Source organism: Pempheris klunzingeri, chromosome 17 (assembly GCF_042242105.1).
Source record: "Pempheris klunzingeri isolate RE-2024b chromosome 17, fPemKlu1.hap1, whole genome shotgun sequence".
NCBI lineage: Eukaryota > Metazoa > Chordata > Actinopteri > Acropomatiformes > Pempheridae > Pempheris > Pempheris klunzingeri.
In genome coordinates, this window is record NC_092028.1 from 18,155,702 (window position 1) to 18,290,285 (window position 134,584).

The following is a 134,584-nucleotide window of genomic DNA, read 5'->3' on the forward strand; positions in this document are numbered from 1 at the left end:
GAGTTGTGCCTCCCTGCTTCCTGGAAGAGTTTTTCTCAACAGATCAGGTAACCAGAAAGCGCAAACTTCCCATAAACCACAGGTTTGCAAAATAACAAAAAGCTCTAATCTCATGAGAAAACCCAAAGAAGGGTTATTAAAATGTTATGACACGTAAAGCTTTTTACTGACACAAAACAGTCTAATTAAACTTTTTGATATGAATAGCTTAAAATGACTTACTGCATCCCCTGATATGGCCTTCCTGGAAATCAAATGGATAGCCTTATTTGGAAGCCAAATAAAACGGGCACCATTCAAATGACCATTTATTCCAGTAATTCAGATATGACATAGGGAAATGCCTCATTACACTTCACTGCACATCACATATGATATCCTGTGTTCAGTATTTCCTGTCATTCATTAGTTTTGATATTTGAAGCTTCCCCACCATGTGGCCTACTTCTCTTCTCTATGCACAAAAGAATCACAAATCATCTGTAATTCATACTTATCGTCGTAGACGGCCATGAATGGGTGGACTGGCGAAACTCTTTCTTGTTTCTTGTAATTTCATTCTTTCCCGTATCAGCTCCTCACCGCTATCATAAAGTCATCTACTGGTCAATTTTACTGTGTGGTGGCTCAAGGACAGAGAGCAGCTGCATGTTTAGTGGAGTGTGTAAAAGGAGAGAACAACATGTAAATGTTTAACAAAGTGGATGCAAGAGTCGGCGAGTACTCATTTTGTCTCTGCATAAACACAGTCCAATTATAAATCTGCAAATCCTGCATCTGGAAAGCTGACAAAAACTCGACTATTGATTTATACACCCTGAGGTTTTTTTTTTACCTGAATTCCTAACTCCCCTTCCCACGTGTAGACTTTGTGGGCTTATTTTCTGACTGGATGTTAAAAAACACTGCAGTACTATCCAAACATTCTTGATTTACCTCCAAATATTCTCGATTCACATTCAAAGACTGGGGCAGCTGTTTATTTCCCCATGCGAGAGCAATAAAGTTAATATTTATTTTAGCAGATAAGCCCAACAAAGTCCCCCCCCTCCCCCGCCCCCACCCCCACCCCCCTACATGAGCATTAGACTCATCCACTCTCATACAGAGAAAAATATCCACATCTAACACTACCATTTGCAAAAATCATGAGACTGGCCAAATGAAGTGCCTTACAATCAAAAGTAACTCCAGTTCCTGTTTTCACATCATGCGCAAAACTGCCTGATTTGTTTAAGGTTGATAAGATTTTCCATGAGCTGTGAGTATGAGGTCAGACACCGACATGAACAGAATATACAAAAGCAGCTGCAGCACATTATGAGGCCATCGTGAGCAACTTCTCTTGGCTTGCTGCTAATTTGGTGCTGATTTGTTACAACCAAACATTTAACGTCCTGTAACAAGGTTTTTGGCTTCAGATGAATACAGTTAACACGATTTCATTCAGTAAAGCACAGCTGGAGGTTACAATAAGCCTATATCAGTGAGAGAAAGTTCTGTGCTCGTAAACTCATATGCATGCATGTATGCACAGGCTGCAGTCACTTCTTCCATGGAACTTACAGCTACAGTGAAGTGGTCATTATGGCTTACTTCAATTTTCTCTGTAATCAAGTTTGGTATTATTACTCAGAAGTGCTGCTGTTATCAGTTCCCATGAAGCTCGTTTGCTTGGGTTGATAAAGCTTTACTTGATGATACCTGCTAATGATAATGTTACATAATAGCATAACCAGATCTGTGAACATTTTACAGCTCATGAGAGCGCTTTTTCCCACGTGAGACACAAAAGGTCATTGTGGTGTTTTCCAGAGTGAATTTTTGGAGCGATGCCACCAATGAGATGCCACACAAGGACACCGACCAGGTCAATAACCTGTGTAGCATTAAAAATTACCTTGGCCCGACAAGAGGTATTCAACTTGGTGGAGAGAATCAAACACAAAAGGAGAATAGAGGAGGCTAAAAGAGAGTGTGAGAGACAGACAGACAGGTGAGGCGAATCATGTGGCTGTAAGAGAAAGCAGGCGAAGAAGAAAAACTGGCTAAACACAAGCACATAAAAAGAAAAATAATTCCTCTCAGCCAAACCCCCTTGGGCTGTTTGTGATGCAGGATATGGAGCTGTTATACCACTCTTTACAGGAAAGGCTGACCACGCTGTTACTATGGCGACCAGGTGAGGCGGTATGCAGTGCGGTGCCCTTACTCACCGAGCAAATAGGCCCAGCGGACCCCGACAGGATACGGGCAGCCCAGCACCTGACCCTGAGCAGAGCAGTGACGCCAGCAAAGGCCCTGAGTTCAGCCAGCTGCCACTATTGAGTCATCCGAGCATTTCCAGTCCAAAACAGACAATCATGCTCACACATGTCAATACAGAAGAAAAAACCCAGAAAAATATATATGCACACACACACATGCAGTATTGGCAGGCAGGAGCAGATGTTGATGAAACCCTCCATCTTGAATAAGTCGTGTGGGTCAGTTGGAAGTAAATTGCTCAATTATCAAATCATTCGGTTTTTATTTTCTGGGCTCAAAAGTGCAACATTGGAACAAGTTCTACCCAACTGATTTCACTGTTCATGGATGACTGTTGGATTAGTAGAAAATCAGTTATGCTTCTTACTTTTTTTTTTGCCATTTTTAGAAGCAGATCATCTAATTTACTATTTTTATTGTATGCATATTTATACACATTTAATGTAATTACATATTATACTAAATACATCATTTTTACACAGTGAAGTTGTCACTTCTGTTGACATCAGCACGGGATAAAGATATACTTGCTTTAGATTATTAATCTGTCATGGTGATTCTTTTATTCATTATCAAAACAAAATGTCAAAACAGTATGATACCAAACTCATGCCAAATTTCCCTACCAGCACCTGAACACTGTAACTTTATTATACAACATTAACCTGCTGACGTCACTCTCATAAATTGACACTTTCTTTTTAACGTGTGTTACTTTTTTTCTATTGCGCTTTTAATTTTGTATTTTTAATTTTGTATACCTGTACATTGGCTGTTGCAACACCTGAATTTCCCCCACGGGGATCAATAAAGGATTACTATTATTATCATTATTATTATTATAAGACATTATAAGAATAATAGTACTCACTGTGTCAGGAAAACATTTGTCAAGCAAGATTTACGCCTGCACATTTAGCCTCAGGCTGCATTGTTGGTAAAAAAAACAGAAGCAGCTAAAATGGCTAATATCTTCTCAGCGCCCTCTGAGAATGTACAATAAAAGAAAGAACACTACTGTATAATTCAATGTCAGATAAAATGACTGTGTCAAGATACAGTAAATACTCTTTGAGCACATTTCTTAATTATTATCTGGGGATGCTGTGGATGGTGGACAAAGAGCTGCTGTTGCACAATGAACTGGGCCAGACTCCATTTATCCTGCCTGAGTGTCCACTGTGAGAAACCCAAGCTCCTCCGGTCTGAGGTAATGTCATGGTGTGCGCAGACGGCTGCATGAGTGGATCAGATGACAGCAGGGAGACCAGGGAGAGACACTTCCATTTTTAATCACCTCACTGAAGCTCTCTCTCTCTCTCTCTCTCTCTCTCTCTCTCTCTCTCTCTCTCTCTCTCTCTCGCTTTCGTGTTGATACACAGTTTTATTCCCACTCCTGGAGCTGAGGACAGCAATAAAGTCCCATCAAATGATGTCCTGGCTCTATAGATCAAACTGCTCCACTCCGTCAGGCTTCAGTTTCAAGAGGACTTTTGTGCTGAAGCACATCATAGTCTCAAGTGTGAAGTTTCTAGTGACAAACTGAAGAACTGAGGAGTGCTAATGGAGAACAGATAGATGAGAAATACAGAAACGTTGGATTAAAGATGCTGGTACTGCTGATAGGTAGTGGGTGTGCTTGGCTACAGAGTGCTACAGGAGTGAGTCCTAAAACCCAGAAATGAATTAACATTTTTTGCACTTCCCTCGTCTCAAAGTCAATGGGTTCTTTGAATTGCTCTTTGGTTAGGTGGCTGAGCTAAGGTCCGTGGTTAACACGAGCTCAAGAGGTTTTCACGTTCTGTTCAATGACATAGAATACATCGGTAAATACCCTACTTGTGAATTTTGAAGCTTTTGAGTTGGCGGTTGCTGAGAAGTGGCTAAATATGCCTGTGAGATTTCTCTCACAGTTTCTTTGCCACTGAGCCAATAATCCAAAATTTAATGGAAAAATCATTCCGGCTGCCTCAGAGCAGGGCTCAATTATCGACCATCGATGTTTGTACATCAAGATTCAATCAGTCATTCCATCCTGTCACCAGCTACCAAAGCAGTTCTGCTCCCTAAATGGTTGTACACCCAGTAATGTCTGTAAACAAGAAACGTATGTATTAAGTGCAGCATAGATGAATAAAAGCAGCACATATTACTAAATGTTACACAACCAGGCATCGTACAACTGGATTTTTATTCCCACAAGACTGCAATGGGTCAAACTACAGCACAGTGTACAACCTTTAAATATATTAAAGGTTGTACACTTTCCTCTGGATATTAGGTATGGTGGGCAAACCCCCCCCCTTAAGGTACAGACAGATTGGTGGTGCAATTCCTTCAGCACATATCCAACGGTCATGTTACTGTACAGGTTCAACACAGTGATCAAAGCCTAACCGCAGCACTCGAAACAACAATCAAAGGGCAAAAATGTTCCAAATTACGTGGGAGGAAAGTTCAATGGAAATTTGAATGTTTGTGTGTGTATGGAGTGGTGGGCAGAGGGGGGAGGGGTTGACAGTCCACGACAAGGCTGCAGTTTTAAGGACAGCAGGATTATGGTTAGAATCGGCCTTTTTTGGCCCATTTCCCTCTATGTACAGTAGTTCCCGGCCTCGCCAACAACAGAGTCATCATGTTGCTGGACGAGTTTAAGCATTTGCAGCCTGTTTTCACCAAACAGGACATGGATCCTATAACAAGGACCGTGTATTTCAACCAGGGGAAAAAGTACTCTGACCATTTACTCAGAAGTAGCAATTATTCCCAGTAAGGGTACTGATTTCTTAATTTTACTAAAGTAAAATTAGCGCTAATGCTGGATGTCCCCTGTCATTATATGTAAGTCTACATTATATTATCTAAATATTATTACTGATCCACTAATGTGTAAGTATTTCAATGTTGTAGTGAGCTAAATGATGCTCTATTGTAAAATGCATCTTAGAGACTTCTTCAGAAAAAACTCCTTCATTGTGGCTTAACTTACTGACCTTAAAGGGAGATTTCACCATCTACACTTCTGTTTAAAATGAGATCAGATACTTTGTAGTCTTGTGGCTGCAGCTGACGTAAGACATTTAACAATTTCACATGAAGCATAGCCTCCCGCAGAGTAAGAAACTGTAATGTGGAATTTCACCAGTTACCTGATAAAAATTATTTGTTCAACAGTTTCCCCTTTCCTTAGAAACCAGAGTAGTCAGTATCCGCAGATGTCAATTCCACACCCTATTACTTAGATTTTAACAGAAAGTCCAATGGTTAATCATTAGTGTCTAACATTGTATCTGTGATAGCATGCATTTGTAACTGAACTCACTGGTCAGCTGGAAGTCAGTTAGAGGCTGATAACTATGTGTGCATAGCCTGAGAGAACCTTTCCACTTTAAACTCTCAAAGGTTTGATCAACAGGCAACACCACAAAAAAATGTATCTTTGTTGTGATCTTGTTGTTTTTATTTTTCACTGCCAAGAAATGTTGCTCCATAGACAAAGAGATTGCAAAATTCGGGTCAGGCTTGCTCCGGTTCCTAGAAGAGGCAAAGGGAGAGGGGATGAGAGAAGAGAAATAAGAGCAGAGAGAACATTTGGACAGATGTGCGGAAACAGGCTATGAAAAAAAACTTGAAATATTTTGGCATTCACGTGTCTTTACTCTAACACCTGGCTGCAGCATGGCGCGCATTTCAGCAAAGCCTGTGACCACCTCATCTAACCCAAATCCAAGCTCCTGTTTGTTTTCATTGGAAGATTGTGGAGACGGAGGGAAAGAGGGGGAGGGGTGCGTAGAAGTCGGTTGTGTGCGCAGAGCAAGAGGGTTGGCAGACAGAGAAACAATGAGCTCATATTAGCCCTTCCCATCTTGGCCTGACTTTTGCTTCAACCCCCTCCCCTGCACGGCGAGCTCTACAGTGAGGTGTTCAGGGCCCCTTTTTTGAATCTCAGCAGGGAGGACATCGCATTCCTGGTGGAGCACATGGGCAGAGTGGATTAAGATGGCAAAGGGCAGATAGTAACCGTCCCACAGCGCTGTTTGTTTTGGCAGCAGATACAAGTCTACGGGAACAAGCACACACATCTCAGCTGAGCCAAAGTGATGGCACTGGATCCAAAATTGGGACTCAGCAGACATAGCAGTCAACAGATGTTAGCTGTGTAAACGGAAACGAGCACTATCCTTGGAAACCCTGCATGATTGTTTGTTTGTTCACCATATAAGTATATGACTCAGAGCAGCTTTGAGAGGGAGATGTTGTTCACCCACGCACTGCAAAAAAGACCATAATGTGGCCTTTGTTCTGCATCCACATGAAGGGATCAAAAGCAGGTCAAAAAGGCATAGCAAACACAAAGCAAAGAAATCTTCCTCCTACCAGACTTGGGCGTTGACAGTCTCCACATGAAAGTCCCCTGACAGCTTTAACTTTTTTTGCCTCTGCAGAAAATCACTGGGGCAAACCTAAACCTTCATGACAATAGATGCCTGTTAAAAAGTGATAGATTTCATAAAAATTCTCAAAAAATGCAGGAAGCCAAAATGACTTCAGGGTCACTTGAGTGCAAACCAATAAACAGTTTGTTAGTTTTACAAAATGCAAGGAAGTTGTCATTATTCATGCAAAGGATTCTTATTCAAAGAAAAGTACAGTTAGCATAGATTGTACAAGAGGAAACTGTCACTAAATTTCAGCCATCACTGGACAGGGTACAGGACCTTACTGTAACAGAACAGAATAGGAGGAAACAGTGCCAACACACCCTGTTGGGCCTTACTGGAAGTACCCTCTGGATTTCCTTAAATGACTTGTGTGCCACGTCATGCCAGTCAGGAGTATTTAGCAATTCGCAGGCAGACTAAAGCAGATAGTAATGGTCCTTCTGCATGTGGACACAAGTTCTCAGTAGGATAACTCCAGTATTTTTTAACTTGGGACCTGTTCTTACATATTCTTGGTTTGAAATGACTGGCAGAAGCTTTTGGAATCGGTCCCATGAATCGCCTCTGCTGGCAAAAACAGAAGGCAAACAAGCTACAATGGCTGTAATATAATCCCTCTGGACAGTTGTGCCTGATCAAAATAATGTCATGTCCACTAAAAAGTGCTACTTTTTGTTTAACTAGAATTAGCCATTATATAGATCAATTCAAAGCCACCAGTCTCCATTGACAAAAACAGTAATTTTACACATTAGCTGCTGGTCTACTACTGCCTTGATAATTTGTGTTATTGTGTGACATTGGTATTTTAAAGGGTTAGTTTGGATCCAACACAGTGTTTGTATAACACACAATAACCCAAACAAACTAATCTCTCAGCAATACACCAAGGCAGACAGAGGCAGCAGTAGACCAGCCACTCTCATGCTCTGCAAAGTAAAATAACTGTTTTTGTCAGTGGAGTCTGGTGGGTTTGAATATTGCGCTACAACAACTGTTTCTGATTAAACTAAAGAATCTTCCAACTCTGTCTCTATAAGGACCCTTTCCATATTGTTATCAGATACTTTGAATAGCAATCTGAGCATGTCAGTGACAATCTTGAAGGATTACACTGCAGCCGTTGCAGCCCAATTACAGCCGGTTGTTGTTGGCTGCAGGATGAGGTGATCTATTTCCAAATGTTTTTTTTACCTACCAGTCATTTCAAAACCAAAATATGTACAAATAGGTGTTGTCAGTGGTTTCTGTTTTTTTGGATATGTGAAAATAAGGTAAAAAGCCTTGGAAGCTGAATACATCTAACTTATTGTAATTATCATTTAAACTGTGCGGCTGTAATTCTACGGCAAACAGTAGCTCTGTCCTGAACATGATCTCTGAGAAGTTTGTCAGTTACACCTCCAGTGTCTGACAGCTTGATGAAGATGTACTTTCGGCTGAACTAAGAAATGATTTTGGGGCCAGTCTGTGCAGGCTGACATGTGGAGAGAATGGGTGAATGCTGACACCTAGTGGTTCATGCAACACCACCTGACCAAAGTAGGCCCTCAGGAAGCTTGAGTTAATGTGACTGTCACTTCCATTGTGTGTCCATCTGGATGATTAATTACTTTCCCACAGGCGGGCTGCCTGCATAATGAGAGTTTGATAAAGCTCAAGTAAGCTTCTGTTTATCACAAAAAAACGATTAGGGAACAATGTTAATTGTTAATGTGTTTGTTTATGGGCTACTGCTACGTTTTCACATATTTTATTACCATGCATGGTACAGTAGTGTTTATTTATCAGCAGAAACTCTCCTGCTCTGTACATTTATACACAATGTGGGAGTATTTGGGTCTTCTATTTCCCTTCTAAGCCATGCTAGCAGCTTGACTAAGGCAATGTTGGTCTGTAGGTCCGCCACTTTAGTCCAGAGTGAAAGTGATCAACTATCGGAGGGACTGTCATGGTCCCCAGAGGATGAATCATGATGACTTCGGTGGCACTATTTTTCTGACACCATTGGCACGCCGTCAAATTGAGATAAACTGAATCGCAACAAATGAGGAGACTTTAATTAATATTCATATATAAGCAAAAGGTCAAATTAATGTGGACAAATCACAGATAATTACTCCCCGACTCTTCAGTCTCCCTTCACTCTACAAACTGTTTTAGCCTCTTTCAGCTCATTGTTTTGGTTTTATACCCCTCAGCTTTACTGTTTTAATTCAGTCTCATTGCTTTCATTTCATTAATTGAAGACATGACTGACTGCAAGCATCTGTTGTGTAACTGCTCTGTACTGTCAGCATGAAATGACAAAGTTAGTGAAACTTTGGTGAAAATACATTTATCATTCAACAGGATGTGTAAACAGGCAGCCTTTTGCTATATGCTATACGTTTGTAACGAGCACATGCTTGTAATATTATTGTCATTAAAGTACGATTTACACGACCGCATGAAATTATTGTAGGTGTATTTTTGCTACGGAGAGAATAGCTGCTGTGTTTGTAATAGCTGATGGGGAAAAATGAGGATTCAGGGATGAAATTTACCATAGGAAACATTTTGTCATTTAATCAATAGATCACTATTTGGACAAAAAGAGGAAATTCCCCCCCCCCCCCCCCTTGCTACACAATGTAGATTAATCGCAGCACGGACTGCAATTATTTCAGGTTCTTTCAGCGGCTTCTGAGAATCCTTTTCACATGGACTCTGAATCCTCTGGAGTCCAGATTTCAAGGAAAACACAATATTCTGGCCTTTGTAGGTTTATATAAACTCAGGCAGAGCATGCCATAAGGATTCAGGTGGTGTCTTGAATGAAATTAGAGGCCATGTGTGTCATGGTTTATTGGGTTACCACGTCTCTGGAAGGCATGACGCCATTACAGCTGCTTCAGCTACCCTTCATGATATTTCCAGGCAGCAGGGGACGTGAAGCCTGTTTCTCACTGACAATTTACTTCATGCCCTTTTTGCATTATTTGTTGGCTTCATTTAACCTTATTAGCTTCACACTGACTGTGGTTGCAAGCAATTTGGTAGCGCTATGAAGGAAGCTGCACTGTGGAGATAAAAATACGTTCAGCTCCGTCAGGAACAATTTGTCATTGTCCACTGAAATGAACCCAGAAAGACAGAGAAAGCGGAAGAGACAGGTCTGACAAAGGTAAAGGAAAAATAGGGCCATTTGTTCAGTGCTCTGTCTGCCCTCTTTCCATTTTCCTTTCTCTTGGGTCATGACAGAGTGTTGTGCAGCTTTCATCAACAGGAAATGAGACTATTCTATTCAGAGAGCGATCCATCCAACTATTCCTTATATGCTTTCTCTCCACTTCTGTGCTGGTCTGTCTGTTCTGTCATGTGCTCTTGATGTAAACATTATTCTATTTCTGTTTACACAATTCCAAACTGCCAGGGAGGCTTTCCAGCTCTCTTCATTCTCAGCCGAAAGAACTGAGATGCTTAACCCTTTAACCTTCCGCTCAACCATGTGGTAGAGCACATTTTGACTCACTATATCTTATTGAAAACATGTTTTACTTACGACATCTCAACCGTTTGGTAGAGGCCAATATTTCAAAAAATGTGGAGATTTTTGTAATTAGTGCCCCAAGGAAATAAAATATATAAAGATAAAATATACATTTTTCCATCACTTTTTTCTTGGTGTGGACCTTAAAGGGTTAAAATGTTTTATTATACTTCCTTTGTCAACTGTTTCTAAAGCTTCTTCATTAATAAATTGCGAGGCAAGATGCAGTGAGTCCTAAATGAGCTCGACACCTGTAACTGAAAGTGTAACAAAAACATTTACATTCTCTTTTGTATGAAATATAGATGTAAAAGCAGCAACACTCATTTTTAATAATTTGAAATGATTTTGAATAAACTAATTACAACTTTTCAAAACTGCATGAACACCAAAAATCCAATAAAAGCAGGACTGGCAAAATGTATGCTGTATTATAATACATTTTGTGGCTGGTGTGAGGAAAGTAATAACATTACTCAAGATGCTCCGAACATAAAGGGAATGATAATATTAAGATCTTCAATTCAGTCCACTGAGTTATATGGCTGATTATAAAATATAGAATTTCTGCAGCACAACCACATACTTAAGGCTTGCCTGACATTATGTGATTATTATTATTGCTTCAGGAGTGCTTTTACAGGGCAAAAGTCAACCGCATTCCTTAAAGGATTCCTCATATATTTTTAAACCTAGGCCCCATTTATATATTGAGCTACAACGGCTGCAACAGGGCAGGTCATTTCACTAAAAGTGTTTATGTCACTGACAGGCTCAGGGTTCTTACTCGAAGCGTCTGACAATATTTTGGAAAGAATCCCACCAGAGATAGACCTGTTCGATCGTTTTTGTTTAACCAAAAACTGCCGTTATATCACTTAGTTCAAAGGCACCAGACTCCATTGACAAAAACAGTAATTTTACCTCATAGAACACTAAAGTTGCTCGTTAAGTTGTTGTGACTTGTCACATTTTAATAAACTAGTTTGGATCTGAGAAACCTTTTTAAATGACACAATATCACAAACACACAGCAGTAGGCCAGCACTTTTTTTTTCTTGCAAGATAAAATTACTGATTTTGTCAATAGAGTCTGGTTGCTGTAAACCGAGGAATATAGCAGCTGTTTCTGGTTAAACACGGAGCCTTTTTGTAAAGTTGTCTGACACTTCAAACAGCCTGTCGGTGGCCTTTTAATTGGACGTATTTGACAGCCGTGGTTGCCCTGAAGGATTACATTACAGTCATTGCATTACGTCCTGGCTGAGGCGATCTACTGGACCACTTCCAAAAGTTACTGTACCTGCCAATCATTTTCAACCCAAAATATGTAAAACTTGGAACCAGGTGTAAAAAAAATAGCTACAGTTATCCATTAAGTCTCATTAGTTCACTCCTCTCAGCATTTCCACTCTGTGTATTTGTGCGTCTGCGTGCTAGTGTTTCGCATGATTTATGCATTTGTCCCTGAGTGAGCTATTCCTCTCATTTCATCACTTACCTGAATAGCCTATATTTCCACTGCAGAAAACAAATCAAAATGAGATCCAAGGTATCTTCAATTACCAGAATGATCCCATTACCTCTAGTGCTCACTGAGCAAGGAGCAGGTTTAATTAACTTTTCAAGTGGTTCTCAAGTGAGGGGAAACACATCTTATTCACGTTCCTCCAGGGATTGAGTCCCTCCTCTGTTTATGAGACCACTCAATCCTGAGACATCAGCTTCACAAACCCCTCAACTGCAGAGCTAGAACGAAGCAATGTGATGTGGTGAAGGATCAGGTTAAAGATTTAAATAGCTACCCCAAGGAAGAAAAACGGTCTGAATCAGAATGTGGAGATGAAAGTGTTGGAGAATTAATCATTGTAATCTTTGTAACCCTGCTGCCCTAGAAGGGGAGCATGTAGAAATAGATGAAATTGAGCGGAATAAGAATTTATTATACCCAACACTCAATTGAGGGATATACTGGTTTCCTAAGCTGTAATATTTGAGGGCTCTATGGCAGCTCAGGTTTTGTTCCCCCATCATGGGTCAGTTCTTTTTCTTTTCCACCAAAGCATACGCCACAATCTTTTCCCTGTAATTTCATCGGGCTGCTGAACATCATCGACTGTAGCATATAATAGTTTCTTTCACACTTCTGCGTGAGGTGCAATCTCAAGTGTAACCAACTTTATTCGGTGTTGATGAGATGTGGTTTCGACACCGTTAACAAAAGCTGGTAAAACATGTAGCCACACCAGCTGGTAAAAACCTTGCAGAGCCCGAACGTCTTCTAGGATCGGTCCACTCATCTTAAATCCTCAACGTGCTGTTTTGGACAGTCCATCAATAGCACCACATGGGTCTCCACGAGGGCAACGTGGTGATTTGTAAGAAAAATTGGTGCCCTTGAGGCAGTGATAGATTTACTTTTCAGTAACATTTCTGAAGTACAACACTATTGTTTCATGCAGTTAATCAATAGAGGAAGCTGTTCAGCGTATGTTCCACAGCTTACACCAGCATTTTCATCACTGAGATAATCGCTTTAGAAAACAACATCATTTCTGACCCTTCCTTGAGGCATGTTTTTTTCCTGTAAATTATTGTGTGTTGAATGGCCGTATTACAGACATATGAACACATTAAGGTCCTACTGAGTCTGAGAGATTAACTTCCTCTATGGCAACAAAAGCTACAGAATATTAACCACAGGAGCTGAGCACAAGCGACATCAGCTAAAAATGATTCAAAATGCGTTTGAGAAATCACACAGAGAAGCTAAAAGCCTAATTAAGCTTGGTATCACAGGCGTTTCAAGAGGCTCTTGCTGGGAAAAATCTTACAAATGTATCGAGTGATTACATGTTTGGGAGTTGCCAAAGGAGAAATTGAGCGAGGAAAGTGATTCTGATAAAAAAAAGAAAATAGGTTGTGTGTTTTCAATCAGGTCTTAAGGCTGAGAGCCTAGAGGTTGTCCAAGTCACAATTACTGCACTCTGTCAAGGACAAGGGCACAAACCAAAGAGAGTAAGAGTAATGGCTCCGCACCAACTTTGGTGTTCTTCTGCCAGAGTGGATTGAATTATTATGTTTCATAAAAGTTTAATGGGAATTCAGCCAGCCTAATATATAAAAGCAGGGCTGCAAGACTAAGCCTCTGTGCTTCGGTCCTTCCTTTATAGCTCTCTGCTCTCTGTACCTACTGAGACAGGATTACTGGGCAGGACGCTGCCAAACAAACAGCTGAGTGGACACAATGTTGCATGGTTTGGATTTTGACTCACTGGCTGAGGCGCATTAAATCACGTAGCAAATCACATTAAGACAAACATAAGCACATCTTTCAGTGCTGGCGTTTATCTCTACCGCAATCACCCTTAGCTGAAACTTTTGCACTGCTTTTCCCCATTACACTGCTGAGCAGTGTAATTTAGTGTGTGTGTGTGTTTAGTGCAGGTCCATTATTTCCTGGGTTTACAGGAGTATATGAATATATGCCTATAAATAACTGCATATATTGTTTTTGTTTATATATCATCTCAAGTATCTCTTAAGTATGTGATGTATGTTTTGTAGCATGAAGGGACAACAGCTTTCATTGTGTTCTGCTACCCTGTGTTGTGGACAGATACAAAATTGATCTTGTGGTTAAAAATTCCACATACTACAGTATTATTCGAAAGTGCATCTCTGCAATTCTTAAACCTTTTCATATATTAATACATTTCCTTTTTCACTTGAGCTTTTGTAAAATGAAAAATCTAACAATCTCACTATAAAGGAAGGAATCTCTGTCTATCTGTCTGGTTTTCTTCAATATCTTCGATTGAATTATTCAGCCGATCGACTTGGATTGCTGACAACCCACGAGAGTGCAGTGTTGACTTTGATGCTATTGGGCCAGATGGTGATGCTGTAATAACAAAAATAACGTTTGGGCTGTAACTTTTGTAACTGTGAATCACAGATTCAGAATTCTTTTCTCATGGCCATTTGTGTCTAGATCGATTTTCTGCCGTTCTGGATTGTGTCCAATGGTCAGTGGTATTAACTTCCTGTAAAGCTGTCACCAGCACTCATGTCACACAATACAGGTCATTTGGCTGTAAAAAAGTTGTCAGTGAACACACAAAAATGAAGCTGGCCTATCACTATCAAAATAGCTCAGTGGATAAACAAGTCCTAATGGTACTTACATACTTTGCTGCAAACACTGCAGCTTCGACCTTGTGACACTGCTCATAGCTATATCTCAGTGTGAGTGTTACATTCATGCTGTATACAGAGGCTAAAAACAATACATGCTTTGTCCTGGATCTGTGGATCTGTGTGCAAACTCATTTTAATAACAACCAGTGAAAAGCCTGAATGTCAGCGATGATACTGGGTGCCCAAGGCCACAAGTGTTGTAGGTTGACAACCGCTTAATGAGTACCTTGTGGAATTTGCTTTGTAAAAAATTCTGTTTTTTGCATTTGTATTTTATCAAAAACAATTCATTTTTTACATGACCTTACTATCATCTTCTTTACCTCTTTTATTGTCACATGATCTCCAGCGGTTCGAATGTCCAAATACATTTTGAGTTAGTGTAACTTTTACAGACAACACAACATATGGTCATTTCTGTATTCCCCTGTGGGCGTCTTTGGCAATTCTTTACACAATTGCTTTTCTGTCTGGCCTGACTCCTGGTGTGCTTCATTTACATTCAGAGGCAGGCAGTCCTAATTTAACCTAAGGCATGGTGGCTAGCTATTCCAGTAGCTACAAGACACAGTGTCTTTTGTGGTGTTATTGCAATTTATTTATAGCATGTCACTGTCATGTGAAAACATGTGACAATTTTCTGTTGCCTTCATACAGTATGTATTCTCAAAGTTAAGCATGTGCAAGGTTTGTAAAGCTTGTGACAAGGAAACAATACGATAAACTTTACAGCATTACAACTTTTCTTTTTTAACTTCCAGTATACAGAGAGGAGAAGTCTCATTTTTACAAATGGATAGCACAGACTATTACAATATAAAGCTGTTAACAACTGTAAAGCCCAACAACACATGCACATTCTCTAGATGGCTGAACACCTTGCATGATCCCCAAGAGTGCACTTATCTTCAGCCTTGTTTCCATGATTAATGCTTTTACCAGTAGAGTGAATACAGGGGTAAACTTTGTAAGCCGGGGGCACAGACTGTCGTTTTCGATGTTTCTCTAAAAGTCGCAGTCAGCAGACTACATTGCCCAAACATCTAAAATGTCCAAATGTAAACTTCTTTTCAAAAGCTGTGAAATGCAGGTTTCTCTAGCACAGAGATCAACAATGCAGGAGCTATTCTATTACAAAATATCAGAAACCATTCCAGTTTTGAGTGTGTGCTAAAGTCTGGTGCGTTTCTGCCGCAGAATCAGCAATGTTTTCACATGAAATACTCTAAACCATTTACATGAATTATATCTAAATACAGTGTAACATACAGGAGTAGAGGAGATGCTCATATAGCATGTGTCAAAAAGGAAATGGTCCCATAACTTCTCATTGTGCCTGTGTTCATATTGCACAACAGTGACTTTGCATCTGGGACATAGAAAATTATTTTCTCTGTAAATTGCTCTTATAGAATTGTATAAGTTATACGGCGGTTACTATACAGCTGGAATATTGGAACACAAGGCTGAAATTACTGAAAAACACACAAGAAATTCACATTCACATTCAAGAAAAAATATATAAATATACTGCAATTATATACTGTGCTGTTCCTGTGTGGCCACATTCAGAGGAAAAAAGGAAAAGAGGTAGCAGGCATCACAAGAAGCCAGTGAAAATATACAATGACAACAGATGTTCAACAGCGTCTCTTATTCATCCATCCATCCAGTCTGTGGCTGCGGTCATGTAAAGCAAGCTTGGATCTCTATTTTGCCACCTTCGCACTTTGCCTGTTCGATGGTTTTACAATACTCTTCAAATGGGCTTTTAAACTCAAAAACGCATCAATCTACAACATGGCAATGGCAACACCAGAGTCATAGTGTCCCTTCATCTGAGTTATTCTGGCAGCTAGCATGAGCAGCAGGCCAGTGGCCACCTCAAGGCTGTAGGAGAGCCAGGCTATGGCCAACGACCAGCCGAAGGACACATCCACATAGGCGAGGTTCTCCGGGGACACAACTTGCTGGAACTCCTCCATGGCCTGGTTGGAGTATTTGATGTAGACGCTGAGCCCAGTCAGGGTAAAGAGACCTGATGAAACACACAGATGGCACCACTGGAAAAACAAAACTGTCCAGATTTTTACACGTTCCCTTGTGCCTGTAACATGGAAACATGGATCCATCTTGAGGCTTGAATGGATTCTCTCGGCATGAGGCCCTTGAGTTGCTATAATGCCAAATGCATCAAATTTGATACAAGCATTTCTGAGACCTATTGCATCACCTTATGGTAAAAACTTCACTCAAAACCCTCTTGTACCCAATCTGATACTTGTCTTCCACCCCCTGGTGGATACCTTTATCACTACAACAATTCAAACACAGTACATGGGACAATCCAAGATGGACACCTTCAGATAGTTCCCAACTCACTGGATCAAGACTTAACACTTAATCTGTTGAAGCAAGTTATAATTACATATTTTTTGCATTTTAGTATGTAGTAAAATTGTGTATAAAACTTGTGTTAAATTTGATACTTGGTAGTAAATCCCTCAATTGTCATTATCTTTCTTTTCTTGGTGCAATATGCATTATATTGAAGATTGTGTATCATAAAAATGTTTTTATCAATCAATTACACAAATTACAGATTGAAATGTTATATTTACAACAGATAATTGCACTCAAATTGATAAACCTATATTTCTTACTTTAGAAATGGGGATTCAAAATGTGGGGACGTGCAGGACAGAGTGGTTTCCTGTATGACTTTGATGTTTGTCAAGGGGCAACAGATCCAGACAAGGAAAGGTCTGAGGTTAGTGTGAGTGGAGATGTTGTTCTCAAATTGACATCAACCCTTCCTGCAGGGAAGAACCACAAAGTATTCGCAGACAACTATTTTACATCACTCCCACTGTTAGAACACCTGCGGCAGAGAGGGATATACTACATTGGCACCATCAGGATGAACAGGGTACCCAACTGCAGCATGAAGGATGAAAAAGACCTGAGGAAACAGGGAAGAGGGTCCATGGATTACAGAGTCAACCAAAACAATGTGATAGTTGTAAGGTGGTGTGACAACAAACCCGTCAACCTGGTGTCCTCTTTTGTTGGCATCACTCCCCAAGACCATGTGAAACCTATAACAGATTCATGGGGGGTGTGGATCTTTTGGATATGCTGTCTGCCCTGTACAAATACAGCTTCAAAACCAGAAGATGGTACTTGTATATCTGGTGGCATAGTGTCACAGTGGCACTCATCAATGTTTGGTCCCTGTACCGACGAGACCTGAAGGCACTGCACCTAGAAAAAAACACCATGCCACTGAGAAGATTTCAGGCATCAGTTGGCTTTTCCCTGGTAAGCGCAGGAAAAGCAAAAGTCAGGGTTGGCAGACCACTCTCTTCTCCACCAGTATCCCCTCCACCACACTCCCCACCAGCACAATCACCAACACCACCACCACAGAGGAGGTGGCGATCGACCAGTGTGCCTCCGGATGTGAGGAGGGATATGGTCAACCACTTCCCATCCTGGGAAAACAAACAACAAAGGTGCAAGCACTGCACAGGACACTTTTCCCATGTGCGCTGTGGAAAATGCAACGTCCATCTCTGCCTGAACAAGAACAGGAACTGTGCATAATAAAAGAAAAAGTCACTGAAAACAGTCACTGTTCTTGTTATCACCTTAACTGCTGTTTCCATGATTACCACTTGTCACAATAAAAGAAAGTTACTGGAAAAGGTAGCAGTTTGAAAAAGATAAGAGGCCGATGTTCTTGTTATATTGCCTGAACTGCTGTTTTCATGCCTACTACTGTTCATAATACAAGAAAAAGTTACTAGAAAAGGTAGCAGTTTGAAAAAAATAAGAGGCCAATGTTCTTTACAGCCTTAACTGCTGTTTTCATGCTTACCACTGTTCATAGTAAAAGAGAAAAGAAGAAAGAGGCCTAAAGAGGCTGATGTTTTTGCTGTATCGCCAGAACTGCATGTAATGCCCAATGTATCATTTACGATACAAATGGAAAAACCTATATGCAAATAATTTTTTTTTCAAATTTTGTGAAAGGGCCAAATAAAGGTTCCATTATTTCTGGGATCAGGCATTACAGGGTTAATCACACACCATAATCACAATGATGGATTACACTTGACCAGTTTACAGTGAAGTCATTAAGGTAATAATGCACTAATTACCAAATCAGTCTTTACCTATATAACAGTCTGGACATAACTCAATGAATTAGATAATTAGATAATAAAGACCCAAAGGGGACATATTATACAAAATGCACTTTTTAGTGGGTGTCTAGAGACCCCCAAACTATGAGAAAAGATCATCCTCTCTCTCTTTCTCCTGCTGCATCTTTCAGTAAATGTTTGTGACAACGCTCTGTTCAGATTTGACTGACTAACCTGAATCCTCCTTGTTATCCGCTATTGTTGTCATCTTGCCAGTGGTAGCTCTGGTAATACGATGTTGTAGATGCGAGCAAAGCACACAAATTATCCTGTTGTTGGCTGCAAAAACCTACACCACAATCCTCATGTTCTCCTGTGGAAAATGACGACCCAGCGGTTGTTTTGGATGAACCTGCGATGGAAATGTCCTCACAGCAACTGCAAAACGTGACTGTTGTATGCGTGTGTGTAACATTAGCTTACAGAGTGTGCAGAAAGAGGGCAGTATGCACAATATGAGAATGACCCTGAAACAACAATTACTGCAGAGGTGGGCAGAGTGTCACCTTAAATACAGATGAGTCACATTTACATGCACAATTTAGACTGACCTTTAGTGTGGCACCAGGGAATGCAGAGCAACTCCACATGGCAAAATCGTCTGATTCAATTAAGCTGTGTTAATTACTGATCATGTCATTGAGGTGGTATATCATTTGCATAGAAAGAAAGAAAGACAGAAAGAAAGTCCCTTTCGTGCAGGGCCTACAAATCATTTTCATATGGACTTAGGGTAAACATGTTAAATTAGTGATAATTAGGCTGGTAAAAGTTGGAGAAAATACCCACACTGATTGGTACAAGTACTCACGAACACAGTCTGCTTTACCAGCACCATTTTATGGAGTGAAGGTAGCTTTTAAAAACAACCTTGAATTGCAGTCAAAACTGTCCATGATGGAAATGTCAGTTTTGCCAGATCTCGTATTGACGGAGGCGCATCCAAAGTCTAAAGAGACCAGCTCATCACTGTTGCAGGGCGTGATGTGAGTGTTAAGAGTGGGATTTCAAAAACATGCAGCTCAACATAAAGCTTGTGTTTGGATATACGTCTCTAGCTCTCATACTAAAGTTTCAAACTCAGAAATGTAGTAACCTCTTGAAAATCCAGGGTATGTTGGCATGTTCAGAGGTTAATAAGAAGGGTTAGGTTAAGGGGGAAAAATCAGCAAAACAATACACTGAAGTCCATTACCCAATTTCCGTTGACCTAATATCAGCGGTGGTTTTGAGAGTGGACAAGCTTGCAGGTCTTTTGATGTAGAGATGTGAATAGAACATTTGTTCCAAAGCATGAAATTAACTCTTCTGTGGGGGACGAGAGCCTGGGCCTGTCAGCAGAGATGGTGGTGTGTATAATAAGACCTTCTATTACTGTGACGGATTCATGCATTCACCCTCAGCCATGCCCAAATTGCGATTCAGCTCTTTTCCTTTGATTTTGGACAGTGCACTCTTTGATGGATTTTGTATTTCGTGTGACTGCTCAACAGCTGTTCCCGTCACAGTAAAGGAAAAAAAAGCAATCTCCCTGTTCCTGTGTTGCTGATGGAAGTGTGGCCCTATAATGCTATTTAAGGCAGCTGCATGTCAGGCCGCTCTAATGTATAGAACAATCCTCGGGCATCTGTGGAGGTAGAGCGGTCATCCACCTGGTGTGTTTGAATGGTTAGTTTGATTGATGACTTAGCAGCCTGCCATCGATGTGTGAATGGTGTGTGAATGGTGTGTGAATGGTGTGTGAATGCGTGAATGCGCCTGTCATGATGAAATGATTTGAGGGGTCGAAAAGACCAGACGTGCATTATACAAATACAATCCATTTCTGCACAAAGAGGACTCCCCTGTGCCATCACAGAGGGTTTTGGACATTCATTTATATTTTTGAGCAGCTTTAGCCTGCTCACCAAAGTGTTTACAGTAAATTCTGAGGGGAACATGGATGTGTGTACTAAGGTTCATGGAAACCCCCGTTATTAAGCCAGCTCATGGTGGCGCTAGAGGAAAAAAAATCAGGAAGATTCAGCTTGTCGCCATCAGGAATGTTCAGCTCATGGCAATCCATCAAAAAGGTGTTGAGATATTTCTGTCTGGACCAAAGTGGACGTTGCCATCTATAGAGCCGCCTTTTAACAAGGCTAAAAAACTGTTCAGTAGTTTAGGAAGATGTTTGTTTATGATTTGACTGTCCATAATTATTGGGACAGAATTCTGTGAAAAAGGCCACAATATACTATACATATAATATACTATACAATTTTGTTGATATTTGATAAGGATACACTTTGAAAAACAGAAACAGAAAAAGAACCTAGTGATGATTGCAGAGGGACGCGTGGCTCAGTCAAGGACAAGCTCTTCATCATCAGCAATCACTCCACATGCTGTGACCAACACTGTTAATTATGTCCATATCTATGGTGGCAGTATTTGGCAGATTGGTGTCTACAATCATGTTCAGGCTAATCAGGAGCTAGCTTGTGCTGTGCTAAGAAATCACTGTCCTCAGTAGTGTTGGGAAAAGGAAGTCAAAACTCAAATTTAGCATATAGGAGTCCTTCTTCTCAGAGCAGCATGCCCGTCTCTCTCACAGTGCTGCGATAATTGTGTGAATGTCTAATAACAGTGTGACTCGACAGTTCATTTGAATGGGAGGTTGAATGCTCCCACAGAGATATTTCAAATGTAGCAGTGGATCCTACTGATAACAGTATTCTCCAGTCAACTGCAAAATATCAAATTTACCCAACACTAATCACTGTTTCCTCAATGGCCCTCAGTCTGCTCCATTATACTGCTAATATCTAAGAAGGCTAAAATGAGATTTTAGAAGTTGCCTTGGGCCACAAATGACAAGAGAGTGGATGAACTTGAATTTTCAAGGTTTTCCTGTGTAGTTAACACACACACACACACACACACACACAGTGGCACCTATATGTGAATGACTTTCTGCCCACACACTTTTTTCTGACATAACTGAGCAAAGCATTCGCTTCAGACCAGCCTACACGCAACGCGCACATAATTGCTACAGGAGAAACAGTAAAGGTCCTGTGTGGACTTACTGCAGAAGAGGAAGTAGGATGCTGATCCAGCCAGCAAGTTGGGACTGCTGGCCAACGAACTGACGAGCCCAAAAATCCAGCCAAACACCAGCAGGACCAGGCTGAGGGGCAACAGGATGACCACCACCCTGTGCAAGCCTGAAAACACACACACACACACACACACACACACACACACACACACACACACACGCACTTAGAAACACACAATGGTTACTGTGTCTAAAGATTTTAAAGGACAATGCTACTTACAGTGCCTGAGCTACATGTCAGTTGGATTTTAAAGACCTGCTGAGTACAACCATTTGCAAGAGCAGCTGAGATTTTCAGATTGATGTCTCCCATCCAGGGGGCCATTTCTTTTCATTTCTACTGTCCGTGGGGTGCATAAAGCAACTTGAAGGAGTGTGGGACTTGCTATTAAATAGCCTCAGCAAAAATGAACAACTCATTGTTGCGTTTCGTTGTCAGAGTGGCTGTTTTGGAAAACACAAGATCCTTTGCAATCACGTTTGCTTGTTGTTTGGCTTCTGAATTTGACAGCAAACTGTTCTTTGCTGAGTAGAAGGGAGCACACACACCACTTGCTGTATCTCTTTTGTGGTGAAGGGATTCAGATCTCCCAAAAAAAAACAGTTCAAGAGAAAAAAAGGTAAATTCCCACACGTGCTCATCACTTCTGCACTGATTTATTAAAAAAAGAATCTGTCGAAAGGACAATTCTCAAGACATATTAATCATGAAGTGACACAATACTTAAATACAGCCCATAATTACATAATGGTCCACAGCAGTGTTGGAGGTGTGTCCATGTTCCCATATGACAGCTCAGTTAATTAGACACAGCCCAAATTAACAGCATGCAAATACCACATGGGGTCCTGCAGCTTCAAATTCATACATGTATAAATACACAAAATATATAGATACCAAAACCCATTTTCAGAGGGACATGCCCGTCCGGAAAAAGGACACTAACCTAAAGGAAACCTTCCTGAAACCTGAAGCAGACCTGATTACTGAATTTGACACTCTGACACCATTGGGAATGAATGAGGACCTGGAGCTCAGGGTCTCCTGTGAAATGTTCTTTGATACAATCCAACTTACTGCCAGTATAGAAATAGTCTTTTTCTATTATGGTATAAACTTTATGCAGTAATGGACTTTTTTCACCTCTTGTTTTGGTTTGGTTGTTTTTGTTTTTCTGTTCTTTTTCGGGTGGACACGTCCTCCTAAAAATGGGTTTTGTTATCTATCATATTTTGTATATTTATACAACCCCAATGTGATATTTGTATCCTGTTAATCCAGGCTGTGTCTTATAAACATAACACCATTCATCTGAAAATGTGCTCATTAATAATGAAATAATTCATGACATTCATGATCACGGACACAACACTGACACAGCTCTGGACTATCATGAAATATGGGCTGTACTTAAGTAGTGTGACACTTTATGAGTGATTTGTCTTGAGAAGCGCTGAGCCTTGTTTAATAAATCAATGCGGAGGCAATACGTGTGTGCAGGGATCGATCGTTCTTCTTGAACAAACTGTTCCCTGTCAATGTAATTTCTTCAACAGGCAACTGTAAATTACTTTTGTCAAGATCCACTGACTTTTAAATCCACATTATTATCACCCCCTGTATCAACTGGTAAACAAAGCCACTCACCGAGACGGTGCCTCTCTGACTCTGACAGGCTGGACATATTTGCTGTGAAAGAAGGGATGACTGAGCTCCTGTTTGCTCCTGAAAATGTCAAGGGAAAAGGTCATACATGACAGGATGTGTGGACAGAGCTGTAAGACTTTGCAAAAAATTCCTACTGGAGACCAAACAATGGCATTTTTCATCCTAGAGCTGCACAAATAGTGACAGACACATGCAGAAATAGAATGCACTGCATGACTCAGTCAATGAGAGCTACTGACGATGTCTCTGATGTCTCTGATATCCTGACAGTTTTTTCACCAATGTCATGTGCATGTTCCACTTTTGCCAGTGTGACAGGTGAGCACATCTCAAAGAGCCTCAAACATGATGGTGTGTCATTATTTGGCTTTTACTGTGCAAATGGTGGATGGCACCACCAGCAAATTGGAGCTCAAGCTGAGCGGCCAGTGAGCAGATATTGCAGGTGTGTCCTTTAGAATCTCTCTGCAGCCTCCTGCATGTTCGCCTGCAGCTGCCAGCAGCGGCTCATGCAGATGTGGAGGATTGCAGTTGCTACAGTTATTACTTAGACAGGATATTAGATTATGGGTCTATTACAATATATCTGTGATTCCTCTGGGGTTCATTATACTCACTGGATGTAAGTTAATAACTCAGCACACAGCTGTCTCTGTCATTTATTTCTCCAAGTTAAAAGCACCGGAATGTCACCTCTTCTGAGCATCAGTGGCACAAAACTAAGATTCACTGTGTGCGCTTTATTTTAGTTCTCTGTCGCCCTCAGAGTGGAGTGATGTGGAATAAATCGAGGCAAATGTGCTTGTGCCGCTGCTGCTGACAAAAACCACAGTAAGACAGCAACACCAGAGACCGGGAGATCCATGAACAATGTATGAGCAAAGTCAGATTGCACAACAGTGTTGATGCCACACGATAAAAAGATGCCCCCACGATGAGATAAAGTTATTATTGAACCCTCTGAATCAAAGCTCATACTAACATCGGACTCTAACACAGCACACATCCAGGCCTGAGTTGAGCAGACATACCTTCATTAATTCTCCACAGTCCAGAGTGTGAACTCAGGTCATCTGCACCTGTGTGGCTGGGTTTATTCACATCGATGATGTACCAGTAATCAGTCCCAATGGCCACAACAAGGAGGCTAAAACTGAGCAGACATGTAAACCCAGCAGTGAGGACCACCAATCCGTACCTCATTGTAAAGGCTACAGTCCGTTACCCAAATAACCTGTGAAGTGTTCAGATTTTTCAACACTGCAGCGACGCTCCAAGATGTGCGATGCGTAAAAGCTCTCCAGCTCGATCCATCCCTGTGAGGAGCTGTTTCTCCATGGCTCCCACGGTCCTAAACATGTAGTTTATGGTGGAAACTGAGAAAAAAAAAAAAAAAACAGATTCCATGAAGCGATTCCAGATAAGTTTCAGGAAAAAAACAGACAAATGAGAGCAGAGAGATGCGCCTGTCTTGGCACCAGCTGTGCACAGTGTCACACTGGTCTGGACTGACAGCGGCAGCAGCGCTCCAGGTTTGATCCACAGAGAGTCAAGTTAAGAGAATAAGATAACACACTTCCGGGGAGGGAATTCCAAAATAAAAGCCAGACTCGAGGGATGTTGTCGAGGTGCTTTAAATTGATTTCTGGTGATCCGTCCACAGTTTCGTTACATGGGATCTATTTTAGTGACGGGAATTTCTGTCGCTCATGTTTCTCACCTTGTCTCTCAACAACAAACAACAAACAAATCGGCTCTGGATCAGGAGCCGGCTCTAAGAACCGGATCGTTCGCGACCGACACATCACTAATCTATTTGACTCTAAGTGTAAATCAGTCCAGATGCCTGTACGATAACTCTACTGACCCCACCACTTTTTTACCTTTCTTACTTTCTCACTTACATGATGGCGAGAATGTGAGTTATTTCTACATGCTATAAAGCTCGGAGCAACTTAAAGAACCTCTGTGAACATCAAATGTAGCTGTTACACCCTCCTGTACTTTGTGATCAGGCACCCAACCTTGCACCTACAATCCAGCACACCTGAGTTTGAAATGAAAGGGCGGCTCCTTGTGTTGCTTTGGTAGCTTTGTAAATCGTGGTGGACGTCGTTTACGTAAACAGTTGAAAAGAGGAATAACACAGTAATTTTCTTATGAGGAACAGTGAGGTGAAAGTGTGCAGAGGCGCAGTGATGCTGAACTATCTGATCTCTGAGGTTGGTACATCTGAACCCACGCTGATGACGTTAAGCTTTTGTGTTACTTACCCACGAAAAAACAAGGAATTTTATTGTCAGAATGCAAATAAATCATCGCAAACAGATAAATATTAAATGCAACTAGATGCATTCACATAATAGAAGGCTAATAGAGGCACCATTGGCAACATTTAACAACCTGGACTGTGTGGATCTATAGTGTGGGTCTGTCTATCAGCCTTACACAGTGGGACACATTTTTCTCCCCATTCTTCACTGTAAAACTGGCCAAGCTCACTCAAGTGCCATGGGAACCTTGACTGAAAAGCAATTTTCTTCTCCTGCCACAAATTCTCAGAAGGACTGAAGTCTTGTCTCTGGCTCGGCCACCGTTCCATGATACCTTGAAGTATGTTGGGTGTTGTGGTCTCACTGGGAAATAAATCTAACAAGCTCTCTTGCAGACTGCTGCAGGTTTTTGCTCGTTCTGTGTGTTTGCGAGACAGTCCTGCTGCAGCTGTGTTTTTGACATTTCACTTTGCAGAAATATATGGGCAGTCTTTTGATGTGAAAGGAAATATGAGCAGGAGATTCCAGCATGTAACCTGTACCTGTATTTGCTATTCGTGGGCAAATTTTTTTTTCCAGTTTGAGTAAAATTGAAGCGTGACTTAACTGTCTGCACTGCAGTCACTTATTCACAATGCCTGATGTGGTATATTAGTATTATATTATCTTTGTAGTACTTGTTGGCTGGTTAAAAGTGGTGCCTTGGTTGCATATTTTGTTTATTTGTGTGAAACAGTGATGATTGTGAGATGCAGGTCAAATTTCCGAAGACTAATCTAATAATAAATTAACTTCAAACTTTAAAACGAACCAGTTCTCTGCTCAGCACAGTTAGTCATGTGGAAAATAAAATAACCAAGTATCTACTTCAGAACTGTCGTACATAAATCACGGTTTTCCACTCTCCTTCCCTAAAAGTGTAGCTACAGACAGACATAACCAAGCTGTCTCCATACAGGCTGGCTGTGTTAGTCAGAGACTGGTAGACAAAAATTACTTCTGGTATGACGCGTTCTGCACCTGACGATGGCCATTTTGAGAAAGAGGCTGCGCTTTATACATTTACATCAGACATCGAGGAGCAAGGGAACAATGAATCTGTCAAATGTGGGAAATGAAGTTCTTGATCGCTGCAGTTCTCCGAGGTATCAGAATGTGTTTAGTCTGTTTTGAAGCTTAATTGTCTTTCAGTTATTTTTCTGCAGATGCGTCTGCTGTGACGTGGAGGTCAGTTCCAAACTGCAATAACTAAACCATGCTTTGAAATAGGATTGATTACTAAATTTCTGTAGATATAATCTAATTCATAGACAGCCTTTATCAGATCAATGCTGTCTGTGCTTTTAAATTCTTCTTTTTTTTTTTTAATGTATCTATTGATTAATCTATCTATCTATAGATTAATTATCACGAAGTTAAAATATGGATGACAGATTAAAAAGGGATAAGACCACTTAATTGTGATTGATCGTTATGTGTTTAATTCAAACATAATTTCAGCTCCTGATGTTGTTTAACCAGAGATTGATGTCTCATAAACACAATGGTGGGTTTATATTATTTTTATTCATTTTGTTGCACACAACACAAGCTTTATTTAAAAAAAAAAAAAAAAAAAAGCAGTATTCATTATCTACCAATGTGTTGCACTATCTCAAGGAACACGTGTTGTTTTCATTGGGCTTTGATTGTTGCATACATTAACAGCAGAGGTAATTAATAATCAAACAGATTGCCTGATCGCCAGCATCCGCTACATATTAGAGATACAATCGCTGTACTACAAATGCAGCGATTTTACTTTTACTAAGAAAATTTACACAACAATTCCAAATATATAGGCCTCCCTGCATCTGTGAACTCTTATTTGCAAACTGTTTAGAATTGCTCAGCTGCCGCGATGGGCAGAAAGCAGCAGAGAATGGCCATGGTGGGTTAGTTAATTATTTAATCTTCTGAAGTGCTCTAGATGTGTTTTTCACCGAGAACAGTGATGCTCAAAGTGCGGCTCAAGGGCCAAAGGCGGCACTCACAAGCATTCTATGCAGCCCCTGAAGGTGTCGTGAAATGCATTATGGTTTAATCATCCTCGGTCTTCAATTCTTGATACTTCGACCAGCGCTTTCAATATCATCAGCATGCGTCATAAGACTCTTGGAGATGGAACCAAACAGCAAGACACTGGAGACCCGAGGGAATCTGCACCATAAATCTAACAAGCAGGAGAATTCATGCTGATGTATTAACAGATTCATAATCGTTGTGGCTAACTAATAATAGTAATTCCTTATTGTGATATATCATGAGCTGCTATAGCTGCCAAAGTGAAAATCTCTTATTTCTGCAACTGAAATCATCCAGCCACACATTCATTTCCAGTTCCATACACATATTACAAATGCCCATATATGGTGTGGTCAAACTGGTAGACATGTTGTTAGAGTTTTGTCATGTATGCTGGTATTATCTGAGCCTCTGTTTGCATGTTGTGTTACAACAGTGGCTTTCAGTGAAGCGTCGCTAACATTACAAAATTCTCAAGCAAATTATGCTGCGACGCATTTTGTAGCTCACTAAATCTGTTCTGTTTTTGCAGATTCATTACAAAAATGAAGAAAAGAAGAAATTGACTGAGCCACGTTATATCCAAGCTGTGGAAGACGGTCTGAAAATGGGAGAGCAGCGTAATGAACCAACCGGGCATCAGAGGGTAGGAAAAGCAGAAATGTAACCTCTTCATGGTTCTAATAACAGAACCAGCTCTTTCTCAGTGTTCCTCTCTTTACCCTGGAAACTAACTCTGGGTTGCCAGGTTTATCTGGCCACTTGTGTCTTTCCAGGTAATCTGCCTCAGTATTAGCTGGTCAGTGTTAAATGGCATCGTAGTTTAAGGTGTTTGGTGTATTTTTCTTTCTCTCTGGATACAATTTTGTTGGTCCAGAGCCTCATGACACACCACACTCACTGGAAGGACTTGTCTCCATTTTCTTCTGTATGTTTCTTTGTAATGGTTAGAGCTGGGCTCATTGGCTTTAAGGTGTCTGTAGGATTTTATTGCTCTTTTTTGTCTTTCCCAATTAGAAAATGGGAATTGGTTTGTTTCAGCTCTGCATCAGCTGTCTCTCATGTCTCTGAGGACTCCCAGCTCTGTTCTTAACAATTTCTGTTTGCAAGCTTTCAGTCAGCTGTGTGTTTTGTCATGATGTCCCCACACAACACTAATATATAAAAACACTGATGCAGTGATGATATGAATATTCATTGCCATGTTCAGGTTGGTATATGTAGGTGTTGATCGCTATATATATTGATCGGCTCATAAATGTAATTTGTTTTCCTTATATAGATATGTTATGTGTATGTTCAATCTCAGTGGATCCCAGTAAAACTCTATTTGTATTTTGCTGACATTTCTGGAACAACGGTCTTGCCCTTTTCCAGATTCACTGCCAAGCCCCAGCTCTGAGGCACAATATCTGTAAAATGCAGCTGTTTTTGTAATGCTTCTTTAGATTTGGCCAGCAACATTAGATAACGAGCAAACAGAAGTGATTTACCGAGAGTATCCACCTGACGGAGATTGGGGATATCTGAGGGCTAAAGGTTTTGTTTGTTTGCTAATCTGGCTTTTGCCAACGGATCCTGCAGAACGACTTGCCCAGTTTAATTTCCAGATTTAAAGATTGCTGTGGTCTTCGCCATCAGTGTTTCCGGTACTGAGAAAAAAAAGGTGTAGAAAGCTTTCTGTGGCCACTGAGGTGTCCGAGTGAATGATTGAGTCAGTTTCGTTTGGTACTCAGGACTTGGTAGTGTTAAAACGGCTTACTAGATCTCTGTAGCCTTGAGGTGAAATTAGCCGCTGCTTGTATAATATACCAGAATATCTAAATGAACTGCCAGTGCTTGAGTTGCATTGTGGCACTTGGATTTGACATGGAAAAATCCATAAAATGAATTGAAATTTTGGTTTCTACGCTTTGACTCTTCCCATCTCACTCTGAGAAGATGTCATTTTGAGAGACATAAAAAACAGTCTACTTCCACAGTGCAACTGCATGATGCGTGAAGGAGTTTGGCTGAATTTAAAAGTGATTTGCATGAAAGATTTGTGTGTCTAGCCAATCTTTTCAAACAAGCACATTTTGCCTTTAATCCAAAGGAAGTCAGAATTAGATTGCTGTCTAGTGTTTGCCTTTTTTAACCTCCTTGGTGGTCATCAAAAAAACTCATTTTGGTATTGTTTAACCAGAACAGCCCTGGCTGCATGAAGGCAAACCTAGCCAGTGTTGCAGTACACCACACAGAGGAAGAGAATAGTGTCTGTAATGCGTATTTACCTCTAGTCATCTATTCTCACCACAGTTTTCTGGTTCTAATACAGACAAACAGGAGAAGAAACTCGGGTCAGACAGGGTGGCCCCTCTAACTGAAAATATTGTATTGAGTTCTTTTACATTTTGTTTGCAAATGATAAAATCTGTGATAAAATAAAATCTCCTCTCATAGTAGACACAGCACAATTAAAATGCTTTAAAGGCAAGTGATCTGTGAAAGCATATTCAGTTCAGTGAGTAGTGTGTAATCATCGGGCTGGTGAGCAGGCAGTTATGGGCTGTGATTCTCAAATAAAGCTTTTGCCAGAGTAATTATAGAATTAAACAAGAGGAGGCAAAGTGTCAGTGTAAAAAGTGTTGGGCTTAGAAAGTTTTGTGTGTGTGTGTGTGTGTGTGTGTGTTTCAGTTTCAGAGAGACAACTGAAACTCTCAGAAAAAAAAAAAAAAGTGGATTTGTTGTGGATGAATAGTTTAAACATTATAAAACCAGAAAACCCTGCAGAAGGTGACAGCTAGGAACCCGAAAAGCTTTCTATACATACTATGAAGTCATGTCTCGTTTTATTGATACCATACAAATATTGCTGGTTTCAAGTGACAGCTGATGTCAGTACCCGTGTTAAGCTTGGAGCCGTTAAAAGTCCTAACAGATGTAAGGAGGTTGCAGTTGCAGTGCCGTGGATCGCTAACAGATGTCTGTACTTGTCGTGACCGCAGCAGGAATCGTTACTTTCACAGCACTTGTCACTGACTATTACTGTAACAGCGAATGAATTGAGAGAGACACACTGCCACCCAGTGTAGTGAATGGGAAAAACATCTTAGTCATAGCTCTGCCTTTTATTTATTGATGCATGCTGATGAGGTTACCATATTTTTTTTGAATTATGTTCTTGACAAAGTAAAGGCCATTTACCTAATGTACTATTTATTTATCAATTATTAACCAGTCATCAGTTACGGCTTCTCCTACTATATCAACGTTTGCACCGTGATAAAAGGCTTATTTTTTTAGATATAACAACCATATTACTGAGCCCTAACTAATAATGATAAATAGACCTTTTTACACACAGCAGTAGAAGCACAGGTGATGATAATTTTCCTAATGGCTGGATTAAAAAATGTAGCTGCTTCAGTTTCGGGCTAATGGTATTGTGCATGCTGCTTTACTGTCCCACAGTCACGGCTCAAGTATCCATCCAAATGTGATTTTACCCAAATTTCCAGGAAATGAACAGCTGGTGGATCTAATTCTCCTGTTGGGTGTCATTAAACCACGAGAGAGCAACGAGATGAAGAAGTAAAAGCTCAAACAGTGGAAAATCATCCAGACATTATTGAAATATGGCATTTATGTTTCTTTAATTTATTAATCTGAGGAACTTTACAGCCTCCTCATTGGTCCGCACAGATCTGATGTTTTCATCTGCAGCAACAGTAGAGCGGGGGCTTGAGTGACAAATCACGTGGGTGAGAGAGATATCGAAACTTATTTTCTTATTCCCACCACGTCCACTCAGGTTTATACTGTGCAAACTGAAAACTAACCAGCACCCGACCACCAACTCTACCATCTTACCAACTGAATCACACGTGTCTCTCATAGACGGCATACAGTTCTGGTATTGTCAAGTTTTTATTGTCGTCAACAGTTTCAAAAATCATGTCAGAAAACAAAGATAGTAAAACAACTAACATCTATGTATATTAAATACATTCTAAAATATGGCTGGAGGCTCTCTATCGAGCTGATACAGGATTCATAGGAGACCAACCCTTCTAGATCTTGCTTTCTAAAATGTTTCTCTATTAATTGCAACACATCACAAAACCATTTGTTTAGACATTACACTTGAACTACTGCAGATTTTATTGCTTCCTGAGAAATAACTGACAAAAACCTACAGGATACATTGTACATGTCTACAGGTTCAGGTTGTCCTCTGTGCTGCACACCAACATCTGGACCAATAAAGTCTGGGCAGCTTGCGCCCTTAGCGATCTGGGGCTGTCGGGAGTTTTTAATCATATCAGTACGTCATCTTAGAGATTGAATCAAAATGAAAAAAGCTCCTTTGTAAAGGGCAGTGCTGGCTAAGGGCATACTAGAGGCTACTGATTACGTTTTACAAAAGTAGTGTTTGGTAGGTCACTGCAAAATGGCTATTGCATCCAATCACAGACCGAGGAACATTTTGTGAAATACAGTTATTTGCTGTCATATCCAGAGTTGGCTGAGAAGATTCACATCAGTTTCATCTGACGTTCTGGGCTTAGCTATGCATAAAAACTGGAAGCAGAGGGGAGGCTGAAACATCATGTTTTCCAGCGTCTCCAGACCTGTCTGAAGGAGCGGCTGCTTAAACATCGGAGCTGTGTTTGACCAACAACCACAACAACCAAGTTGGTACAAATGGCGCTCATTTCACTAATTAAATTCATGGCATCGTCTCATCTGACTGGGCAAACAGATGGAAAACAAGCATTATTTTAAGATCTGTTCAAGATTTCCTTCTGCATAATGTTCTACCAGATGTTTTAGTCGTAAAGGCCTAATCACTTTTCTTATTCCACTTGTAAGCATTCCAGTAAATAATCTTTGATTTTTTTTTTTTTTTTTTTTTTTTAAAGATACCTGTTATCCAGATCCATTTTATTTTCTAATCTTGCCATCTAACTCTGAACATCAGAACAGGGCATAAAGGGCTATAGAGTACAGTATGTTTTAAGGCCCCTAGGCAGAACACTAGAAAAGCACTTTCTGAGTTCAAACCTGGTACATTAAAATGATGTATAGTCCATCAAATGCTTTAAAATGTGCTCTCCCTTTGGTTTCTTGCTTGTACCTGATATGGGTATGTGACATTTCTACTGATATGTTTTGTTCCTGAAGATGTGGGATGTCTGTAATTCTATATGTGTTATACATCTATCAAAACACGTATTTGCAGTGATCCTGAATTAAGTCTAAGTGTTTTTACATCACTCAGGATAGCAGAGGCGCCTGAGATGGTACAGTCTATTTGCTCCAGTCTACTTCATTTGCTTCATATTGTGCTTTTACGGAAGCTGTAAATTGTCCATTAAGATAAATGAAAACACCATTGGCACCAGCCATTTGCTGTCTTTGAAGACCACGGTGCATTACCTTGGTGCTTAGAGTGACATCAGTGACTGCTCTCATAGAGCATATCAAATGATCGTAATCATTTAAAAGCTGTAAACAAACGTGGTGGGGGTTTTGACAGAGATCAAGTAAGGTCCAGATAAACATAGTTGACTAGTTATCCAAGCCAAATGTGAATTTCATGTCTGTGCATGAATATCCCTGTTTTTGTAAATAAATCTAAGGATACCACTACACTAGTCTGTTTATTGTTCACTGATTTGCTGTTAGTGTGAATGTTGAATGTGTCCTTTACTGCCAGATTTGTATCTGTTTTCATAGATGGACAAATTGGCAAAGGTTTTTTTTTCCAGCTTTTGAAGATATTTAGTCCATTTAGCCAGTGGAGTTTAGCAGCAAGGCCAAACAGAAAATGTGTCAAAGGCAGCAACGCTTTTTGGTAAATTTCTTTCAGTTCAGACTTGGACTGATCAGTATGGCTGCCCCGATCAGTCAGACTGATCAGTATGACGGCCCTCAAAGATATGCGATTACTGTAGCTATATTGAACAAAGTGTGTCTGAAAGAACTGGACAGCCACTGCCGTACTCCTTATTTGTGAAATCGCACATTTTCACACAGTACGTGTTGTATGATGTTGGCATTGTCATTTGAAAGACAAAACATTTAACATTTAAAGGAAAAATCACACACATCCTCCTAAATTGTTCGCTGCTTCCCATTTTTAGAAAAACAAAAGACAAAACATGGTATCGGGCACCTGGCAACTAGTATAAAAACAGGCAGGAAAATGTTACCCAGTCAGTCCACTTCGTTTGAGCTAATGCACAGCTCCCTCTTTGAGGACCCTCATCGAAAGAGGTCAGTACTCCCAAAGAGAAGATGCATCAACAGTTGTACCATCCCCCATGAGCGTACCTCCCTGGTCTCCACGAAGGTACTTGCCATTAGAGCCCTTGATGGCGGCGCGTCCATGTTCCAGGAACTCAAGATAAAAGTCCTCTGGCTTCTCTCCATCTGAGCACACTAGGCCGCTGCTGGAGATGTACCAGAACTTTCCATTCCCACCTGCAGAGGGATGTTAATGGATTTAGTTTGAAGTAACAAGCGTGAATTTAGTCAATGCTAAACATCCACTAAATCAGAATATAGATATATTGATTGTTATTCAGTAATGTTGGATGAAAATACTGACTTTTTACATTGTAGGCGCCATCATTGAAGATCAGTGAGAAAATGTCATAGACGGATCGATTTGCGTTTAGAGTGTTGGAGTTCTTGTGGTGACACACAAAGCCGTTCTCTCCACAAAGGATCAACATAGGGCGGTTGATGAGCTTCATCAGGAATAATTCATCATCACCTGCAATAAAGGACAAATACGGATCATTCTGTGTCGTTCAGTGGCCCTTTTTTCTTTTTTTTTTTCTTAAGTGGCCTCCCTGAAATGACTTACCCACTGTATCACTGACTGCTGAGAGCTGCCCATTCTTCTTTGTACACACATACTTTCCATTACTTGCTTTGAGTGCCACCCTCTGTCCTCGCCACTCAATGTCAAACATTGTGTTGACCTCTCTAGGAACAAAGACATGGGATGGACAGATGGATTCAGGTAAGAGGTGTGTTAAAATACCGAAGAAAGCTTCTCTTTTACAGCTGTAAGCGCTACTTACACCTCTGTGGCAGTGGACTGGATCTCTCCGTGAGTCACAAGCGTCCAGTAGGATCCGCCGTTAGTCCTGAACATTGCTTTTTTGCTCTCCTTATCGATCTCCATCTGGAAGGTCTCCATGTCTGTCTCCACATCCTGATTGGCTGAAATACTTACTCCTAGTAATAAGGGAAGAAAAGACAGCCTTAGTAATTGTGCATTTCAATTTAGTTCAACAGAAATTATGACTCACTCTTCCATGCAGTTTACTCTCATAACCCGAAAGAGACTGCAAACATTTAATTACATCCATGCCGTCTCTGTTGTTGATGATACAGCGTGCTACCAGACTATGAATATCATATATCCACATTAAAACCTACCAAAACTCATTACATCTTATCATCTGATCAGAATCATTTTAGTTGCTTGATTTTGTGCATTAGTAGTCCTGGGCTCTAGCGACCTGACTGTTAAAGCTGTTATCAGCTGAAGGTGCCATAATGTGCCACACACATCTGTATGGTTCTTTGGTGTGGTGTAGCTTTGGGCCTCCTGAGGCACAGATGAGCCTCTAATTTGTTGTCTTCTATAATAATGCAACTGTCTAGGTGCAGTAACAATGCTAATGCTGATGCCTTTGATGACGCATTGACCAAATTCTCAGTGTTACAGTCACTGCTTTATGGCATTTAATCCTGTCACATCGTGCTTGACTGTAGCTAACAAGATGGCAGTGAATAGTTTCAAACACATTTTCTAATTACAATATCCATTAACTTTTAGTCTTTTGATATTTATCATTTAATGATACATTAATTTGATTAAATTCAGCTTTTAGGAGGATTTCCTCGTAGAATAAACAGGTGTTTTGGTCAGGTTGCATTGGAGAAGTGAATTATGCTGCAGGATTGGTTTTAGATGCTTTGCCCTTTTCCTCATCATGAAAATGTCATTGTTGGAATCAAATTTAAAGTTTTTAAAGGTTGACTGTTTCACAGTCAGAAGATTTTGGGAGAGGACTGCAGTAAACAATCAACCTGCTCACCACACAATCACCATGTGTGAGCTGTGGATGTTTCCACACCTTCTTTAGTGATCTTTTGCTCTTAAGTAAATTTCTTGTGATCAACACGTGGTCTGTTTGCATACAGTGCAAACACAACTGAGAAAGTAAAGCCAATACAGAATAGCCCTTCCTTCCAATAAGTTAGTTTGTGCCCTGTTCTCTTAACCCAAGTGCCTTACTTTCAGCCAATCTAGTGTTATATGCTTAATCCACATGTATTAACTCTGTCTCAAGAGGTGTGTCAGGTGGTGGAGAATACACAGACACACATAACTGAACTGTGTCTGCTGCAGTTCAAATTAGATGCCACTGAAATATCCTTCAACCTTTCTCTTAAGCCTGTTACAACCCTAATCCCCCGCAGTCACCCCTCCACCCTGCTCGTTCATTCGCTTGCTGTAATTCCCTGAGTGGTGAAATGCAAATCTGCACTGCAGGACCCACTAAGCAGCTTTCAGTGCCTTGTTCCTTAAAAAACGTGGAACTGCCACAAGGCCAAACACTACAGTTAAACATTAAATTCTTTGCCCTTTATTGTATGGATGGAGTGTCAGGTTGTTGAAATATTGCTTTGATAGTGACCTTTTTCCAATGGAGGAATTCATTCATAAGTGTAATGATGACTGAAGTCTGAAGTCAGAGCCTCATTCCTCAAAAGTGCTTTGTACAGATGCACGGTAGTTCATAACTACACCAGTGAAATTATCCTGCAGTTAGGCTCATAAGAGCTGTTAGCTGTTTTTATTTGAATTTGAAAGCTTTAAAAAGCTGCAACAGAAAACAGCTTGCTTTCTTGAATAATTCTACATGACAGCAGGTCACACAAGAGACCTCGTAAGTGATCAGTCTGATAAGGCCTGGCTGTAGCTCTTTTTCGCTGCCATCTCATCGCCACAGTGCCTGACTGTAAATCCACATAATTTGGAAAACTTCACTCCGTGGATGACAGAAAAGAATGGATAACTGCAAGGCTTAAAGGCCATTGCTGGTAATTGTCACCCACGGGGCACAGATCTGCCCGGGAGTCATTTGCACGCTGCTTAATCTTAAATGGACACACAGTGGAGATGACAAAGCCCATTACCACAATTACCTCACAGTATGGCTGTCAACCAGTCTGGATCCAGCATGTGGACAGGAAAAGCAGGGCTTTCTCTTGTTAGATAATGATAACGTTACTGGTTAGCTTTTTTGGTTACTGTAATGTAACTGAAAATGTTAGCCAGGCCATTTCAAGTTCATTTGAATCCCCCATTGCAGTGCAGAGTGATATTTGGATTCACGTTATGCCCGCAGCACCTGTATTACCGCTCCACTCAGCAATGTAATGTAGTCTTATTTGTCAAAAGGCACACCATGTGCTCCACTGCTACGTTATTTAGCCATTTTACACAGGCTAAGGCTAGACTCAGCTAAATCAGCTAAATGTCTGATCAGCTATTGTGATTCAGTTTTCTGAAGATTTCTCTGATTAAATGGAGAAATGCAGGGAACTGAATGCTCTAAAGGGACTTAATATAGACCCAAATGTGAGAGGACCACAGTGCCTATGACAAACTACGGAGGTAACAGAGACTGATTTGAGAAGGGTGTACAGTCTTTTTTCAAAACTATAATGTCATTGCTCTCTAAAGGATCTGACAATGGTCTCACTCACCATGTTAATACTGTGATAGAGTGCACTAGGACGTATAGCAGCTGCATAGTCATTGCAAAATCATAGTGGAGTAAATAGCAGTTTTACTCATTGCGTCAGAATCAGTGCTTTAACCATGATGTTACTCATTTATCATGTCCTCTTTCCTTAAGTGTGAACTCAGCATGCAGCCACTGAGAGTAATTCTAGCCACAGTTAGCTTACATGTTGTTTTCATGCCCATCAGTTACCACGAGGACACTTTCGCCTTACCTCATTTTGAAAAAAGTCCAACAATCCAATCCAAGTTTCTTTGACTTTCAACAATGAAAGTCATTTCATAGCAGTAATTTCGTTGAAGCTCCTCAATGCTTAACACTGAATTGGGAACATCATACTGCAAGTGCTGCACTTCAACCCATTTCTCTATAGAACTACTCTGGCTTGTTATCATTTCATAAGAAATAGATGTGATTATGTGAAAAACACTTTCCAGGCTGATTACCTTGCTTCACTGAGACAAATCTTTTATTGGCAGCTTGAAAAATTACTTGTGGATGACTCTCCTCGAGATCGAACAGCTCATCTTTTCCAGGCTTGGAGCATCGGCCAGATCTCAGCGTTCCTGTGGGACCCACTGGAGTCAGATATTTCCCATCACAATCCTTAAAGGCCAGCTTGCCAGATTTCAGCTCCAATGTGAAGCTGGTAGTGTTGGTGTTCTCCTTCACCAGTTTCCCATCATTTCTTAAGAAGCGGCCATCGCAGGTCTTCAAGCTGTACTTGCCATCCAGGTATACCAAGGTGACCAAGGAGTCCACTCCCCAGGGAATGTTGCTGTCCACTGAGATCTCTCCATCTGAAGCGGACAGATGGGCGTAGCGCTTTCGTGCCACACTGAGCAGGCTGGCCTGTGGATGTAAGGCCAAATGGACGGCCCACAGCTCTTGTTCCCCAATGGCTTGGGCAAAGCAGGACAGGTAGTCAGCTGAGCCTCCAAAGTAACGCAGGTAAGGCTCTGATTGCAGTGCCCAGCGACCATCAGATTGGGGCACAATAAGGAAACGGCATTCAGCGTCAGGGTTCTCTGCCCCACAAACGATCTTCCCATCTTTGTCAGAGGCCAGATAGCGTCCGAGGTGGCTGCGGAGGAACACCACTTGGCCATCTTGCTCGTCCTGCTCTAAGGTCCAAATCTGTTTCTTCTTCATGCTGACGCCTGAGGCATTCACCTTGAAGCCGAAGGCCTCAGCTGTCAGGTAGCGGTTCTCATAGTTGATGAGACCAAACTGCAACTTCAGGGCCCTGTTAATTCCGTTTGTGGGCATGCTTGACCAGGCCACACGTAAAGATTGCAAGTTAAGAGGTTTAGGACGAACAAGGGAAGGGGGATTGAGGAAAAGCAGGCATAAGACTAAAAATCAGAAATGAAATGCTTGAGTCCTCCTCTTTTCGTTCTCTCAAGTGGTAAATTAGCCTCCACTTATCTCCCTTGATGGATTGTTTAGCGTCCTTCCTTTTCCCGTCACTTTCTCTCCTTCCCCAGAGGGCTCGCGCAGGCACTTGCTCTCTGTTCCGTAATGAGTTGGGATTAAAATCAGCAGGACATAGCACCTCAATCCAACAAGCCGCTGACGTCACATAGCAATGCACCAACCGCGAACCTCCCCTCCTCCCTCTGCTTCTCCAGTGCACACTCAGAGAAGATTCATTCTCTATCTCTTCCATATCTTTCTCTTCCTCTCACCTCTTCTTTTTCTCCACCCCTTCTCTCCCTTCCCTGTAACTCAGTTTGACACACTCATTTGTCAGCCACCCTCCCTTTTGGTTGTTACTCATATTTAGCTTCATATACTAGCAGCCACACCATGCAGCCTTAGGATTATCCTAGCTTTGATCTGCTGGCGAGCCACAATTGGAAAATGTCCAGAGAGTAAAGGTGCTTTTGGCTGCTCCCCACTGCTGCTTCTCTTTTAAGTCTCTTTTTCAAATAGATTTTGTTTTGATGAGTCTTTCATGGTTCAGTTTGTGTAAATATGAGCACAGGCGTTTCCTATCCATTCTGCTTGCTAAAGACTTGTAAAAATTACAGTTGTATTCAAAGAGCCTCTCACATGTTGTATAGGCCAGGGTTAATGTTCATGGCTGACTGAATTAGAAAAATGGTCTTAACTCAGAAACTAGTACAAAGGTTATTACCCCAGTTTTGTAAAGGAGCTATAGAGTATTATGCTTGCTTCAAGTCTTCAGTGATATTTAAATTTGTGACGTCTTGTGGGCTTAGCCAAGAGGAATTTGAATAACACACATTTGAATGTACAAATATTGCCCATTTGCCTTTCCTTCACTTTGACCATTGCTAATTCTTAACCTCATTCTTTACAATCCATCTAGGCCCATCTCTGTTATTCCGTCAGTCAATTGATAATGACTCCATGCCCCATGACCTTTGTACACGCCAAGATCAACCTTTGTAAGAGCATTACCACCCTCTTTCACTAAAGTTCCTGGGGGTTTTGAGGGTAATGCTAAGGATAACATATTGTAAATACCAAAACCACAAAACTGTGTGCTTCAAACTATAGCACAAAGCAAAATCCTCAGGGTATTACTTCTACTTTATAATATTTGAATGCAATTGCTCTCATCTATTGGCCTTGACAGTTAAGATTGATTAGCAGAGGGATCCCAGACCACCATAGGGGGTTAACGCTGTAATGTTGATTTAAGGACAAAGGTTTGTAATAGCTGGAAGCTGTCTTTGGAGCATATGACAAACATATGTAGAATGTCAATATGTGTGTACTACCTAAAGGCTAAAGGACAGTATCCCTGTTATTGGGGTTAGAGTCAATCACTGCCACACAGGGTATCGAGCTCAGATATCCGGAAGGAGCTTTGAGTAGAACCTCCGTTCCTACATGTTGAAAGCCATTCGAGGCGTTTTAAGTCAGTATGCTCATTAGAAACTGTTTGTCAGATGGTTGAACAGCTTCAGAAAGCTTCCTCCCACACCTTTCCACTGGTGGATTTGAAGACAGGGAATGATTGTAGGACTGAAAATGTGCGCTGTTATGCATATCTAAATATATAATATGCATATCACACAGACACAGACAGTACGTTTGCTTCTTCTTCTGCTTCCGCTTCTTTATTATTACTATTATTACTACTATTATTATATATATAAAAAAAAAAACTTTCATGGCTTCATATTACCCCAACCCATCATTCACAAATGCAGTATGCAATATGTGTCATGTGGTTTCACTGAGTGCTCACTTGGTGGCAGCATTGCTATACTTTATACACAATAGTGGTTTACTATTACAGCTAGATGAAATGTTGCCATTAATAAGGTCTAAATGAATTCAAGCAACGTAATTTTTTCTGTGTTCATTTTATTGCCGCTTCAGACAGAAATATGACGATAGTCTAGTTGGGAGGATCCTTAATCCCTCCATCTATCTACTGTATATATCCAACTTTGTTCATTCCCATAATGAGTTCGTGAGCACTGAGGTATTGATAACTTTGTCAAATAGTGTTGTTACTTTGAAATGTATGACATGGCAGCCCATGCTTATTTATTACTTGTTTCTTTTTCCTCTTACTTAAAGAGACACTGTACCAATATTTCACACTGAAGTCAATTTAATATTCCATACACTAGGAGTATTACACAGTCTATGAAGACAGCTGTATGTTACATGCTGGGGCTCTGCTGGGGCATTGTCAAGTCTCGGAAGATCACTCGAGCTACATCATTCAAGTAATCTTGGGTTGGGCGCATAGATTAGGCTACAAGCAATCAATTGGAATTGGAAAGACTGTTTGCCAGGCAGGGAGAATCTAACAGTGGACGCTGTTGAGTTTAATAACAGAAGTTTAGGATTTAGTGAAGCTTGACCGATACAATGAAGTAAAAGTTAGGATATCTCTTTTGACTGCTCTTTTTAAAGAAAGACCTGTCTCCTAAAAGTCCTATCTTTTTGGGAGTGAAGTATGAGTGCCCCATTGTTTGCCATGCATGAGAGTTTTATTTACTGGAGAAGAAAAATACCATTCACTAGTGTGATCACAAACAGTACTGTAATTAATTTGTTTAGGCACATTATAAGTCCCTATATGAATGATATTTGTTTCTTGATGCCAAACACAACACCCACTTCTCTATTTTGGGACACAGCCCAGCTTTCAATTAACTTTGCAGTTCTGCGCATATGTGCACCAGTGCTTCTACAGTTGGCACAATTACATCATATCCAGTAGATGGCAGTGTTGACTATAAATTGTAAGTTGGTTTTTCTCTCACAAATTTGGATTCCTGTGTTCATTGAGTTATGCTATGAAATGAGAGTCATTTCAAGAGAAAAATGTCACTCATTTTCTCAAGTGTCCTAATAGAAAAGAGTTGCCTGACTGGTTTAACACAAGGCTGAATTAATTCATGAGACAGTGCAGCAGATTCATTTCTGAGGGTGTATAAGCTAGAATCTCCTGGATAGGACAGACTCTCAGTCAAGCAACCCATGTATTTATGTCAGTCTGAAGTCACTTGAGCATTGTTGTATATTTATTGATAAATGACGAACTATTAGAACCAAAGCAAATAAGTAATCAATTGTATTCCAGCTTTTCATAAATACGTTGATCATTATTGATAAATGGTATCAAAAACCAAGGCAAACAAAGATGACCAAGCAACAATAAGTTTCCGCACTGTAAAACACAACCGTCACTGATACACCACGAGTCTCTGATGATGGAAATGATATTCCTGTCCTTCAGATGCCCCCACTCCCTTTTGAAGTCTGGGTTGCCTGGCACTCCAGGAGCCTCATGAGCAATAGTTATATGTTATCTAAACTGTGGTGGTCCAGTGGCCATGCAAGACTGCATATTGTGCCTTAAATGTCTTTAATTTCTCTCCCTCTCTGTCTTTTTTTGCTTGGCTTCCTGTCTTTGTAGCTTTCTCTCTCTTTTTGGACTATTTCTCTCTCCTCCCTCTCTTTTCCTGTGCCGTATCCCCTCCCAGAGTGCCTGGTTAAAAGCTAATCAGAAACAATAATAAATTGTTTGCTGTTGATTTGTAAAATAAAATGATTGAATGGGGAAAAAAGAAAAAGAAATGGTGAAAGAGGTTGGTTATATGCAAATTCAGAGTCATGCGTATGCACACACACATGCATATTGTTTACATGCACTCACTCACAGATCAAATGGTGAGCTGAGGTCTCACCCTAAGGCATGAACATGGATTAATGTGCAATGGGTGATTATTTCATTTATAACTGTCCTGGACCTTTTCAGATAAGACCATTTTTCAGGTTGCCATCCACTAGCACCTTTAGCCCACATCTATTAGCCTGCCAAGCACTCAGAGCTCCATTTAAAGGGCCAGCACCCTGTTTAGCTTGCATTGTAAAACACTTTCAGAGAGGAGTCTAGTGGCAAATTGAGCTCAACTACCTCTATAAGGACTGTGGTGCAAATGTTTCAAGAAATCTGAAAAATGACACTTGAGTTACCCCAGAAAAAGCAACTATGGATGTGAACACAGTACATATCTTTGTAGTTTACTTTGCAAAAGACTCAGGTGAGCTCTGACACATTTTTATTTATTTATTTAATGGTTCTCTATGCAACATCTCAGACCAAAACACATGCCGCAGGTCTCTCATTTGTTCTTGTTTCATATGTGAACAATTGCTGAATGACAGCCTCTCCTCGCTTTTGTGCTGTTGCGTTAGCTCAGTGGCGTAGCTGAGTCTGTCGCTGGGCAGCAGCTCTGACTCGTTTTTTGGCTCGGTTTCACTGTGCAACTAACATGCACCAACATCCACGTGCGGCTGTCCTGACAACCAAATTAAATGTCATAGTAGCGTGGATCACGACACACACATAGGGAGTGTGAAGGCGTGGGATTCTCTGCTCAGGTCACCATTAAATCTTTAGCAAATAGTTGTTAAATGCTGTATTAATGTTCGTATAGAGAACCTTTTTAACAATTGTAGAAATTATTGCACATCAACATAAACCTTTTGCAGTTCTCTCATGGGATCTTGTCCTTGAAATGACTGAGGGTTCATAAAATCACATCTGTATGACTATCACCCCCACTGCTCGTGTCCTTTATACAGTACACAGGTCCAAAAATGTCCTTTTTATGCTCTCTTTTGCCCCTGTGGGACGCTCCTGCTGCCCCCTCTAAAACCAGCAGAGGAAAACGTTCCATGAGATATGCAGTAAAAGTAAAATGTAAAATGGCTGCCTTGGCTGGGATTCTCCTTCCTCAGCAGCTTGGTGCTCACTGACCCCATTAATCCAGGTGTTCATTCATCTACAGGACGATCCTCCCACAGGCCGTTAACGGCTCACCCCACTGTGCTTGCCCAGCCCCAACGCAGCCCCAGCCCCGGCCTTCTCACTCCTGTTCTACCCAGCGTAATGGGGGCTGCCAATGAGCTAAGTATGGGCAGCCCATATAAATGAGCCTTGGTAAATGTCAAGCCTTTTAATACTCAGTTGTAATGCCACATTTGTTTTGTAGGCTGTCATTTGTTTTTAGAGTGAGCCAAACTTGTTAACCCCCCCCACACCCCTCATTTCCAAAGAGTGAAGGCAGAGAACTGGTCATGCAGAGAGAGAAGGTGGTATAACTTAATTGGAGGTTACATCGCTGTCAGTGCAATGCATTGTTGACAAAGATACCTCAACTCTCAGGGAAAGCAGCCTGTAAATAGGTAAGCAATAAAAGCAGTTTCTCATTGATTAAACTGCAGAGTGGTGGACACTGCACGCAGCCGTGCACTGACTGGGCTCTTGTTTCAATGCAGACAGGGTGAGCTTTAAGGGACAGGGGCGCTCATGTTAATGTCATTCTTTGCTCACTGGCTCTGACAGCAGGGCTAATACGAGGCCTCAGCTTCTGCCATTCTGACAATTCCCTGTCTCATTCATATAAAGAGAACGATCATGTAAATTGCAGTGACAGGTATGTCTGTCAGTCTGTAAAAAATGTGCTTGCTTGTGTGTGTGAGCTAATGTCCAGGCGCTTGTGAGCCTGCATGCGCAGCTAATTCTCGCACTCCTCGTGTGTGTTTTCTGTTGGTGCCTGTGCGTGCATGTGCATGCATACATAGTAATTTATGTGCAAACACATGTGTTTGAGCGTCTCCACATGTTGGTGTGTTCACTCAGAGGTTTATATACAAGCTCTGCCATTCTGCAAGAGCCAGACATACGTCGCACAGCATTTCTCCTCCCTCACTTTTTACTGCATTCCCACACGCAGAGACTGTAAAAGAGAGTGATTTACACACGAGTGCATAAATACTGTGAGCTGGTGATACAGTCTGTGCTCTATACCCTCCTCCCTTGCTGATTCGACAGCTTCAGTTAGTCCCAGGTTCCTTTAAGAGGGTCAGAGGAACATGTTTGTTTGGGGTCCCAGCAAAATCTGTCAGTGGAATCGTTAGTACAGTAGCCAGGGGGTAAGGAAAGAGGAATTACTGAAAACAGTGCAAGTGTAAAACCTTAGTGCTCATGACTCGTATGTAAATTAAATACGTCACCTATTGTCACGGAAGACCATAGGAGATGAAAGTCAACGATATGATGATGCTACTCGCAGCAACATGTGGGGTGAAACTGGTTAAAGGACAACAGTTCAGGCCAGCAGTTGGAATAGAGGGGACAACGTGTGGGAGGAGTGACACAGGGAGGAAAGGCAGCCCTTATTATGTAGTGTGAACTCAGCCAAGCTGTATATCTAACGTCTGTCTCCATAAGCCCTGAGCACTTGCTATGTGTTCATCTACACAGAGCGATGCCATTTGTCCTAGCACACACACACACATTCCCCTCAAACAGACTATGGTAGCTTGTCTGACAAATTGAGCACATTTGTTCACTGGAGATATTTTCATTGAGCAACTGGGTCCTCTCTCCGTCTCCTGTTGTTTCTCATTCAGAGGTTTCCTCCCCTCTTTCTCCGTCTGTGGGTAGATTGTTTACAGCAGGAAGTGCCTGGCATCCTCTCGCTTGGCATTGGGAGACAGTGACTTGGCTTGTGCTGGTAGCCCAACATCATTCACAGTCCCAGTGCCTGCTTCAATGTAATTCATGTGCTTTTGGGAGACATACGTACCGGAATAGAGAGCATTTTTGTTGATTATTCCGTCTGTTTTTGATTACATCCTGGCTGGCCTCTGAGAGCCAGCAGACAATTTAGCGATCATTCCTAGATGGGTTAATGGGGCCCAGGCTGTAGGTTTATGTTGGGGTTCAAAACAGTAGGTTGGCTGAGATTTTCAGTTGTTACAGCAATGATTATTGCATTGAAATGCTTGTGTGGTATTTCTCTTCCGTGTTTGTGCGCAAACACGCAAGCTCATGCCTAGGGATTGACACTCATGGTTTTGAGTGAAATGCTGGATGGATTGCTATGAAATTTGGTGCACACATTCATGAGACCCTCAGGATATATTGTAATTATTTTGGTAAATCCCTGACTTATCCTCTAGCTCCATCAGCAGGTCAAAAATATACCGGCAAAACACTTTTCCACCAGTGTCAACTGTATTTTATATTTGGTGCCAATTAGCAGGTTAGCAGCATGCAAACACACTAAACAAAGATGGTGATCGTGGTAAACATTGTAGCTGCCTAGAATTAGCATGTTAACATTGTCACTGTAATCATGTTAGCATGCTGACGTTTGCATTCAGCTTAAAGCACCACAGAGCCTCACAGAGCCGCTAGCATGGCGTGGTCTCATTTTGACAAGGCAATAAGTCATCAGTTTCATCCATCTCATGACTGTTTGGCCGGGCCAGTCCCTGTTGCCCGGCCAGCTGTGATGTCAGACACACTGTAAAAGAGAGGATATTGGTGCCTTGAAGGTGCAAACAGAATTTGTGCACTTTGACCCTTGAGATGGATACTGCATGGTCTGAATAGTGCTAGCTTCTGCATAAGTACTCCAATTGCTCTCTGCTGAAGTGCTAAGCCTACTGGGGCTGTTTGTGCTGGGTAAGCTTGTATTTCCTTGAGCATGCACCACCTGTCAGCAAGCAACACAACTGTGTGTGGACGTATGTGTGTGTGTGTGTGTGTGTGTGTGTGTGTGTGTGTTTATATGTTCATGCATGGACCTTACAAGCGTGTCACAAGTGATGACTAGTGGCACAAGTCAAACCCATATGTTGTTTTTCCACTGTACAACAGTAAGAGGTTGGCACTCTCTTATTAAGGAGCTTTTAGATGGTGTAATTGTATTCCAAAAGCGTTGTGCGAGTGTATGCTTATGTTAGTGCATGAGTGTACATGCAACTTTCCCAGGGGGCTACCTGATCCTATTACATTATCCAACGCACATCAAAGGGTTAAAGGCTGTCTGCCTCTATAGTCATTAAGCCCTCTCTTAGCCACAGTAAATCAACGCTGTGCCGGCAACAGCTGCTCTGATCACCTATTAAAACTTCCATAATGTGCCGTGTGTACAGAGTGGGGCCTGTAAGCTGACACTGGCCAATAGACCCCAGATAAAGGCCATCTTGAGCCTGTGATCTGGTTCCTATGGTCAGGATAGCAAGGGAAGTGGAGCTGAGTGGGAAGAGATGACAGAAAAGCTTTGCCTCAGGGCTAGAAACCATGCAGGATACAAAACAGATATGCCCTGTACTGTAGATGTATTTATATCTCAAGGCACCAGACTATAAGATGTTATCAAGCCTTTAGCCCAGTTGGTTGAAGTCTTTAAAACTAAATATATTCAAAGCTGGAGATTTCCTAGGCAAATGCCTGGTAGCAGCTGAGAAAATACTTTAGATGATGAGATGGGAGCTATACATTAGAGCTGAGTAAAAGAATGCACCGTGCACAAATGAAATGTCTCTTAAAATACTGAAATACTACTGTTTAGAAATAATCTAAACACTGATGAGAACACTCTGCATCTTTCTGCAGTTAGCCACACCAGTTCAGCTGCAGCAGAGGACCTGACCACAGGCTAGCTTCTTCCACTGATCTGGTCAGGGAAATTGTGTGGAAATCAATAGCAGGACTAGCTAGCCGGACTACTGTCAGTCTGTACAGAAGCGCACACTCAGGAGGCCCGTCTCCATGGAGACACAAACAGGGCATGAGACTGCCCTCAGGTGAATTCTCTGTGTGGCTCTGCCAGCTGAATTGGTCCATTTAGGTTTCATTTTCTTTCTTGTCTACATCTTTCTCTTTCTCTTTTTCTTTCACTTTCTCCCCTACTGTTCAGCAGCAGGCCCTGAGCCCCACTTTTCTATCTCTTTCTTTCACTCGCTCGCTCTCTGTTTCTCTCCCACTGACAGGAAGCAGGGCTAAAACTCAAGAGAAGATATAAGGTGAAATTGGGTCTCTGTACATAACAACTGTCACAGGCCATTCAGGGGATGGATGCTGATTTGCCTCTGCTAAGGTTGCAGAGATGTTTGTCAGTTGATCTCATTGTGTGGCCCATGCATGCTGTGCTCCTCCTTTTGCTATCTCTGACAGGGATTTTTCTTCATCTTGTTTTTGTCCTCACCTCTCTGTGACATTTTCTCTCATTTTTTTTTTTTTTTTTTAACCAAGGCAGATTGTTTTCAGCCTCTCACCTCTTTATTAAACAGCCCATATATGGCTGTGCCTCTGTTTCCTTCATCACAAGGTACATTTAGTGCTTTGAGTTTGTTTCGAATTTAGCACACCAACCCCAGTGGATTTGTTTGAAGAAAATGAGAGATGTCTCCAAAATGTCTGATCAAAGCCTGGCTTAGTTGCCCAGGGGCTTCAACTCATGTTGATAAGATGTCCAAGTGCCAGTCATGGAGCTTATGACTGCCTAGTATCTAAGCAGATTGTATATTTTTAAAGTGCTAGCTATATTCGAGGAGGAGAGGAGTACAGAGCCATCCAGTGAAGGACATGGATGTGTTTAAGGGCTCTGGCAACCAGCGCTGTGGGCCTGGCAGCTGGGCAGAATTCTTTTATATCCTGCTATGACTGGCACTTTTATATACACACACCGGCATGCATGCATGAGTTCATGCTCTGTCTCTCTCTCTGTATGTCTCTCTCTTTAATATGCTCACTCACCACTCATGCCATTATACACGCTGATATCCCTTTTCATCGTGGGTGAGGCTACTAAAGAGCTAGGCTAGGAGAAAGAGATTCTGTGTGTGTGCGGCAGCTTAAACTGCGGCACGCGTCCATCTTTATCACCCTGGGAGTCTGCGTTGAATGGGAGACAGTCTATCAGTTGTTTTGACCACCTGCATCCCAGGATAGGGGAGGTTCTACCCTTTTTTCTCTCTAATGTTTGTTTTTTTCTATTTTTATCTATTAGGCAGCTGCCTGTCAATCAAATGTACCGTGAGTTCATTCTTTAGCCAGAGCCAGTGATTAAAAAAAAAAATAAGGTGGTGACCTGGTCACTTTTCTGCACAAATATCCATGTTAGCTTAAAATGTATTGTGCCATATAAAAACAACCAGTAAAAAGGGAATAGGACCAATGCAGGGAAGCAGGGATGAAGGTGGCTGAGGTGATTTATGTTTTTGGAATATATTGCAAACCTCTTGAAAAACAACCTGTTCTTTAATTGTGTGACTTACTGTATTGCTGACGTGGTTAATCATTTGTTATATTTTATAAGATTTATACAATATACTCTTCACACATCACAAAAAGACCCACAATACTCACAACAAAGCAAAACCTGACAGGAACCCCAAAACAAAACATACCACAGCACACATTCACCAGCATAGAAAAGGTCAACCTCAATATCTTCATATGTGATCAACTTAAAAACCCTTTGAATACCATTCAGTCCTATCAAGTAAGCCCATCTTTTATCCTTCACCAACTCAGTCTTCAATGATTTGATTAGGGCCTTACCTGCTCTACATTAATCATTTGATATTTGAGAAGGCACTTAGACAAGAGACAAGACACACACACTCACTCACACACACACTGACGCCAGTTCAGGTATTAGCACTTGTATACACGTGAAGGAACATATAGACCCAGTCAGGCCCAGATTCCACTGGCCCCAAGCAGGAGCTATTGTATTGTGATAAATGGAGTGTCTCCTGTCCCTGTAGCCGCAGAGCCCTGCAGCGGTCCACTGGGAGCCTGGGGATGCTTGGTGGCCTTTCTCCCAGGTTTCCTGTCTCCTGACTCAGCACCAGCTGTGCACACCAGCAGGAAAAAGAACATGCAAAGGGTAAAAATAATTCACTGGAGATTCATGGTATAGTATGACCCTGAGGCAGTCAGTTAGACAATAGTCTTTCTTTTACCTGACAGCAAGCCCGGCAAAGCGTTTCAGAGGAAGGATCATCAGACTATGCTGGATAATGGCCCCTATGGATGATGTCATGGAGGAGCAGGATATATAGGCTACTTAAAGAGAATGTGCCAAAATGATGAATATGCAGTATGTTTTGTAATGACATACAGTAAAAGCCCTGTTTAATTGTGAAGATGTTTGTGCCAGTTTATTCAAGATCATCTGGATATGATTGCTGCTTGTTTAAATCACCACAGAACTGCATCCCATGCGGAGACACTTAATCAAAAGCTGAACTTGGCAAATTTGTCTTGCGGTTTGAAGACAATCTCTGACAGTTGCCCTGGCTGACTCTATGCCCAGAAGTCACTCTGGCATTGAAGGAGACTGAGCTTTATGGCAACAATGGCAGGCGTGCCAGCGGAGCCAAGGCAGTCATCATGGTAGCGACCATGGTGGGCTGTCAAAGAGAGCTGTGTGGCAGCACTGTGCGGTTGAAGCGGCTGCTCTCTCCATAATGGAACAGCTGTTTGGAGCGTGGTGCGCCAGGGCGCTGGAGCACAGAGTAAATAGAGGGGAAGAGCAATGTAAACAGAGATGGGATGGTGGGAGCTGCTTCCCTGCTACCGTGAAAGGGGGTAAACATCTCAAAGAACTAGACGTGGGGTTGTCGACACAGGAATGCACAAACACCACTACACAGGAAGGTGTGGAAACAAGGGGGCAGGGGAGTATTGTGACATAAGGAAACGATGATGCCTTACTTCAGCCTCGGGTTCCCGTTCAGTACCTCACCTGTATATTTTTATTGTGTTGGGTAATTACAAGAGCTGAGAATCATACCTGCTACCTCGGAGATCAATCCCAGTTTGTCACACTGCAAATCCTCACACTAGCTTGTGAGTTAGTTATCAGCTACAAGCTTTAATTTGATTTTATTTCGGGTGCAACTGATTTAATTGAGTTCACGGCTGATCTCCCTCCTAAGAGGGCCAAAGGCCTTTCTTTAATATTTATGAGATGTAGACCGTTTCCAGCTGTCCCACACTTACAAAGGGGGTAGGACGACAAGGCGCCTGACCCCTTTTATGACAGGCTATAACTTTTCCTGATATTGTTGGGTCAGTATATTGCCGTGGTCAGTGAGAAAACAACTGTGGCTGTTAGCACAGAGTCGTTTTGTAAGGCAATAAGGTGGATTCAGGAAGATTATCTTACATGGCAGATCAAACCCAGGTACATGTAGGTGTTGAGGTTGAATTAGGAGCCACAATTGACAAGCAATCTTTTTTTTTTTTTTTTTTCCACACCTACTGTAGGTCATGTGCGCAAAACTGAGGCTGGGGAAGATTTGATCATGCTTTTTTTTTGGATGAAAGGAGATGCGACACAATTTAACCTGCTAACTAAAAGAATGAAGACCCTCATAATAGCTCATGCATTTGTTATTTTGTCAGCACTGTGTAAACAGGGTGGCGATATTACATCAGAGTTTGCGAGCAACATATGTAGCGAGGAGCAACAGTAATCCCGTGTAATACTGTGAAAAGCTCTTTTAGCATAGTTGATACAGAATCTTTACAAGCCACTATTAATGAGTAACAGAGAAATGGATTAGGGGTGGCATGGCAGGATCTGAGCCACAGCAAGCAGCACACAGCACAGTTAGTGAGCTGATTGTGAGTTGGCGAATGTGTCTGTGCAACACAGGAGTATGCATTAATCCAGCACATCCCTATGAGGATATGTAGGTATTTGAAAACAGCAGGTTTTCAATTCACCTCTGAAAGCCTTCCATTATGCATGCTGTAAACATGCACACACTTTGAGCTTTTGGATGTTTCACACACTTTAAGTTGTTTAAAGACTCAGTCCTGAATACATCCCTAAACAGAATGATGGGGATTCTACACTACCACATTTATCTCATCAGCAGGTCTCACTCCTCCAATATTTGTACAAATCCAAATTTAGACATCAAAGATATTCAGTGTTTTTCTCGCTGAGGCGGCATTTTTGTGTCACTCCATAGAGGAATTGCTTGAAAGCTTCTGTGTTACTTCTGCATACAGTCCAGTTAATGTTATTCTAAAGTAACTGCTACATAATTGATATGTTCAAAAATGAATAATCAGGGCAGCCTGCTCCCTTCGCCCAGCACCTTGTTAAGACCTAAGACCTCATTTCAACCCTCCTGCTACACACAAACACACACACACACGCCAAGCTGTCTGTCCCCTGTTCAACCCCCTCGCAGTCAGAGGCCAGACAGGGTCAAGCAGAGGGTGAGACATTTATGAGGTGTAGATATTTGTGCAGGAAAGCATTCCTCCTGTTGACACTGAGCAACACAGTCTGGATGCTGAGCGAACTGAAGCAGAGAGGCACTGAAAAGTAAGGCGGGCCGACCAGTCTGTAACAGACTCCAGGTTATATACTTTAAATGTGGTCCAAATGAGGAAAGCAATAGACAACTTTGGTGCATGGACCTGCTTTAGAGACCTTTTTTCCACAGACACAGCAAGTTTAAATCGCAGTGTGTAATTTGTCCAACGTATCTTAAGTTCAGACTAAATTGTTCTTATTAGATCCCTGATGAATCTTATCTTGACTGTGTCTAAGCGAAGAGGATTAATGAGGCAAAACCCTCTCAAAACATGATAACAACCTTAACGCACCCCCTCTTAACCCCTTCTTCAGTGGCAAGGAGAGTCACTCCTACCCTTATGCTGCTGATGCACGAAGGGCCATGGCTCAGACACGGAGCAGTGGCCATAGCCAACACTAAAGGTTGTGGTGGTAAACAGAGCTGTTTGTGTTCACTGGGCCGATGTTGGAGATGACTGATGTGCCCATTAGCCCCTGTCTGGGCATTGGGGAGGGGCTCGGCGGCGTTTGGGCTCCATGCAGGACAAAAAGACCCCTGGGCCCGCTGAGAAAGGTCACTGACCCGTATTGTGTATCCTTCAGGACTAGCCAGTGGTTATTTCACTAATTCAGGTTACAGAGATTAGCTTTGTCAAAGCTGATGAGTATGTATGCAAATGGCCAGATTCTGTAGGTTATGGACGGTGTGATGGGATAGAAGAATATACCTGCTATTCCAGGGACTGAGTGAAGAAGGGTTCACATTACTGCTGGCACTTTGTGCGTTATTGCAGACTAAATATTCACAATAATATACTAAAAAGTAGAAAGAAATTGTTTTCAGTCTTCCAGCTTATTTTGTCTGATGTAGCGTGCTTTGTGTGCCACTAGAGAGCGCCCTCCTTTACATCTATCCTCCATTTAAGAGATGTTAAAAATGTATAAATCTGTTTATTTTGATCTGAAACAGACATCTTTCCTCCATTTAAGAGATGTGAAGAGTGCGTATAAAAATCCCTTTATTTTAATCAGAAACAAACATTTGAATAAAATCTTACATTTTTCATTATGGTATTTATTCATTAATAAAAATCTTGATCCTATACCACAGATTTATAAGTAAAAATTGCAGCACAAATAGAGAAATTACACATTTAGAAATCTTATACATTAACCCACTAAATGCTGACAGGCTTGCTCAAGGGCCTGGGATAAAATGTTTAGTTTGCTTTTAGGCCTGCCTACTGGTTTTCTACAACCCCACATTTACAGCAACAAAAAAACAATTCATTTTAATAGAAAATAGGCAAATGCACGGCTGTATATCATGAATCACAAAAATTCACATCTATCTCTGAGTCAGTCGGCATCATATTTACAGAGCTTGGCAGCTAAACCCAGTAGGCTTTATTTGATGCTGTGACAGATCTGTCTCTATTTACTAAGGAACTCAAAGCTCACATAAACTTAGTTCAGCCAGAGACACTTACATCAAAGGATTTATCGCAGCAAATAAAAGAATTTGGCAGAAAAGGGGCCTTGTGCTTGATGATGCTTTACAAATGAATCCAAGTAGCCTCAAATTCTAAGGGGAGCGCATTAAAACTCCCAAAGGGGTATAAAGAACAGAGCCCAGCACAAACATATAAAAGAGATATGTGATATACATAATGCACAACAAGGCAAGAGCTGCCATGACCATGTCTAGTAATAAGACACTAGAACAGGTGGAGGCTGGGGGATGGTTAAGGGAGAAATCAGCCATGTGATTTAGGTAGGAATAAACGGTTTAACCAGGAGCAGCAAAGACAGCGCAAACGATCAAAAGAATAGCGGCAAGTTTTTTCCTAAAGATGACTTATTGACTTCTTGACTCCCTTTGCTGAGGATTATTATAGTCAAATGATCAGCTGATGCCACAAACAACTTCAGCACTCCGCCTGAACTAGTTACTCCATTTGCGCTGATGGATAATGCACTTCCTGTTTTTTTCCCTTCCTTTTTAAAGTAACAACAAATCTATCTTAGACATTTGCAGGGAAAAAAAAGCACCAATTCACTTGGACACTTGGGTCAGTCTGTTGTTAAAACATTGTCTCTTTGGTATCAACTATGTGTAGATTTATTCCGTCTTTAAAAGGCAACATCTTAGTCATGTTACAACACTTTACTCTGAAATGTCTCGCCCCGTGTGTTTCTGTCACCTACAGTAAGAAGTGGCTTTCTAATGTTTACTCCAGCACATTCAAATCACACACAACCACACACATTGTAATTGGGGAACGTGGTAACATTTGTACTGCTCTCTGGATTTGCTATTTCTGTGTTTAAAGTGGAGCAAAATAATAATTGTTTTCATAATCTGATAAAAACCAAGTTTTGAAAGTAGGGTGCAAAAATGGCGGGTTTAACATAAATGTGCTGATGGGGATGGCAGGTGTGCAGCCGAGATGAAGGGGACACAGCCGGAGTAATAGAATTAATTCACAGAGGTTTGTGGATGAGAAGAATCCAGTGTTGCTTTATTTCTTTTCACTAGATGGCCTCTACAAGACCAGTTTTATTTAAGAAATGTAAATGCGACATCACACCAAGAAAAACAATGTCACATTCTCATAAAGCGCTCTTGGCATGAACAAACAGCAACATTGACAATAAATAAAATGTTGGCGAACAAAATAAAACTTTGTGAACAAAGAATACTCAGGATTGCATATCAAACAAGACAAAAATAGACAAAATGTACTTGGCACAAATTAAATAAATTTAAGTAATTTTCAGGTTGAGTGATCCTACTCTATGTCCATTGCTTTGTGAATCTGATTGTCCTTCACAGTTAGCATTGAATATGTGCGTGTACTGTACAAAATAGACACAGATGGCTGATGAAACTAAAATAGACTTATTCCAACAAATTGTCAGTACTCAACATCTTACTTTGTCAGTACCTTGACCTTCATAGTCACACTCACAGGTGGCCTTTTGCTGCATATGTTTGCACTAAACAAAACTGCAGGCACATGTGCAAGAAACCATTGTCACAATGCAAAGCCAATATATATGCACATAGTGGAGGACAAGCATTCAATAAGTTACCAGTGATTTCTGATTTGAGTTCAGTACAGGTGCTTGACATATGTTAAATTTAAATAAAGGAAATAAAGATATTAAAGACACTTTGGTATTTTGTAGGTCATAATGTGCTGAACTATGCATTCATGAGTACAATGCACATTTAACACATTTTCATTAAAAGACCCAGTCTTTTTCTTAATTAATTTGTGTGGACATGATTATAGTGATGCCAGGACACTCATCACACACAAATATTGTGTCAAAATGGTATACTCATATCATTAATCTTAAATCATTTTTAACCCGTGATTGCAGTCCACTGGGATCTGCCTTGTGATGATGACCAACTGAGAGGTACATAAATAACAAGGTGTTTTTAAAATAGGAAAAACAGAAATGCGGAGTAACAGAACACTTTTACAAAAAGCCACTTGACCTATTTTTTTTTTTTCTTTTTTAAACAGGATGACCCCTCTCTCTCAGAAAGTGAGTCTTGTCCTGTTATAGACTAAATCCTTCTGTCTTTGTTTGTGCTCTGTCTGTCTCTGTCTGTCTCAGCAGGGCATATGCAGTGCAACACTAACATCTCCAATCATGACTTCCCAAAGCAAAGGAAAAACAACGTAATGTATTCTACACCCATATAAAAATAAATCAATTGCAAACATGGAAAGATACATCTCATATATACAATAAACTCCTATATAAAATAGCTTTTATGTACATATAGACAACAGACAACAATACAATAATCGAACTGTACAATGTACACCTGAACAGTTAAGACAGGCGAGAGGTACTGAAGTGTATGGCTTGATTGGGAAAAATTCAAAATATTTACAGACATCAACTTTACATCCTTTACATGTTTTCAACTTCCCTGGAATGAAGAGGCCTAGGGAGAGCCCCATGCCTCACTTTCGTTTCCATTCCCTTAGGTAAGGCTACCTTTTTAAGAACTGGTCCGCATAACTGCACTCTCAGCTCTCTGTGGGTGACATATAATAGGAGCTGCAAGCATGAGTCTTAAAACCAGATATGAAGCTTTAAAAAGAGATTAGTTAGACGATTGAAACGCCACTTATTGAATTTGCCCAAGAAGATCCAGACTGTCTACTGTTCTTCCTGAAAGGATCAACCAGTTATGGACATCCCCTTCGCTTCCTCGTAGGTTAGATGCCAATAGACTCCAGTGTGTAAGCTCAGACAGCCCTGTTTTGGTGCTGACAGTAAGTCCATGGGTCCTTGAGGCATACCCAAGGAACATTTGTTGTCATCCATGGCTGGAGGGTCTTGTACGTTAAGTCATGGACTCTTATCCTTTCTCCAAAGGAGTCCTTCAGTAGTGTCCTCATGGAGGTTCAGCACAGAATGGAAACCCCTTCAACAGTGACCAGCTGACCAGCGGTGGGGTCATATGTCCCAGCCAGGTAGTAAAGGTCTGGGGAGGTACTGTTCGGCTTCTGATTGCGAGTCAGACACTCGTACTCCTCCCTGCTTACCACCTGGCATTTATGAGAGATTGTCTGGACATCATTCTCATCCTCATGACATGACTGGTACAGTGCATGCTGGATAGGAAAAAGACAGGGTTAGATGCATTTTTATATGTGTGGACCCACAAAAAATAATGTAATGTGAAAGCTCCATATGCTGCAAATGACTATAACCTCCATCATGGCTCACCTTGCCATCTCGATGCCTCTTGCCTAGCTTGGTCTCTTCAGGGTGGTAGAACCACTTGACTTTAACCACCATACTGGAGGTCCAGGATTCCCAGAAGTTCTCAATTCGACCTACATATGGGAGGTTAGGGCGGCCAGCTGAGAGAAACACAGCACAATCTCCCACTCTCACCGTGTCTCTGCCTCGCACGATGGCCTTATAGAAGAGCTTCCTGGCCTTGCCCTTCAGACCTCGCCGCTATAGAAAACCAAACAATTTCATCAATCTTCTTTGATAATGATTATTATTACTTCTCATGACCTCTTGTGACTTGTGATATTATGAAAGAAAAGGTCACGTTGATACTATATTGATGGTATACAATAGAAACGTGGATAGACTGTTCTCACCTGTGTAGGGTTTCCCGACCACCTCCATGTTTGTCTCCCTGCAAGGAATGCAGACATTTTGGGCCTTGGAATAAATGAGGTGTCATCTGGAAGCATCCTAGGTTTCTTCACAAAATCCTTAGATGGTTTAGAAGTGGATGTGGTGCATTCTTTCCTCTTCAGGGACTTACTGGGGGCTTGGTCAGGGGGGTTTCCTTTGGCATTGGAAACAGCCACGGCTTTGGCCACAAAGGAGTGCTGGTGTGGCCTTGAAGAGGTGGAGGGTTCAGAGGGTTGCAGGAGCCCTCGGTGGGAAGACAGACAACTCTGAAGCATCAATGTAGAACTGTCCTCATCCTCTGAGCTGTAGGAGGAATCATTATCAGAGGAACACAGACTGGAACTGGAGAGAGACCCTGAAGAGGAGGAACTTGAAGAACCCGAAGAGGAGGAGGAAACAGAGAGACGAGACAGGAAGCGGCCAGCCGTCCGTAGTCCTCCGGAAGCTGCAACCAGTGCAGCCCTCCTCCTCTCTTCCTCTTCATCATCCAGATCAGAGTAGGAGCTGTGACACTCTCTGTGGTAGCTGAAGCCCAAGTCACCGAATTCACCGAGACGCAGAGAATGGGAGGGCTTCCTTTGGGGTGTGGTTCCTTTTACGAGAAGTTCTACTCTGGAAGCACCGCCCTTTTTGTTATCTTTAACCAGTAGGACGGGGTGAGAGTAAGCCTCTGTCCTGGGCATACCACCCGCACTGGAAGATCCACCTCGCAACAGCAGGGCCTTGCTGTTCTTTGTCTTGGGGGAGGTCACTCCTTCATGATCTAACTTGACCAAGAACTCTTGTCCAGACTTCCTACCCTTTGGCATAACAAGCTCATCTTGCCTGCGCCTCTGACCGTACAGCCCACTTCTAGGAGCCAGAGATAAACCATGGCTTGGTCCTGTAGACTGAGAACAGAAGGAGGAGTAGCCATTTGCAATGCTGCTGAAGGAGTCCACCTCAAAGGAGCTGCTGCTGAAAAGGCCTTTGGCTGGGGTGGAGGCCAGTGACTGGGTCTGAGGTAAGGGGAACAGGTCATCCTCCTTTCCTCTCAAGGCCTTCCTGGGTGTCCCATTGAGCTGAAATAGGTTGTCGGACGTCCTCTTCCTGTTGTTAGCCATTGAAGGCCAACCAAGGAAGGGTGAAGTATTTTTATTGGCGTTCTCAGCCTGCTGCTGCTGCTGCTTCTGTTTTTTCCCAGAACCCTTTGGTCTCCCTAGAATGTAGAAAAGATGTCATGTTTTAGCAATGCACTACAAATGATGAAACATGGCTGTCTCATTTGTACAGACTGTACAATGACCAGTTTATTCGGTTACACCTGTTCAATCTAAAGGAGTCAAACACAATAGCTAAGTCTTGTTGTAAAACTCCTGATGCTCAAATAAGCACACTTGAAATAAACACCTAACAGAATATGAACAGAACCTAAACATTGTAAGCCTTCAAAGACAGGATCATTAGCAAGGCTATTACGTTGGAGAATTTTTGTATAAAATGACACATGAGACATTTGGAATATTTCAATTTGTTGTAATGTTGCAGGTTAAAAACCAACATTGTTTACACGCTTCACTCAATGTAAGCATATAGTTTAGGTAATTTTTTTGGAACAAGCTGATGAATAATATATGTGACAGTGTTTGTTTGGTTTTTCATAACAACTTTATAGTTTCTAGGTAATTTAAGGTGAAAATAAAAGTTTCAGGGGTTACTTCTTACCTGGCCTTCTTTTGTGAACGGTTAGAGTTTGGCTGTTGATTACAGTATTGATATTGTTGAGTCTGTCAGAAGGTCTGTCACTGATGGGAGCCTGCTCCAGACTACAATTTTTCTTGGCTGTTGTCCCACTGGGAACCAGAAGGGCAGGAGATGACTCCTCACCTAAAGGACAAAAAGTAGAACATCATTAGCATAACTTTACATTACTTACAGGTGGACAACACATTGCTGCATGAAAGGGAAAATTCCCCGTTACACAGAGAGGAGACACCAACAGTGTATCTGGTATCCTGGGGGCAGGAGGCGGATATTTGGCAGAGAAATCTTCCCCCGGTCTCCATCATCAAACTCTATCATCACTCCTCCTTGCTTCCCTTCATCAGATGAAACACCTGCAAGAGACAAAAATGCACTTCCTCAGCTGTGTAGGAAAACTAGCAAATGCTATTAAGTGACAGTATGTAAATACAATTAAATATATAATTGACGATACAGATGCTACACAAGGAAACAGAGATGGAAGAAACTGATGTCTCACCCCTGCGAACGTAGCCTGGGTATAAGCAGCGTGAGCGTTCGCTCCAGTAAGCACACACCCTGGTTCCTTCAGTGAGCACAGACTCCGACTCCGGACATATATCCAGAACCTGAAGGCCAGACCAAAACACAATTAAGATTCATTACAAGCTGCACACACACAGACACACAGTGTGAGAGCCATGGGGCATTGTGCATGGGCAGCCACTGTGCCACGTTTCCAAGCGGCACTTATCTCATGCCAATGTGCCAGTCAGGGCTGAAAAGAACGGAAGCCATGATGCAGTAAATCCTGACTTGCTGAGTAATACTAAAGAGGCCCTGAATAGAGGGCTTGTGATTGCAGGTTGCCAGATCCTCCCTCCAACAATGCAGGCAGCCCCAGCATCCGCCACTCACTGGGGGCTCTTTCAGGTTGCTTTCATTTACTGTTGCCATGGCGAGGGACCTTTTGACTGATGAGGTGTGGATGTGGGTGTGTGTGTGTGTGTTTGTGCATCGGGAAGGGAGACGGAGCGTAGTGAAAATTGGGGTATTGGTGTCAGACTCAAAAAAAAAAAGGCTTTTTGACTCAAACGGTGACATTTTCTAATTCTTGAGAAGGCTTTTTGGGAAAACTAACATTGATCAGTATGAGTGAGCTTACATGGATGAGGGAGGGAGGAGACAAGCAGCCAGATAGTAGACTGATGTATGTGTAGGGGACGAGATCGTCCACTGCAAAAAACAGGCACCTGATGAACACTGATCTTGTGCACAGTTGAATTCTATGGTAACTCTTGGCCAATAAGGATTAATATATCCTGGATCCATATCTAAAACTAAACGCCTAATATTGTCCACAAATACTTATAAAGCAAGTTCATTTTAAGAAAGATAATTGAATCCTGTGCACCAGTGATGTATTAATTTCAGTTATCTTCAGAGATGAAAAAATGTAGGGTTTAAAATGTTCTCACATTATTCACTGAATATTTTATTATGCTGAAAACTTTGAGGACATAGCGAATTATTCATCATGACTGTAAGTGAAAATCTATGCCAGTTAAGTTTTCAAATAGGTCACTTTTATACATGCTGCATATATACAACATAACTAACAGGAAATTAGTCTAAACATCGTGTCGAATTGTTATCATTTCCGTATCACAAGATTTTATACGTTACTAGAATATCATTCAAAACCTTAGATGAAATTTGGTGATCACAAAACCAGATGAAGCACAGTTATCGTGCCCGCTTGGCAGCTTCCCTTATCCCCTATTAGAATGACAGCAAAAGCCATTAATCCAAGGCGCAATCATGCCAGTTAAACTCTGCTCTACTTCTCCAGGGTCATCATCATTGGACACTCCATTGTGTTTTAACACAACGTCCTGTCCCCTGTTTGGCAGTTATGAGGACTTATTTCCACAGTTGGAGAAGATGTGGGTTTGACGGCTTTGCCAGCATCCTCTCACGAAAAAAAAAATGGGACAAAGGTCACCTGCTGCAGTAAACAATAAAGGCCCATTCTGTATGCAAAACACACCAGAGAGCACATGTTACCTAAATACGAATGAATACCAGCCAAGAATGTGCAGGTTTCTGCAATGTTTAATTATCTCTCATTATATGGATGACTTAGGTGAACTGTAATTGTATCTTAAAATGAGACTGAGTGAGAATTACAAATCCACACAATCTTGTGGTCCAACTTAAAAGAGACAAGATCTCAACTGCCCCAAGTGCAAATGAAAAAACTAAAGGGGTAAACAATTCTATTGGTCTGTCTAGATAGTTAGCTCTATCAACCCATAAAGGATGGAGTTTGTTCCTGTATGTGTTCTTCACTTTACTACACACTTTGCAGGTGTGCAGTTGGGGACCCAAGGAAGTGAAGTCCTTTGGATGTAAAATGTTAATTATCATTAAAAGAAAACTTGACCTCTCCAATACGGTGACCGCAAATACCACCTCTCCAATATGGCGGGCTGTTTACCTCAGACGTGCGCGCATATTTTGAGAACCCTTTGTCCGATCAACTTCACACTCGGTTGGTGGATTGCTGAGGATCCAAGGGAGTACATTGTCAAGTGTGAAGTCGATCTGATGAGCAGTTCTCAAGAACGCCGTAGGCAGCTACACCGCAGTTCTGGAAAATGCTATACTTGCAACACTTCTGGGGCAAGCAAGAGGCATTGCACCAGTGTCTTACAATAGCTGGATGCCCCTACAACTTTTGGATCACTTCGGGTCATAATTGGTTCTCTTTAAACGCTGTTGTGTCTTTGTCAACATGAGCCTTTAAACATCTCTGTTACTCTGGCAGCAGTAGGGATGTAAAGTCCACGTTTTCTCCCATTTAAACTCCGAAAATGTTAATGGATCCAGGTGTTAGTGGGATTATCCCACCCACACGCAGAGCTGTGTTTAACGGACATTCACAGACACTCACGCATAAACCCAAAGATCCTGCATCCCATATGTTCATATTCACTTAAGAGGTTTAAAAGGCCTCAGTGACCCTGAGAGACAGTCAAGGAAGGCTGACAGGAAGCAAAGGCAGAGCAATGAATGATGAATGTTTAAGAGAAATGTGTGGCCCAGAAGACCAAACAAGTGATGCTTTGTCTTATAACTATGAGAGTTTTAGCGCAGCGGGATGAACTTACAGCTTCCTGTAGCAGTTGCTCCAATGAATAGATTCTTGGGCGGTTCCCCCTTTCACCGTCGATAACGATGCTAAAGCTAGAGAAAAAGCACACCAGAGGGAGGGAAAGATGAGGCTATTTTCAGATGCTTGTATTATGTTTGCCTGGCTCCCATGTCACATATGTTACTCCCACTCTACTGTTGTTAAAGCATCTTTTTGCTGCCTGAGCCAGAGGAGCTGTATTGATATTCAAAGCTAGATATGGAAAATGTGGGGTTCATAGTGTAAGGAAGAAAGACATGGAGAGAGATAAAAAGAGGCAGAAATTTGGGTACTGGTGGAAACTTCTGGTGATCTCATGCGAAATTCCTATTTGGTGATCGTAAAGATGTCTACACTGATAAATCTTTTTGTGCGGGGTTGATTTTAGCACATGTGCAGAGTGAACACTGACAAAAAGGTGTAAACGTGTCACTGCAATACAAAGGACTGTAATCTGTAAGTCTGTTAATTGCATAATCCTGTACATTATTTTCAAATTTAATAACCTCCTTTAATAAAATAATCTGATTAAGATATTTACATGACACACGCAAAAATGTAGAATTGCAATCTGTAAGTGTATTCAAAAACACCACTGCATGTGTGCTTACATGTCTGGGAGCTCCAGCGTGTGGACCCTGGCAGCGTATAGAAGCTCATCCTCCTTGGAGATCAGCACCTTCAGTCCATCAGTTAACAGTTCTTTGGCCAGGTAGCAGTTAGGTACTGCAGGAAAAGCAAACATCACAAATACCATTTCAAAATCACTGAAACTATCTGCTGCTTGAAGCATGGTCGCAAGGCATCCAGCGTTAAGCCTTTACCTTCAGGGCTTTTGTTGTTGTATGAATGGCTGCTGTCTTCCTCTTCTTCTGAGAAGCTGCTGCCATCCATCTGAAAGCCCTCGTCAGCCGCAAAGCTCTCCAGCAGCCGACTCACCGCGCGTCCCTTTGGCTGTAGAATATAACAGAAGGGACAGGCAGAAGAGTAAATGGATGCGACGATGGATTTAAAAAAAATAAATAAACTTGGAGATAGAGTGTGTGATAGAAGAAAGAGGAAATTGTTTAGCATGCTACTCAAAGTAGCAATTTACCGCAGGGGACTTCACAGTTTCTGTACCATCTCCTATCAGTAGCCATTTTACTCTAACATTTTTTCACTCTGTCACAGCAGAAGGTGTGAGCCACCACCCCCCCTCCTTCCCACATCTCCTCTCCCATCTCCCCTAAGATTACTCAGCAGGAGGTTGGGCTATGTGCGATGTGCTAAGTACTTTTAATAGTTCTACAGTAACGGTCCTCCGGGTGAGAAATCTAGGACAGTAAGACATCACCAAAATTGTAAAAAAAAAAAAAAAAATGTACAAAGGCTGGCATTTTTGCGGAATTGGATACTGCTTGGCGGTTTGCATGTGCCTGGTTTCCTCAGTGAGGACTGAGTGCCTTTTGAATGACTGTGACTGGTACCTCCTGGTCCTTGCTCCTTCGTATCCTGCTGCCCTCCTCACTCTGTGCAGATGGGGCCCCAGCTGACCAGCAACTTCTCCTCTGTTAAAAATCAACATGAGTGTGGCTTACTTCCACAGCTGTTTGGTAATACGTTACATGCAGAGCACATACTGCATGTGGCTGCTTTCATGCTTGGAAAGCCACTGTTGAATTGTACAAAGAATTTACTTGATCTTTTTCTCATTACCATTTGTACTATAATTTCCTTATCCTAACAAATGTAAGCATTATCAGAGAATTCAATTTTTCTCATTCAATATATCAGAATTTCTATAAAAAATACTTTCTTCTAACCTTATTGATTGCCCCTCTCAATATGGTGTTTTTGCGGGTCGCCCTCTTTAGCCTCTCACTGGTGGTCGGGAAGGTGGCCAGTCCCATGCTTCTCCGGTAGCGGCTGCCTCTGGTCCCAAGGCTGCCCCACCGAGGCTCCTTGGACCTGGGTACACATGGCCTTCTCACCCCGTCTGGCCGGTGATCTTCATGGTGGTTTTTGACTGCAGTGGCCAGGCCCAGCCTACAGGGGGGCTTCTTCCTTACTTTGACCTCCCCCTCTGTTCCAGACAGACTCAGGGAGCCTGTGCAGTTCAATTACAGAAACAGATTTAGACCAAGCTAACAAGCCAGGAGGAGAAACACAAAACAGATGCTTCCCATGAAGTCGTGGGGAGGCTTTGTTGACTTGTGAATCAGTTTCAAAGGACAGTCTTACCATAAAGCTCCTGTCTCTGTTTTTTGTTCCTGGCTTTCTGATTGGCCTCCAGTTTTACAACAGATGAGGGACTCGGGCCTGTCACAGAGGAGCAAGAAGTGACATCTCTTTGTGGCTGGGTTCTGTAGTCTTGACCTTCGTCAGTATCATAACTGCCTTCCTCTTCTTCATCTTCTAATGGAGATAGAAAACAACGCACCGTACAGATGTGAATATTGGAAAGGTTTTAGAACTTGAGTTACTTATTGGATCCATCTTTTAAAGTCATTACCAACCAGTGCAGTTATTCAACTTACTCCACATCATTTCACAAGCACTTCATTCAATATTTAGTGTAAAGTTTAACTGTTCATTGAAATTATGTATGAAGTGCTTTCCCCCGGTGGTATTTCCTGGTGTCAACCCACATGCTACAGAGCTAGTGTGTGTGTGGGGGTGTAGGGCTGAGTTAGTGTGTGTGTGTGTGTGTGTGTGTGACTGCACTTTCTCAAGCACCTCTATGACCCAGTCTGCTGGTCTCCAGGGCTGTCAAAGCCTCTCACAGGCAAGTGTCCACAGCTGTGGCTGCACATCTAACCCAGACCAGTCAACAAGGCTGATCACTCAGGTGTCGAATGTCCGTGTACACACTTGTCCATTGTAAGACATTCATCATCACCTATTTACTGACCTCTGATTACTTTTAAGGTGATTTACAGATTAACAAATGGCACACTGGACTTAAGGTGGCTGTGAGAAACCAGTGTTTATGGAGCCATATTGAGTTGCTGTGGCCAGTTTCATTTCCTCTGACTATATGCGTCTCATTACCAGCTCTCAGTGCTTCACCTTGATCTGTGGAGTCGCTCTCGGCAGGGGAGCTCTCTCCCTCCTCCATTGCCTCATGCCTCTGGCCACGGAGAACCCTCGCTCTGGGCTGGCTCAGATGGGAGGATCCCTGCGTCAGAGTTATGGATCCCTTTTTACTTCCACGGCGCACCAGTCCCATCCAGCTCTCATGGGGGCCGCTGTCCACACTGGCTGCTGAGAAAATTTGCAAAACCACAGCTCAAATCGAGTTTTAGAATTGTTGGTGGAGCTTTAAGGATTCAACGATGTGAAATAGCGACGCGCTTATTGAAACAAAACAGCACTGAGCGCAGTGAATACTGTGATTGTCAGTGGCTACCTGTGTCACTTTGTCCTCCAGACTCTCGCCTGGACTCGGCTTTGCTTGTGCACTGGCTTCTGTGTCTGTGTTTGGGGTTGGAGTTGCAGGGCGAAACCTCCTTGTCCCTGGAGCCTGTCCCTGAGAGATTCTTTTTACCCTGGGCTTTCTGTTTCAGCTGAGTCACATCGCCGGCCAGCTTGGAGCTGAGCATGCTGTGAATGCTGCCTTTTCTGCAACCCTGTGCTTTTATCTGCTGCAACAGAAAGAGAGATGACAGAGCCAGAGAGAGCCAGTTACACTCCCGGTCACAGCAGCCGCGAAAGCAACAGAACGTCAGAGGAAAAGGGCCCTTGTTTGCTCACACACAGAGAAGAAAAAGGAATAGTAGAAGCCCCAATGAAAACGATATTAATATGGAGAGCAGGGGATTTGACTCCTGAGGGTAGCACCTAATTAGAAATGGTGTGCAACAAAGGAATATATCAAACGCAAAAAAACAAAGAGTGGCTGCTTTCATTTATAGCTGCATAGAGGACGAAAGGGACGAGGACAAGGGGACTCTGACCTGTGTGCTGCTGAGGCGCTCAAAGCCTCGGCTGGACAGCCTCTTCTTCCTTCTCTGGCTGTCTCCGCCCCCTCCCAGGTCCTCAGGCGACAGGGTAAGGCCCGCCCCCAACGACCTGCCAGTCAAAACAACGGAGAGGCATTCATTAGAGGAGAATGGCGGTGGTTTGAAAGAAAAAGAGGGGGTAGGACATCACAGGGGAAAACAGAGTTGAGTCACCTCTCTGTGGGATCTAATCACTCCATTCTCTGTCTGATGAACAGAATGACAAAAAAGGACACGGAGAGCCCAGAGTCTGAACCACACACTTGAAAAATTGGGATCTAACAAGGAACCTGGGATTGTTTGAGGGCAGTGTGGCATAAGAAGCCCTCGTGCTTTATCTGTGCCTATGTCTTTGCAGCTTGTGAAGCACTGCATTGCTTTGAAAGATACAGCAAATGGTTGGAAGGCATTGCATTTGTATGCAGCTCTATAGTTCTCAGCGAACATCATAGCTCTCCAGTTGCATTTTCATAACACTGTGGCACAGTATTTCCCCTACACTGAGCAGCATCACAGACCAGCCACTCCAAATGCCCTTGAATTTCCCACTGGAAGTCTGCCCATAGACCACACTGACGTGAGCCAGGCCATGCTCAAACAAAAGATTAACTTCCCCTCTCCTAGTGTGTGTACAGCCTTGGAAATCAGTTACATTTACAGAGTAAGCAGGGTTTAAATGTGAAGTAGATAAATTAAGTACATTTATTTCATGTTAGGTCCTTTAGTGCAAATTGTACCACATATAATTTTGTAACTGCACATGATCTGGAATCAAATGTGCATGTTTATGTAGTCAGCACAGGAACACAGCAGGTGAACACACAGTTTGTATGCAGGCCTTGATTGTGTATAAATCTCATAATCAGAGTGTGTCGGCGCGCATCTGCAACAGAACATGAAAAGAATGAAGGTGATTGTCGGGCAGTGGGACTGTCTGTCCACTGACTGACAGGAGAGTGACAGAGGTGGCAGTGAAGTGTGAGTTGTCCCTGTGAGGCAGATCCCGCCACGGCTTGCTTTCCGCCATTGACAAACATAATATGACAGAATCCCTCCCCTCTGTGGGGGGCTGGTGGAGCTGAGCGTACAGTGACTAATTAAACAGAATTGATTAGCAGGGTTTGCTGGCGAGCAGTAGTTCTCTCCTGCCTTCCCCCCAATCAAAGCAGGACCACAAAGGATTCCAGTACTCTACCCACAGGAATAACCGAGGCACACACAAAAACAAACAATGCCTGCATAAATGCACATAGGCACACAGCTGCATCCATAGCTAATTGCGCAGATGCATAAAATGCACTGGCAGAGAGGCTTGAACACACACACACACACTCCTCCTGGTTCAAACACAATAACGTGAGGAAAGAGATGCTAAAAGGCTGAGCTGTTACCCACTGACCCACTGCCCCCCATCATAGCACCAAAGCATCAGCATGTTGTAGTGGCATGAGTGGCAGGTGCAGTACATGCTTTTACATAACCCTGCCATGTAGCACAACATGGGGGTAATCAGTCCCCAGTCTGCCTGTTCCTTGTTCAGGAGCGTCGTGTCATTCTCTGCTGCATTGTACACACACATCTGCAGCAACAGAAGGGTGTACACCCCTGCTGCCTTCAAGAAAAGTAAAAGCACCTGAGCTGTGGCTAGCTGTGAAATTTGAACACAATAGAGAGATAGATTGTAGTTTACTGTACTGTGGCCTGCAGAACCCCTCCACCACCCCCACCCTCCCTGCACTGCACTTTGCTGCAGGGCCCTGGCCCGTTACCCTTTCATTTGGGTGTCATTGTCACCCAGCATCAGCATCCCCACTCAGATCAGTGCTGGCCTGGCGAAGGGGGCAGGGGTACATGGGTGGAATGAGAGTGGAGGTGACATCGCAGAGGGGCAGCTGGGAACACTGTGGACCGCTGCCCAGAAACCACAGTGAGAAAAGAAGGGAAGATGGAGAGAGAGAGAATGCTGCAAGGTGACATTTAGTGCTTTAAGCTTTTCCAAACCCTGTTGACAAGGCTAATTGAAGCCTGACAGCAAACCTTTATCACCCAAACCCTTTTGGTTCATTGGTCCCCCCACCACCACCAAGCACCAATGGTACCCATCTTTTGACAAAAGCTGACGCCGGCACTTTTTAAATTGTCATTAACACATTTTCAGATGAAGTAGAGTCCTTGTTTCTTAATATCCTCCAATCTCTTATCTCCGTCTTCCTCTTTATTTTTTATTCTGCTGCTCTATTCCTCTAATTATTATTTTTTTCCTTCATACACACACAGGCATTGTAAGAGAGCTCTAAATGTCAGTTTATCTCCGAGTGCCTGGACTGTCTGACCATCATGTTATCCTCTGGACCCCTGGTGACCCTGTGGGGCTGTGGTGTGTGACATTCCTGCTGCTGGGACAGATTACAGGAGAATTCACAGTACTCTAATTACATCCTCTGCCTGTCATCCCCCTCAGCCTACAGCCAACTCCCCCTGAACCCAGACCAGCTCAGCTCAACATGCACCTCGGTAGTGCCACTGAGGTTTAGGATTAGTTGCGTTGCAGCATAATGAGGCCAATGAGCATTTTTAAGGTATGTGTGGTCCATATATCAAGCACGCGTAAATATTCTGTGCTAGCAGACATACACTCAGCTGACACAGATTATGCTGCTCTGCAATTAACACCAGTGTCGATTAGATTGGAAATGGCTCAAGTGGACTTCCTAGAATGGTTCTGGTGTGTTCTTCCATTTCCCGTCCATGCCAATGAGAGGCAGTCCCTGTGTGCCAGTGATACCGAGGGGCTTATCAGGCAAGATTGGACTACAGCCAGCCAGCGGAGATGGGCTAAATGATACTCACTTGACTTTTCTCTGGCCCTCAGATGAGGACACTGGACCTGTTGTGAGGGTGGGTTTCCGCTTCCTCGGCCGCCCCGGCCCTCGGCGCGCTGGGCTGCGAGGTGTTTCCTCCTTCCTGCTTGCACACACAGATGTAAACACAAAAACAGACTGAGAAGAATTCTGTGATACTGGTGCTATGTATCTAAACTCAAACGAACGAAGCAGCGAGGAATATAGAAAAGAATCCTCTCAAACTAGAAGCAAAGGTGTTAAAGATTTATTGCTTTTGAAATCTCTGAATGCAAAAGGAGAAGAGAAGCTTAAGGGAAAAGAGGATAAGGTCACACTCACTGATGATCGTGCTTCCTCTGAAGTTTGGCCAGCTCCTTCTGCTTCTCTTTGTAGCGACGCTGTAGCTCAGCCAACTTCACACGCATTGCAAGCTCAGGCCCATCCATTGTTTCCATGGCACCTTTGGCCGGGCACACCTGTCATCCACAAAAAAAACAACATAAATACATAAAGCACATTCCTCACTACGTTATCTGTTTAAATATTTAATTGATTATACATTAAAACCATATTGCATCTTTGCGGTTCGAGGCACAATGTAGTTGCAGTCTTACTGGTTCATTGCGAGGCGTCCAGCTGCATTTCCTACGTAAATTCAGGATCCTGCGGGCTGGGAAGTGCCGCCCTGAACCTGCACTGCTGCCTTCCTGGGAGCCCATTTCCAGGGCACGGGCTGTGGCTAAGGTAGCAAGGCTCTGGAGGTCAAACATCAGCAACTCCTCTTCTATTATGGAACAAAAGGGAAGAAGAAAAAAAACAGTGATTTGGGTCACATTGCGTCCATGCATGCTTGATTTAGACACACTACAATTAAGTTTGTTTTTCTTAACATTTGTCAAAAGAAACCTGCGTCAAAGTGAGCAAGAAAGAGAGGTGGGGTTTGTGCATGGAAGCATTACATGTGCAAGTTTTGACACTGAACGCAGCAAAATCTTGCGATATAGCCAATAAATGGTGAAGAAGAAAGACATTGAGGGGAACTGAGTACATTAATCCGGTATGAGGAAGCAGCAGCATACCATTTCAGAGGTCATATCAAGTGGACTCAACAGATGCTGCTATGTCAGTGGCCATCTGGGCCAAGCGCTTCATATACAGTCCTGTATCTGCAATCGATGTACTGAGCTAAAGGCTGAATATCAGGGGTTGCAGCAGAGTCACAGAGACGGATAAACACGAAATTTTGTTTACAAAGTAACAATGTCTTACATCTTTACATACATAAATAAAAAATACTGATTCTTCTCACTTGTTTAAGTACTTGCTTTTCATAAAGACTATTGTTGTGACTCGACATGTGCCACTTCCCTGAGCTGTCAACAGTATCGCATCACAAAGACAACATCACTGACTCTAGAATCAGTTGATGATACCCTTTTTATAGAACCCTCTTTTGGGAGCGGTTAAATGCATTAGGATGCTGTGGTAAACACAAAACATCCTTTTGCATGAATAAAAAAAAACAAAAAAAACATTGCGCTTTGAAAAACAAGGAAGCTTTTAAAGGCACTTTAAAACAATGGGGTCTAATTAGCCAGGCAATGCTCCAGGGTGCAGAAAACATCGACTGCTTTTGTGATTACACACTAACTTTCAGTAACATGTTGTGTGTGGGAGAGAGGGAAGCCAATTGCTGTGTCTCTTTTTCCCTTTTTGTTAAAATTGTATTTGCAATCGAGTGTGTGTGTTTTTTGTTTTTTTTTAATGCGTGTTTGAGTGTGTGTGCATTTGTGCACACATGTGGATCAAACAGCGTGAGGATGGAGAGACGGAGAGACAGCTCCCTAAGGAAAGCTGGAAGGCAAAGCGAGGGAGTGAGAGAGGGAGGTGTACACCCCTCGCTAGTAGTTCAGCCCTGTCCTCCTGCTTCTTCTCGCTCTCCTGAGGCCTCTGCATCGTTAGAACAGCCTTTTAGAAAATAAAAGTGCCTTTAACACACCAAAGAAGAGGAACGGCAAGCAGGCATGCAGACGGCTTCTCTGGGGACATGTTAGAATCCACCAGAGGCTCTTGAGACCAGCACGAAGAGAGGAGTATCTGGGAGGGAACACAGAGCGACGGAGGCTAGGCCGGAGGGGGGGAGTGGGAGTTTGTCTCAGTGGACGCAGAGGAAAAGGAGGGTAAACTGAAGTGCATTGTGCTGATATGAGCGTGTTTCTATGTGCATGTTAATGTGGGTGAGTAATGGAAGACGCACTGTCCCTCACCCTGGCTTTTCCCACAGGTGCGCTTTTGCTGTTGCAGCTCCAGATCTGCCAGCTCACTCAGAAGCTCCATACCCTGGTGGGGGTTTGGCTGTGAAGGGGCAACTGATGGGGTGCTAAGAGGGAACAAGGGAAATGGAGGTACGTCTGTGCAGAAAGCAGCTGCAATCAGCAGCTCCAGACTCCAGTAGCAGGGCACAAGAGGTTTGTGGGGCACGGCAACAGTTGCCTGGCTTGGGCTGGGAGCTGAAGCTGAGGAAGGGGAAAGACACACAAAATCCACTGAGGCGTCATCGGGGGTCATCTCATTCTTGTGCTGTTGCTTGCTGTCCGCTGCTCCCTCAGGGGCCAGGGACTGTGGCTCAGGGGCTGCAGGGGAAGGAGGGTCGAGCTCGATGATGGCGGGCAGCTCTAGTTCCTGCTCTCCGGTCATGTTGACCTTTGGAGCACGCTCCACCTGGCTTTCCTCATGTATCGCCTCATCATCCTCTTCCTCTTCCAAGGTGATGACAGCTTCTGGCCTTTCAGGCTCCTCTGTTGAAAGGGGAACTGGACAGGAAGCAGCCTCGCACACTGGGCTCTCAGCAGGGGGACAAACCAGGACCTCTTCCTCAGCAGGTCCCTGTTCCTCAACCTCCTTCTTTCCAGGCACATAGTTGGCTGCTGTCACCGCTCCGACCTCCACTTCCTCCCTCCGTTCCAGCACCCTCTCGACCACTCTTTCCTCTGCTTCCTGCTCCACTTCCTCAGGTGGGAGTGGCTCTGGGAGGGGCCTGACCACAGCTTGGCAGTCTAGCTCCTCCCCCAGGCGGGAGAGAGACTGGGGAGCATGCTCAGCAGGCTCCACCTGGACTGCTTCCAGGTCGGCTGGCTCAGCCAGTCGAACATCCTGGGGGGAGGGCCCACTTCTGTAGCCCATGGCAATAGCAGGGTAGGTGTATCCAGGAGGCAAGTCTGTAGAGAGAAAGAAATATAGATAATAGAGCCATTAATTGTCAATATTGGCTAAACAATTTTGATTAAATACATCAGGAAGCACAATTTTTCTTAAAGCCGGTCTTGCATTTAAAAGGTGTTATGCAAATCTAAAACACATCAGGCCCGCTTTGAACTTAACTCCCATCAAGGTCAGATGGGGTGAAAACCAGGAAAAGGAAAAGCACTCTGCCTTAATCTCCCAGCAGTAGGAAGGATAGAGGACCACATGCAACCTTGTGTGAGTGTGTATTTGAAGTGGGTTAGGCTTTGGTTTATCAGAGCACCTGACACAATTCCTCTGGCGTGTGGCGGCCGTTAGCCAGACATTAATGATGATGAAGAGAGTGCGGAGCCTGTGGGGGTGGAGGAGATGCGAGGCCTGCTATTGAGGTGTTTCTCAGTCATTACCGAGGTAACGCTACTGGAAAGCCCCGGCTCCGCCGGCAGCCATTTTCTGCATCTTTGTGCTGTTCAGTCAATCAGGGGCTTGCCAACCCACCCACACATATTACCATAACACCAGTTGAAAAAAGGACCATTAACAACAGTGGCTATTCCAATTACCTTAGGATATAATGTATAAGATGCTGCTATATCCCAGAGGTCACTGTCCTGTGTCAAAGTAATTTGGCCTAACACTTCTCATTAGCTGCATCTAAAACTGATCACAAACAGCATCTTCTTTCAGTGTATTGAGGAGCATGTGTGTATTTTCGTTTGCATATAGATACTTTTGCTTATGCTTACCAGGCTCTAGAGACTCTGGGTAATCCCTTGGGGGCTGTCCCTCTCCTCTCTTGTCCTGGGTATCTGCTCCCTTAGGCATCTGAGGTGGGGCAGGGCTGATGGCAGGCGAGTGAGGGGCTGCTGCGGCCGGGCTGGGAGCAGGGCAGGGCGTAGAGGGAGTGCTTTTGGGATGCGGTCGTAGTGAGGGGGACTGGCAACAAGGGGACAGGTGAGCCGCACAGGCCCCATTGGGAGAGTTGTTCCTCTGAGGTGGGTTGTAAGAGTAGGGCTTGGCAGGTTTAGACGTTCTGGGTTCCGAAATGAGCTCCTCTAGTTCAACCGAGGGCTCATCGGGCCTCTTCTGCATCTGCGGCATTAAAATTGTGTTATTTTCATTTCCACATTTACTGACGGGCCCAACAAATCTTAAAGATCTCAAGCAAGTGGATTTCTATATTAGCAATGTAATAATCAATTCTAGCATTCAGTGACTCACTTCATTCCTCCAAGAAAATCAGCATATCCCAGAAAAAATATTAGGGGAGGTAAAAATAGACTAGTCATGTGAGAATTTAAGCTGCCTCACGACTCACTTACTCTGCTTGAGTCTTGTTCTCTTGTGCATAGATAGATAGATAGATAGATATAAATGAAATTATCTTCACACTAAAATCTTAATGTTTCTTGCAAATTTCATAATCACCTGTGAATTGTGACTGGTGTGATGTTGCATGTCCATGCCATGTGCAGCTCTGTGCTGCTGCTGCTGGATTTGAGACTGTGGCTGTGGTTGCTGTGACTGGTGGCTCTGGTGCTGATGTTGATGCTGATGCTGGAGCTGTTGGTGCTGCTGGAGAGCATACAGCTCCTGTTGCCGTAGAAACTGGGATCGGGAGTACACAGCAGGATGCTGCATGTGGGAGGGTGGACCCCGGGCGCCATACACAGGGGGCCACAGCCCTGGCTGCTCCATCACATCTAATGAGAAAAAGCAGGAGGAATGTGACAGAGGTGGCTACCTTAGAAACATACAGGCATGCATGCACATACACACCTCAGCAACCTTTGCCTTTGGAGTCATACACATGAACACTGTGCACAACACAATAGAATACAACATTGTGTTATGCATATCTCTCATTATCTACCTCCTACACACCCGTTTCAAAACAGTGAAACCATTATGGATAATTTAAAAATCATTATCTTCAAATTTTATAGCAAAGACATATCTCTTTTAAAAAAAAAGATTTTTGACTTCACAGAACAACATCTCTCTAGGCAGCAGCGATCCCACACCCTCCCCCGCTCTCAACCAAAAGCTGTGTCTTTAAAACTGCCTTGAGAATTTGCAGGAATGCTGGAAAAAAAATTCATGACAATGATGAAATGCGAACAGATGATGGTGGTTGTACGTTGATTAGAGGTCAAAGCACTGAGCTGAAAATGCATGTTTGTCTCGCTGGAGCATTCAGCGCGGACTTTTTTACTAAAAAGCCCCACCTGCCCAGCCAAGCCACAGAGAAGGGTCTGCAAAAAGGCCCAGCACAAGGCTTAGTTCCCACGTCTATGGGTGGACAACCTTTCTCATTATGTGGTCTTGTGGACCAGTGCGACTTCATGTGGGTGATGTGCTATGACAGAGGTCCCAATTGGGACATAGTGGGCCTCCACTATAGGCTTTTTTTCTGTTCTCTCCCCTCTGACTTGCCCCTCCTTCCCCCTTTTCCTAGACACACCAAATATCCTGGTTCAGTGATATAAACTTGGATACACAAATGATTCCTGTGAGAAAGATTTTCTGGATGCACTTCCTCTCTCAACTGAAACTCCTGCAGAGCCCAGAAGGAAACAAACCGTCGAAGATGGTGAGCTAATTAAATGTCACAGCCTGTTCACTGAATATGTGACTGCAATGGGTTTTGAGAAGTGATCTTCCCCTAACTCTCACACTTCCTCTTCCTCTTGTGTGTATGTGGATGTGTGTGTCTGAAAGAGCCCATTAAAGGAAAGTTCATCAGCAGTCTTTACAGGCTCACTTTGAATACCAACAGTTCTTTTAATGTTAGCCCCAGATTATAGGAACGCTGAAATAACTGTTAATGACTAGTCAGTAGGAGGTGAAGCTGTGGAATATAGGCTGTATTTAATGAACCCCTAATGGGGATTTACATTTGTGTGTCAAATTATGAGGGAAAATGGAAAATGTGTACGTGTGAGGCGGTACAATGCATAGTTTTTGTGCACTAGACTCATTTGTTCAAAGTGCTTTATAAATACACTTAGCTATACAGAGCGGAAAGCAAGGTCATGGCATACCCAGGTGATGGGTTGCAGGATGGGTGGGAGGCTCAGTGGGCAGGACCACCAGCTGGGCTGAGGGGTCCTGAGGCAGAGGCAGGACTGGCTGCAGGGGGCCTGGCATGGCTGCAGAGAAACCAGGGGGAAGGTTCTGGTGCAGGGCTGTATGACCTATACCTGCTTTATAGAAAGGATGTCAGTTTAGATTCATATACCCATCACTTTCTATGTGAAAGACTGCTATCATAATCACTACATCATGAATTCAAAGCTAAACCTTACTGGGAAACGGTGAAAACGTGCTTAAGTTGAAATTATGTGTTCTTTTCAAAAAAATGTAAAATCCTGGCTGCTGAATTCTGCAGCCAGGAACTCAATATTTGCAGCTCAGCAAGATTATACAAAAGCACAAATTACCTCTTAGCTGGCAGAGCATAAAACATTTTTTTTAGTTCATAAGAGGGAAAAGCAGGACTATACCCTCTTTACACGATCTGTAAAACTACACAAGTAATTGTTACTGAAATCAATGAAGTTGAATGTGTAAGTAAGTTCAGCATCTTTAATTCCAAAACTATTAATATTCTCTCACCATAAGAGTGTCCTGTCATCCACAGGGATGGACTTCCAGTTCTTGGCATCCAATGATGGTGAGCAGAATGTGCAGCAGGATCTCCTAATTGGCCAGACTGGAGGGAAGTCCCGCCTGGGACCATGAGATGTGAGGTGAGGTCCCCGTGGCAGCTGTTGGAGGGGTGGATTCTTGCAAACTCCACCCTTTCCTTATTATCCCTGGCATCAGGATGAGACAAAAATAAGTTAATACAAATATTGACCAGTATACTGAAGGTTTGTATTACGAACAGATTTTAATTGAGTATTAAGCATGCGTACCTGATATAGGCATCTCTCTCTCTGTCCAAGCAAGTCAGACTTATCTGTTCCCCACTCATCCTCTTCCTCTCCTCTTCGGCGGAGTGATCTGAAGGATACATGGAGCGGGGCGGTCCTGTGAAACAAACATCAGCATAGCCATTAGCTTTCACTGTTGTGTCTCCTGGTGAAAACATTTTCCCCAAGTCTCTCACTTTTTCCAAAAACTCTACCACGACTCTCAAGAGACCTGAAGCACTGCCATTGACCCATTACACATATTTTGTACAATATTTTTATTGCTATTTTAACCATACTCATGTACTTTACTATTTTCTAGCCCATTTCCTCCATTACATCTGTATTTCTTCCCAAAAAGTCAAACCAGTCTTCTGTTGACAAAGCAAAGCTGCATCTATCATTACCATCCACTGTTTTTAAAATGACTTCATTAAGGACTACCGATCCAAACAAGGGCGCATACACTATGTGAAACTGATTATGTGCTGTTGCTCCATTTAAAATAGTAACGCAACAGTCTTTTTGATAGGCTGCTAAATTTGCAGAGTTCCTTTGTTTGGTTTTGACCAAACAAAGGAACAATACAGGTTTGGAGCCTAGTATTATTAATGTAATGTAAATTGCCCCTCCTATTTGCTATTCCTAATATTTACTCAGACTTTATTACTTGGAATTCCTGTGGCAGTGTCTGTGAAATGTAGTCACTTTTGAAACAGCGAAATAATACAGAACTCACCCATGTTTAGATAGACATGGTTTGAGTCTACTGTGCATCAAATTGTAATCAAAACTATGAGTAGTAAATGCCAGTGAGAGTTAAATGTCATACATTACTCCTAACCCATTCACCAAAAATGAAGGTTTCCCTCATCACTGCAAAAAAAATATTTTTAAACCTTTTTCCGGTGTGGACCTTGTTTTGTTTTGTTTCACAGCGAGGTCATTCAAAGGGCACAGATAAGAAAAAAAAAAACTGGCGTCTGTTTCCTACACCGCTGTTTATAGGGCAATGACCTACACTGCTTACCTTTCACTGAGGGATGTACCCTGCCCTGCCGGCTGTTGGGGTGACTGTCAGCTGAACGACAAGGTGGCTCCCTTTGTCTGGCCACAGCCACTGCAATTCCCACCGGTGGCTGCCGCACCTCACTTTCACCATGACCTGCTTCACTCATATCCCTGCTCCGCCCACTGTAATCAGGACGCTCGTTGTCATTGACCGGGCCCTTTCTGGAAGGTAGAGTCTGTTTGTTGCCCTGCAGTGCACAGCTCCCCCCAGCAGGACCTGATTTGAGGCTTCCCAGCCCCCCGAAGGGGCTCTTTTGGGAGAGGAGCAGTGGTTGTTGCTGGTTGCTGTACTTTAGTAAGCTTTTCATGGCACTGCTCTCCCCCTGAGTTGGGCCCTGGGGTTCAGGTTGCTGCTGTGCCTGCTGCTGTTGCTGACTGATGGGAGGTGCAGGAGGAGGCTGGGGAGGAGGCAGGTTCATTCCCGGCTGCTGCTGCTGCTGCTGCTGCTGCTGCTGGGAATGTTGACCACCAGTGGTCCCTAACTCCATGTAAGACTTCCTCTGCTCCTCCTCGGGTTGTGACATGTGGTGTGGAGGCCTCATGGCCCAGTGTGGCACCGGGGGCTGCTGGTGGTGGTGCTGCCCACTGCTGTTGCTGTAACCATAGGGAGACATGTCCATCTTTCTTTTCAGCTCCTGACTAGACCCCTGGTTCAACTCAGCAGGAGAAGGAGCATCTGGGCCAGGTCGGCCATGCTGCTGGTGGCGTATCCTGGCTACCTTTTGTCCATCTCTCTGTAAGGAGCAGCTACCTCCAGGACTAGGGCCATGGGCTGCTCCAGCCCCACTATGCTGACCCATGCTTTTACTTCCCAGTGGGGAGGAGTTAGGTGGGGGTCCTGGATGGGAACAGTCTCTGTAGGGAGAAGTGTTGACAGAATGTGCGATAGAGTGTCCAGCCTTAGGCCCCTGGGGCAACGAGGGTCTGAACACATCCATGTCCACACCACTGTTGATACACTCAGCACTGCGTGATCGCACAACCTGGTGCTGCTGCTGGGGATGTGGAGGCTGTTGTAGTTGGGGAGGTGGAGGAAGTTGTGAGGGCTGAAGGTGTTGGTGGTGGGACTGCATCCAATCTGGAGGCTTCTCTGTCTTTCTGTATGGGTGCTGCTGTTGCTGCTGCTGCTGCTGTTGTTGCTGTTGCTGCTGTTGTTTTCTGTGCCAACTACTATGGTGCCCACCACCGCCATTCTTTTCTATTACCTTGTCCTTGGTATTGCCACCTCCCCCTCCGCCCACTCCCTGGCAGTCGGAGTTACCAAGCTGGAATGGCCCACTCGACTTGTCCCCCAGGTCTGCCACAGATGGCACAAACGTAGGGCCTGAGACTTTAGGTTCTCGCCCTCCATTGGCTGGCCCCCTTTCATGTGAGGCAGGGTTGGCCAAAGGAGCAGGAGGGGGTGGGCAGAAGAAGTCCGGGTGGTGGTGTGTATGGTGGGAATGGTGTGGGTGGTGTGGGTGGCTAGGATGGAGCTGAAGGCAGTGGAAGCCCCCTGGGTGAGGATGTGTATGTGGGTGAGCGTGGGGATGTGGATGGGGGTGTGTCCCGCCAGTAGCAGACCCCATGTGTAAAGGTGGGGGTACAGAGTAGGACAGAGAGTGGTGGAGTGGTGCCTGACCCCTTTCCAGACAGTCTGACGGTTGTTCACTGATCCTCATCTCTCCGCTTACCCCCTCTTTGGTGCAGCGACTACTGCCGCTGGACCCTATATGTCTGCCCTGGCTGCTCCCCCCTGCCCCCATAGCCCCAAGAGCTGTGCCTTCCCCCCCACAGCTGGACATGGACGCTTTAGCCCCTGCTCCAGTTCCTGCATCTCCGTTTTGCATCTTGCCATTATGCAAGCATGCACTTAGGGGCTTGCCCATACTCTGAGGGTGTTCTTTGCTGTACTCCATCGTGAGTGACGCCTTGTGCCTCTCCAGGGCCCGACTGTTGACCTCCTCAAGGGGTAGTGGGTGCTGCGGATAGTGTGGGTGCTGCTGATGGGAGTGGGAATGGTGGTGGTGTGTGGGCTGCGGTGGCTGGTGATTGTGGTGCTGTTGGTGCTGCTGCTGTCTCTCCTTTGCCTCCTGTTTGCTACTGGACCTCTCCTTGTCCTTGACAGGTACCACTCCTCTCTCCACAGAGCCTTCTTTCAGACCCTTATGTAGAGCTGCCCCTACCCCTGGATCTCTGTCTCTGCTGCAGGACCCCTGAGAGTGCCCTGAACCTGCCCTGGACATTGGTGGCAGACTGTGATTGGCTGAGATGAGAGGTGGCTGGGACGGGAGACCTCGAAGGTAGAAGTTCTCTAATAGAGGTAGGAAAGCAAACCCGTAAAGACAAATGCATTAGACAAGAAAGGAAAAGGCAATGACAGAATTAGATTATTCAGCTCTCATGATAGTGTCCCTAGGCATCCTTATATCAATATCCCACATCAAATTACACCATACTATATTGTAGAAATTGGATTTAAATGTCTTATTTCTGTCTGATTAAATTTTAATCATCTCATGCCTCACCTTTCTGGGTGTCATAGAAACGGTGCTGCCCATAGAGAACTCCACTGTTGGCATGGTGATCCAAGTGGCTCATGGGAAGGAAAGTGTGGGCCAGACTCCCTGAAAATCGAGGATACCCTGGAGCTGCTGAGATGGATAGCAGAGAGAGGGAGAGAATTGATAAGACAGGACAATAACCACCAAGATGTAGTTATCCAGCCTAACCCAACATAATCCTTCAGGTCCAATGCAGCTGGTGGTGTTCATACGCAAATAAGTACTGGCTCTGCCTGTCATGTTTGCCTTTCCTGCCTGAGTTTAGAATGCAAACAACACAAGACAAGCTAGGGGATTGCTGTTATGTATGAAATTTGTCTTTGAAACATATGGCTCTTTCTTAACTCTCTCAGAACTGGCAGTGGCAGCTCTCTCCATCTGAATGGAGTGATAAGGATGGATTTGAAGCTTGTGTTTACAATGAAGAGAGAGCCGAGTGGCTGACCTTTGCTGACCTACATCGAGGGTAGAAGGTCATTTGAGTGTTGGGCCTGTAAGCCAGTACACCTGGGCTTATTACATCGAGCCCATCTGGAGGGCATTTACACCACAACCAAACACAAAACTCATTTTGCAACGGGACACAAAAACACAAAGGACTTTGAAGGTGGAGGAGAGAGAAAACATGGACTGAGATGAAAGCCCATCGCAGTAGGACTGCATCAATATGACAACCCACTTCTACTGCAATTGGTTAACTATAACATCTAAACAAATCAATGTGAACTGAGTTAGCCCATCTCTACTACTGTATAATTAATCATTCCATACGATTGCAAGAAATAATCACATTAAAGTACTGTAAATTACAAAAATATCATTACAACAATATGATGCTTCTTTGTTGATAATAGTGCCATATAACTACAGTGAATATTCTCTTCTGAGCATATTATGTAATGTGATAAAAAAAATGATTAACCTGTGCTCTTCCCATCTACTTCAAGCTACACACATGAAATAGATAACGACATGAAAACTATATGCGCTATCATCACGAGTGAACCAATGTCAGAGAAGGAAGGAAAAGAAAGACATAGAGAACAGACAGACACGTAGGGTTATTTTGTGTTCTAATCCGTGTGACTGTGATGAAGACGGACAGGACGTCTACTGTCCACCGGCACCACATACAAACATCTCAGTGGCGTCTGAGTCACCTAGAGAAGTCCATGTGTTTCGCGGCTCCTTTTCCCTGCTTTTGCACCTGTCTCACCCTCCAGCCTCACTTTCAAACACAACTCACAGACGGAGTGAAGGAAGGAGGAGGGGGGGATAGAGAGAGGAAAACATGGCTCTACAAGCTAAATGAAAGACAGACGTATTTGTGTTGGCAAGCGTGCGACCTGATCCCGGAAAGCGCAGATGCAGTTCATTTGGCCTAGCGTGTGTGTGTGTGTGTGTCTGTGCGCGCATGTGTGTGTGTGTTTGTGCAGCACCGTGGTTTTAACAGGAGCTCTGAGTGTTGAATGTCTCACTTTCTGCCGGTGGAACAATGGGGCCGGTGCTGTGAACCGGCTCTGGGGAGGGAGGAGTGTTGTGGTGGGCTTAATGACCCCGTCTCAGAGCGGCCTCCGCATGCTCCCATCTTAATTAATGAAATGCACAGAGAGGGCAAACAGCCCTGCAATAACACAGGAGGGGCTGCTTTCTGACGAGGGCAATGGGGTGATAATTACATACCCTCACCTTTTCTCTCTTTTTCTCTGTTTCACCTATTTTCCTACCTCTCTTACTCTGTTCACTCTCTCCCCTTTTGTCTCTGTCTCTTTCTTTGCTGTCATGATTAATAAGCACACACATTTATGCCAATTCATCTACAGTGGGAGGAGGGGGGGGGGGATCCTTTGTTTAAGCAAGACGTTTTTCTCTGATTTTGGGAGGGAGAAAAGCAGAGAGCTGTTTGGCAGTCTTTATCCAAGCTGGGAGAGGGGCTTTTTTCTGCGGCAGCATGTTGTTTGTGAGCATGACGATTGACGGCGTAATCCCTTTTCACAGCGTGGTCTGGCTGTGCCCGATAATGCCAGCCCGCTCAGTTTCAGCATGCCCTCCACTGGGGCGGCAAGAGGGGGACTGCTGGGCACGGCAGAGCCCATTCAGCCATTAATCTGGCCAGGACAAGGGAAGCTGCTGCCGCTGCTGCCGCTGCTGCTGCTGCTGCAGGCGACGTGAGCAGGGTCTTAGTGCAGTCTGCTGACGGCACAGCAGCCCTGCTCTCTTTCGCTCCCTCCACACACTCACACACAAATACATAAACAAGCCCGCATCAGCAAGTGAATGACAGACGGTAGTTCACAGCGCATGCCCTCCTTTCCACGGGCGGCGCAGGGGCAAGAGACAGAACAAACAGAGCTGCATCCCAGGGAGGGATTTCCAGAAGTTATGAAGGTATTTCTCACAACATGGTGGGCTGAGAGAAGCAGGCCAACAGGGAGGACAAAGAAGGGGGCTGGATATAGAACAGCACCTAGAGGCAGAGGAGAATTAAGCCTGCTGAATTAGAGGCAGACGACAGAGTGTTTCGTTTTTTTTTCTCTAGCACACAACCGCCCTCTCTTCCTATCCACTCCTCTCATACCTGCTCTGAAATCAAAAGCCCATACACTTGCTCGTGAGGGTTTCTTCACTTTAGCTGAAAGACAAAATAACATAAACGCCGAACTGTGTATCATCTCCGGGGAAATGGCTGTAACATTTCAGAGAGAGAGAGAGCTAGAAGGACAGAGAGAGTGCATGACAGTGGAAGACCAAGAGGAGAGGAGGAGCAGGCTTAGCTGCCTGTCAGGTCCACTAATTGAGAAAAAGTGACAGAACCATCAAGACACCAAAAGGGAGGAGGAGGGGTTTGGCAGAGCAGGGGGGCAGTGCTGTGGTGGATCTCTTCAGGTTTGACTAATTGAAAGGAAGGGATGCAGGCTGGCACGAGAGAGAGAGAGAGAGAGAGAGAGAGAGAGAATGAAAGAGGCAGGAGTATGGAAGAGAGGAGAGGCGGGGGGGTGCAGCTTAAATCCCACAAAAAGGAAAGGCTAGCAACTGCTAACAGAAGGGAAGATGGACAACTGAAGATAGGCTTGGAAAGGCGTTTCAAACAAAGTGGATTAGACAGGTGTGTGCATGCATGTGTGTCTATATGCGCTGACAGAGATGTGAGACTGCGATTGTTTTTGGCATAACGTAAGAAGTCATTTGGACCGCAGCCAGCTGGCCTGAGGCCTGCGAGGAGCCTGCAGGTTTTTGTTTTTTTCCTTTCTTTTTTAGGTCCATTTTTCTTTTTAATTTTTCCTCTCGGTTGATTTAGTGAGGTTTATTCAACGGTTCCCACATGAAAATAAATCTTTCAAAAGCCAGAGGGCCTAATCCATTTTACCAAGTGTTATGAAAAACATTTTACATTACATTTATTAAACCGTTCACTACACTGCATCCGTTGTTGTCATGTACCTCTCCCTCTCTCCCTCTCTCCCTCTCTCCCCCTCTCCCTCTCTCTGTGTGTGAGTCCACGTCTCCTCTCAGCAAATGAACAACAGACAAGCCCATGTGTGGTGCACACAATGGCTGTTACTGTATTTGGCAATCAATCTGAAGAGAGAATCTAAAGCAAAAAAAAACAAAAACCTCTCTTTTAATCTGTGCTTCCCTCTGACATCATGAGAGCCACTAATGGTCTGGTTCTTGGCACTGTCACCTAATACAAATATCTCAGGATTTGTAAGGCAGTGTACTCAACACTTTCCTTTTCCCTACACAATAAATTTTTAGCAAAAGTCAACACAAGACATTTCTCTTTCTCAAAGTCACTGGCTCCCTCCGCCAGTTTTCTTGATCCGAAGGACCATACCACTGTTATGTGATGATGTTATTTATAGGTTTGCTTAATGTGTCACTCAGCTAATGGTTTGCTGCTCATGCTCCCAATAGAAATGTGGTCTGTATGCATGACTTAACTGGCCCTCTCTAAACAGACCACGTCCACACTGTCTGCGCTAATGCGGCTTAAGCTGAAAATGCATCATCTTCTCTCTGATTTGGCCTTCCAACCCCAGAAACTGAGATTTGAAAGCTCTTTCCTAATTTGATTGATTAGTTTGTGATTAGTGATTAGTTTTTGGTGTAAATCCAGATTCAATTTCATACCCAGGACAAACATTACACTCTGAAAAATGCTTCTTTTTTTTTCACGCTCATGCACTTCTGCTCTCACTGGAATAAAAACATGTGTCTTTTGATTGTCCATCACTATGTGAATTTTGTTGCAGATCTAGATCCAAACGAGCATTAAACATTTCTACACCTTTTCTATTATTAAAGTAAAACACTCCGAGAGGATTGTGCAGATTTGGCGAAGGAACTCCCTGAGGGCTTTCTAATTATCATCACATTTTATTTGGCTTCTTTTTTTATCTCCACTGTACTTCAATTTTAACAGTCTGTGATGATTATTATATAGAGAAGAAGAATCTGTTCTTAATTGACTTACCTAATAAAGGTAAGAAAAAAATCTCCTAATTGTGCCTATGATTCAGCCTGTTCCAAGAGCGCTCCTAGTCCACCAGGAGAGTGTTTATCCACACTATGTGACTGGTTAGCAAGTGACTAATGAGATCATTGTTATCTATTGCTCAGTACATAGTGCATCTGCTCTTTAATCTGTGGAAAACACATCAGAAGAATAGCAGAGACAAATACATTCTGCACCATGACAGGTATGTGCCAGAGACACGGGGATCATACAGTAATCTTAGAATACAAATTTGAAATGCTATGCTTGGATTTGCATGCAAACAGCCACTTTAAAAGCACACTTGCAAAAAATAATAATAATAAATAGATAAAATCCAGAGAATATCTGTAAGGTTACAAGTGACACACTAATGTGCCGACACACACACACACACACAAGTCAGTGCCTGCTCCGCTGCTGGTGGGGTTCTGCTGACACCCGGAGAGAGGAGGCGAGAGTCTGGGTAATTGTGCCGCTCATTTTGATGACTTGCTTTTTATGCAAAACAGGAAAAAGACAATATGCAATTATCTTGAGGAGGGAACAGCTGAATGTGGTTGATGAACAGTCTGGATTCAATCATGCTCTTAGTGCGTTATATGCAATTAAACTGCAATAGAGATAATGGCCTCCATTGCCAACTGAGTAATAATCCCAGTCATAATCACCTCCATTACTTTTATTAGGCTTGGCATTATCATCATCACTCTTATTAATATTATTCTACTTTTCGGCGAGAAGAAGATTTTTGACAATGAAACCCTGAAACTAGGTAAAATAAACACTGATGCTTACGAAATGAGTTTTGAGGGCAAATGTTTCAGATTAAGATGATGCTACAGTTGATATTTCATTCAAATGTATTATTTCTGTCTCCATCTTTATTTGAAGAACACTACAGTTTTTACCTATTTCACCACAGTAGCAGCTGTCTGACTCAACCGCTGGTGGTCAGGATGCGGGAAAGAGGTACGGGAAGGGGAGGAAGTGGCTGGGAGGCATCCAATGGCCTAACACGCTCAGTAAACAGACAGCATCTCAGCTGCACTGCGCCCAATCAGCCCCAGCCACACATCACGCAACTGGGGCGCCGCTGATCAGTGACCACAAGTAACGAACACGCCCCACTGGCGTCCCCCCACGGACTAACAGCTGGTCTATTCTTAGACGATAAATAAATAAATATAAGACGGTTGAAATGACGAGAGTCCATCAACTTCAAAGACGGTGGTTCACTAGAAGGCATTGGGCGGCCATCACATCGTGTAATTAGCAAAAGATTATGAACATGCAAATCTAAAAAGGGACAGAAGTGAAGTCAAGGGAAAGCAGACCTTGCATTAATATACCAGTGGGTGGCATTGGATAGGTCTTACATTTATCTGTCATCCTGAGCATGTGAATTCCCGAAATACCCTAACAGATTAATCTCTCTACTTTATCCTTGTCTGACTTCCTGGCTCTGTCTAAGCTGCGATGCGAGGGGCTGAACTGAGTGTGTGCGTGTTTATATTTCCCTGACTGAGCACGTGGATGTGTGTGCGTAGCCAGGGTTTAGTAATGCCGAGCGTTGGGTGGGAACCACCCTATTAAACTGTGATGGAGACACCAGCTGAAAGCTCTGCAGTCACTGCAACTTTTTACTGGCCTGTGTTTGCGCCTGCTGCTTCAGAGAGCCTTGAGTGACATTCCTGCTGACGTGAATCGAATACCGCAAGATTCCTTAGCTGAACTTTTGACCCTGTATCCTCATCCAGAAAACCGTGGCACAGTGCTCCATCCCAGACACGCTGGGCTTGGGCCTATTTTGGTGCACAAATAAAAGGGCGGGAGACTGGCTCTCGCTGGATGATTACAAGCCGTGCTTTGGTAGAAACCTAACACGGCCTAAAAATACACAATATCAGAGTAACAATACACCCTGCAAAGCTTTGTCCCCAGAACTGCCAAGACATGAATATCGCCTCGTCCTGACGGTATGGTCAGATGAGGGAGTGAGGCTGTGGACGTGCGTTTGTGTACATGTGTGATTTGAGGTACCTTCATGCGAATGGGGAAACCAGATTTGCGAGGCGCTGGAGTGGGGTCCGCCCCGGAAGGAGGGTGAGGAGGGCGAGGAGGGCGGCCGGGAAGGGTGAGACGGGTGGGAAGGGGGGGTGCCCAGACTACTGGCCAGAAAGGTCCCCATGAAGGAGGCGGAGGAATTGCCCATCAGTCCACTGCCTGCGTTCCCACAGGGACAAAGGTAAGGAGAGAAAACATGGTTAGAGTTAGAGGAGTGTGTGTACAGTGTGACCATGAGCGAGCGTGACCAAAAAGAAAGAAACCTACATCAGATCAAGACATAGATGTAACTGAACGGAGCCCACTGGCCCTCTAGGTGGAATTATTAAGCCAAGCACATTTGATCGCTGCCCTGGGAGAGCGTGAATGAGTGAGAGTGTGTGTGTATATATTTTATACTATATATATATGTGTGTGTGAGAGAGAGAGAGAGAGAGAGTGTGTGAGACTCTCCTCCCCCTCACTGACAGCAGAGTCCTCTCCCCTCGTCTTCTCTCCCCTCACACCGCCTCTCCCCATGGGCAGACAGAGGTCTCATCTCACAGCTGAGTACACACTTTCTCAGGCTCTCTCCCTCTCGCTCTCACACACTTTTGCTCCCGCTCCCCAGCGTCCCTTTCTCAATTTCTCTCCCTCCCTCCATTATCTTATGCTCGCCATCTCTCACTTTCATGCCCTCAATCTCTCTTATGGCTCTGCTCCATTTCACCTCCTCTCTGTCCCTCTTTCTTTCATCCTTCCTTTCTCTCCGCGTGACTCTGACAATCCCATACTCTAACTTTCTTCTTTGGTTCCATTTTGGCATTTTACTCCTCCTTCCTCCCTCTGCTTTGTCACAGTGCCCCCCCGTTTCCCTCCTCTGTTCCATCTTGATTAGCAGAAATACACTACATGCATGCATCTTCCCTCATTGTCTCCGTTTTCCCCTTCCTATGTGCCTCTTTCTCTCTGACACATAGCATTGCTTTGCTTTGTTCTTTACCATAATGATGGCACCAGCAGAGCAATCTGTCCCTGGCTGGCTGAACTGTGTGTTTAACAAGACTATGATGAGTAATTGACCATTCGTAGCAACGCCCGTGTGACTGGGGGCTGATTGTCTATTATGCATTGCTGGGCAAGTCGGAGAAAACACACTGATTAACCACTGCTTAAATTACATTCCCATTACGCGCCCGCCAGTGCACTTGAGCGAGGGGCCCGGGTGCCCAGCTCTTTGCACATTCATTTCCCTCAAGTCACACTGCCGTGAAGTCTCATGCATATGTATGAAGATGCCTGGATGAGAGCACACATGCACATACTTGCACAAACACAGATTGGTGTAGCATACATTGTGCACACAGGGCTAGCCGTGAAAATGAACAGAGGAGCGATATGGTAAAAATTCATTATCAGCCCCTCATGACGAGCTGATCTAACAAGGAACGCTGTGTGATTTGATTTCATTTAAGCATGAATCAGCCCAAACATGAATCGATCCTTTTCTGGGAGTGTGAGAACAATTGTGTGGAAGTCTTAATCAGCCAGGCAGTGAGTGAACGCATCCTCTGGGCAGACAGCAGGGATAAACCCATCAGTCTGCAGCTCGCTCCTGCGCCGAATAGCCCATGGCTCATGGGCCAGAGCACAGGAGCATGCAGAGGCATACACACACGCACACACACTTCCCACGTAGAAATAGGCATGGCCGCGATTCTCGTGCACACACAGACACACCTCTGTCACACTTTGTATCACAGCCCCAGACAGGTGGAAATCCCCCTCAATCCCCAACCTTACAGAGCGCTACTCAAAACCTACCTTAAAACCAACTGCGTTTGTGTGTGTGTGTGTGTGTACACACACAGCGGTCTATCAAACTCTTGAAAAAAAAAACAGTCTCCTTATTTTTCAGCTTCACTCCAACACAAAGGGGCCTCCAAATTTGGCCATAGGAGAAAATATAAAAAGCAAAGTGTTTTGTGTTCTTTGTTTCAGTATTGGCAATTATTGATGTTTATGTTGGTTGTCATTTGTTTTGTTGCTGTTTTATGGATTATCTAATACAACAATAAACCTGCTGTAAAATGTTTTAAACAATAAGTCAGCCTTTGAGTCAAAGTCAGAAAAGTCAATTTAACTGAATACAATTAACAAACTACAATGTTTGTTATTTTCTGATACTAAGGGGAAAATACAAATCATGTACAAAGAGTGGAAGAGCTCCCTCAACCGCACACAAAAATGATGGGGAAGACTTTTTAGGAACATTTTAGGGTGCAGGCATGTAGGAGTAGGTGTCATATCAACATCGTACATGCCAGAGGTGGGTAACCTGATACCTACAGTATCCATGTTTTTCTCCTTTTCAGCAACCTTTCCCCCCCCCTCTCTCTCTGCTGCCACTTCCCATCACCCCTGACCCTACAGAGCGCTCCTGGCAGAGCTCTGTGGAGTGTAGGGTGGAGTTCAGTGGGCAGTGGGGGGTGGATCGTGGCCAGTGTGCTCGCTAGGCACACATCCAAACCTCATCATCCAGACGCCCAGGGCTCCTGTATGGCACCGCCCTCCACATTGCACAGTGCTCGTCCCTCTCTTTCTGCCTGTCGCCCCAAGGAACCCCAGCTTTCCTCGGTGCCTCCGGCTCACATAAATCAGCTAATCCTCCTGCATTATTAACAGCCTCGCCCCAGAGAGAGAGAGAGAAAGGGCGAGAGAGACATAGAGTGACAGAGAGAGGCTGTGAAGCCCCTCTTCACACACCGAGAGAGGGGAGAGCCTCTGCCAGAAAGACAAGGAGAGGAGAGGGACAATACACAAAAAGGGGATGTCTAGATGTCAGACAAGGGGATCTTTGAAGTTTAAGCTGATGTTAAGGGAGAAGGGGATTGAAGGAAAACCTTAGGAGGGTCTCAGATCAACTCATACATGGAGCCCTTCCCACATTACAACCAGGTCAGACCACTCAGTGATCCAGCTGGGCCATAGGGTCTGTACAGGGATAAAGGCTGACCATCGGTCCAATACAAGCTGTAATAGATACAAAATAATAGTGCAGTGGCCACTTGGCGACTCCACAGATTGCCACCCAGGACCCCTCCCTCCGTGTTGTATCTATTGTTTGCCTCCCGCTAAGGAATATACTCTCTTTATACTTTAGTTAACACTTTCTTTTCTTCACTGCTTGGTTTGCTAAAGCATTCCCACACCACTGCTGGTAATCTAAGGACATGAGCGACACTCTGCGTTCATATGATGCCCTCCCTTAACGCATTTAAAGCGTAATGAATCAGAGGTGTCGCTGAGAAAGCACACAGGTTATAAAAGTGGGCTGGTCTGCCTTGCTCTCGAGGCAGTTTCAGTGTGGATGCCAACCAAAGCAGTCCAGAACAAGTGGAACGAGGGTCCGAGGTACGACAGGACTCGCCATAACAGTTTGTTTAGCAGCTTATTAAATGGCGACATGGATCCAGGGAGCCTGCCACCGCTACACCAGCCCCTTGTAAAAGTCGTGTGTTTTCTCTGCCTGCATTTTTTAAAACCCTATTTATTTATTTCTCCGGTTCTTAAGTGGTGCCAGCAGTGCATTTGTATGGGCTCTTAAGAAAATCGGGTCATGTGCATCCTAATCGGCGCCGATCCCTGACAGCGATGAAGATTAATCCTATTAGAGAATTAAAGGAGAGGGGAGCATTGGGATGGGGAAACCCTTCCTCTCTCACTGACATCTAAACATCCCACCCTGACACCCTCCCTCACCCGGTTAGGCTCAAATATACAAACACAGAAACAAATACACAAATATCCCAGAACCTTTGGAGGTGGAGGTGTTAACAAGCGCTACTCCACCCACGCTCCAGCGTGGGCGTGTAGGGTGAAGGAGTCCAGTTTGAGCACGACAACCAAAACACACATGCATGCACACACAGTAATGTGGGCCCATCAGAGGCCCCCGTGGACGCCACCGAGTGAGCAGCAGGCGGGGAGGCGGAGCGGGGAGAATAAAGGCCCAGTTGTCATGGGAACGAAAGAGAAACAGCGCTCAAGGCAAGGAGGCAGAATGCTAGCCATCACAACAGCAGTGGGCAGATGCAGTTGGTCAGTGTGATGCTCAGCAGCAGCAGCAGCAGCAGCAGCCCTCCCAGCCTACCTCGAAACCCCACCAAAGCTCCTGCACAGCACGTAAACACACACGCACACAAAATCAAACCACAATTTAATCTGGTTTCAATTGTTAAGCTGCACTGGGGGAGGTGTCTTTGCCCCGTTTTGGCCACTAATCTGCTTCAATGAGCATCCCTACCATTAATGTAACTTTAGGGTGAGCGGTTGTTTGGTGTCTTAACAAGGAATTATACAATAATAGGATGTAAAGGGATTCATGTGAGAGTGGAAAAAAGAAAAAAAAAAAAAAAGCTGAGAAGACAACAAGCACCCACCCACAACATGTTGTTCTTTTGAATGCTGGGAATCAGATCAAAATTTCCTCCTGGAGAAATACACACCCATTCACATGCACTTGCTCGCAAGCACACACATACATACACACACCCTCTCATGTGCGGATCTACGACTGTGCCTATTGTCTAACAGAAGATGAAGCACAATTATTTCATCGTGCATCATATTTCCCTGTCTGCTCTTGAAAAATGAGCCAAGGTAGTCTGCAGCTCTCCGTCCTATCTGCAGACGGCAGCCTGAAGGGACGGATGGACGTGTCGTCTAGACAAGGACACCAGACAGACAGCGAGAGATGAGAGTGATGGTGACAAGAGGAGAAGAGAGACAGAGAGAAAATTCCAGGTGTGACTGCATCAACCTGTTCTCCACAGCTCAGTGATCAGCAAGCGCCAGGGATGGGAGGAGAGAAGAAGAAGAAAGACCAGGAAAGATAGAAACACACACACACCACACACTTTATAAGATCTCCTATCATAGCAAGAGCCAGTGAGCGCAGGCTGAGTTTGCACTGTCAGCGGTCAGTGCCATGTGGCGGCCAGGCTCTGTATCAGTTCACGACGCACCCTGAATGACTGGAGCTTACGTATTCTCTCTCTGTCGTGTCCCGTGACAAAAACACACACTCCCTTCCCTCTTGTCTCAAATAACACAGTGTCGGTTAAATGATCAAAGACAAAACACGACACCTTTTCTTTTCCATGAGCTGCTTAAAATCCAGCAGCTAGTTGAATTAGCTAACTGACTGACACAGCAAGACAAGACACCAGAGCGTGTACTGGTAACACATCACAACGGGAATACTGATTTCAGTCAGGTTTTCTTCCTCAAGTCGTTAAGAAGTTCTGTGTTTATGCGGCCTTAGCAATGGTTTGGCTCTTTATCACTTGACTAATACCAGGATGGAACCCGAAAGCAGGGAGAAGAGCCTGAAGACAGAAACAATGAAGAAATTATTAAATTTTCACTTACCAAGTGAAAACATATTGAGCAGGATGTCTGTTGGTAAGAGTCGCACTCCCACTTCAGTGTCTCCCTCATCAGACTTTCCTACCGATTCAGTTCCATGTTCTGCCCAGGAATTCAGACGCCCAAGAAGAAGCCAGCCAGACTTTCCACACACATATTCACCCATAAACACACAACTAGGTTTTTTGACCCTCTCTAGTAGCACAGGGAAACTGGACTGGATTGGGCAACTGTGCTCACCAGCAGCCCCAGACAGACTGTACACGCTACCCTGGAGGGCCGCTGACTAACCCAGCACCTACTTCCTCACAATAAAACACAGAAGGAATTTCAAATGGCTACTAAAGAGGGGGGATTTCCTTCAAACAGTCAAAGTCATCTTGAAAACATTAACACAACTGGTAGCCAAATTCCTCCTCACTTCGGAAAACAACTGTAGCGGGAGTTTTTTTTTGTTTTAGTTGCTTGCCCCCCCTGCTTTATAAACTCCCTCCTTGACTTGGTCTTTTTGGGGTTGGTGGGTGGTTGAACGGCGTGGCCAAGGGAGTGGGCCCCCTCTACAGCTCTCGTAGGAGGCTGGTCTGATCGGGGGCATACTGAAGTGAGAGAGAGAGCAGGCAGGCGGTCCAGTCCTGGAGCCGGGCCCAGTGCAGGGGTGGGGGAAAGTGCCAGCAGCGCACGCCTCCGACACTCTCCACACTGCGTGCCTGTGGAGTGAGTTTAGTGGATGTGGTCAGTGCGGGGGTGGGCGAAGTGGAAAGGGAGCGGGAGAAGCAGTTGGAAGAATGGATGGAGAAAGAGAGTGAGAAAGACTGTCTGCACTACAGGGCAACGTCCAGAGGAGGGGTGAGGGGCGAGAGTTTAGACTAGAAGTGTAGATAAGGGTGTGAGGAGCTGTGAGAAACTTTTGAGAGCGAAAGAGCAGCAGAGAGTGTGTGGGAGTGTGTGTTGCCGAGCATATGTGAGCCTGTGTGTGTGTGATTGTGTGTGCGTATGGTGGTCGTCTCGCTGAAGTTGACAGCCTGTGTTTGCAGAGTGGCTTTGTGGTCAGCCGCTCGCTCGCGATTGAAGCGATGGCAGGGTAAAAAGGGATTCTGGGAATTTTTTTGCAGAAGTGCTATGCAAATACTATTGGCTCTGGGAGGTCAGCCGAAGCACCCCGCCCACTTCACCCAGCTGTTTATACAATACACAAGTTGGCATGATCGGGATAAGAGATTCTAATCCTTAACAAATTAGTCCAACTGGCTCGTCCTGGCTTGGCAGGGAGCCTGAAAACAACAATGGATCCACACAGGCCGTGATGCTACAGAGAAAACAGATAGGAGAAAATGTCTCTGAGGGATATTTTGTTCTAGTAGAGGTGGAGTGATGTCAAAGGACATGCACACACCCCACCAATATACGTTTCTGTCCGTTTATTCTCTCACTGGCCCTCGTTCCCTATTTGAAAAGGAATGTGCAGAAAGCAGGTATCAAATGTGTCCCACTAACTGCCTCCTCCATCCCAATTTACCATATTTAATCATTTATAAAGACTCCTTTTCCGTGAGGGTGATCACCTCTAATCCCACCTCTCCGGTGCCAGCGGTGGTCTGGGGGAGGCAGGGAGTGGCCGACGGGAAGAGATAGCAATGTCTGGAAGAGTTCCTGCTGAAGAGGCGTTTTATGGGCATGGTAAATAAAGAGCTGGACACACAGCACCAGAGCAGCTATTTGCTGTGGTGCATGCCAGGAAGTGTGTAGTTTAAGAGACAATAAGACCTCTGGCCGTCAAAGTAAGAGTTGGCTGAGGAGTTGAGTAGTGTGGGTGAAGGCCACAGGGAACGAGGAAGTTGGGGTGTGGGTGAAGAGGTTAAAGGTAAAGCTCAGGTTTAATGCTACTGATTGATATACAATGGAGTAGCTGGGACATTAACGGTCGGACAAAAGGCTAAGGTAAAGGTAGGGGGTCCGCTGGGCTTGTGTCTGTCACTTGGACCAGTGTTTAGGTGCGCTCGCTGTGATCCGTGTGAAAGTGCAGCAGTGTGCTGAGTCACTGGCCTTGTCCGTGGAGATCAAGCAGACATTCCAGGCTGGAGGTGGGAGGACAGATTCGAAACAGCAGCAGGACCAGGCCAGGACAAATGAGCTCAAGGCCCATTACCTTCCTTTTACACCCACTCACACATGCACGCTCACATTCTCTACTCCCACAACACAGATTTAATAGTGCACACAAGAAAAGCAATGTCACAACACAAAAATCGCTGAACTTTGCTTTCAATTTCCCCAATTCTATGCTTTCTCTGAGAACTAAAATGTTCATGATGTAACAGGAAGTGAATAACACGGGACCAGTGCAGTTTTCCATGGACTGGACTCTCATTACAGAGTGTTTTCTCTACAAGCACCACCTTGTTATTTCCATCAGCATTTTACTTTATTAAATCCCCCTCCACGCTACCTACTAAAGCAATGGCTTTTTTGTCTCTTGGTTCAGATAAAACGCAAGTGTTTCTTATAGAATGGCCAATAAAGGCCTGACATTTTGCTGAGTGCTTGCAGGGCCAGAAGCACTTTGTTCTTTGTATACAGGGCAGCTACACACTCCTCAAGGAGAACCATTTGTTATCTGTCCAAACTTTGGTGAGTGTGCTTGTTAACTGACCCATTGTTACATGAGAGCATTTCAGGGCCGTTTGTTGCGTTCCGGCTCTTTATTCCTGAGGCATGAAATTGTGATTACCATAGTGGGGCTCATCCATCTCATTCTCTCATCCACGCGCATGCTAAACATCCACGTTTTTTATTTTGCTTTCTCTCTCTCTCTTCCCCTCTCGAGTTGTCTGTGTCTTCCTCTCTCATGATACACACACACATACCCAGATGAACACACCACACACAGCAACACACCCAAACACAAAAAGAGCCGCCCACAGCTGCGTCAGGCCATCTCTCTTACAATCCAATCTGTTTTCTTTCCCATGATGTTTCCCATTGGCACAGGGAGGAGAAAATCAGATTTACTCCCCCACAGGGCCCATGCAGTTGCACTGATATGGAAAATGATTTCAGTGCTGCTTGAGCCCATAAACATTATTTTGGTCTCCCCTGTTAATGACACATTTCTTCCCAGCATTGTGGATCTCACAGAGGAAGAGATGAGTGTAAGGGAAGAGAGGAAGGGGGGAGGAATCCTCCAGGGCCTCACATACAACAGGGGAGTCCTTCACCCCTCAAACTGCATCCTGACATCCAAGGCTTCTTTTACCCTCTTCCTCATACACACACACACACACACACAGCTAATCAACCATGCAGGAACTTAAATTGTCACGGCCTTCAAATAAAGCCCCAAAAAAATCAGAGCACAAAGATATCCCCGCTGGAAAACGAGCAAAGTCAAAGAGGGATTTCTCACCTCTCTCTCTATCTAGCTGTCAGCCTGATTCCAAACACACTGCATTTGGCTCCAGGGCTCAAAGCAGCACTACTACAATTGTGTCATAGAGCCCACATATCTTTTATTGGTGGTAGCAGCCAATATAGCAACCCCCTCCTCCTCTTGAACACAGGGATAAAATTTGTACTTTTAGTGTTAAGTTGCAAACACTTTCTGCCCGAGGCACATTGTCAACGAGAGGTGCACGCTGTAGCCTCTAGTCCTAAACACAAGTCATTTAATATGATGGTGTTAAAAAGAGACTCCAACAGGCCAATAGCGCGGCACTAAACCTTCCATTTGGCATCCATTAAAACCCATCTGCAGGAGCAAATACGAGGGGGCGAACAGGAAATAGCCACGTTAGATATGACTAAAAACTGTCCTCCGCTTGTGAACATTCTCTCACAGGTCTCTCAACCCCCAGATTCAAATATGGGATTTTCTTGGTTCTTCCGTCCCACTGGAAACATCACATGGAATGCTCTGGATCTGGTTCGTTTTAAAACTGATGACTGATCTGTCTAAATCCATTGGTTTTATGTTCTGGCCATGGGGATGGATGGGTGACTAACGGCTGCTTGCGTGCCATGTTTCAGCCAACACAGCCAACGCTCAGCCAGCCAGGTCACGGACACAGACATGCCTGGTAGTGGGAAAAAGGCAGATTAAAACAAGTGCTCAGCACTATTCTCTCTAATTAGTCCCCTGTTAACTTTTGAACTTAATTGGTTAATTGAGATGTGGTTAGACTGGGCAGGTTTCCCCTCCCTCAGGGTGAACATACGGCTCCAGTATTTCAGCCTGGCACTGCCTGGCACAGGAGGTGGCTGCCTCTCTCTCTCTTTCTTTCTCTCTCTCTCTCTCTCTCTCTTTTTGAGCATCCCACCGCTCCAGTGACGAGGAGTAATGATGCCGCACAGGAGGCAGTAAAACTGTGTTTTGCGAGTGTGTTTTAGCAGAGACTGTACCCATGCACTGCACATATGCTTGTGCCACATCAAAGCAGCACTTTGACTACCCAGGCCTGGGTGGTCTAAACCTCTCTTCTCTCAACCCGTAGTGCTGGGTAGATAGATAGGCTTCGGAAAAGTGGAGTGTGGATGTGGGTGGATGTTACCTCACCACAGGCGAGTGTGTTCTGTCGAACTCAGAAGTCAGTTTGCTTTGGAGGAGACATGAACAGCGCGTGGATGGAGAATAAAAGTGCGGTGAGCTACATACACAGATAAACACACACACAAGCCCATAGGCGTCACATTGCTTGAGTCTCCTCATCTCCTCTGGTTGATGTATAATGATACGCACAACACTACATAAATCTGCAAGCAGCTCGATTCATCGGGGCAGATTTTGTGTCCGTCTTCCTTTTTTCACTTTCATCCCGTCTTCTCCCTTTGCTCCTCCGAGTCCCATCACTCATTCCCCTTCTCAGTTTTCCCTTTCCGTCCTCACACCCTCTCCATCATCCCTCCATCACTCTGCCTCTTTCCCCCTGCTGCTCAGCTCCATATTTCTGTCCTCCCTCATCACCTCACTCTCTTCCCTCAGTTGCCGTCATCCGCGCGCTTCAAAATGGAAACACTTTCTCTTCATTTTTTGGGTTTTTAAAAAACCACTTTCCCTCCCACTCCCTCATCCCACTTGCAGTCTGTTTCTTTGCTCTTGTTCGTCCATCAGTTTTCCTGAGACCTGGGAGGGTAATGAACGTCTTGTTTTATGGGGAGTCACAGGTTCACCCCTCCCTCCATCAGAACCGCCCATAAATCAGCGTCCCAGCGTTCAATTGGCAACCATGGCTTGTCGGAATGTCCTGTTCTCTCTTGTCCTCCCATCCTCTCTCCCTCCCTCATCCATCTGTGGCCCGGCACCTCCTTTAGGTCATGGAGGGCACTGCTGGACATGAGGGGCCTGGTGGTTGAGGAGACTGCTTTGCTGCTGTCCTCTGAGCTCTCTTGGATTGGCCTGTAATATGATAAAATCCCGGAGTGATGTGTGTGAGTTTAACAGAAGGCAGCTCCCTGCTCTGGCTTCTCTCCGTCTGATGTAGCCTGTCAGAAGCGCAGAGACAGAACAGTGCAGATAACAGAGCCGAGGGCCGCTGCGCCAGCCAGCCAGCCAGCCAGCCAGCCAGCCAGTCAGCCAGCCCAAGGTCTTTCTGCACCCTGAATATAATTTGCTGCTGGTTCACAAGGGGAACAAAGGAGAAATGTTTAATTCTTGTAGCAATGGCCAAGACAAATGCAAGTATTTTTGTTCCGATAACCTACAGACAAGAGGAGGGAAGGCACCTGGGTAGCCAAGGCCAAATGATATACAGTATTACCTTGTAAAGAACACACTGTGTAATACACACGCGTCTCCTTGACTTCTGTTGTTACAAAGCTACTCAGACACACACCAGTTGGTCCATACAGATAACCACCTTCTTTCCCACTGTAGCAGCCTACACTTTCAAGTGCATACAAGGTCAGCCAAATCACACAGTAAATTCTTTTATGAAATGCATCTGACAAACTGGGCTTTAAAGTTGAGTTATGTCTCCCGACTGCTGACACTGGTCATCCATGGAATGCCGCTGCCGGGGCCTGCTCAACATCTGCAGCAACACACTTGAGCAGACATGAGTAAAATTAGGAGCATTTCCTGCAATCTGTACAGAGGAGAGAGGGTCACCCTCACCTGAACATGAGCAGATGAAGTGTAACACAGAGCAGGGCAGCCATAAAAAGCATCTCCTCTCTTCTCCTCTCCAGCTGGTTAGGTTAATGTAGGCTTTAACAGCTAGGAGCAGAAGAGGCACAATCCAAGGTCAAACCTGGGAGACGGAGGGGAGGGATATCATCTTGATCAACTGCTCATGGCTTGTCTGTCTGGCCGGTTGGCTGCACAGCTACCATTGCAGTCGTCTATCTCCTTCGCGGTGATCACATCTAGTCCACCGGACAGGTGGGCGGGCTGGTCGGTCACGTGCTGTTCCCCATCACTCAGTATTTGTCTACATGTCGTACTCAGAACCCACACAGGAGGAGGGAGGCCTTGTGGGGTTACGAGAGCCTTCCAGCATCTGATCGAAGTTAACAGATGTGTTGCAGCTGTTCATTTTGTTTGCCACAGCACATCCTCAAACACACCCACACACGCAGAAATACACACTCACTGAAAAAGCACTCACTATATGTACATGTTAGCAGGATGGAAATTAAAATCATATATTTTTCCAACTGGCCATGCTCAATAGCACTACTGGCAGTGCTTTGGGTCTCAAATAAAAACCCTACATCCCAGAGTAGCCATTAAACCAACTTTGAACAGTGTGCTTATGAGTGCACATGTTGGCTTTTCTTATTTTTCTTTAATATACGCTTAGCTCTGCCGGCCATAAAACATGTCAGCACTTACGCGTTGGGCCAGAAAACCTCAAGCTGTATGACGGGTCCGTCCAGTGACATGATTTGGGGAATGTGTGGACGAAAGACAGTGAGTCACGGTTGCGGAGTTAAAGGGAGAGAACACAGAGGAGAGGTAGCGCAGAGAAGCCTCAGCTGGGTGTCCTCATATCCACGGGAGGGCAACAGCTTTCAGCAGGTTATCACAACGGCAGTGTGAGCCAAACTCAGTCTAGACCTCGCAGAGGCCATAATGGAGAGAGAGGAGGGGGGGGGGAGAGTAGAGGAGGACAGGGAAGGAGAATAAAGAAGAGTTATTAGGGTGATGTGAGGCAATGAGGGGAAGAGGGCTTACTGAAATGTTTTGACACAGAAAAATAGCAATTGTGACACAGGTACTTAAACACGGAGTTTGAAAAGCAAACCACCACCATCTTTCTTTCTGTGCCCTCTCTCCCTCCTGGTGTCCCCTTTCTTTCTCTCTGCTCAGTCTGACACACACTCACACAAGCGATAGCTGCCGCTGCAACTTCCACAAACTGCTCAGTCGCTTAAGCCTGGTGGCAGAGCTCGACTCGTGACTGGCAGGCTGGCTGGCATTCATCCTTTGCCATGTTGAGCAGTGAGAGCACAGTCCAGGTCACCCAGATTACTGCGATCCTAAACACCCCATTATTTTGATGACCTCTCGTGAACGCCAGGCAGTCTCGTAGCAAGATCAGCCAACGCGGAGCCTGCAACTTGACCACACTACCACTATGCAGTCCTGCATTATCAGTTATGCATGATGTCTGCAGCAGCAGCTTTGACTTGCAGTGCCACGCAACACATTCCCTCACAGCCAGTGTGTGTGTGTGTGTGATTGTGTGTGTGTGTGTGTGTGTGGATTTGTGTGTTGGAGAGTGCTGTTTCTATCTCCTTACTGTATTTGTTCTGGCACAGTGTTCTATTGTGGGGCTGGGCTTTGCACTTCTCAGATAAGAGAGCAGTTATGTCAACAATGGGTGCTGTGAAGGAGCCGCCTGGTCGTGTTGACATTCTACAAAACTGCTTATTTACTCTGACCACAGAGTTCAGCCATCATCTGGCCTCTAATGCACTAATGACCAGAGGCTTCTTAGGGTGGAGCCCCCTCCTGGCTCTGCCTGGTACTGGCTGTCAGCTTGTCAGGTGAGAAGAAAGATGAGGGAGTTGGGGATAACTAATGGGTTGAAAAAGCCTGAGTTTAAAGCAGACTGCCAACAGATTCTGCAAAAAGATTGACAAATGCTTCTCACCATAGACACAACCCCTTGATGACTGAGGCAGCATGAGTCTGCATATTGAGCTGAGCTGAGCAGCTCTATCTGTGAAGAGCCAGTGGAGCAATCCATGCATAATTAGGGAAGGGGGGGAGGGGGTTAATTGACTTCTTTGAGAAAGATCCTGATTTCTATCAGCTAGTCCCATAATCATGTGAGCCAGGGCTCTCATTAAGCCCCCTCCCTCATTTATCTCTCTTCCCCTCTAACCCTTTACCCTCTCCCTCCCTTTCCTCTCTCCTCCCCCACTTTGAAAAAGGGTGAAACCCCAACCGCTCATGCCGTGTCCTCAGCGGGCCAGGAAAGGGTGAGGCAGATTTATAGCTAGCACCTGGATGAGTAAGGTGCACACTGGCACATAAACACATGATGACTGCACATTCTCACACACACACACACACACATACACACACACACACTAAGACTCCAGACTGCAGTTGACCTGACTATGACCCCAGTGCGGTAATGTACTGGCTAGCAGATATTAGCAGCAAACCTACGTGCATGCGTCCCTGTGGCTAGAAATGTTCTCCCCACACACACACACACACACACACACACACACACACTCATAGTATTGTACAGAAGATTCAGATCCAGTATGTTTTTTTTTCTATTTCCAACAATAATACTCAAACCACAGTGCAGCAGAAACAGCAGCATAACAAGTGCTTTGAATTATTTACAGGCAGAAAGTATACACTGCCTAATGACACGCATCCTTACCACAAACAAAATACATTACGCTGGCATGTCAACACCTATGAAAACCATATCCACTCAGACAGGCCTTTTGTACAACATGGTTTTACCGAGATGCAGAAAAAAAAAGGCAGCTCTCTTTTTGCTGCTTTCCTCCGGTCTTCCCTTCCTCCATTATTCCCCTTTCCTCTCCATTCTTGGGAAGCAGTGGAAGATTTGGGGAAAAGCTGGATTCCATTGAGAGCGCGAGAGAGGAAAAAAAAAAAAAGGATGACGTGGAGAAAAGAGATGAAAAGTGACAAATGAGAGATTTCCTTCACAAGCTCATAAATCAGTAGATGCAGGCAGGGGCAGCATGAGGCCTCCTTCAAAAAGCCAAACTTTTTTTTCCCTTTCACAGCCAGCGCTAACCACCTCTCTTCCCTTTATATGTGCGCAAATAGGCACTTACACAGACATATGTACAGAATCACATACACAAGAAAGCACACTTTCTCTCTTCCTCTTTGCACACTCTCCCAGATGGTGTGTGCTGGAATGGCATCCTCATTGCTCTCCACCAATCTGGTTGTGGCACAGTGGCCTGCCCGACAGGCACAGAAACATGTCTCATAAAATCACTTACAGTTAAGAGTGCTGCAGGCTTCAAAGTGGCGCGCCTTCAAATCAGCCCTGTTAAAGGGTCCGAGCACGCGTGCAGAAATAAATCCTGCTCGTTCTGTCACATAAAAACACACAGGGTGGAGGGCTGGGGGGGGAGGAGGAGGAGGAGGAGGAGGAGGGTTGGGTTGTACGTCAGCTACTACAGGTATATGGGACAGACGAGGGCAATGAGCTTCTCGGGAAGTTTGCAATGTGCACACAGCAAGGTGCCACACACACACACACACACAGACACACACACCGGCGAGGATGTAGGAGAGCAGAGCGCAAAGGCACCCTGCTGGGTTCGGAGGTATTTGCTGAGCTGGTGGGGAGCGAAAGGAGTGAGCAATGGGAACAACTGTCAGCAGCCCCTTTTTTCAGCTCCTGTGTTTGTGCAAGTGAATGTGAAACGTTGTTGAATGCAAGATTAAAAAGCACTGCTGTTAGATTGGACATATGCACGCTGTGGAGGGACGGCGGCGACTACAGCCTGGTTGGAGAGCTGGGAAGGCTCAGTCAGTGCTGAGAAACTTGAGCCCCTTGCAGGACGGTCCCAGGGACTGCCGGATTGATGGAGATCCAAAAGGACTTAGGATCTCCTTTCATTCTGAATGTTCGCCATCTGCTTGGCTGGAAAAAGAACCCATGGAGCTGGAGAAAACTCTGTCAAGTGACAGATGAGACAGTGAGCGTAAAAGTGTGTGTTTGTGTGTGTGTGTGTGTGTACTTGTGCAGACAGTGTGTCAGTATTGATCCTCAAAGCAGCTCCACTTTCTGAAAGGAGATCTGTCAGATGGGGATACACACATTTACACACACATACCAAGAAAAAAAAAAAAAGGCGTTCATACATAGCGGACCTCATAACTTAAACAGAATTCTTTCTCTAAAATAACATCTGCAGCGCCATCACATGTTCCAGTATGCCCAACCACCCTCTCCTTCCCACACAGCTGCAAAGTTTACTCCATCTCCAACATGCCAGCGGTATTGATCCATCTTGTTTCCATGTGCGTAGACGGCTCTGGTCTGGCAATACCCTGTTACCAAGAATGATCATTTCTTTCCTCATACTTCACCGGTCTGTCATGCAGTTGCCAGGAAGGTACACACCGTCCACATCACCAAAATAAACCGCACATGCACTGTTCTCTTTCCTAACAACTGCACATGAATCCACATGTGCACAACGAAGTCCATTTACGATCCACTGCTGACCTCCAAAAGCCCTCCCGCATGTACATGCCCCCCAGGTCTCTGTGTAATCCCTTGAGTGGTCCTAGAAACACTCCAGCCTATCTATGACCCATCCCCAACCGAGGAAGTAATCAGCAGAGATGCACACAACCAAATTCCTGTAACTGTGTTGAAACTCACAGGAGAAACCACGATGATGCCTGTATTCCTTCCTTCTGATTAAAAGAGAGATAACACAGGCCTCGGGGCCCGATGAAGAAACAGCTGATACACTCCCATGACTGTCATCTCATGTGCTGGGAATGCGATGCGATTTACAGCACTCGCGAGCAAAACAGTAAACCACAGCTTTCTTGCAAACGGGGGCGTCCGCACACCTGAGAGCAAGCTGTTCCACAAGCAAAAAATGAGCAATTAAAATTACGGGGTGAAAAATGAACACAGCGTCTTAAAGTTCTTACCTGGTTATTTATGCAACAGATTTACAGTATACTGCTGCATAAATCCATCTGTGTGTGTTATTATTCTGATTACTGTCACAGATATATCGGCTAATCAACGTTGTAATTGAACCAGGTGGATTTACTACATAGCACAACAGCGCCATACAGAAGTGGAGAGGAGAGGGATGGATGGAATATAAAACGCCCAGGGCTGAGGTAGAATTAGGCACCTGCATCAGCCCCCCGTCCACCCCCACATGCTGCCCTCTCAGCTGCCTGCCACTCTGTTTCCTCTCTCACTCCTTTTATACAATCTCTCCACCACACAGCTCCTTTGATTGCTCTTTCCCGTGGGCATACACACGCTCAAACACACACACACACACACACACACACACACACACACACAAATAGAACACATGCGTACACAAAAACACACTTCTTCCGTACTGTTCACAGACAGTTGCACCAGCTGAGTTTTGATTTGAAAAGAAAAGTTGCCTCCACTACAAATAACGACAGGCACTCAAGAAACAAGAGGAGCACAGTTATCACACAGAACACACAAACCCACACACACACACGCGTATGCAAGCAAAATTCATAACTCACAGAAACACGCCAAAAGCACAGAAAACCATTCGTAAAAACAAAGTTTAATCACAGTTACACGCAGGCAGCCACCCATAGCAAACACACACACACACACACACACGTGTCCACACACCCTCCCATTATGCTGTATAACCAAAAGGCATTCAGCCATTTCAGCAGCGTTCAGAGAGCCAGCCAAGTAAGAGGTCTGTCAGTGCATTAGCCAGCATGTAATCATAGCCCAACCTCACTGCAATTAGAAGTGGTTCTAATTCTTCACTGGAAACACTGCCTTCTCCCACCGCTAATAGTTTACTTTACTCCAACAGCTGACAGACCCAACCCTGCCTCCCCGCCTCGGCTTCCTAAACACACACACACACACACACTCGCAGAGACACACCCACAGCTGTGACTCGTCTGTCAGTATGGGAGATCAGAAGGGATCCTGGGAATAGTCCCCAGCCGTGTCCCACTAGTACCACACCAGTCCCATGAGTCTTTAGCCTGTGCCACAGCTCACCTACGTGGTTTAGCTCTGTGAGTGCTGGCCTCCTCTCTGCTGCCTTCAAGAAAAAAAAATCTCTTATTTTACCAAACATGACAGAGAGAAATGACAGTGAAATCATGAAACAATTGCAAAAAATAAGAAGCCGAGAGCTCCTAAAGACCCTGTAGATGAGGCGGGCATGTGAGGGGAGGGTGGCGAGATAGTGCTGGGGAAATGTTAGCTAATGAAGACTGAGGAAGAGGGAGCACTCCCTGTACTGATGGTATTGCTATTAGCCTGTGAGCCGGTGCACTTGGGTGTCACTTCAAAGCATTCCCCACTATTAATCAGAGACTATCCAGCCCTCCAGCAAGGGCCCCGCTGGCTGTGCCGCTAACTACCCCCCTCAACATCAACACAATGGAGCCATCATTACAGCCGTTACGCTACGACTCGGCCAGACAGCGCACCTTTATCTCGGCATATACGTTACATACTCACGGCCAATTAATTTACCTGCCATGTCTCAGAATAAAGAGGGAGGAGGTGGTGGTGGCAGTGGGGTGTGTGCAACCACACATTTCCATTATGTAGTGGTTTATGTATTTGGGTGGGGGATGGAGAGCACCTGGCTCAGGTTGCATCCAAGTCAGCTGTGCATTTGGCCTTGGGGCGTCTTTAAGAAAGCACCTGCAAGAGGCTGCAACCCGTCAGGCCCACACCGATCGGGGCACAGTGCTCTCACCTGGCATCCCCAGGCGGGCCGGCGGGCAGCGTAGTGTCTCCTTGACAGCTTCCCCCCTGCAGGTCCCCCTGGCTAACAACAGCCACTCAGCTGGATATCAGCCACCAAGCTTGAGGATTAACTACCACACTGGCCCTGTCTCTTTAATACTAGATACATTTTATACAACGCTAATCCTCAACATCAACTCTTTCTTCCTTTTGTTTTGACTGTTGTGATGGACAGCGCTTTCTGCCGGGTCGAAGCGAGAGCCTGCGGGGCAGGGGTGAAGAAATTATTCTCTTTTTATCAGGGTGGTTGTCAACTGAATGCATCAGTGAGGCTAATGGGGCAAATACATTGCCTTGTTTGCCGTTGCTCGCTTCTCGTAAATTTGCACATTCATGTTACATGAGGATGAGAGGGCTTATGATACAAGACACTCTCCCCCTCCCCCCGTGTCTCCTGTTGTACTGTACTGAGAGCCTGCAGACTGTAGCAGCGCTGAGGGGATGAGATAACCGTTCACCATTGTGAGAAAAGGCTGTCAAAGCTTTGTTTTTTCCCTCGCTCTCGCTCCCTCCACCCGCTCTCTCTCTCTCTCTCTCTCGTAAGAGCATAAAAAAGCTGGAGCAGTGGTTGCAGAAATAGTCCTGTTTCTATAATTAGATGTAAACAGACGAACCAGTCTCTCAAGCTTGCTCTGTCCCACTGGCCCCATGGCCTCCTGGGAAGCAAGATGTGTGAGTGCGTATGACGTGCGGGTGTGTGTGCGCGCACGTGTGCATGTGTGTGCGCCTTCGCCTTTCCGCCTGCTTGAAATGCACCAGTAAGTGTATGACAGCATGTGACAGCGTGCATCTAGTCTCTTGCTGTCGCCCTCCTCTCTGTCTCGTGCACACACACACACACACACACACACACACAAAGTCGCTCGGTCCCCTCCCCCCACGTCCACCAGAGGGTAGGTCAGTGGCCTGCATGGCAAGCAGAGGAAGCTAATGCATGCAGCACCAGCAGACAAACACACATCTGTTGCTGAGGACCCAGTCATTTGCCCCAGATCCTCAGGACACGCACTGTAACACAGAGAGGAGGCAGTGTAGCCTAGTGGTCACACCGGGCAGAGGGGACAAAAAAAATTAAACAAAGCAAAAAGAAAGAAAACTACAGAATGCGGTGAAGGGCAAAGGGGGACCAACATGGGGGGGGTGGCGGGGTCGCAGGGCGGAGCAGACAGGGTATGGACATGGATCATCTAAGTGAGAACATGTAGACATGAGAGAATTTGTGGTGTAAAACAAGTGATTTGACAAAAAAAAAAGGGAGAGAGGGAGGGAGGGAGCAGGATTTTCATTCTAATCAATGTCAGAAGGAGCACAGGAAATCCATGCACGACAGAGAGAGGAAGAAAAATAAGAAAGAGAGAGAGAGCAACAAGTCCCCTCTGGATTGAGGACTAGGCAGCTGGTTGGATGGTCCCAAGAGACTTATTAAAATGGAATTCCTGATGCTAATCTTTGTTTTCTCACAAAAGGGCTGACACATCCTTGAGAGGCATACTGCATGTATATTTAATGGCAAATCTCTGCATATATTTAGCAGCGCACCTCATTGTTTGGTACTGTGTCACCACCGCCCGCTGTTCCACTGACAGTCACCGAATCGTGGCCCATTATTTGAGTTTATCAGCTCTCAGTCCACCACGTACCATCTCCGTTAATGGATGGTAGTCTGCTATTTGAAATAGGAAAATATCTACTCTGAAAAATAGAGAAAATATAAAATAAACATATAAAAGTAGGAACAGAAAGGGAGCCACTGCTGAGTTGTATATTTCCCTCTCAAAATGAATGCTGTACATTATCCACTAATACTAATACTACAACAGAAACTTCAGCTGTTCTTTGCAGACTACTGCAGACGTGGACAGGCAGTCTGCACACCACACTGGTGTCCAACTGCTCTTATGTGCAGAGTGAGAGGACACCATCAGAATGCAGCACAAAGTGGGACTGCTGCACAAGCTGCACCACGAGCATGAAATCCTGGCAGGAGAGCTAGCGGCAGATCCAGCGGGGACAGACTCAGACGTTAGAGGGTTAACAATGCACCTGTCTCGGCCTCACAGCCAACCACAGGGTGCCTCGGCTCTAGTGGGGGGTGTCTGGAGAACACAGGCCAACACACACACACACACACACACACAGTCACACATGCATGGAAGCCCACCCACCCACCCAAACATAACCACACACGCTCACACACTCACACACTCATGTGCATACAGTATTGTCACTGACCATAACTCTGCCAACAACAATGGGGCAACTGCCCTTTTTTTGTTCTGTATACTGAACAATTACGATAATAAAATTTAAATTAAAAAACAAGTAATCTGGATTTTCTGCTTGAGCCGTTAATAATGTCTAACAGCTGTCACATGCAATACGGCCATGCGCTGAGGTGGGCCTGGGGCTGCCTGATGAGAAGCAGCCTGATACTGGGAGGGAAGGGGGGGACACAAAGAGGGGGGAGGGAGGGAGGAAGGAAAAAAAAAAAAAAGAGCAAAACAGAGCGAGATCCAAATCACACAACAACACAACAGCAGTGGTTGTCTGTGTGCAGATGTATCAGTCTATTCAATCTAGCAACAAAATATTTTCAGTACAGCTATTTTTTTTTTTCTAGATTTGTGTGTGTGTGTGTGTGTGTGTGTGTGTGTGTGTGTGTGTGTGTGTGTGTGTGTGTGTGTGTGTGTGTGTGTGTGCTCGTCATGGGAAGTGAACAAAAGACTTTCATAGCCTCGTTGGATTTTTAATGCAACTTCTCACTTCCTCGTGTTGGGTGTAAAAATAGATGGGAAGGTTTTGAAATCCAATGCCCTGAAATCCGATACAGGAAGGTATTACCCTGCCCGCCACTCTCACCCGTGGGTCTCCTTTGTGTTTGTCCTGTGTACACGCCCCATGCTCGAGGCGAGGGCTCTGTGGCACCATGCCACACGGTGTAGTGTGGGTGGCGGTCTGTTTGAAGAGCCCGTCTCTGCGGCAGCATGGCAACTCACTGGCCGAATTCCTCTTGCAAAGCCAGACCTGTTTTTTTTTTTTTCCTTTTTTCCCTATCAGTATAAGCCTTCACTTTCTGTGGACAGTTTTGCTGATGAGCAAAGAAAAGGAACTGATTAAATCATTTATCCGACATCAAATCTGTCACTTAAGATGCCTGAGTGCAATGAATTCCAGATGCTCTTACTTACTTTTTGATGACTGGTTATTGGACACATGGTGTGATGATACAACAGTGACACAAAATGAAAGTCTAGAGTTTTAATGACATGGATGCTTGAATGTGCTCGAAACACGGCGAGCGCATGCAACCCTTATGGCCAAACGTCGAATATGCTGAGGAGCGATCCTTTCAAAGACGGTTGACCGCCTTTGCAAGCCACTTGGGTTTCCAATGGGAGTGTCAGGGGAAGGTGACAGATGGCGGCAGAACCGAGCAAGGTGCTATTTCAGCCAGGTGTAGGATGCCAAGCGACACCTCTACTATTCAGGGGAACTCCTGTGACATCGCGTCTGAAGCGTGTCATCTCACAACAATCCACAAACGAGCCCGACAACAGCGAAGGTTCTCACTCTTTGTTGCAGAGCTGGAGCAAAAGAGAGAGGTGGTGCAGAAGGCCAGAGCCAAATGGAACTTGGCCTAAGACCCACATTCTGTCACTGTATTTCCACCACAGTGGCTCCTGGATACAAGTCGCCTTTTAATGTAATATTTAAGGGTTATTCAAGCTATCAGTTTTCTTCACACTCGGGTAAGGCCTATCTCTTGGATTTCTCTCTCCAAATCCTCAAAATTGTTAGATTTAGAGAGAAAAGGAAAAGCACAGACTTTCAGTTGAGCTGGGTGCTGTGCTGCTAAATAATTACGCTGAGCACGAAACACACTCCAGCTCCCGCTCTTGTCTGGGGTCAACAAGGATGGGGGGGTAGGTAAAGCCAAAGCGAAGCAGGGCACAAAACTGTGAGTGCTCACAACACAAGAGCTGCAAGGCCAAGAAGAAGAAGCCTCCCTTCCCACATACAGCCGTCACCCATTCACTGAGGTTTATTCTTTTAAAGACCCTGGTTGTAACCAGCCCTTTGCTAACTTCACCAAACACCTGTGTTTGTCTTTGAAGCGTCTTTCCTAACAACCACAGACCCATGGGATATTCCAGCAATGAGACGTTCAATAAAAGTCTCAGTAAAGTTATTTATTCCCCTTTGGAAAAAAAAATGGGAGAAGGCAGACAGCATAGCTAACCTTTGAAGGGGGAAGCTGCTCGGATATCCAGCTAGGACATAAAAACCAAGGGAATGACAGGGACATCCTACCAGAAAACAATAAAGGGGGTGGAAGGGCCTGTTTTTTATCTTTAACAGCAGCCGTAAAACACACACAAAGCTGGGGTCTGCAACAATGGCCCAGGGCAGGGGAGGGTGGCTAAAACAGAAGTGGCAGGAAGACCACAGCTTCCCAGACACAAGGGCCTTCCTGCTGGAAAGAAGGGAGACTGAGGAACGGAGGGGAGGAGAGAGAGGACAGCTTATGGAAAGGGAGACAAGGGAGATGTAAAGGAAGGGGAGGCAGAGCGAGCGAGATGACACAAATATGACCTTTGATTACATGGGGTGTTTAGAGCAGAGCTCAGCCATGGACCGCCTCTGAACCCCTGCTGCTTTCACACAGCCACACCTCAGCCTGAGCACACTGATCAGAACAATATGGCTGAAAGATGAGCCCCACAGCCATAAATGCCGGCAGTAAAGACAGCTCCACTGTGTCTCCTCCTTTGACACTATCCAACATCTGAATCCCAGCCTCACGGCCAAGTGAAGACAGTCTCCAACTCCGCGCCGGAGCCAGCAGAAGATAAAATTACTATTTCAAAGTCCTTGTAAACGAACCGGCTGAATTAAACCGCATTAGATGAGTTTACAGGTCTGTGTCTCACTGTATCAGCAAGCACGCGGGGACAGAAACCGCTCCAATGTCACATTCTCAGAACAAAGTGCAAGTGCAAACTATAAATCGACCACCTGACATGCATTACAATTGACTGGCTTGTAGGTGAAGATGGACAGAGGCAAATGCACACTGACAGAATCTCTACCAGTTCTAAGTTAGCACGGTTCAGTGGGCAAGAAGGTAGGAGTGTGCGTCTGCGTCTGTTGTTGCCTAATTGCAACGAAACTCAAAAAGAAAGAAAGGAAATATCTTCCCAAAATCTGTTGAAACTCTGTCACCCGGCAAAGAACGATGCCACGGGAGGGTGTTGCAAACGCCATCACTCTTTTCAGCAGGCGAGGGTGAAGCTCACAATAAATACCTCTGCAAAGTCAGAGGAGCCCTTTCAAGGAGCCACATCAGAAACCTGCCTCTGAATGCATTTTTACATCAACCCTGAAATATTCATGCTCTTTGTAAAGTATTCATGTGAACCAGTGTGCAAGTTAGTCCCCAGGGGTAAAGTGCAGAGAAACCGAAGGGATCCAACACACTCGGCAAACAACATTCTCAGTTGTGCTAATGTTGCTAGCATACGGGACACTTGAGGGGACACTAATGACCTGCCCTGTCGAGACAAACAACAGTCTGGGACCAGTTTGGTCAGACAACCTACGAGCATTTAACATAGTGTGACCGGCCTGTAGTCATTTGGGTTAACTGACTGGAAAAGGTAAAAAAAAAAAAACACAACTGGATGGTGTGATATAAAATGACATGAAAATAAAAAAAACTGCAAAAGTATACTTAGAGTCTATTTTCTTATATTAAATTTTGACATAATAAATGAATATTTCTTTTAAGAAGGTAAAAAAAAACCCGATTAGTTATTTTTTTCTTCTTCTTGTCACAGGGTTTATAATTGTCCATTGTGTGCTGTCCTGATAAATTACCATCTTAAAAATACACGCTGTAAATAATTGCAAATTATGCTGCCTGCCTCATTCACCTATTTGCATTACAGCATGCCTGACATTTTCAAATATTATTGAAATAATAAATCAAAGATTGTACATCAGCAGAGCTCAATAACAAAATAATTGTGACATCACGTAGAGGGGATTTAAATGTACCATGTGAAACTATTCTCTATGTTAATTCAATGAAACACCTGAGACGCAAAGAATTAAGTCATTTTCTAAATCTTGGGGATATTAGACCTCTCTCCAGTCACACCCATGTGTTAGTGACGAGCCTGGGGAGAACAATAAACCACCTGTGCTGCTCATTGAACAGTGATGACATTTGGAGGGTTGGTCCTCATGTTGGTGCAGCACAATACTACAAAAGAAACACCAAATCTGGTTGGGGGAGCACCTGTACCCTGTGGCCAGCATTAGCCTTCATGCCCTCAAAACAAACATCCATAAGAAGAAGAAAAAAAAAACAAAAAGCATACGGACGCAGCACTGTGTGTGTGTGTGTGTGTGTGTGTGTGTGTGTGTGTGTGTGTGTGCGCGAGCACTGCCAAAAGCAAACATGAATGGTGAGAGATGAATGGTGAACAGCGCCCATGAATTCTGCTGAATGACTAATTATACCTCATGTTTAGTGTGATTTTGCAAATGAATTCGGAATCTTTATAAACACAATGAATTTAAAATATATCTGATTATCCTTCCACAATGCTGCCTGCAGTACAACAGTCTAATTGGATATTTTTAAAAATATAAACAAACAAATAGAAAAATAAAATGTGAAGCAGAGTAGAGGTTGCTTTGATACTGTACTGAACCACCTACAGTGAGCCCACAGAATAAATGTCATGATTTTAGCAGATGTAGGTTACATAAAATAACTTAAAAGGGCTTTCCAGTGAGCCAAGATTCTTCAGCTGCTGCATCATGGACGTGTTTTTAGAAACCACATTAACATATTTTCAAAGGAAATTGTTTCTCAAGTGCAGCTGTTTGATGCAATCAATACGCCACTGTAGAGACTTCTTTAAATCTCTTGTTTTACATGGGTGGACAAAATAAAAGCAACAGCACTATATTGTGATCCAGTCCGTTGTGATGCTGTGTTAGAAATAGATTTTCTTCTCTTTTTTTTTGTCTTAGGGGGATTAAATTAGGAAGATCTTTATATATTGAATCAAATCCAATACAAAAGCTATAGAAACCAGCACAAAATTACCATACATCAGGAAATATAGTCACAACACTGTGAGTAATTGTAAAGTTACCATTGTACGGTTTTGTCCTTTGGAGGGTTATTGTATTAGATTGCATTTGATTGTACAAGTGTTGCGTTTGTGTCCACCCCCTGTATTTTAAAAATATATCAGCTGTCAAAGATGATTCTCACAGCAGTCTTTACACTGAGTTGTACATTCTCACTGTTCTTTGCAGACACAAATGTGTGTACTTCTGTTTGTAAATGTGCACATTTGGGTACACAAGATACCCAAGTCACTTGTTAAACCTTCTGCATGCACTGTGAACACATTTGCACCCCAACACTTTGAAGCCAAATATAGAAGGAGGGTTTTCTAGCAGTGCTCTGCTCTCCCCACCACCACCCCACCTCCCCCCTCTGCAGCGTCCATACACTGTATACCATGCAGACCTGCTCATCCAGCTTCTCCCTCTTGCTTGCCCATGGCTCGGTGCATGGCCCAGGGTTTTGGTTAAATGGTTGCACCGATGTGACACTTATCAATTTAACGTGAAGTGGCAAAAATCTCATTTGAGATTCAGCTCCAGAGCCAGTGGGAAACCAGCGCCAGTGTGCTCTGTCCAACTCCCTCCGTGCAAACTACAACAGATCTTAAATGCCATTTTTAAATACCATGGCATTTACCCAACTTATCAAATGGCTATTTGCTTAACTAAGATGCCTTTATTACCTTTGAGATATTCAAGCTATAAATGTTGATGCGGCTTCATCAAAATTCCTGATCGTGTGTCGAGTGTAAATCAAATTTCACCTGATTTATTGGCTGATATTTGAACAGTGAATCTCTGTCAACAGCCACACCTGAGCATCCATTTATTTAAATAATAATAAAATAAAAAATAAAAAATAAAAAAAAACAGAAAGCCCCGACTACTCCTCTCTTTTGTGCAAAAATAATCAGCTTTGTACTCCAGCACACACGCAGGCCCTTAGCCATTATTCACGCTGATAAATGGACAGGCTTTATGGCGCAGCATTATGAGAAGAGCGTTAGAAACAACAGCCAGCTCTCAGATGGATGTATGTTGCCGCTATGGGAACAAACAGCATTTCAGCAGCTACATTCTTGAGTGACAAACCCCCCCCACACCACCACCACCGTGCGCGTTTGACTAACCTGAGTGGGCAGCCATTGGTATGTGCGAGGGGTAATATTTTCCCGTCGGGAAGTGACCGGCGTGCTGCACGGAGCTGTGGCCCGAGGGAGCGATCCGAGAGGCGGCTCGGTGCACCAGGGCGCCCCGCTCTGATAGGAGGTGCGCCGGAGCAGCGAAATCCCGTCCTTCCATTCCGAAGAATGTTGAGTAATCCGAAATCCGGATAGGGGCAGGTCAGGAAAATCAAATGCAACCCATATAATAATCCTTTCCTTCAGATCTATGTGTTGCATTCAGTCGATCGCGGGCTTCCCCAGCCAAAAACGTAGCCCCCGATCATCTTTTCTGCAGAGAGAGTAGAAAATCAGAGCACTTTTCATTATCAAGACAAACGAGTGAGAATTACACGATGCAAAAACACTGACAGTGCAGTGTGGTCCTAGAAGAATATAAGAGAAAACAAATCATTAGTACCGCTCCACTGGATTTTGCTCCAACATCCTACACTTCTTGTCATTTCGAGGCTTATTTTAGAAAGAGCTGAAATCACCCCTTTCGACCTCAAACTGATGGCACTAAATAAGTCGCCGCCAACGTGTCACGGCGGACAGAAGCGGCCAGCGAGGCGTCCGGTAGCCCACTGAGCCGGCCTCCCATTCAGCTCTATTGATCAGCCTGCTATATGGCTCTAATATGCATCATATGGAGAAGAGCACTTCATATTCCACAGACACGAGCAGAGCGAGCAGCTGAATACATGTGAGGTTCCTATATTCCTTTTTCTATTCAAAAAAAAAAAAAAATACTGTTCAAATCTTTTTTTTTTTTAATGCAAACAATTAATTCAACTACCACGTCAGCAGTTGCCAGCTGCCAGTCTCTCTCTCCCCCCACCCCCCATCTCCCCCCCCCCCCCAAAAAAGGTGGTAAGCATATTAAGATAATAACAATAAATATATATAGAGGCCTATTTCATGAAATCATGATTGCTGCAACAATCTAGGGAGCTTCTGCTGGAGGAGGGAGTGTGTTGTCCCGTCTGGGTGGGTTAAAATGATGGAAGCCTGCTCAGTCTACATCTCAAGGTGAACAACGCTGCCTGCCTTCTCCTGCTCGTCCCATTGTCTCGGGTTGATCCAGGCGCTTTTTCTGCCTGTGTCTCCTCCATTCAGCTCTCGTTACACCTCGCACTGTTTTTTTTTTTTTTTTTTTTCCACCCCACATTTTGCACTACAGTGATCTTGCGCACGAGCTGGCGTAAATACCAAATGTATGGCATTTTGCACCATCTGCAGACTACAAAGTAACCTAGTTGATCATAAAACTGGCAGCTGAGAGAATTGCACCGTGCATCGAGCAATTTGCGGACCTTCAGGCGCAAGAACCTGCGCTGTCAGTTTGGAAAGTTTCGAAACAAATCATGGAGGGAGAGGCCCGATATTTAAAAAGGGAATATCATTAAAAAATGCTCCTCAATAACACAGATGCATCAGCTCCTGAAAGTCTCCCTCTCTCTCTCTCTCTCTCTCTTCTGTGTGTGTGTGTGTGTGTGTGTGTGTGTGTGTGTGTGTGTGTGCACACTTGCACGTGCGCGCGCACCCGTGTGTGAGTGAGTGTGTGTGTGTGCACGTGAATAACTGCACTCTCACTGTCTTCATCTGCCTTGACCTATTTCAGGTCAGGTAATCAAATAGAGTAGTAAATACATTATAGGCTACATCCTCTGCCATGCCACAAAAATAGCATTATATGGCCGTGATGGGGAGGGAGAAAACTCTTTCGCACAAATTGAAATAAATCGGAATTTTACTGTAAAAAAAAAACAACGTTTTTTTGTCTTTACAGCAGCCATCTGAACGTGACATCCGATTTTGGTGCCTCAGTGGTGGCTGTGGGTGAGGAGAAATAACGCAGGGAAACAGGAGCCAGCTTAATGTTACAGCTGCAAATAAGTGAGTAAATACAGAAAATATATGACGGAATTTTGTTAATACAGCAGGTTATATGTCTGCTTTTTACATTAAGCTACGGAATCTCATTTGGGCTCTCTAAAAGGGGGTCGCTCAAAGGGGCTGCAGGGGGTCCAAAGCAACATGAAAGCTCCATTTTACTATAAATTAAATTACTAAAAAAAAAACCAAAAAAAAAAACGAGAGAACTTTCTACAATGCATAAGACTGCGCAGGCATATTCTAATCATATGTGCCATTTCACTCTCAGCACTATTATCTCCCCATGTAGCCAGTCACAGCCTAGCCTGCAATTCAGTGCTACATCAACAACAATAAAATCCATCCATACGGAGCACCCTGGGACAAAACCCTGTCAGCTGAGGCTCCCTGTGCTAATGTGTGGGCATGCATGCGGGCCCTTAGCGCGGAAAACGTCCGAGAAGCCTTGCTATTGCACACATGATCCCCGGTTTGTGGACTGTGTGGAGATCCAAGGTGAATGGCCGCCCGTCTGGAGGACTGCCTTTGTCTCCATACTGAGAAAGTGCTTTGCAGTCAGCCATTACCTTCCCCCTCGCCATGCTGTTGCGTTCAGCCCACTCTATATGTCCACTAACAACCCCAGAGTTGCAAGAAACATCAACATTTACGGGATTTGCTGCCGTGTAAATGTTCCAAATGTGCATTTGATTGCAGCGGTGTAAACACTCGCTCGGGTTTTCTTTCATTTCCAGCCTTAAATGTGCGCGTCCCCTCTCACCAAACGCACGCTGTAATTTTTTTTTTTAAACCGTTCAAATAATCGACGCCCCTAATGCAATTGATTAAGCAGCTGTCAATTTCGCTTGCAGGATTCAATCGAGAGCAGAAACGCGGATGATAAATCAAATCATGCTCCGCGGCTCGGGTCGCGCTGCGAGGCAGGCGGCCCTCCGCGACTGAGCTGGCCGGCAGGGAGTGCGCCTCGGCCGGGGAGAGCAGGAAGGCGTCTCCCGTCCTCTCAGTGCAAGCGATCCGCTGGGAGTTTATTGGAACCGGACTACAACCGTGGTCTACACCCCGGCGACACGCCAACACAAAATAAAAACACACTTAAACAATTTATCCAAGCCCCCCTAAATCTTGGCAAGTTGCAAAAATAACACGTAGCCTGGAACGACTCTAAAAATGTAGGATAATTAAAAACAAAACATCAGCAAATAAGTCGTTGTGCAGTAAATACATTTTTAAAAATCTAATTATAAAAACGCTCCTGACGTCGAAGTGTAATTTATCTATTTGTACTATTATAAATAATATTAATACTGAAAATATTAGGCCACCAATAATATTAATAATAACGATAATAAGAATAATTTAAGATCATTTATTTTGGTCATGTTAGTGCATTAAATCGTCGACTTATTCCACGTAGGATAGAGCTGATACATACTGTGGTTGTTATTTTGGAAATTATAGCAGCGTGTATAATGAACAGCATGTCACATACAGCATCATGGACTAAACACAGCCTCCATCAATTTACGCTGAGGGAAAAAAAAAAAAGGCCTTAAAATATTTTATTCAATAAAATAAAAATCAAGTATATAAAATTACTACTTACTGGTATGTTAAATCCTTGCATAACAATAAATTATAAAATCACAAAACACAGGGAGGGAAGGAGCAAGGCCAAGTGCGACGCCCATTTAAAATCAAAATCTGAAATAAAGCATGTGGCTAGAGTGAAATCCTACAGTATTTCCATCTGAGGCTGTGCAGTAGCCTGCTGGTTCAGTCTATGGAAGCAGTGGCACTGGGGCTTCCGGCCTGGCTGGATCGGGGCTCGGATCTCCGAGCAGCGGTTTCTCTCCCGGTGCAACTGCGTACCTCGCGTCTCGGGGCAGGGTAAACACGCCCTCCCATTGGTCGGATACCTGCATGCTGATGAGCTCGTGCCGCCCGCTCGGAGGTACGGAAGGCTCCGATTGGCCGGCAGCACGGGCCAATGGTGAGGTGACTGGCAACGCTAAACAGAGCGGAGAGCGCCAGATTTAAAGCACGGGGTTGTTTTAAATCACTCACAATGGAGCTCAGTGCAGCCCGGGCGCAAGCTTAAAGTGCACAGTAGATAACACAGCAGCCAGTGGTCACAACAGGGTGAACACTGCAGCTACAGGCAACAATTATGGTCAGAAATGCATTCGGTTTATGCACGCTGTAAAGAAATCCAAACTGGGTTTACATTACTGGTCTAATGCTCCAAATACATGACATTTAAGAAGAGCTTTAAACCTGGACGCATGTGAAGATGCACTGTAGATAAAAAAAAAAAAAAGGTGTTGGTTATAAATATAAGCAGAGGTGGTAACAATGTAAATAATGTAAAGATGAACAGATTAAAATTATTTTTTTAGAGGTCTGGCTCCATGTGTGTTTGCTTTCAAGAAGATCCTAACTTAACTTTCTTTTTGTTTAGGTATATCTGAATCAAATCAATCATCAATCAATGGTTACATCTCTGCTTAAGTGACTGTCACATATAGACTAACACTAAAATATAGACCGCTATAAAATGACAGGCCTACACAAGAAAGTATAGATTTATTCCGCAATGTTAAAAAAAAATAACACCACTTTTGAAGTTTCCCTACATTAAAGATCTGTTCCAGATTAATATGTGTTTTTAAGGTGCCACTGAAGATTTTGAGAGCATTTATTACCATCAAACACTCGCTGTTCTTGTGTCTATTTATGTTGGGTTTTTTTTTTTTTTTTCTTCTTTAGAAACACTAGAGGATTTTTGACAAATGCTTTCAGAGCCAATTTCTCAAAACTCCACTCTGAATCACGCAGACAAGACAGTGACTCCAATATCTCCCTCATGTTATTACTATGGACTTTGGTTATTACATTATGCTAAATGTTTACAAATGAACCCCCCCCCCCCCCCCCCCCTCCTCCTCCTCCTCCTCCATCCTCTCCTCTCCTCTCCCTTCTCCTCCTCCCCCTCCTCGTCCTCCTCCACCCTCCCTCTTCTCGCATGGAGGCTTCTGATTGGCTGGCACGGCGCCAGAGCATTGTCAGTCACAGAATGTAAACAAGGCTCTGATTGGCTGTTGGCCAGTCCGCATTGGGGTGTCTGAAAAAAAAAGGCAATAACTGGCCCTGCGGTTTCAAGGCTTCCCGGGTTAGATGATGAAAGGGGATAAGAAGAGCCGGTTTCCAGGCGCCCTAAAGGCGGACCCCTATTGGCCCTGGAGCCATATGAGTCAAGCGTGAATCAAAGGGAATACTGCACAGAGGGGGGAAATTATACGTTGGATATTTAAAATAATCGAGGTTAGTTTTCGGGGAAATGCGGAGCAGCGACGCATGATCATTACGAAAAGTTACGAAAACAAGCGAAATAATTCTGCTCGCAGGCTGCACGTGAGGGTGGAAGGAGAGAGAGAGAGAGTGAGGAGGAGGAGGAGGAGGAGGAAAAAGCGCCTCAAAGGTGGATCGTCCTGCCGAAGTCCGATTTTTAATGGAGACAATCTGCATGGAGTCCGTCACCGTTTTTAACTGTGGCTGCATGAGGTTGGTCGTAGCGGGGTTAGTGCGTAAAAAAGAAACGGAAAATAAAGCAGTGTGATTTGTTTGATGTAAAATTTGACGCGGAGTTAATCGCATGATAGCGTCGCATGCTGTTTGTATTAGTTGTGGTCTGGCTTTAGTCGGTGTGAAAGCTCGCTCGGAGCCAGACGAGATGTCGGAGGGATCATTGGAGACAATGTAGAGCCCGTCAGAAACGTGCTGCAGCCAAAATACCTCTGTTTTATTTTTTATTTATTTTATTTTTTTTATTTTACCAAAAAGTCCTGCAGGTTTGCACCGTGCAGCCTTTTCTTCACTTCACTGTTTTCCTGAAAGAATACACGTGTGAGGCCTCTTGATTTGGGGCGAATTAATAGCTGCCACTACAAAACATCTTTTAGAAATGTTTCCTTAAGAATAATAAAAATAAGAATTGTCTTCAGTTTCCTCTTAAGTTGGTTATTTCTCCACATGAATGTGAATTCAGCTGTGCATTTTCATTCTTTTTTTTTTTTTTACTCTTGAGTAAATGTTTCATTTAACTGTCAGATCACAGGCGAATAAAATGTACAAAGAGGCTATTAATATTTATGACAAAAAAAAAAGAGATTTATGTTAAATTATTGCCAGATATTTGTGTGTGTGTGTGTGTGTGTGTGAGTGACCTCTGACCCACAGAAGAATATTTTATTTTCTTAAAGCACTTTAGGGTCTGACAAAAATGCAAATTATTCTTCATTTATTCATTTTTGTTTATTTATTTTTGGGCAGATTAAACCTCAAACTGGCTCGGTGTCATAAAATCACCTCACAGTGGATTCACATAACTTAGATCTACGTTCATAAGAATAAATTTAACAAAAAAAAAAATCTGCAATCATCTGCACTTGCAAGGATGTGTGTCGAGCTGATTTGACTGGGTTTTCCTCCAGTGTGTGTCCCCTCAGTGTGGCCATAATGTCATTTAGCAGGCGGACCCTGGTCTCACTGAGCACTGGCCTCTGTGAGATGTTACCAAAGGTCGGCTGCTCTGCCTGAATACTAACTTGTGTTTTTTCGCAGAGGCTGCAGGAATTTTCATCTCGTCGTGGGCTCCTCTCGCCTGCGACGTGAAATAGTCAAAGGTGGTTAGTTGCACAGTAAAACATGCACGCGCACGCACACACACACACACACACACACACACACACACACACACACACACGAGAGGCAGAGTGATAGCCTAATTAATGCGGAGTGAGTGATTTCTTAAGAAAAAGTACCAGTTATACGACGAGGATTGTCCTTGATCAATGAAGCGGCGATGATTGACAGTCTGCGCCTCCCACCCACATCTCCAGGCGGGGAAAAGGCCTTTGGACATTAAGGATAGACAAACTCGTTGTCTATATGCTTTTATTTCCACACATAAAATACCCAAGAGCACCATAAGCGTGGCCGATCACCTGGAACATCTGACAGATATAGGATTCAACTTCTGAAAATATTAGGCTCTTGGTTGTTTTATGGCTTTTGAAACAAAAACGCGTTATATTACGTCCCGATTAAACTTGTATGAATAGTTTAAAAATGATTTAGCCTCTTAAAAGCTGAACATCTCACTCTAAAAATTGATAACCGTTCAAAATGAGTGAATGCGGTTTTTTTTTTTTCCTTTTAGTTTGGTCAAGTTAAATCATGAAACCGCAGCTGACAACCAACAGCCTTTGACCTGTGTGTTTGTGTGTGTTTTGTCTGAGTGTGTGTGTGTGTGTGTGTGTGTGTGTGGCCTATGTGTGAGCATTCGTGCGTGCACCTATGATCTGATTGAATGTCAGTCGATATATTAATAAAAGCCGGGATGAATCACACATGGATGGATGTAGCTGTATGCATAAATGACAAACATAACATTTAGGAAGCAAAATCACCAGTGGTGAATGTAACGTTAAATATATGGTGTGTTTATCATGGGTGGATTGGTATAATTGAGATGGAGGTGTGTGTGTGTGCCTGTGTGTGTGTGTGTGTGTGTGTGTGTGTGTGTGTGTGTGTGTGTGTGTGTGTGTGTGTGTGTGTGTGTGTGTGTGGTGGGGGGTGCTATGTAAGAACTGCTTGAATTGTAGTGGCATATGGCATAACCAGAAGCCTACTGAAGACTGGCGCTGTTACATGGATCTGTCTTCATTTCAAGGAGAGAAGCCCTGATCTTACCTCACCAGTAAAAACTGTCCATTTTATTTTTAGATGATTCTCACCATTAGAGATGTAACACTCCCGAAAGGTCAGCTCAAGCACATTTCAGTTTGAGCAACAGGACAAAGATAGTCTTGTTTTAAACCCGGTCCCCTTAATTCAGACAATACTTCCTCTGACTAAAAAACAAAAGATCATTGGAAGCTCCAGCGCCCATCAGACAGCGGATATAGACAATGAGAGAAGGCCACAGTATAATCAAGCACCAGAAGGAGAATAAATGTATATACTGACATCTTAAAGATAGTAAAATGAAATAAAAAAATGTTCCAATTCAAAATATTACATTTACATTTTTTTTTTTTAAATTGAAGCATGCAGGACATGGGTCTGTATAAATGGGAGATATCATTTGCATTAGCATACAATCCTGTTACATCTCCTGGTCCCTTTGTCCTTCTCTATCTGTTAGTTCACCCACCCAGTGTACCTGACATCACACATTAACCCTCTCACTGCCTCACTGGGGATTACAGGAGGACAGAAGTGTTCCCGACTGCAGACCCACAGTGGAGATGACGACATTCGCAAAGTTCATCGGCAGCTGGATACAGCTAGTGCAGCTCCCTGATATTAGCGATGGCCAAAAAGTTTTCAGAAGTGAACTCTGTGTGGTTTTACGCTCATGCGTGTGCCAGAAAACATCATTAATGCAACTAAGGGATTCTACTGATTGACCAGCTCCCACAGATAAGACCAACAAACTGTCTTAATGTGCCAATTAACCCATTAGGAGTGTCTGAGAAAGGATGCATACATCAGCGCTTCTTTGATATGGCGTTCAAATGCCCCTGCACTTATGATATGATATAAATAATAGATGAATTAATAGCCCTAGCTAACTCTCCATTCAAATAGTTCCAATTGATCATCGCCTCAGACTGTATCACACATTCGTCATTATGTTCCTTGACCAAGTCTTGTGATCGTGGATGTCTAACACAGCTGTTGAAGGCTTAGCAACACACAAGAGCAACATTGTGCTTCCTTTATTACATTTATCAAACATGTTGTTACCCAACATCTGCAGCGAGGGGTGCTGGGGGACACAGGGGGAGGGGGGGGGGTGGGGTTGGGGTTGCATGATGCCCCTATGGTCATGTGACCAAGATGGCCGTTGTCACTAAACAGCTCTTGTTTGAGAGAAGAAAAGGGGGTTTGTGGTGTGATGTGCTCCCCCAGCTGCAGGTTGGAAGAACATTGCATAAGCATCACATGGCTGAACTGGGTCGCGATCATGTAGATCAGTTCAGGGTCGCAGACAGAGGCCTGGTATCTCCCAGACCCAGGTCTGCCCATGGCTAAGTCAGCTCAGCCCTTTGGGCCTCTTCTTTTCATTTACTGAGCCCCTGCATTCATTTTCCACAACGCACTCTTTATCTTTTTCCTCTCATGACACCCTAACTGCTTGTTAGGGCTGATTTATTAGGATATTCTGATTTCTCTTGCCTGTTTGACAGAGAAATAACATTACAGGATTTCTGTTGGCAGTGAAATGGTGCAAATGAAGGCTATGTATTTGTCCTGCTTATTAAGTGAGATGTTGTGTTATGCAGCAGAGGCTGCTTCAGGTTGACTGGTAACAGGCTGTTAAAATCCTGTGCATGCAGATGAGTTCAGAAACCAGATTATCATTAAATTTCACAATGAGGAATGGTGGGTCGTGAAACACGCACAAGTCACAGTTTAGATTTCCTTAACTGTATCATATAGTGCTATTTTTTTTCAGCTACAAAGTAAAATGATTTGATATGACGATAACACTGGGTAATTACTGCAAAGAATAAAAGATGTGGATATAGCTGATGGGATGACACAGAGGCGTGGGCAATGAATCAGCAATAAAAAACTTGGTTTACACTTACAAAGTGCTAAAAGTAGCTTTGCCACCAAACTTTTGGATTGTGACCTCAGAGAAATCTAACAATTACTTATGTGAACCTCAGAGCAGAAAAAAACTTGACGGCCAGATGTGTTTAAGGCCAGAAAATGAAACCAGAATAGAAGAGTGGCAGCATCATCCAATCATCCACCTCTGTGTCTCTGAATCAAGAAGGTGATGAGACCAGGCCACCGGTCACTGATGAATGATCAATAAGGATTCAGTGATTCCGACCGTGCAGCACAGCAGGCTGCAGCCCCAACCAAGAACGTCTGGCTTTGTTTTAAAGGTAGTTAAAAGCCTTATATGTTGATGCTCATCTACAGTAACAACAACAACAATAACAAGCGTGCACTGAAGTCAGACCACCGCCATAAACTACCATGGCTCCTGATAACAAGTAACCGATGCACAATCAAAGTAAAACCAAGCATTCCATCACAGTTATCTGATTTGGTGCATTGATTGTAAATAACTAGAGTGTACAGCTGTCTGCCTACATGCACTACTTTTCTTTTTCTTCTAAGCCTCTCTCTCCCTTTCCCTCTGTCTCTTCGCTTGCTTCCATAAATCCAGCTCAGACTTCATGCCTAAGAGTCAGTTTATATGACATGTATATGCTTTTCACGTGAAGCGTCCAATTAAAAATGTCCTCTGCAAGGCCTAAAACAGTCTTCCTGGTTGCCAGCGTGCCTCCTCATAGCAGATGGCCCCGCTGTCATATTAATTTCACATCCCAATGGCCGATTGTGGTTCCGACATAAAAGTGATGAGCTGTGTTTCAGTGTCCCAGGTTATGCGACTCCAAAAGATATGGGGGCCTTTTTATGGATCTTCAAATATGCATTCATCACTCGCGATGCGTACCTGACAAGCCTGCACCGTCTGCCAAAGATAAAAGTTTAACAATGCTAGATCAGTGCAACAATGGCGAAGTGGAAAAAAGGCGCAGGCAGTTCAGTGAGCAACATGTGCTCTTAAATCCTCAGTGTAACCTGTCAGGTAGAAAAGTTGGGATCATGCACACTGGATTTTTTTTCCCACCATTTGCACATAATATGGTTCCTCAAAACCCTTTCAGTGTTAATGCCAAACAAATAGACCCACACAAAGCAAGTGAAAAAAGAAAAAAAACAAAGATTTTTTTGATGGTGCACACCAAGTCGCTACAGCCTCCGTACCGGCTCCATTTGCTGTCTTTCAGCAGCTCAGCCATAGCAGTAGGTTGTCACATTTGATTAAACCATCAGATATACATTGAGAATTATTTGCCAACACACGCAGAGCCAACTTTATGTGTGGTAGATACAATGGCATGTTGTCTTATTATTAATCTGGGCCTCCAGTGCATGCAAATATCTTTTTTATTTTGATTATTTTTTTCCAGAACCGCAATATCTTTCAAAATGAAGGTAAGCTGCATGCAGGTTTCTGCATATGCCTGTGCACATACAGTACACGTGTGCATACAGCTCGTCACTTGCCCCTCTGACATAGATATTGCAAAAGATATACGTTAATATTATTATTTGGCGAAATATGACCAGCAAGCCATGGTCTCCATTCTCAGGAGGACATGACACATGGCCTGGGCCAGAGGATAGAATAATGTGTGGCAGAGTGAATGGCTGCACATGCTCATTAGAATCATTAATCACCAGGGACAGAGATGCCTAATGATAGAGGGAGGAGGGGCTTCACAGAGGGAGGAGGGAAAGGATATGACAGAGATGAAGGATTCCTCAAGAATATTAACATTTGGAAAATATAAGCCGCTTTCAGATTCATTTAAGTTCATCTATTTTGGGCACTCCTGGGTTTGGCAACATCGCAGGGATTGCTCGAAACAAAAGGAACAGTGTAATTAATACAAGGCTTAATTGTCACTCTAGATTGTCATATAATTCTAATTTAATGTGGCGCTCTCGCTCAGAGTGTGAGGGAAAATTGGGCTGAGCCAGTTCCCTCGTGGAAAAAAAGATCTCTGTGGGGGATCAAATGGGGTGTGTGACATTTTCTCACAGATGTTTGATTGTGAACTGAAGGATTCCTCTTATGGGGCTTCCACTCGCTGCTTGGCTGTTCGGCGCCCACCGCAGCCAATGGGAGAAGCTGAGCCTTGAACCGGTCTCCGGGTGGAGAGTGTTGGGTTCAGTTCTGCTGGCTCCTCTGCAGCATGGTTGGTGGGAGCAAGAGGCCCTGTGCTTGGCCGTCCCTGTGCAGCGGCAGAGGCTCCGGGGATAGTCGTGCATGGCGAGGGCAGGCTGTTTGATCAGCACATATTTTTAATTGGCTCCAGGCACCCTGGAGTGTCAGCACTGCCACGGAGTAGACTCCTATTGCACCTTTCCTAATTAAAATCATTACAAATTCCAGGCGCATCATAGAGGATTAAATGAGAGTGGTGTGTGTGTGTGTGTGTGTGTGTGTGTGTGTGTGTGTGTGTGTGTTATCCATTGGTGTGCTTGTGCATGGCCACGTTGTCTCCTTGATAGCTAACACGTATAGCTTAATTGTTTTTCTCCTCAATAATAGTAAATGAGGGAGGCCTGGCTGTCCTGGTCCACTAATCAAATTACATGAAAGAGAATCTCTCAATGTATTCTCGCTGAAATATTGTGGAGGAATATGTTGCTATATGTCTCTTCAAGACAACACAAATTAAATATGAGTACCAGAAACTTGTACTTTGGGGGGTGTCCAACCCGCAGTTTTATGTCTTTTATTGAATATTCACGTCTGTCCTGCTGCGTAAAGGGCGTTTAACGAGAGCAGTTTGTCTTATTTGAAATAATTGATGTCAGACAAACTGTGCAACTCCATGGAGAATTATTTTGAAAGGCTCGAAAACAAACGGTCTCAGGAAAACTTGTATTTAACTTGGTGGATGTTTTATTCATCACGTCTTTGATGGAAACAAAACTCTTTCCATGTGCTAAATTAGATGAGTAGATGATGAAGCTCTTGAAGCTCAGTAATCTTGCTGCCATACTGCGCTTTAGGGGACCAGGGAAGGAGTGGCTTCAGTCCCCTAAACAAAGGAGGCTTAAATCTCTTTAATATCTACCAGTGGCACTTTGCCCTGAGGGAGCATAAAAACAAGGAAGTGTTTCTTCGGTCTGATTTTGGAAGCAAGAGTTCACGAAGGCAAAATTCAAGCGTTGACTATGGAAGGATTTTAAAGCCGCCTCTGTTCGAAAACATGCCCCTAAAGCCTTAACACACACCCTGACACCAACATTAAAATCATATGACACACGACAGAGAAAATTACTACAATTTATGAAGGTAATAACCATGTCTGACCAAAGTTTAAGATGAATATCTCAGTCATAAGCCATTATGAGAACCTCAGCAGCATTCAAGGACAATACATAAGTATTAGACAGATGCCTCAAAGCACAAGCGTAGCCGAGAGTTATGGCGATCTAGAAAGATAACGTCTTTCATGGAACACAGTGGGACTTCTATTCACATCAACAACCAATAAAACTGCAGAAACTCATATAATAGTTAGTGGACAGTATTGTCCGGCAGTGAATGGACATGTTATGCGTGGGCAGACACAACAATGGATGGCATACAGACGTCCCAAGGTTCACTGTAACTCTTGTGGTTGGGGATGTGAGGATCCAACTACGTGCAGGTCGAGTTGTTTAAACGCAGAGAACTGCAATGTTTTTGATGTCAAATCAGGAAAGAAAATGGAAAGCAGATGGATGAATTACAAAAAGTACTGTGCAATTTAAGTGTAGGTTATTTAGTGATTCACATGTTCCCTTTAGTTTTCAGGAAAAAGAATTAAAGGAATTTCTTCAGCTCTGCTAAACACCAGCACAACGGGACTTAATGTCATCGTGGGGATTATTGAGAAAATGAAAAAATGCAACCACGTATTTTCGAGGACTATATTTGTTGAACATTTTGATCACTCGGTTCCCACTCAAGAAGGACAGACACCATAGCGACGTGGCAAGAAGGAAAGAAAGTGAAAAATGGATCGGAAAGATGAGTGAGGGTGGGGTGTCTCTTCAACCATCGCCGCTTCCTGTCCGGAAAAGTCCATTCATCATTTTCACGTCTTCATGTCATGGCTTACTTTGCCAATAGCCAGAAGTGTGGCAATGATGACACAGAGGATTGATGAGGTGCAGGCGGGGGTGGCTAGCAGGGGTTTGGGGTGGAGATGGTCAAACCAGATGTGGTGTGAGGTGGGGCTGGGATGGACCACGAGGGGGGACCTGATGAAGGTCACGATGTTACTCATAGAATCCTCTAACCATATACATTTGCAGACACACATGAATGTGGGCCAAACAAAGCCTGGACTATATTCTGGTGCACATTCAAACAGATCCTCAAAAGAGTTTCCACATGCATCCCACAAGCACGGAGGAACGTTTTACCCATGACGTGAACACCAATCGGCAAAAATTCATGACAATACAACCATTTAATGTGTAAAAACTAAAATAAGAGAAATGGAAAATGTACTTATTCACTGTCTTGCTTGGCAGTAAATGAGAAGAATGACATCACTGTCATTTCTTTACAGTAACTATGAAGCTACCGCCAGCAGCTGGTTAGCTTAGCTTAGCTTAGCTTAGCACAGCTTAGCTTAGCACAAAGACTGGGAACATGCGGAGACAGCGCTCCTGTCCACAGACGTCAAAATCTGATTACTAGCACCTCTAAAGCTCACTAATTAACACATCAAACCTAAATTTGTTTAAACTGTTCAAAAGCCAAGTGTAAAAATGACACATTATGGAGTTACAGTTTCCAGTCTTTTCGCTAAGCTAGCTGTCCAGCAGCTGACAGTACGATCCATTACTGTACAGGCCTTCAGTCTGTGGTGCGGACATGAGAATGGTACTTCCCTCACTGCTAAACTATTCCTTTTTAGAAAACTGACATCAGTTAAACGATCATTTAAGCATGCTGGTGCATTATATTAGTTTGCATGCTCCTAACAACATGGTCATTATTACTGCACATGTCAGACTTTTGTCTGAGTTTGTGGCTTTTTGTGAATCATTAAGTAATTACTTCACTTTATCATCATCATCAAATTATTACAATATTTTGCCAACCCTGTTATATTTCCTTTGTATGACTAACATGGAGGCAAGAATCCATTAATATTCAGCTAACACTGAATCAGAAGAGGCCTGGCCCAGATGTCTCGGTGTACGTTGAAGTCTTGTTTTAATTCTAAATCTTAAAGCTTAACTCGTCTCCCCTCTGTTGTGCGGCACATGAGTGCTCGCAGGTCCACATTAACAGACACAGGGAAACTGTACATGAGTGTGTATTGCTGGACTCCCCCTTGTGGTTAGATATTACACAACTGTAAAAGACCACAGCCTGCCAGACAGATTGGAATACACGGAAATGTGAAGGGGTAACTGAATTCAAACTGAATTAAATTAGAGCCAAGAGTAATATCAAAAGGTGTTCGCTCTCCCCTCTCTCCCTCTCTCTCTCTTCACTTGGCTGTGTAGTGTATCCCCCGCTGGCACCGGGCGTACTCCGAAGAGTGTGGCTCTCCCAACTCAGTAGCTGATCAGAACCAGGTGGGTAGGCCTCCATGTGCTTTCCATTTGTGCAGGATGTAAATGGATTCAATTAGATCCAAATGCACAACCTGTCAGCCAGGGGGAAGTGGCAGACTTTCAAAGGCCATTAGATTATGGACAGGATTTGGAATAAAAACTTCACTGGCCGGGATTGTGCCATTAAATTGGTTGATGTGAAACTACTGAAGTGATTTGAGCTTGCATGCTGACTGTGCGCTATTCATGTGGGCACAAATTCTGTCACACATACACCCTCCCAAATTATCATTAGCAGCCCCCTCCCCTTTTTCTTTTTCCATCACTCTCTCTCTCCCCCCCCCCCCTTCATTCTGCACACACACATACAAATGCAAACACACAAATGGCACACATAAAGCTGCAGTATGTCCTCAGACATATTGCCTGTGGCCTCGCAAACTTGCCTGCATTACTAACAGTAGCTCTCACAGCTTTAAAGTCAAATGGCTCCATCAGTCATGGCTGTTAAAAAGCCTAGCCATAAAAATTAAAGACTTCCAGCAAACTGACCAACTGTAACACGTCTCCTTTGTTTTGATTGGCTGGAATAATATGATGTCTACTGTTAACATTCGGTTTCACTCACTGGTCTCTGTAAACATGTAAAATATGGCAGAATTTAAGCATGTTGAAGGAAAAACGCTGCAAAGGAGTTGATAGTATATCCCCTGAGCATCAATGCTTTTTCACACATTTGTCAAGGAAGCTTTACAGAAATGTACACGTACGGGGCCGAGCAGATGTGTTAACTACAGGCCAGCTTCACTCATCGTGAATCGGAGTGGGGGAGGGGCGGTCGCATTGAAAACAAAGGACTTGTCACCCAGATGTAGGCGACAGGAAGGAGAGAGGGTTCAGTTGACCTATGATTTTAATGCAGAGAGGCTTTACTTTACAGGCCTGATATAGAAGTGAATCAATGGGACATTTCTAAGCCATTATTATCAATCACCATTGCTTAAGACATCCTAATGAGCTCATTAGATAAGATGAACAGCAGATTGATTGCAAAATGGGGCAAGTAAAAAGTAAGATGTAGAGAAGCAGAAGGTGATGGAGGAGAAAGGAAATAGGTCTCATGGATCTCCAGAAAGAAGAATGAGAGAGTGAAATTAAATGAGTAAGAGACAGGCCATGTGTCTTGGGCTGTATTTCAAAGTCCAAGTTTTTCTAATGCAGTTTTTAATGCCTTTTTTTTTTTTTTTTGCATCTTTTCAATCTATTTTGCCACCTGCACAAGCCTCATAAAGATCACAGATATATATTTGCTAAACCAAAGTGCAGAGAAATGGTTCCTGAAGGCAAGATGTCATCAAAAAGGGTCCACGGAGCCAAGCAGTTCAAGGCGGTTCACTAGCTGCCTTGATAGTATGTGGATACAAGAAGGAGGGAAAGACAGAAACAGACCGACAGAAAGTAACAAGAGGGCAACAATAAAGAAGCAAAAGAACAAAGGAAGAAATCCAAAGAAAGTCAGTGAAGTCGCAGGAGCAGGAACACAAAGAAGGGGGTGGGGTGGGGGGGACGATGTGTATGAGAGTGTAAACGATGTGATTTGGGCAGACATTTGTTCCCCTTGGGCAAGCTTGATAGACCATTCTGTCTGAATCGGGCAGGGGAACATATGAAACCCCGCTGTTGTTGGATTTTGGCTGCTGTGGTACTACAGCGGATCGAAAAAGCGAAAAATATTTAAGAGAAGGTCAGTATTAAAGCAGCACCAACCCTCTCTTTTTCCACCTAGGACAGAACAGATGTGCTCACAACTCCAGCTGTCGCCAGATGTGGATATAGGACCATCTGCATGAGCTGTTAGTGAGTGTGTGTGTGTGTGTCTGAAAGCTGCAGCTTACATGAGTCAAGTTGAGTAATGTCACTATTTTTGATGATTTGATTCTGACACCTCCCTCTCCAATTACCCCCCCGTCAGGATTATTGCAGATCCTGATAGCCTCAAGGTGAATGTTGGCTGTTTTATGGGAGGAAAACCAGCTAAATGCTTAATTACTGGAACATAGTTTTGGAGTGTGTACATACACTTTCAGCATCTTGTCACATTTCTGCATTCAAAAAGCCAATCGTAAAAAATGCTGCTGAACAAACACACTTTGATCCCATGTGTGGTCAATTATATCCTGAAGACTGCCTCCATTCATCAGTAGATCCATACTGACACACAGACAGCATTCATTCTAGGTGAATTTAGAAGGCTGACAATGTAAGTTTGTATTTCAATGCAACGGTGAGGATTTGTCTTTCTTTTCGGACTCCTCTTAATACGATCATTCGTTCATTCCAAGAACTACTGATGCCGACTGAAAAGCCGAAAAAGGACAGAAGGAAGAAGTCGATTTTTTGGTGTGATCCCAGAATATAAAACCTGATGAGACATATAAAGCCATAAAGTGTTATGACACCCCAGGAGATGGCAGATTAAAATGTGCAGGGGCGATTTCCACCAATAAAGGTGGAGAGCTGCTTCACCGCTGTGCTCTGCCCCACCAGGCAAAGAGAATGGTCTGAATAGATTTCAGCAACCTTCATAAAGCCAGGACTAAAGCCACTTCACAAAAGGGAATAGAAACCAAGCCAATCAATTAATGCCCCCCAACAATGACAAGCATAGGCAGGGAGAAATGCTTTCAGACCTGGTGTGCGTCTGAAACTTGCTGGGTTCCAACATCCTGTGGCATTGAGCGGGAGAGTCAGGGTCTACTGTCTGCGTGTTCGCGGCTGCTTTCTTTGTGTGTGTGCATGTGTGTGTGTTGTAATGCATTTGTGTGTGTGTGTGTGTGTATGTGTGTGTTGAAAAGCTCACTGTTGAATGAGTACATTCAACAGAGCACCGAGCTCTTTAAATGCCAATGAAAATAAAGAGAGGGAAATTGTAGGCACTCCGAAGCAACAGGGAAAAAAACCAACAGAGCGAGACAGAGAAAGCAAAACCTTACAGCGCCAAGAGAGACTTCATAAGGTTTTAGCAGCCCTCCACTCAAATATAAGGTGGCCATAAATCCTCCACTTAATGTCCTTTGGGCTCCACTTTTTATGGGTAGTGACAATGACAGTGTGTGACTTCTTTAAAAAAAATGTTAATCAACAGTCAAATTTCAACAGGGCTGTCTGGACAAACTCCAAGGTTTACTCTTTCAAAAACTCCCATTCCAGTAATGAAAGTCGACATTACGCTCTGTTGCACTACACAAGACAGTCAAAGGGATGTAAAATATTATGTTTCCACTGAAGTTTGGAAATAGTAAATCATTAAAGAGAACGCAGACAGCCCAGCACATGATGCCGTACTGTTAAGAAGGCCACACTAGATGAAATAAATTTGTGTTAGGTTTCTCTTCTGGCATTTCCAGACTCGGATTTGATCCTAAAAATGACATGTGCATGACAGAGCTGGTACAACATAACTAAAGAGGTCGTGCTTAAGTATCAGTCGTAAAATCTACAACTCGTGTAACAAAAGTAAGAAGGGAGCCTCTCGGACTGTCAAACTGTTAATGGCACAAAGTTTTAGGAGTGTTTGAATGTTGCAGGTCAAACTACTTCATACAATCTCAACTCATAGAATACATCCTATTATCACGTCGTATTACATCTTTTCAGCCAATGTTACTGTACGGCTATTAAATGAAAGTAGTCTACTTAGAGCAAAAGTTACATTTTTAGCCTAGCTTAGCTTAGCTTAGCTTAGCTTAGCGTAAAGACTATAAATGGGGAAGCAGCTAGCCTGGCAACTGTGACAGCATCTGCCTACTAGCATTTCTAAGGGTTGCTAAATAAAATGTTTTGGCAAATCTGTACAAAAACAAAATGTTTTATGTTTCATCATTAAACAATCATTAAATTGACTATTTCTTGGACCTGAGCAGTTACCAGGCAACTAGTGGAAACTCCTGCAAATGACTGTACCTGGCCAAGAAATAGTTTGGCACATAACTCCCTGTGAAATAGCAGATTGTTGTCTTTACACTTTTGTATGGATTAAACAAACAAGCTATGGCATGTCGATTCAGGTTCAGGTTCTGGTGAGCAGATTCACAGTTGGACAGAGGCAGGCTGTTTCCAGTCTTTATGCTAAGCTAAGCTAACTGCAGCTTTAAGTGTATATCCCAAAATATCAAATCATTACTTTAAAGTGGTATTCCAGCTTTTTAGTATTATTGTTAAAGAAGAGAGAGATTTTACAGAGAATGGTCAAAACTGATATCAATCAATCAATCAATCTATATTTATATAGTGCCAATTCATAACAAATGCTATCCCAAGACGCTTTCCATAAAGAGCAGGTCTAAACCAAACTCTTTAAATAAAAGAGAGAGACCCAAGGATACAAAAATTCTAAATTAAGGATTCAAGAATCCCCACATGAGCGACAGCGGCATGGAAAACTTGTGTTGACTACATTTCCCATAATACAACTCAACAGCATGTTGTTGGCTGTTTTTTTTTTTTCAAACTTTCGAGAGCTCCCTCCCTGACAACAGAAGACATTACACAACTATTTTTACAGGCCTAGTCATGCTTTTATGACGACTTATCTGAACTTCATGCGTAAAATCAGTGGCGTAATAACGGAATAAAGTCTCACAAAGTACAAACGTATTCAAGAACAGTGCCAGTAGAATTAAACCAAAAATAAACTCAAACTTTATCCCAACTCCACTTAACACTTACAAATCCAACATAGTACGAGCCTTGCTTGTGCCATGTTCAGAGCCTTAGGAGCCTGTGTACAATACAATTGAGAGAGATGAGAATCGCTCTTAAAATTCTTAGGATTTATCCTCTGTTTTTTGTGTGTGTTATTAAAGCTCAACCATCAAGGCTTTGTGGATGAAAAGGCTTGTCTTTGTGTACATTGTTCATGGGAACTTGTTTCCCTTCTGGTTTGATGATTACTCATGTTTTTACACCCCCCACTTTGTAACTGGCCCAGCACAGACAAGTGTGCACCATCATTCATTGTGGCATGGAGGTGTTTCAACAATCATCTGCATGCCCTAACAATACTCCGTCCAAGGATTACTCACTGTTTTCTTTGGAGAGTCAGTTTGTTTTTCTATTTTGTCCAATATCCATGAATCCATGTACCCGAGCTCTGTGATGTCAGCCGTTTCTCTCCATGTTTCTGGTTGTTCACAGTCGGTCTTGATGGCTCATCAAGTTGTCATGGCCTTCCAGCTTTTACAGCATTCCTTTCTTTATGTCCCGAGAGGCGTTCGTTTTTCATTAGTGCGCACTGACTGCGCTGTAAAATAAGCCCACGAGCAGACCAAAAGCTTTGAGGTGCACTCAAGGCCAGGTACGTTGTGTTGATATTGGAAGAGTCCTGCCTTCTTTTCAGAGTACGATGCCACTTTGGGCTTGGCCTTCTTTTTGGAGGAACAGTGGGAGGTCACAGGCTTTCAGAGTCTTCCTTGGATTTCGTATTTTTGTGAAAACTACACGAGAGAAAGCCGTGTGGGAGAGAAACAGAGTAGGAGAAAAGAGAAAGTTTGGTCGTTGCAGCCTTGGTTTCATGTTCAACAGAGGAGCGATCACCAATGAAGGAGGAGGGGAGAGGGACGGTGACTTCCTACTCGCCCGGCAGACATGATAGATGCCTTTAATAACCTCTGGCTGTTTTTTTACTGTCCTTCAGGATTTGTTGTTATTAAGATCTAGGTCTTATTATGATGACCACCTCTTTCATTGTCTCCCACATCACGCTGGGCGTCAGTCCAGGCAGTCAAAATAAACACAAAGCCAAACCCCCCCCCTCTGAACTTGTGCTGATGCGGCACTTGTTGATGGTGCCAGCGTGTCTCAGTCCTGACCGAGGAATACGTGGCTTCATGATGGTCAGCACTGCAGCGAGGAGAAAACAAAGCATCCCGCTCAGCGATCACCTGTTGAATCGGTCTGAATCTGCACCTCGAAGCCCTGCAGCCATCTAACATCACTACATTACAGGGCAGATTGCAAAAGCATGTTTAGGTAAATGGGCTTTGATGGTTTTAATAAGCATTTCCATTATGAAAAAGAGGGAGGCTGGAGAAAGAGGAGCTCATTGGGAATGCATGCAGGACCGTGGGAGCCATAAGAACTCGTGCTCATCGCTGCTGAAAAACAAAATGAGAACATTTTATTGTGCTTCCTTTCCTTTTGAAAATACCAATCACAAACACTCAGTCTTTTAGTGTGCCTAAGTAGCTTCAAGCTCTATCACAAGCATAGATTTGGTGAG

General features: G+C 43.8%; 3 protein-coding genes across 3 annotated transcripts; all 3 read right to left on the bottom strand.

Moving 5' to 3' along the window:
- Positions 1–16,235: 16,235 nt before the first annotated feature.
- On the bottom strand, positions 16,236–24,622 carry LOC139217301 (transmembrane protein 235). The gene is made up of 4 exons (XM_070848626.1): positions 24,451–24,622; positions 23,399–23,476; positions 21,719–21,856; positions 16,236–16,480 (listed from the first exon to the last, which is right to left on the bottom strand). Exons 1-4 carry the CDS (start codon positions 24,620–24,622, stop codon positions 16,236–16,238), a joined length of 633 nt encoding a protein of 210 aa, XP_070704727.1.
- Positions 24,623–34,018: 9,396 nt separating this feature from the next.
- fscn2a (fascin actin-bundling protein 2a, retinal) lies at positions 34,019–38,843 on the bottom strand. Its single transcript, XM_070848480.1, has 5 exons — positions 38,021–38,843; positions 34,833–34,989; positions 34,613–34,734; positions 34,352–34,519; positions 34,019–34,224 (listed from the first exon to the last, which is right to left on the bottom strand). The coding sequence occupies exons 1-5, from the start codon at positions 38,841–38,843 to the stop codon at positions 34,019–34,021; spliced, it is 1,476 nt and encodes a 491-aa protein (XP_070704581.1).
- Positions 38,844–54,735: 15,892 nt separating this feature from the next.
- On the bottom strand, positions 54,736–113,314 carry LOC139217263 (BAH and coiled-coil domain-containing protein 1). Its single transcript, XM_070848583.1, has 28 exons — positions 113,143–113,314; positions 86,451–86,633; positions 79,874–79,999; positions 77,326–79,659; positions 76,299–76,413; positions 75,997–76,196; positions 75,423–75,584; positions 73,807–74,081; positions 73,125–73,470; positions 71,403–72,353; positions 69,750–69,919; positions 69,475–69,611; positions 69,143–69,256; positions 66,248–66,362; positions 65,701–65,935; positions 65,343–65,555; positions 64,533–64,706; positions 64,115–64,398; positions 63,779–63,859; positions 63,134–63,263; positions 62,921–63,035; positions 62,287–62,362; positions 59,634–59,742; positions 59,371–59,487; positions 59,096–59,257; positions 57,352–58,589; positions 56,963–57,199; positions 54,736–56,847 (listed from the first exon to the last, which is right to left on the bottom strand). Exons 1-28 carry the CDS (start codon positions 113,312–113,314, stop codon positions 56,638–56,640), a joined length of 8,781 nt encoding a protein of 2,926 aa, XP_070704684.1. The 3' UTR covers positions 54,736–56,637.
- Positions 113,315–134,584: the final 21,270 nt, after the last annotated feature.

Bases quoted from the DNA above. Each gene is read 5' to 3' on its own strand.
- LOC139217301 (XM_070848626.1), bottom strand. From the start codon at position 24,622: ATGAGGTACGGATTGGTGGTCCTCACTGCTGGGTTTACATGTCTGCTC. The intron at 23,477-24,450 runs GTATGTCTGCTC...TGACATTTTCAG, and splicing joins ACTGTGGAGAATTAATGAAG to GAGCAAACAGGAGCTCAGTC. The intron at 16,481-21,718 runs GTAAGTCCACAC...GTGTTTCATCAG, and splicing joins ATCCTACTTCCTCTTCTGCA to GTCTCTTTACCCTGACTGGG.
- fscn2a (XM_070848480.1), bottom strand. From the start codon at position 38,843: ATGCCCACAAACGGAATTAACAGGGCCCTGAAGTTGCAGTTTGGTCTC. The intron at 34,990-38,020 runs GTAATCAGCCTG...CCTTATTACTAG, and splicing joins ATTTGTCTCAGTGAAGCAAG to GAGTAAGTATTTCAGCCAAT. The intron at 34,735-34,832 runs GTAAGTAGCGCT...CTTTGTTCCTAG, and splicing joins CAGTCCACTGCCACAGAGGT to AGAGGTCAACACAATGTTTG.
- LOC139217263 (XM_070848583.1), bottom strand. From the start codon at position 113,314: ATGGAAGGACGGGATTTCGCTGCTCCGGCGCACCTCCTATCAGAGCGG. The intron at 72,354-73,124 runs GTAAGCATAAGC...TTCTCTCTACAG, and splicing joins CCCAGAGTCTCTAGAGCCTG to ACTTGCCTCCTGGATACACC. The intron at 56,848-56,962 runs GTGAGCCATGAT...TTTCCTATCCAG, and splicing joins AGAGGCATCGAGATGGCAAG to CATGCACTGTACCAGTCATG.